The sequence below is a fragment of the Pinus tabuliformis genome, chromosome 4_2 (assembly GCF_031772625.1).
Source record: "Pinus tabuliformis cultivar Carrire ecotype Pingquan chromosome 4_2, CPIR1, whole genome shotgun sequence".
In the NCBI taxonomy this organism is placed as follows: Eukaryota; Viridiplantae; Streptophyta; class Pinopsida; order Pinales; family Pinaceae; genus Pinus; species Pinus tabuliformis.
The window spans coordinates 506,661,757-506,783,652 of NC_142304.1; the positions used below are offsets into that span (position 1 = coordinate 506,661,757).

Genomic DNA, 121,896 nt, shown 5'->3' on the forward strand with positions numbered 1-121,896 from the left:
CTTTTCTTCAATGGCAGATACTTTTGACTCAAATTTAGAAGATAGAGATCTCAAAACTTTCTCTACTAAAGTAGCCTCCTTATTTCTTCACCCAGATTCTTCATACAATTTACAATCTCATCTACTCGTAAAAATTAACTAGAAATACTTTCATCATTATGCATCTTGAGAGTTTCATATTGAATACTGAGAGTTTGGAGCTTAGCACGTTTTACCTGAGAGTCTCCTTCGTAGCTCTGTATGATTTTGTCCCATATGGCTTTGGCTGTGTTGAGCTGCATGACTTTGATGAATTATGATTCTGATAGAGTTCCCCACAATTGCCCAAACATCAGCTCCAAGAGACTGAAGATAGGGTCTAGCTCTTATCTTCCAATATGCCAAGTTATTCCCGTTGAAGATTGGTGGTCTGGTCGATCCCATTCCTTTGTGATTTCTCATCTTGTGAGATATCCCTTCAAGTGATCAAGCTTCTTCTGAAGGACCTACTCTGATACCAATTGTTGGGAAAAATGCTAAGAGGCAGGGGGGGGTGAATTAGTATTTTAAATTTCACAATAATGATTTTCCTTTTCAAACTATATACATTATTTTTTCTGAAACCAACCAGCGCATGTCCGTGCCTATAAAGAATGAAACCACTGTATATATAATAAACTTTGATAAACAACTAATTTATTGTCTTAAATCAAAGTGTGATGCATTTACTAAGCAGTAAACAGATGTAGTAAGAATAAATCAACACACATAAGCAGCACACATGAACACCAAGGTTTTTCAGGTGGAAACCCAATGTGGGAAAAAAACCACCGCTGTTGTCATTTCAGTCTTCAATCTTCTTATAATAAAAAGTGTTTACAAGTTTTGTACTGGTGCAGACTTTTCAAGTACGCATGCATCTACCTGCTGAAGGATAAAACCTTCACTCGTTTTCCAACTTCTACTAGAAGGGAGCTCCAACCCCCTAGCTCTTATATTGGCTGATATGTTTACCAGTATGTAGGTTGATGCCTACAAAAGGCTACTACCTTCACTCTTCCTCGAGGGACCACACTTCATAAATTTTCAGACTGGATACTCCTAATACACAACAATACAATATGTAGGTCACGTTTCATCAAATTTTCATACTGGACCCATCAGTGACATTGAAGCTCAAAATCAATCACCACTACAATACAACCATCAAATACAACTGCATCAACAATCAATTAATATGAACAATCAAATCATTGTCGCCATAACACTGAGTTGAACCCAAAACACTGCATCAACAACCAAAACTAACTACAACCCCAAAATTCATATGTCATAATGTATACGCTACTTCAGTGAAGCCAACTTTCATGTATACGCTACTTCAGTGAAGCCAACTTTCATGTATACGCTACTTCATTTAACCTAACCTACGTATACCTCTAAAGATATTGAATCATAAATCCTCTAAACCAAAAACTGTACCAACCAGTGACATTCTAAAGATCTATTGTCATATTAGAGAGTTCTAAACAGACAGCAGCAAAGATCACCCTTCTCACTCACTCAATCAATCAACCAGGCTCAATCTCCTTATACAATAAGTTTTATTTCCAGATCTAATGAAGACATCATTGACAAACAACAATAAAACAACAACACTGATCAGATTGATTAGTCATCTCTAAACAACAAGCTTTTCTTCTGCATACGCAACTTGGAAGTGCCAAACCAGCGTGTGTACGTGCCTTCACCAAGGTGAACCAATGTATAGATCTGCAAACAATAACTTATAACTTCGCAGCTATTCTAGACTTAAGATATACCCAAATCATAGCATATAAAGAATAAAATATGCATTAGCAATCAGATCTAGACCATCCATTGTCAGATCATACAATAAGTCATTTCAGGTCTCGTGATCCCTATCCAACATTGTATCTAAAGGTGCACAAGATATTTCAGATCATATATACTTCAGATATATGTATTCATGAAAAACCCTTTCACTTGCACACTTAGCCCTTTGATATTCTCCTCCTTATATAATTTTAGCCTTTCTCAATACCTCGGACCAAAACAACACTTAGAACTTGTGGTATTCTTGGACGGGATCAAATAACCGTTACTCCACTCAATATTGTGGGATAATACCATGGTATGGACCCTTTGTATTCTTTAACCTTAATTTTCCATCCCATATCCTCTTGTGAAAGTGTGTGCATACGTATACGCATATTTTGTTTTGTGAACCCTCTTGTATACGCTACTTGGACTAGGTGAACCAACGTATACTTCTTAAAACATTCTCTTTCTTCAATTTATGGAGTATGATCTGTAATCCTTTGTTGTCACCTCTAAGTTGACCTGTTGCACTGTCATAGATCACTCTGAGTTTCCCTTTATCAAATCTGAACTGACCTGTGAGTGGGTTGCCATCAAGGACAACACCTATACCATAATGTCAACAATCTCCCCCTTTGGACTTGATGGAAACCATATTGGTGTTGATTACTTCAAGTTGTAGAATCTGTTAGATATATCAAGAAAAACCAATATACTCTCCGCCTTTGACATCAAGGGAAAAGGGCGGACCAAGATATTCTCCTTAGTACATGTTGAGATGCACTATACTGTCCATGCTCCCCCTGAGCACATGTAGAGTCTGCATAAATATTTTTCAAAAGAATAACATGACTCTATAACTCAACTATGTGAGTATGACCTTCCTATCACCAATGACTCATACATACATCAATCACCCAACCAAGTGGGGATATACCAAATGTTCATACATGACTTGAAAAATTGCAATTATTACATCATCCTTCCCATGCATAGTGGGGGTACAAATTACATCATATGTCCAAAAGGACCCATTCATATTATTACACCATAGGTTGTTACATGACCTTTACAATCAATGGTATTAATATCTGAGACCATACCTGGATTCAGCAACCATGATGCCAATAATGCATAATGTTTTTGAAGGATAATGCTCCCCCTGAACTTGTGCTACCTGTGCATTGTCAACAATTCATTCATCAAGGAATCTTCATCAATCAAATAAACAACAATGAACAAAGCATATCAACAGACTGTAACCATCAATATCAGACTAAACACCCATGTCAGAAATCGATGTTGTGTCTGACCCACTATTTTTCTATCAAAAAAACACATACGCTACTACAAGCACAGAAACTCGCGTATATACACGACTCTGATTCATGAAATCCACGTATAGGAAACATTCCTCTGAACACTAGTTTAACAGGAGGATGAGGTAGAAACAACTCCCAGCTTTTGTCTGAGATATTCAAATGCTTCTCTGGGAAGAGGTTTGGTAAATATATCAGCAACCTGTTCTTTGGAGGGAACATACTCCAACTTAACCTTTTGTTCAAGCACTTGTTCTCGTAGAAAGTGGTACTTAATGGGTATGTGCTTGGTCTTGGAGTGCATGACTTGATTTTTTGAAATACTAATAACCCTTGTATTATCACATATAATGGAGATGGGTGGAGAACATGTGATTTGGATATCTTGTAATGTTTGCATCATGTAGAGGAGTTGTGTGCAACAAGATGCAGCAGTCACATATTCTGCTTCAGCTGTAGATAAGGCAATCAAACTTTATTTCTTGTTGAACCAAGATACTAATCGTGATCCCATATAGAATGCACCTCCACTAGTGCTTTTTCGGTCATCAACATTTCCAAACAAATGTGCATCTCTATATGCATGAAGAGTGATATATGTATCTACAGGATACCATAGACCAATGCCTTGAGTTACTTGGAGATATTTGAATATTCTTTTTATAGCTTGAAGATGTGATTCCTTTGGATTGGCTTGGAATCTTCCAATAATTCCTACTGCATGCATGATATCTGTTCTGGTACCTATTAGATAAAGTAGATTTCCAATCATAGATCTGTACGCTGGTTGATTCACTGTAGGAGATTCATCATTAGAACTGAGACTACATCCTGTTACCATTGGAGTACATACTGGTTTTGAATCTTCCATTCCGTACTTCTTCAAAATCTGCTTGAGATATTTAGTTTGTGAAAGAAAGATGCCATCTTTTGTTTGTTGTACTTGTAGACCAAGAAAATAAGTTAGTTCTCCAAGTAAAGACATTTCAAATTCTTGTTGCATAACAGAAGAAAAGTTTTGACTCATAGATTCTTCATTACTACCAAGGATGATATCATCAACATAAGCAACAATAATTAACAGTTTATCGTTTTCAATTTTTATATATAAGTTGTTGTTTGCAGATCCTTTTGTGAAACCTTGTTGTTGAAGATATTTGTCAAGCTGATAATACCATGCCCTTGGAGCTTGTTTCAATCCATATAAATCCTTTTTGAGTTTGCATACAAGCTTTGCATCATTTCCCATAATGAATCCTTCTGGTTGTTCAACATATACTTCTTCTTCTAAATCTCCATTAAGAAATGCAGATTTTACATCCATTTGATACACTTTGAATTTTCGAAAACTTGAAAGAGCAAGAAACATTCTTATGGCTTCAAGTCTAGCAACAGGTGCAAAAGTTTCTTCAAAGTCTATACCTTCTTGTTGAGCATACCCTTTACAAACAAGCCTAGAGACTAGACATACATTTTTGGGCTAGACAAACATTTTTGGGCATGTTGGAGCCATTGGAACAAGTTTTAGAGATATATTAGCATTGTAAATTGATCTATTCACACTTTTGAGCATAATAGAGAGGGCCAAGCCATTGGAAGCTGGACTAAGGAGACGTAGCCCAAGCGGGGTGAACTCCTTCATCATGTGTTGTTGTGATACTGTTTTGGTGATGTTCATGTCTGTTATATGTTGATGTTCAGTCATTTGTTTCTGTTAATTTGCACATAAAATTTACATAAAAACACTCAAAAAATCATGTTAAAACTCGTAATTAATCTCATGAATCCTTAAGCACTTTTACATATTCTGAAGAGAAATTTAGCACAACAAAACTAATTTTCCCATTCAAATCAACTGGGAAGTTGTTTCCAAGATTGGGGAATTGTTCAGAGTAGAAATCCATCCTTTGGAAAAGGATTTTAAATATTTGGGATTCATAATTAAACCCAACATATACCTTTTGGCGGATTGGCAGTAGTTAATTTATAAGTTCAGACAGATATTAAATTTGTGTACCCACGGGGATTTGTCCCTTGGTGGAAGATTGGTTATAGTCCAATCACTTCTAAAAAATTTGTCGGTATACTGGATGCATCTCTACATACTTCCTAAGACTATCTTTCAACAGATTGACTCAATCATTGCAAATTTTATATGGGTAGGTACATCGGAATCCAGAAAGATCCACCTTGTTAGTTTTAATAAAATTACAAATTGTACCTCTGATGGGGGATGGGGCATAAAAGGAATTGAATTTTTTGGATGGGCCTTGTTGTCTAATAACTTTTGGAGGGTAATATCTAGTACAGGAATATGGCACGATATTGTCATTGATAAATACTTGAAAGATATGCGGCCTATGGAGTGGATCAGATAGGGTGCAACCTCTGATAGGAAAAAAGGTTCATATATCTGGAAAAGTATGATGTCTACTAGATGTTTGACTATAGAAAACATTAAAAGGTACGTGGGAGTTGGTTGAACACTTTGACTGGAATAGATTTGGTCTTTGAGATGAAGGGGCCTTATCATTTAACTCCCTCTATTATTGAATACTTATAGGCAAAGGGAATCTTTTACTTGGCTCAGTTACAGGGCGAGACCCATTGCAATTTATCCTACTTGGAAGTTTGTAGAGGAATTAGACATGAGATCGGAATATACAAGCAAATGGAATGAATTTGTAACTCAACTTAAGATGGATGGAACCCAATTAAATCAACAAGAGGACAACTTATGTTGGCAGATTGGAAATCAAAAGGGAAAGACAATTGTTCGTAGTGCCTATAGACACATTACAAATTCCCTTGGTATAAGAAGTGGTATGAGTTGATATCATCAGGTTTAATCCTGGAATATCCCCCCTAAAGTTATTATTTTTTGCTTCCTGTTGTGTCAAAATAAGATACTGACCTGGGAGAATTTATATAAGAGAGGTTTCAATGACCCAAGAAGACGTTGTTTGCGAAAATCTATTGAAGAAAGTACATTACACTTCTTTATACAATGCCAATTTGTTGTAGGTACTTGGATACCTGTCACACAACAACTTAGATTAAATGAATGTTGGGACCTATCAAATGTGGAAGATGTTTTTAAACACTGAATAAAACTGAAAATAAAGGTCAGAACCCTTCCATTCTATGTATGTTGGAACATCTGGAAAGTGTGCAATTCAACCATTTTTTAGGACCATGAATCGGACATTAGAACGACTGTCTCAAAAAATTGTACAATTCTCAGAGATTATGGAATAGCCACCAATGTTAATCCCATCCGCTCTATCAAGGATAAACCACCTATGATCTATCCTACAGGTTATTTCGACAGTGTGGCACAAAATCTAAATTGTGGTTGTGGCACTAAAATCACTACATGTGCAAGACTTGACTTTCATTTCAGGTGGTATGGGGGAAAGGGTTCCAACAATAGGGCAAAATTATTAACACTCGAAGGTTTGTTGTATTGTGTTAGACGCTTAAATGTGGATGTTCTGCATGTTTTGGGTGACTCCCATGTCACCATCGACTCGATCAATAAAGGAACAAAATTCGTTCCATCTGAGATGACACAATGGATGCAAATAATTCAGGGAATCAAAAAACACTTTCGAATGATAACCTTTTCACATATGCACAGAGAATTCAATGTTGTTGCAGATCAATTATCAAAGGAATGACTGGTCATGAGCCCTGAAATCATTCACTTCTCGACACTCTTTAAGGGAGAGCAAATATGTTTGGATACTTTCCAGTGGAACTAACAGATGGATACTTTCTCACTTTAGTTTTGGACCTGCAGTCGATATGCTGCCTTTTACTACAATTTTTCATATTTATAATAATCTATATGTACACCATTTTGCCTCCTAGGGAAGGTGAATGAAACGTGTGCCTTGATGGATTAAGTTGGAGTCCTTTTTTTTTTTTGGGTGTCTCTCTTTGAGTCACAGTCACGTTAATATATTAGCCTTGTAATGCTTATTTGATAATAGAATACAATTTTTTCTTCTTGAAAAAAAAGTTGCTTAGTTAGTGTTAGCTTGCATGTTGTTGGTGCTAGAAAGGGTTTATAGTAGGAGTAACTTTAGTGATTCTCGCTATAATAAATCATTAATGGTTAAAAGAAAATAATCTTTGTGTTGTCTCCATTACATTGAAAACAAATGAGTGAGGATATCATTTTCCTTAGGTGATATAGTTTCTTTCTGCATAAATGCTTAATCATGTTAAAGTGTTTTGTTTTTTTATAGAATATGTGCAATAAAGTTTGTATTTAATGATAAATAGTATGTATGAGCATTCTTATAATATGACAAAGACTAATCTGTGAGAAGTTGTCATCTCAAATAAAAGCATAGGTGTGTAAGATTCAAGTGGAAATGACATGTTTGTGACCATTATTGTATTTACATAGACCACTCAAATTTCCTCCCAATGTACTCTCAAAAGAAATAGTGGGATATACAATCTTGTATTATGGTTAATTGTTTTCAGGTAAGGCCCTTTGTAATATGAGTAAGGAACCACCTAGTCTCTAGACTTTCCCATGCCCAATTAGCACACTCTCACCATGGTGATGGCAGGGACCACCATGAGGTCAAGGCATAGGTTCATGAGAGACTAAAATGCAAGCACAACTACCCTCCTCCTCTAATACATAACAATAAATTATTGGCTCTAGTGTTAGTCATTTTTAGGATGTGAAGCTCCTTGAATGCATTAATGATGATTGGGAACCTTATTGTTGACAGTCCTCCCACTATTATTTGAGGTGTAGCCTTGTATTGCCACAATAAGCCCTAATTAGTTGTTCATGTGTTTGATTAATGTTTTGTTTGGGTGTAGTGCTTTGCTTTTTTTATTCAAGCCTATGTTTATATTGTACTTATGCATGTATATAATTGCAGATAATGGTGTTTTAGCTTAAGCTAACACAATTTTTGTTTTGCTTCGACTATGCCAACATTTATGAAAGTTGTATGTACATACCACCAATTTTTTAAATAAAAACTTTGTACATTAGTTTTATTATTAGTCAAAGAATGATTTTATATGAAAATATAATATTATAAAGCACATTAGTAGTTGGAGTATAAAGGCGGGATCTTAAGGTTTCATCTTAAGTAAAGTCATGATACAAGAAAACCATGTTCCGTGAAAACCTCATTAAAAAAAAATGAAGTGGCAAAGATTGCAAGGATCACATAAGCAAAAAGCTAAGCCGAGACAAGAAAAATGTGCAATATTAAAAACTTATATGACTTATGAGGGTGGATTGTGAACTTATGAAAAAAACCGAACACAAAAACACTTAAAAGGTTGTGAAGAGTTGAGACAATCAATATCAACAAGTTTTAAGAACCATAAGAGTTACAATGAAAGTCACAAATGGGAGAGAGTTACAATGTTGGAATGTTAAATGTTACAAAAATTGCAAGGGTAGGTTGCATATGCATGGAATCCTTGTAAGAGTAGCTGGCTTCCAAGTGACAAGGTCTTAGTAAACATGACAAGTTGCACAAATTATGATAAATTGTAACCCCAAGGTTTCCCCCCCCTCTCTCTCTCTCTCCCTCTCTCTCCACACACACATGCACACATGTCGCACAAATTATGATCAATTGTACAACAAGGTTGCCTCTCTCTCTCTCTCTCTCTCTCTCTCTCCATCTCTAGACACGCATACACATGCATATGTAAACCCAAGTCACACAAATTATGATAAATTGTACAACAAGGTTTCCCCTCTCTCTCTCTTTCTCTCTCCACACACGCATGCACACATGCATATGTAACCCCAAGTCTCTCTCTCTCTCTCTCTCTCTCTCTCTCTCCCCACACATGCATGCACACATGCATATGTAACCCCAAGTCGCACAAATTATGATAAATTGTACAACAAGGTTGCCTCTCTCTCTCTCTCTTTCTCTCTACACACACACACATGCATGCATATATACATATGTAACCCCAAGTCACACAAATTATGATAAACTGTAACCCCAAGGCTCTCTCTCTCTCTCTCTCTCTCTCTCTCTCTCTCTCCACACACATGCATGCAAACATACATATGTAACCCCAAGTCTCACAAATTATTATAAATTGTAACCGCAAGGTTGCCCCTCTCTGAACCCCAAGGTTCTCTCTCTCTCTCTCTCCACACACACACATGCATGCACACATACATATGTAACCCAAGTTGCACAAATTATGATAAATTGTAACCCAAGGTTCCCCCCCCCTCTCTCTCTTTCTCTCTCTCTCTCGCATGCACACATACATATGTAACCCAAGTCGCACAAATTATGATAAATTGTATCCCAAGGTTTCCCTCTCTCTCTCTCTTCTCCCCCCAACACACACGCATGCACACATACATATGTAACAAAATAATTATAAATGTGTGTGCGGACAGCAAATACATCTATGTTACAAATCATCCCTCTCTCTCTCTCTCCACACACATGCATGCACACATACATATGTAACAAAATCATCATAAATATGTATCCGGATAGTGAATACATCTATGTTACAAAGCATCTTCATTACATATGCATATAATTACTTGTATGGGTCTCTCTCTCTCCACACACTTGCATGCACACATACACATGTAACAAAGTCATCATAAATGTGTGTGTGGATACATCTATGTTACAAATCATCTTCATTACATGTGTATATAATTACGTGTATGGGTAAATGGATGAACTATCCTTTTCACTAAACAACATAGGTGAAAGACATGAAATGGCTTTTATGTGAGCTTGACTAGGGTTCAAATTGACATAATGGTGGATCCTTGCACTTTGAACGGACACTACCTTGACTTGGGTGACTAAATGAAATTCCTCTATATCCCTCGTCTCTATAACCCTTAATGCCTCTCTTAATCTACCTTCTTATATCTAATGCATCCTCCATAGAGGGTTTCCTCATTCATAAGCTTGGGAAAGTCTTAAAGGTTTTGGCACTCATGGATACGTTGAAACCTACCATTCTCATCCCATTAGATTCTTAATCATTGAGAAGGCAATGTTTGTACCTCACATTTCTCTTACTTGGGAAGAAATGGAATAAAAGGTTTTTTACATGGCTTATGGGTTGAAATGTCATTTTAATAAGGTTTGGCCTTGGCTCACAAACTTGTAGAAATAAGTTCTCATGGTTGGAAACCACTTCTTGAGAAGGAAATCCTGCATTTATTCATGTGCTTATGGGCTTTCATTGTATAATTTGACTCTAGTCAAGACATGCCTTTGTTGTTGGGACATGTTGACTTATGCAAGAAACCTAGGCACCCTAACATTAATTCATCTATAGACACTTTAGTTCCAAAGTGGGTTAGGCTTCACATTGTACCTTTCTTGTATTGGGCATTTAACTATCTAACCTCAATTAGCAATGTTATAGGGAAGTTTAATTATTCTTTAGTTGAAATTTTTAGAGGACACATCACAACATGTTGAACCAAGATATGTGAGCAAGTTGAAAGCCCATTGTACTCTTCAATGTTGTTATGTACCTTAGTGTATTGGATATGTTCCTAAACACTTTTTGTGCACCTTGTATATGCTTTATTATGTTCACATGCATGTGGAGGCATCTAATGGACCCAAATGGCATAATAATGCCATATTAAGATTGTGTTTGTGAGTGAAAATTACAAAGGAAAAGGCAACTTGGTGAGAGTTCTATGTCAAATTTGTAAATGGCTAAAGTGTAACGAGATATTTCTCAACTTTGTTGCAATGGGTGATAATGATGTCTTATGTACTTGATTGGATTTATTGTAGTCTTGAGTTATCATAGTATTTTAGTACTTTGTTAACTTGATGTGCAAATCTATTATGGTGCTTTTTTATGTTAATGTTATTGTTTGTTCTTTGGATATAATTTTATGCATTTATATGTGTTAATGCCCCCCGTTATACATAGCTAATGTATAATCATTAACAACATTAGTTTCTTTGCTTAAACCATATTGTATACTATGATGGTTGGTTTGTATACTCGATTATAGTGGTTGACACCATCACCCATCTACACTTCATTCCTCGACTCCTAAATCTAGGACTAAATACAACTTATAATAGGAGGAAGTTGGCTAACACATCTAATGCTTGTTGATCCTTGATCTAGATTTCACTTTTCCTCTACACCAATAATTCCACAATCATTTATCCATCCAAACACCAACATGGTTCGATCAAATTTCATTTGTGCAACATTGGTGGAAGAGCTACATGTAAATACATAATAATTAGAATCACCCATCAAAAGATGATACCACTTTAGGGTTAGAGGCTCCCTTATCTCCTCTACTTGTGTGCACCTCCATGATCATTGTTATAATGGTTCAAAATGATCAATACAATATCCTCGCAATTCCCTACATCACATTGGGTCTATGTATAATGATGGCTAGTTCAACTATTAACATTAGAAATATTCCTCTTGTGCATGACTTGTCTTATGACAATCAGTTGAATGAGATATGACGATTGGTTGAATGGGAGAAAACATGATAATGAGAGAGAATTACTTGGACCTCCTTTTATAAGACATGACATATGATCATTTTAGGACTTTATGATTCACATGCACTATTGTGTAACATACTCTCCATTGGTGGTGACACTTGCAACCTACACTGCCATTTAACAAGAATTCAAGGAGAAGTTAATGTGAGAATGGAGCAAGATGGTGCAACCATACATCAACATAGCTACACCCATAGACATCTATTAGAAAAGTGGCAAGTCTACTATAGATTTTGATCATAGTCCAATAAAAGGGTTTGAAAATAGTGGTGCATCTTTTCCAAGGGACCAACATTTACAATAATTGTGATACTGATCTTTGCTCATAATCTAACTTACGATGAAAGATATGAAGTTGATGTATGTTTTTACTTGTAGATTCAACAACTTATGTGATATGCTAAAACACAAGACAAGAATCTACTCTACTCGTCAGTAGAAACCAAAATCGATCGATGAAAACAATAAGCAGATTAGGAGGAATATCACTCACACATAACACAATATTTCTCTGGGGAAAGCAACTGCTAAAAGCCCTGACTATCTATATTGCATTAAATAGAAGATTTGAGAAGAAAATACAATGTTTTTTCAACCCGAACAATTACTACACTAGTACAATCTATTTCTTTGCTTCACAAACTAGCTCAAGTCAACACTTAGCCAAATATGTTGTCTGCCAAGCCCCTACTTCCTTGCACTCTTTGTCAAAGAATATGGATGAATACAATATTCTTTGCTCAACTTACTCAAGTATTTTCTATCCTATGACCGACTGATCGCCTTTGGCCAACACTTAGCCAAATTCCTAGCCTTCCAAGCCCCTACTTCCTTGCACCATTATTGAGAGAATTAGCCCATATTTAATTGGGAAATCCACTCTCCATAACCTCGCAATCCATCCATAGGCCCTCAATTGATTGCATGCACCATATGTACAACTCAGAAAATTATACAACTGATACTACACTGTCCCTGAACTCTAATCTCAACTAGGTCTTCCTCTGAACTAACATGCATGAGTTATTGTGAGTGATTTATCAGTTATCTGATTGATCACTGCATGTGAATTAAATCCAATTTAATTCACTTGACCACTCACTAGTTCCTCCAAAAGTTAGAACTAGTTTAACAAAATTTAACTCAGTTAAACTGAATTAAACAATTACAACTCAATAAGAACTCAACCTGGGCCCCTAAAATTCAGGGATCACTCTACATGGCTCTAGATAGACTTCCAACTCGAATTTCCTACGTCAATTTAACTTAATTAACTATTACAAGTTGTTACGAGAATAGAATTACAATTTAATTCAAGGACAAATTAAATTGGAATTTCTAGATGTTATTTTTGACATTTCCTGTTGCTATTTTCAACAATTGATGATCTAGATTGGATCATTATAATTAATTTTGTTAGAGTGGAAAAAATGGAGGAATCGACTCACTGGACCATTTTTACTAGTGGGTCCAAGTTTGGGAATTTGGGGTCTAAAACCTTCCAAAAGCAATTTGAGGCATCAAACACTGTTTTTTGGAGGTTAAAACTTTGCAACTTAATCGTAGCACAATTTTGCACTATTCTACATATAGATACCTTCCCAACATCGTAAGAATCGCCTCATTTGGAGTCTGTATGGAAAAGTGATGCCACTCAGAAGCTGACCTTTTTGATTTGACCACCATATTTAGAAAGGATGCCACAACATCCTTTATTATTCATGGAAAAGGGGCTAGCCATGTGATCACGACAAAGAAGAGATTAGAAGAGTCCATAATATATCTCTATTTAAGAGTTGAAAGAATTGAACTTAACCACTAGTATGGTATCAGGCTATGTTATAACCGAGTCACTAGGAGGAAAAGGGGTTCCATTCTATTAGAGTGCATTTTGTTCCATAGATGAGAAAAATATTCAAGAGTGGATAGGGAGGGAGAAAACAAAGAGGGTTTGTGCAGTATAGTAACCCACATGCCAGAAGTCTCACTTCTTTGTACTTGCATCCATTTTCCATTTAGAGAAATAGAGAGCAAAGCAACCTCACCTTCCAACCGAGTTTTCTCTTGAAAGAGTTTCCCAGGTTATATCTTATGTTAATTTGTGGTTTGTGAGTTTTATTTTTTTGTTCTCTATTCTCTACATAATTATGATTTGTACGCATATGCAATAAACAATAATTAATAGATCCAAAAATCCAAGTAGATATAAACCCTCATAGTGTAGATTCCAAATTTTCTAATTTATTTTGGTAGATTTGTTGTGATGAATTGTCCAGTGAAATATCCATGGCAGTTTATAGATCAATTAAGCACGTATTTGGATAATGGTCCAATGTTAAACTTGAGCGTATGCCCACAATAATAAGTTATTCATCTTGTTATCAAAGGTCAAAAGATAAATTTTGTAAATATGATTGTTATAATCATTTTCCTCGAGAGTGTCTACTACGATGCTTGAATCTTTTTATGCACTAATTCATGTGCTAACGATTAGATGCATGGTATGGGGTGATAGGAGGGGGAGGCATATTACTTAATCTCGATGGTATAATTGAGGATAAATTTTCATGGGGTCTGGGAAGGAAAACCAACAATCAAGTTGAGATGTATGGTCTCATGCAAGGCCTATACATTGCTAAAGACATACATTAAATATATCATTGTCTTGGGAGATTCGTTGCTTAAGATCCATTATCTCATTAATGGGAGTTGCCTAAAGGATAACTCCCTTGCCTTGGTGCTTCAAAGAATTTGAAAATTGGTTGCATCCTTTCATACCAAGGAGTTTTATCATTTTCTCATAACCAATAAAATGGATGTTGATCTGCAAACTAATAAGGCCTACTCTTTGGAAGAGACTAAGTTATAAATTAACGACTCTGGTTGACATTGTCCAATCCCATAAGGCTATATGGCCTAGGATCTTGTCCCCCATCGGTCCCTCCCCTATTTGGATTACATTTTTTTTGGCAATAACCCTATTCCCCCCTCCCAATTCTATATTATCCCCTTTACCTTATTCCCTCTATGTGAGGCTCCCCTTAATCTCCACACCTATTTTGTTGGTTTAAAGGATTGGTATCAAGATTGGGGTATCATCCTCCATGATGTAGCATTATATGGGAAACGTCACCATGCATTTTTGTTTCCCTTTACCTTGAATGCTTGGTATTACTGTGATCATTTGTCCCGACCTTGGAATCGCCTTCCTCTGAAAATCGTGATGGATCTCTCTAGAAGGTGTACTAGGAAATAAAATTGCACAACTGATGAGGAATGTGTGGATTGACATGGGAACATGTGATAAATCCAACCTTCGCTTTGCTCGTGTTCCATTCATGTTTGAGTTTGCATTCTAGATTGCTCCATCATCTTCATGGTATGCTAATTTGTGTGTGGTTTTGTCTTTGGATTTAACTGTGGCATCTAGACGTTCAAATTTTTAGCAGCCCTGCGAAGAGATTCACTTCTGGTATCAGTTGTTCCTTCTCTGCATGGCGAAGTTGAGGGTTAGGCACTCCATTTCTTGGAAATTATGGAGGACGGACTCACTGGTTCTAAAGCTACCGTGTGTTAGGCCCCTATACTACTAGTGTAACCCCTTATTGTTATTACTACAACCCCCTTATTATATTGTTGTACCCATGTAGTCCCCATATTGTTATTATTGTGCCTTATAGAAGCCCACTAGTGTTATTTTTATGCCCTTACATTATTATTGTTATGTCGGCTCTGATTATATTATAAACCCTTAGACTCCTATATATAGAAAGGAGGCCTTGTCATTTGTATCATCGAAGAATTGTTCATATGTGTAATGTAAAGGAGGTTGCCCCCTCGAAGAGGCTAAATTATAAGGCGTTGATCTATCTTTTCTATCTTTTTGTGAGTTGGTTTCATAACATTTGGTATCAGAGCTTTGGATTCTAGGGTTTCGTTGCTCCAAATAGGTCATCGTGGCATTTTCGCTATAACTTTTTTTCTACGACATTTCAGAAGCGAACAAAAAACCCATTTGAGACGAAATCGTGTTGAACCTTTGATCCGAATTTCAAAGCTTTTTGCACTATATTTGTGGATATATTATCTGAGGAAGTTGGCATTTTTGCAGACTCCTAAATTACATTCCAAACAGGTGACCTTGGGAAAATCGTCATAACTTTTGTTGCGAGCATCAGATTGAAATTTTGTAAGAAGTCACAGAAAGAGGATGGACTATAGTTTCTTGTGTACATTTTTTTAGATCCAAAGGTCAAAACAGTGACACGTGTCTCGTCGTACAAGTTAGCACTACTGAACTAGTCTATAATTAGGTCACCGTGGGAGATTTGACATAACTTTTCCTTCGAGAATCCAATTTGGATCAGACTGGTGGTATTGGAAAGAGGACGCAAAGGGCTACTGCAGGTCGTGATTTTAAAACTGGAAGATTCGAAATTACAGAGCTACAGTAGTTTCAAGATCGAGCTCCTAAAATCAAGAAAAAGCGGGATGTGGAAGTTTGATGGCAAGGATCCGGTGAATTGGATACTACAGATGGAGAAATATTTTGATCTACATGGTGTACCATTGTTACAAAAGGTATGTATTGCATCTAATTATTTAGAACCAAATCAATTTTTATGGTATAAAGGGCTTTGTTCTCGTAAACCACTTGTCACGTGGTCAATTTTCACGGAGGAAATGATAGCACATTATGAGGATACAAAGAGAAACTCCCTCTTTAACCAATTGATAAATCTCAAACAAAAGGGTTCAATGGAAGAGCACATTGAAGACTTTCAAAAATTGAATAGAAGGGTAAATTATATTCCAGAGAAGCAAAGGATTGATGTCTTCATAGGGACTTTAAAGGATAACGTTCAACATGAGGTTCGTTTTTGGGAACCTGATTCATTGGAGGAGGCATTCGAGTTGGCAAGAAAAATTGAAAACGAAATTATGAAAACAAGGGTTCCCACCACTCATGACTATAATTATGGAAGTGTTTCTTCTCCTAGCCTTCCACAACCTACAAGGCTTACACCACAACAATTGGAAGAAAAAAGAGAAAAAGGGCTTTGTTACAATTGTGATAGAAAATGCACTAAAGGTCATAAGTGTGCTGAGAAGAAATTATTTTACATAGAGTATGAAGAGGAGGAAGAAAAGGATCAAGAAATATCAAAAGAAGAGGATATACGCCAGGACACAACCTCAAAGAAAGAAGAAATGAATCTGACCATATCTTGTAAAGCATTGGCAAGAATTACCACTCAAACTCTCAAGATAGAAGGACATATCAAGAAGAAAAAGGTTCAAGAAGTGAAAGATCACATCGAGAAAGAAGAAATGAATCCAACCATATCTTGTAATGCATTGGCCAGAATTACTACTCCTCAAACTATCAAGATAGAAGGACATATCAAGAAGAAAAATGTTCAAGAAGTGAAATATCACATCGAGCATCAAGAAATGAATCCGACCATGTCTTGTAAAGCATTGGAAGAAATTACCACTCCTCAAACTCTCAAGATAGAAGGAAATATCAAGAAGAAAAAGGTTTAAGCAGTGAAAGATCACATCAAGCATCAACAACAAGTTCTCCAACTTTTAAAGGATAACACCACTTTGGTGCAGAATCGAATGAAAAAACAGGTAGATCAACATCGCAGTGAAAAATGTTTTGATGTAGGTGATTGGGTATTTTTACGGTTACATCTCAAGCAAGCTATTTATGAGAAGGAAATGCTAGTAATACTACATGCACTTAAGAAATGGCGACCTTACCCAATAGAAAGACACTTCAAGGTAAAAATGGATCATGACAGTCTTAAATACATTTTAGAACAAATATTATCATTAGAAGAACATAAAAAATGGGTCACAAATATGTTGGGTCATGACTTTGACATCATCTACAGAAAAGGGAAGAAATTTTTTTGTTGCAGATGCACTCTCAAGAAAGGATGAGGATGTGGAAGCATTGTTTTGTGCTATTTCTATTATCCAACCAAATTGGATAAACGAAGCAAGGGATGAATGGAAGAAGGACAAAGAAGTGTGGCCACTCATTCAAATTTTTTTTTAATATCCCAATTCAAACAATATTGCCAGAACTTGAAGAGGAAGGAAAAATCATATTGGAACCTTGAGAAGTCACAGAAACAAGAACCCGACAGCTAGGAAATCGATCAATTTTAGAGTATCTCATCAAGTGGAAGAACTTACCCGCTGAAGATTCCACATGGGAGGACAAAATTTTTATACAAAAGCATCAAAAACTACTCAAGCGTTGAGGACAACACTTTTTGAAGGAGAGGGGCATGTTAGGCCCCTATACTACTAGTGTAACCCCTTATTGTTTGTTGGGCTCCAAAAATGTCATACAAATATCACTCATTACCATACATTTTTCACCTATGCTTCCATTATATCACTCACCATTCACCACCTTGTCACTCCATTTTCCCTACTATTCACCATTAATGGGTCTCATTTATATTTCCCAAATATTGTTTATTTTAAAGCATTTTTTAGAGGAATTCTTGATTAAATATTAGAAAATAATATATTTTACTCTATATATGGAAAGTGGGTTGTTTTTGTGACATGTGTAGGTTCCAAGGAAGCTTCCAAGACACCTTTATGTGGTCTTGAAGGATCAAATTCGAATTTGAGAAGATAAACCTCATGGAGAAGATCATGATCTCATGGAGAAGATCAAGGACAAAAGGGGGTTATGTGTCTAGATGGTTGAGAAATGTATGGAACTAAAGAGAGATTAGTGGATCATCATTATGAGTTTGTTATCTCATCCCATTGTATAAACAGGAGTACCTCCTCCATTCTAAAGGGGAGGACTCTTGGAGCATGTATCCAACTTATGATGGAATAGAATAAAGCTTCATTTTACATATATTTCCATTATATAGTTTTAGATATAAGTTGTCTTAGTGTAGTAAATGGAATAATTTGTCACTTTGTTCTTAAGAGAATTGAGCTCACTCTAAAAGGATGAAAGAAACATTTTATTTCATAATAGATCTTATTTCATTTAATTGCTTAGATGTTTGAGGATTTGTTTGTGATTGATGAATGAGTTTTAAATTAAAATCTTATCAGCATATGAGGGGATAACCAAGGGTCTAAGTTAGGCTCTCTCTCCATTTGATTTGCATGATAATTGAAATTCATTCTTTTGCTTTTATGTTTCAAGTATTTCATTTCTTATGCTTATGAATGAATCTAAGTTTAGTTTGGATTAGTATATGAGGGGACAATCAAGGGACTAAGTTAGTCTTTCTCTCTATTTGAATCTGAACAACAATTAAAGTTCATTCTCTTGTCTTTATTTCAAGTTTCTGGTTTTATGTAATCAATGATTTCTTTTCAATCTATGATACTATAGGGAAGGACAACCAGGACCTCCTTAATTAGGAGCCTTTTCCCTTGCATATTATATTGAATTGTAAATAATTTAGTTAGACATAGAGTTAGTTGCCTACTCCTGCATATATTTTGCTGGCATCATCACAAGCTTACGAGTTTCCCTGGTTGATAATTTAATGAAAGCAATTTAAGCAATTAAATTGCCCAACATTTTGGTGCCGTTGTCGGGGATGGTGCTAAGGGATTAGGCATTAGGAATTTAATTCAGTACTAGTATTTTTCTTTAGAAAAACTAACTTATGAAACCTGGTGACAGCAGGATCTTCATAAAGGAGTTCAAGTTTGAGTTTTCTGATGTTTTAGTATTTAGCTAGTTTTAAATTCAGTTTTTTAAAAACCCCCCTGCATAAATAAAAACAAATCAAACGATTAGTATGCTCTCTTCCTGCGCTTCGTGCGATCGGGAAGATCAGAAAATCTATTGATTTATTTCAAATAAAAATACTCTCGCTGGAAAATTGATCTGCAATATGACAATAAAGAATTTTGTGAATGAGAAAAAAAACATCTTAAAATTTTTAGATGAAATTTAGTTTTTTTAATTTTAGATTTAAAAAATAAAAATTTCCACAAAATAATAATAATATATATATCATATATATACATATTATTATTAAAAAATAAATAAATAAAAAAACTAACCATTTTTCTTAGATATTTTTTAAAAAATGCAAAACATTAAATTAAAAAAAAATAAATAAAAAATAATAATAATAATAATTAAAAAAAAAACCACAAAACAATAAAAAAAATAAAAAAACACAACCAAACGAATTTTTGCGTTTGTCATCAACAAAATCTCGTCGTACTGAAGTGAATCATCTGGCAAAGGGATGGTGCTGGACACTGCACCGGCATAAACTTTCACCTGGTTCTGGACGGAGTTCTTCCGCTGGAGATGTTCAGTGTGTGTCTCTTGAATGTAGCGCGACTGTTGTTAATATGGCAAAGGATGGTACATACCAGAGTAAAGAGTGCTCCACAACAAAATGTCGAACTTATGAGAAAAAGATAGAAAATGTTGCAAAGCATTTTGTATTATTGTACATTAGCTCTGGTTGAAAACCTATGTGGGTGCATGATATTCATGAGTGACTTCATTTCACCTTGTGCAAAAAAAGTAAAGACAGGGAGTCCACCATGCACTTGGTATGCCTTATTTCACTTACATATGATGAAGATGTTATATGGTAATCAGCTTTGTTACGTCCTGGGATGATCTTATTGGCAACGACTAGAAAATGAAGCCAGCCATAAAGCGTTCCGTCACCTTTCTGCAAAACAATTTACTCATATGCATACAACATAAGAGCTCCATATCATCTGTAATTCGAGTGATGAATCATCAGAACTGTAAACAAGATGCATGGCTGTATGTACAGTTAGTAGTTTCATATTAAACACACTATGAAGATTACCAATGATTAAGTATCATTCCAATCATCGTCATCTTCATAATCTTCATCACTTCCAGCAAAAGCCTGCCGTATTGCATTTGCTTTTTCCAAAATAGCAGCCACATTAATGTTTGTTTGAGGCCTAGGAATATTCTGCTTTACCACAGAAGTGCGTCTCAAGTTGAATGACCGGGTCCTTATTTGCTCAAGCAGAACTTCTCTTTCATCTAAGGGCTTGGCACTTATCGAACAGATCTCTTTTGGAACTTTCTTAAGCATGCTTTTGTCATGTGAAGCAATGGCTTCAATGAGTGAATCCTTTCATTCAATGGGGCCTTTTCGTATGACAGGCACCAAACGTGGAGTTGTTGCTTCCTGCATAGAACTCTCAGCACTAGATAGGGGAGGAAGTGCCAGAGGAATTGGAGGCTCAACTGCTTCAATGGGGCACCGGCCAAGAGAAGTTTGGTGGCCTTAGAGAATTGTATCAACGGACAATGCGCAACACGCTCATATCTTGCCTCAACGAAAAATCTTCACATGCCAATATTCACCCTTCAAAACGGAGCGTCAAAATAACTTTGGAATTTCTGGCAAAATTTTCATGATAAATGCAAGTAAAGATATGCGAAAAGTTGAGTGTTGGAACCTGCCAAAGCCAAGCACTAAAGGTCTTGACGAGGTTACAAGGTTACTGATGGCTATGGAGGTGGCACCTTTAGCTTCCGTGGAGGATTATAATGGGTCGGATCAAGAAAAATGGTGGACGGAGAATACAGTGGCTGTGCTGGCCGGCTCGAGCAGGGGTATTGGCTTGGAGACTGTTCGTCATCTGGCAAAATAGGGTCTCACTGTTGTTCTGACTGCCCGTAACAATGCCCACGACTTGGCCATTGCAAAATCTGTTGTTGATGAAGGATACCCAAATGTTCATTTCCACCAGCTGGATGTGCAGAGCGATCAAAGTGTTTTGCTGTTGGCCGATTGGATCAAAAACAAATTCGGCGGCATCGATATTCTGATTAATAATTTTGGAGTGATTGGAGCGAAGATAGACTGGGATTTATGGGAGAGTCGGGGCATCAGTCGCCTAGGACTATTAGCCAACCGATCTTTCATAGAAGGTTTCAGGGAAGATTACAATACAGCAAAGGCATGTGTGGATATAAATTATTTTGGCGCCAAGAGAATGGTGAAAGCCCTGCTTCCTCTGTCGAAGCCATCTTCCTCCGGATCCAGAATTATTAATGTCTCCTCACTTGGCGGATTGCTTCAGCATCTGGGAAATGAGACTCTGAGAAAGATATGCGAAAAGTTCAAATTGAAACAGAATCCACGATTTCTTCTGAATTCATGCCAAAAGTACCAAAGAGCAGACAATCGAACTGAGTTGATTGTTTCATCGTATTCATATCACAGAATTCGCAATTACAAAGGCTTTGCATCTGGAAGGCCATCAACCCTCCATATGCCATTTTGCGTTACGTTTTGTTTGGGTTTTTCTTTTCCATTTTTAGTTTAAATTTGTTTTGTATTTATTGTTATATATTATATTTATTTTTATTTTTATTTGTTTTGATTTATATTTATATATTTTTAGTTAATGTTCGATTTCTTTTGATTTGTATTTGTATATTTTTAGTTATAATTTTTTTTAATGATTGATTTGTTTTGATTTATATTTATATGTTTTTAGTCCATGTTTGATTTGTTTTGATTTATATATTTAGTTAATGTTTGATTTGTATTAATATATATTATGATTGCATTAATATATTAATTATATTAATATATTAATATGTTATAATTATATTAATATAGTTGTAAATTTTTTGTGATGATTGTTATGTTTGATATATTGTTTTATATTACATATGATTGTTATTGCTATATTATGTTTGTTATCAAGTTTCAAAAAAAAAAATACAAACAAACAAAAAAATAAATAAAAAATAAAAAAATTGTTGTGTTTTGTGATAATTGTTGTTTTGAAGGATTTAAAAAGTAAACATTGGCATATGAAGGATATTGGCAATTTATGATATGCAAATTGAGAGAATCATGAAAATTACAGGAATTGATTGAAAGTGCAAGAGTTGGTACAAGTGCAAAATTTAAAAAAATTTAAAAAAAAAATTCCACAAAATTCACGCAGGTTTGAAAATAAATAATGGAACATTTGGAAGAATAATTTAAAAGAACATTTGGTGGATTATTTAAATGCTGATTAACTTGCTTAGAGTTGGCAATTTGATATTGTTGTATGCTTTTATAACATACTAATCTGCAGGACACAACAAATCTATAATGCCAAACTTTTCGCCATGCACAAAAGTCATCTGACACAAACAGGGAGTATTACTTTTCATGGTTATTTTAAAAAATGGATTGATATTAATATCATGATTAAGTCAATTTTAACACTTTGTCCGTCCTTAATTTGTTTTATTTGGTATGAAATTTTTGCGTAAGAATCATGAAGAAACTGGCCATTTCTTCTATAGCACACTTATGTTTTCTTTGTACCAAGTTTTTTTTACAGATTACAGGATAATCAAGTGATCATAAGGAGATTACATTGTGACGACAATTGGTCTTCCAAAGACTAAAGTCATGAAAAATTCTAAAGACAAATCCAACTCTACAACCACTTCTTTGCAACTCCCTTTTTGCAAAAGATTTTGAATTCCACCAATTGTCAAACCATAAAGCATGACCTTTCCATATCCATTTTTCACAGCAAGAGTTCTTATTCATACACCATGCATTTCCTTACATCCATTCCTTACAAGCTTATTGTCATTTTCCATGTCATTACCATTCCCCTTCATTTCCGCAAATAAAACCCTACTTCTATGGATATCATTGAGTCAAAGTCCTAGAGTCCAATTAACTTTGTAAAAACACCTAGAGGCTTGCATGCCTTAATGGCAAGTACTCTTGCCAATGAACAATGGGAGTACATTAATATCCCTTGTTCATTGGATCTTGTAGGTGACTCGACCACGACAAATTTATTCGTACCTACAAAGATGTGTTAGGCATCCTGACTCGCATTGGAATCAATGGTGGGTGCGCTTGTGTTGGCTAGGGGCATTCATTAACGACCACTAAGTCAATAACTTCTTGCTATGTTCGACATCGACACATTTAATCACATAGTAAGATTTGTGCCATCGAGCGTTGAAGACTTGAAGACCCATATTTTGTAGCAGATGAAATAGATTTCCTTTCATTGCTTTTCAGTTTGTTATGACTTGAGGACAAGTCAATAAATAAGGTTGGGGGGAGGAAAATGTAACTTATATATTTTGTATACCTTCCAAGCCTTATAGATTTTCAGCCATATTCAGCAGACTCATCAGATTCATCATCCAGCAGCGGAGGATCCAGCAGCAGATACGACTTTCAGCCATGTTCAGCAGACTCCTCAGATTCATCATCTAGTAGCAGAGGATCCAGCAGCCGATACGACAATACAGATCCATCTTTCATCCACAACTTGAAGAAGAAGCTTCAGATCAGAATTGTGGCAGCTGAACATGCATGATTCATCCACTTCCTTAGGTAAGTAAGGTATGATGTTTTCTAACCTTTAATCTTGAAATTCTTTTTAGATGCTAAAATGATGATATTTGGAAAATATTCCACTATTTCACTATTTCCTTTCTCATTAAAAATTGCCAAAAACCATCAGTTGGGGAGGGGGGAATTTCACACTTCATTTTTTTTTCCTCATTCATATTACATCTTAACCCACATAGTCTTCCCACAATAAAAACTACTACAAAATGATGAGCATATGATTGATCTCAACAAAGTAAATAATGATTGTAAACACAAGAACCAATCATTAAAAAGAGATCTCAACAAAGTAAATAATGATTGTAACACAAGAACCAATCATTAAAATATGTAAATGCTTTGCAAACAAATAAAAGTTATCCAAAGATGTGCAAAGTTAAAAGGAAGTCCATGATTGAAAGATGTTTGTTACACAAGAACCAAACATCTTGTAAAAGGAAGCTCATTTAAGAATCAAATCAAATAATTCATTGTAGTAGCTTGCATGAGGACATGCAAGAGCTTCAGTTGGGGAGTATGTTGGGCTCCAAAAATGTCATACAAATATCACTCATTACCATACATTTTTCACCTATGCTTCCATTATATCACTCACTGTTCACCACCTTGTCACTCCATTTTCCCTACTATTCACCATTAATGGGTCTCATTTATATTTTCCAAATATTGTTTGTTTTTAAGCATTTTTGAGAGGAATTCTTGATTAAATATTAGAAAATAATATATTTTACTTTATATATGGAAAGTGGGTTGTTTTTGTGACATGTGTAGGTTCCAAGGAAGCTTCCAAGACACCTTTATGTGGCCTTGAAGGATCAAATTCGAATTTGAGAAGATAAACCTCATGGAGAAGATCATGATCTCATGGAGAAGATCAAGGACAAAAGGGGGTTATGTGTCTAGATGGTTGAGAAATGTATGGAACTAAAGAGAGATTAGTGGATCATCATTATGAGTTTGTTATCTCATCCCATTGTATAAATAGGAGTACCTCCTCCATTCCAAAGGGGAGGACTCTTGGAGCATGTATCCAACTTATGATGGAATATAATAAAGCTTCATTTTACATATATTTCCATTATATAGTTTTAGATATAAGTTGTCTTAGTGTAGTAAATGGAATAATTTGTCACTTTGTTCTTAAGAGAATTGAGCTCACTCTAAAAGGATGAAAGAAACATTTTATTTCATAATAGATCTTATTTCATTTAATTGCTTAGATGTTTGAGGATTTGTTTGTGATTGATGAATGAGTTTTAAATTAAAATCTTATCAACATATGAGGGGATAACCAAGGGTCTAAGTTAGGCTCTCTCTCCATTTGATTTGCATGATAATTGAAATTCATTCTTTTGCTTTTATGTTTCAAGTATTTCATTTCTTATGCTTATGAATGAATCTTAGTTTAGTTTGGATTAGTATATGAGGGGACAATCAAGGGACTAAGTTAGTCTTTCTCTCTATTTGAATCTGAACAACAATTAAAGTTCATTCTCTTGTCTTTATTTCAAGTTTCTGGTTTTATGTAATCAATGATTTCTTTTCAATCTATGATACTGTAGGGAAGGACAACCAGGACCTCCTTAATTAGGAGCCTCTTCCCTTGCATATTATATTGAATCGTAAATAATTTAGTTAGACATAGAGTTAGTTGCCTACTCCTGCATATATTTTGCTGGCATCATCACAAGCTTACGAGTTTCCCTGGTTGATAATTTAATGAAACCAATTTAAGCAATTAATTTGCCCAACATTGTTATTAGTACAACCCCCTTATTATATTGTTGTACCCATGTAGTCCCCATATTGTTACTATTGTGCCCCATAGAAGCCCGCTATTGTTATTATTATGCCCTTACATTATTATTGTTATGTCGGCTCTGATTATATTATGACCCCTTAGACTCCTATATATAGAAAGGAGGTATTTTCATTTGTATCATCCAAGAATTGTTCATTTGTGAAATGTATAGGAGGTTTCCCCCTCGAAGAGGTTGAATTCTAAGGCGTTGATCTTTCTTTTCTCTCTTTTTGTGAGCTGGTTCCATAACACCCTGACAACACCTTGGCTCCCCAATCCTTACATCTGCTGGAAGGATTTGAACCTCACGCAAGAAGGATCAAAATTCTTTCCTGGTGGATGAAGTGGATGTGCTCTGGGCATAATTATGGATTGTAAACTTAGTAGAGGTGTCCCTGCAGGCCAATATCAGCTCTAGGTGGACCCAGGCGAGTGGGACATTGATATCAAAAAACAACTAATTTTAATGTTGATGACTGAACAATATTGTGTCATTTTCTCCTTTTTTCCTTATCAATTTTGTTTCCACACATTACCACTCCCTTCCATGATTTATCTCATTCAATCTATATGTGTTCTCCAATTCATCATGTTACCCTAGCTTCAATCACTTGGTTAGCACTCGATATTGGGATACAATAAAATCGCACCACCATGTTGGACCAACATTTATGAAAAGCAAGCACAACTGCAAAAGTAAACACGATCAAAACCATGAAATTAGATCCAAGAACATAAAATAATAATGAGATGTTTTGAATGTGGAAACACACTCTTGCTAGTTTTTATTAAAATATCTAAATGAAACCATGTGTCTCTTTTGTCAACTAGGTGACCATGACTCTTCCATTGTCGAAAGTAAAAAGGTGTAAATTGCATATGCCCTTTGCATTTTGCATTAATCACTAAATCAATTCATCGGGTTATTAAGAACATGCCTTTCTCTGGTTACATCTACCAATTCCGAGGGATAGAAGGATATATAAATAGTCCCTCCCATTGTAGCAATTAGTTTTACCACCATATTGTCATAACAAAGACAAGAAAGTAGTTATTCCATATAATCATGAGTTTGGTTAGATATTTGATGTGGTGAATGAGGTTAGTAGCTTATCACTCACTCCATGGATGATACCTCCACTTCACGCACATCCTTTTTGAGTACCATGAAAGAAAATTAAGAATATATGAGATGAACAAGAAATTAAAGCTTGTGCATTTGAAATTTCACAGTGTCTATGAGCTCGTACTCTGCCACATTAGAGATAAACCATCTTTTCCTAAGTAAAATTGTTATGTTTTTTATCTCTTTATGTTTCCTCGATTCAAGGAAGGACCTCCTAGCACATTGCCAACAAGTTATGCAACATGTACTTAAATAAGACACTCATATTAATATTCACCTTGATGGTTTGTTAGTTACTACATGTAATGGTATATCAAGGCTCCAATGCCTATCATCACCATATTCTTCTATAAGCAAATCTAATGCACCCGTGAATGTTTTCCAATCATAGGTGATGATCTATAAAAAATATTTGAAAAATTGTTGGAGGACGTTATAATTAAAGCGAGTTACTTCATGTAACAATGTGACTTTTAGGTGAGGTATATCAAAGGAAACAATTACAAGGTATCACTTGAACAAGATTGTAAGGAATATATGCATGTAATCATCACCCTAGAGAATATTGTGTTAAAGTTAAAACAAGGCACTCATAAACTCAAGATTCATATCTCTAACCCTAGACATATATGTATAATTTTTTTTTGCATTAGATGATAGCAAGTTTGAGCACAATTATGGTGCCATTTTTAAGTTGAACATGTAAGTGGGCAATGAATTCCATAAATTCACATTCTATAGCATAGGGAATTTCTTCTTTGACATGCATGGAATACTCAATATCAATGACTACCAAAGAGAATTATGCTCATATAATCTCTTAATAAATTGGAAACCAAGGATTAAAAACTCCATGTTGTCATTGTTTTCCAAATTATTGCAATTAAAATTTACTCCATATCCCAAACATTAGTAGATTCACATTAATGATAGATGTTGACTCTCATGGAGCTTTTCTCTCTCATTGTTGTCACCATCATCAAATGGTCATCAACTTAGTGAAATATTGTGAGGACCTTTATCGGGGCTTGAAGACTATTGATCGTAATCAAATTTACTAAAAAAGGGAATTTTATCTAATAAAAATTCAACAATTCTCTATCTTTTTTCCAAGGAAAAAAGCGTGATTTTATTAATGAAAATAAAATTGCATGTTGCATTTGCAGATAACCAAGCATCACAAGGCCATTAGGTGATGATAAGCATAAACATACAAAGGAAAAAATGAAAGCTAATATACAATGGGTGAAAAACTAAGTTTTCCTCCCTTTTTTCTTCTCAACCTTGCGCCAACCCCCTTGAGATGGCGAAGCAGTGACAAAAGCGAGTTGAGTCTCATCAGGTCTAAGAATGTCTTTATCTAAATCTGAATTGTCTGATGAATGTGTACGCTTGTACCCACTAGGTCCCATTGAATCTGGCATATCTGTTGTTTGAAGCTGGTTGTTCTGTGATTCCATGGGTTCTTATGTGTGTTCCCCATGCCTGATTGTCTTGAGTTCCTAAGCGAACTCCTCTTGATTTTCTGGTACTTGTGATATCTTGTTGATCCCGGGATGTGGGGAATCCTCCTCAGATGCGTCTTCCTCCACTTCCTGTTGGGTTGGATGGAAGTTCCATCCTTTTGGTTGCTTCCCATTCTTCTTCCTTCTAATGTTGTCTTTTTTGGCTTCTGGGCATATATTTTGAAGATGCCCAGTTTGTTTGCAGATTCTACATCTAAAAGCTGTGTTTTCATAGTCAAGAGTCTGAGTCCAGTTCATCTGCTTGTGGATCAGTTGAATACGGTCCGACAAGCCTTTGCTGAGGTCTACATCCACACAAATCTGGGCATGTGTGTAGATCCTTTCATCCAATCTTTGGGAATCCATATTGAGGTATTTCCTAATGTTGTTCCCAATATTACCTGAAAGTATGCGCTCATCCCATAAATGAAGAGGGAGATTGTGCAAACGAATCCACACTGGCATTCTGGAGATGACCATGGTGTTTGAATCGAAAGCAGGGAACCAAGGAGTGATGAAAAGAATCGTTGTTCCCCAGAACCATGGCCCCTCCTGCAAGATACTATCTTTGGTCTCTAGAGAAGGGAGTTTTACTATAAAAAATCCTTTAGAGCAAAGGTGTATTTCACAATCGAGGGACCAGTTGGTCAAAATCCAATGAAAGAGTTCCTCAAGTTTTGGCCAAAAACAATTAAATCGACAAATAATAGCTTGTGATTCGAAAGAGACACATTGCACATCTGCTTCTGAATCATCTATATTTAGTTTTGGGATTGAGTTCATTAGCTCCACTATGTATGGGATAAAGATTAAACCTTCCTATTGTTGTTGTTGTTTTTTTTGTTCTATTCCCTTGTAGAATATTTTTAAATGAGGGGCCTTCGTTCATTTGGTTCTTATTGTCTTCTGAGTTTTTTGATGTATAGCTCCCGAAACCTTTACCTGCTTTGGAAGGTTTTTTGACAGACCCTGCCCCCCCCCCCCCAATCTCAGGTTGAGGACAATGGTGGATGCCGCTTGTATATAGTAATCCTGTAGAGACCTGCAATCCTGTAAATCTCTGCCTCCATAAATTAGATTTTGCATGTGTGCTGGATATCCAACTTTCTGCATAATGGATTGCTTCAGGAAAAAAACACTATCTTCTTGACTAACCCAGATCGAAAGGGTAAGCCCCTCTGGAGATTTTATAAAAAATTGAAAACTGGAAGGGTTTACCCGGAATCGGGAGCCATCCTCCCGCATGTTTCCCCTAGGCCGCGCAACAGGGGGAAGTTCAAGAGCCACCGTGGGCCGGTCAGAGCGGATGATAGCGGTCGAATAATCTGGGGCCAACGCATCGACTGCCAAAACCAACGAGCAGGTTAGCTGCATTATGGGAAACCTTGGTCTGAAGAGAGACTGCTTCTAATAGAGATTTAGAAACAGACAGACCGCCTCCTTTGTTTTCCCGGAGTCTAAAATTGCCTGGGAAGTAATAGACTATTGCCAGAGTAGTCAGGTGACCGGAGCAGGCAGAGCGTCCAACCAACGCCAACCACCGAGCCAAAAAATCTGTCGAGAACCCCTAGCAAGACCCCCTGTGACATGCCTTGGGCAGACAAAAACCAATACCCAAAACCTGGGTCGCCACCGAACGCAACCCCTGCTTGGCCCACATCCTGAGCTCGAAGAAACTTAAGGAGGGAAGTCCACTTCAGCCATCGGGACTCCAAATCCGTCTGGATCAGTGAATAATAAAGAGCCCACTACAACCTAATCAACGTGTGAGAACATACCACCGAGAGCCCATGAGGTAAAAATAAACCATGTAGACAGGGCGAGGACGATGAAGCCGCATGGTACAAACCCCTCCATCATCTCCATGAAACATGACCACCCTTTGAGCCATCCAAAGAATAGAGCAAGGCAGCCACACCTAGAAACTCATTCTTGCGAAGAAAAAAGCCTAGCTCCATTATGTTGTTTGAGTAGCTACCAATCTTCAGATCATAAAACTCTTTGATAAATAGTTATTATCTTTGTGTGTGCATATATTTAGATCCAAGTGAGATTTCCTTTGAGCCAATAATAACAATTCTCTTTCATTTCTTTGCATATGTACATTTTTCCTCTTAACAACAAATAGCGAGTGGAATTTATGTGAAATTAATCAACATACACACACACACACATGCACACGCACACACACGCACACATGCACACACGCACACACACACACTTTTCTAAGAATTTACATGAAATAAATTTAGAAATCAATGAGAAGATTACATAGGAGCATTGTTGAATCCATCCTTAGTAAGATTTGAAGTTGCCTTCCTTCTTTTATTGCTCCTCAAAACTGTCCAACTAGATTTCACCACCCAACTCACGAAAAATGGCCTCTTTGGCTCCCTAGCCCCTGGAAACAACCACATGTCACCTATCCCTCCATGCACATGCCCCAAAACTGCAACTCGTAGTATGTTTGTGTAAAATCTAGGAGTCCAAGAACTCCCCTAATGTCCCCCAAATTACCAAAAGATTCCAATTAAAAAAACAAATTAAACAACAACAACAACAATAATCACCCCCCTCAACTTCTTGCATATCTTCCTTTATCATTCACTCCTAAAATATCTCAACCATATTAAATGCCCCACCTAATTCCATTTCATTTTAAAACCTCCTACTAAATATCTTAATCCTTCACAACGCTTCAACCCAACTTCATTATCCTAAAGTTAAATGTCTTGGGTCCCTCCCACTAGTTATGATATGACATTCAATTCCACTAACTAGTAATTGAATAAATTACAATAGTTTAATCAAAGGAATCAATTAATCATGTAAAAACACATTTGACATAAGAATTACTTTATCATATGATTTAACTCAACATACTAATTAATCATATTGACTTGACCTAAGTATCCACATAAGAATCAATCACATCAATTCGACATTAATTTTGAATCACAATAACTAAATCAATAAATAATATTACATTGAAGTTAATATTAATATTAATCATAACCATTTACTAATGACATTAAATAAATTAACTTAACCACACAATTACCTAAGTATGTCACTTAGCTCATTAATAACCATAAACCTTATCTTCTAATTAATTTAATAAGCCAGTGAAAACATAATACACTTAGGATAACAGTTTGTATTTCTTAGCATAATATATCATAATCATACTAGTGTATACTAGTGTATGTGTGCAAGGTATATATGCATAGCTAGCACATATCTTGTGCATCTACTAGGAACATCATCCATCACACTTAATCAATAGTCTAATATATCACAACGAAGTAACCAATTACATACACCCATCTAGATAGTATAATTTCATTATTCATAACAAATGGAATGTAAATGATCATTCCCTAATTTATTAGTGAATCGAGTTAAGAACGAAATACACGAAACATGAACTAGGTTAGATACTATGGCTACACTTTAAATGTAGTACACTCCCAACTACTCCTAACACTTTACCTCCCTAACCTACTTTCATTCTCCAAGTCCTATACCTCCTCTGCTAGACTCTCTTGGAGCATCAACTGTATTTACCTAACTCCAAATAGAACCCACAAGCAGAAGTGTCAAAGAATTGAGAAATCTTCCCTCAATAGGAAATTGGCAGTCATTATCACACATCTAGGGGAGTGTGACTTAACACCCTTCTCCCGCGACTCTAGGTTTTAGAGGATACACAATGGAAAATGGCTCCACTCTTCCCCATACAACTAGGGTCAACACCCTTTCATGGACCACACCATGACGCAAGTTTTGGTGCTTGTCATTGAATTATCTAGTTGAGAAATCATGTTACCTGAAAACCTACGTTTACCCACTACCATTGTGGTGCATATAAACTAATACAAAAACATAAGAACAATTTACATCATACCATTACTCATTCGATGTCCCTAACATTGACCAGTCACAAGTATGGTTCTCTGGCTATCATCAAGCTCCTTCCAACCTGTAGGTTAATTTTCACCCAAGCATATGTATAACAATATATATAGACATGTCATCAAATAATATCCATGTATAAATATATTTCAATTAACATTTACATACAATAAATAAATCGTACATCTGTTTTTAACATAATAACATAAACATGATCAATCTAGTGCTTTTATATAGATAAGTCCATATGTACAAAATTTGAAGTGCAACAATATTACATAACGCTCATAGATAATGCATCATGAAAATACAGTTAATGCCTTAGTGTAAGTAGCTTCTTAGGTCAAAATGGGGAATTACAAATAGTGAGATACAAACCTCTCACAACTCTAGAAAGGTATGTTGTTTAACATACTAGATTAGGATATACACATTTGAACATATGACATGGGCCATTTCACAGATCAATACCTTATGCATCAAACCAACATTTATTTTTTCCTCCTCAACCAACTCTCCCCTGATTGCTAATGGCTTATGTGATAAGCTTTCAAACTTCAGGCAAGTTTGTATAGTTAATGTAGTGGATTTTAGAAAGTAGATGAAAAAATGGAAAGGTTATGTTATTTACTCCACGAAGACCTCCTTTCAACCATGAAGCAACGTTGCACCTTCCCTTCTTCTTTGCTTGAATTCTTTGTTTTTTTGGCTTATTAATGTTCCAACTTTCTTGTTTGTGAGCTCTTAGTTTCAACCAGGTTTGAAGCTTTCAAGATTACCCCATGGAAATCCTAATATTTATACTCTAACTTGTATTGTTAGACCTAAAGGTGATTTCCATCCTATCAATGATGCTACATTTATTGATTTGTGTAGCTTGGGAGGTACTCCAAGCCCTAGGGTTCAGGGTTTGGAGGGAAAAGCACCACAAGGGAAGCTTGTGGGCTTGGAACCCAAGTGTGGGGTTTTTCACCCATCATGATTTGGGCCAAAACCGTGATGGAGGTACGACATGTGATGGATGAGGATGATAGTGATCGACGATACAATTCCAACACATTGAGAATTGTCCGAATTTGAGTTGTTGTTAGAGAGAAATAGATTTTCAAAGTTGACAAAGTAATTATTGGTTACCAAGTCATGTAGGCTTGGTGTAAAAATAGTCCAATAGATGTGTCTCTTCGAAATTCATGGAGCCCCTTATATGTCTATAAATTAAGGGTGATTTGGAGTCATTTGAGCATCCAAGTTTGGGCAATACACACCAAAGGTAGCTCTGAAATTTTCGTGAAGGCTAAGCCACAACAAAAGGAGCCAAAGGATAGTAAAAGGAGGCCGAGGTACAACTGTAGATGATCGAGTGCTTTAGGTGACAACGAGGGTGGTTTTAGGGTTGTTCTTGGGTGTGTTTGCAGGGAAGGAAGGCCACAATCTAGAGGAGTATGAGACTGTTGTTTTAAGGCATATTGGGGCACGTTTTGGAGGGGACTAAAGCTACAGTCCACTGCTAGGCTAGGGCGCATGCCATAACCAACAGTTGGAGGCCCTTAAGGGTTGTGTCTAGGTGGACAGAGCAAGAAAGGAACAACGTGGCACAAGGAGGCTTATTCTAGGGTGAGCCTCAACCTTTAAAGGTTTGTATAGTTGATTCTGTGTTGGGTGGAGGGCAGTGTGGTGTGCCCTAAGCAATGGTGCAATATTGCAGCAAGGTAAAACAATAATGTTTGGAGATGTGTATTGGGTCAAGTTCGTGACCAGGTTGGATCATGTTTATTGCAGCCTGTTGATGACATGTGTATGACATTTTGAGGTGGTGAATTGTCATACTAGGAGCAGATTCAACAGTGAGTGGATTGGGTGTCATAGGTCTATTGGAGGGCAGTGTGTTGGCTACCCAATGTAGCCTTAGAGCAGCAGATAAGAAGGACGTTGTTGGTGCGTGATTGGGTGAAGTATTGCAACCTTATGTGTAGCTCTTTAATGGACAAAAGAGGCTGCTAGAAAGAAAATTGGAGCTCAGGAATTAGGCTTACCCAGAGAGAAGATTTATGAGCCCGTGTAATTGCAACACAATTGCAACAGAAGTGGCATGAATCATTGTTAGGTGGCACCCCTCCTGGAGTCTCGATTTGTAGTGGCCTTCATAGACTAAGGCACTACTAGTGAGCAGTACAGAAGTGAAGGACTGATAGGACAAGATACGACATAGAAGCTGCAACAAAGTTTGTCGTTGTATCTTGTATACCATAGAATGTTGTATTATTCAGATTTGGTTTAATATAATGAAGATTGGGATTGTACGTATTGTATAGTTTTGTTAAAAACCTTGTATATTTGTGCATATGTGATTTACTGCTTTATATTTCCGCTATGCAGAGTAGTTTATGGTTGAGATTCTTGGTTTGGTAGCATCAATTATTTTAAGACTCTAACCTAGACCCAAGGTCGTGTAAATTGAACATGGTATCAGAGGGCGACTGAGCTACTTTAGAAGTAAGTAAATCAGAGTTATGCGCAACGAAGTACAACGTGAGAGGGATTTGGTCACATTGTAAGTGAAGGGCTCACTACAATGTCAAAGTTTCAAGTAGGTCTTCAGTATGAGGACAAGTTGAAAGGGTTGTCTAACTATAGTCCTTAGAAGGAAAGGATCAAGTTGGTCTTATAGGTCAACAGGCTCTAGGAGTTCACCGAGAAAGAGATCAAGAAGCCAACCGACCCTAAGGAGTTGGAAATATATGAAGATTTGGATGTGAGAGAAAGATTGATCATCCTAGATGGTGTGAAGGATTCCCTAATACCTCATTTGTTCGGGAAGAACAATGCACATGAGATGTGGATGGCTCTTCATTATTTGTTCCAGAATAAGAACAAGAACCAGGTATTGGTCTTGGAGGATAAGTTGAAGTCCACCAAGATTATAAAGGGTGAAATCGTGACCTCGTATTTGATGAGATCGTCTCAGGTCAAAGATGAGCTTGTTGCCATCAGTGTGTCTACCTCAGATGGAGATATGGTAAGGATTACCTTGAAAGGGTTTGACGAGGATTGGAAGCCCTTCATAAAAGGGATCGTTGCCAGGGAGAAGCTACCAGACTAGGATAGGTTGTAGGATGACTTCATTCAAGAAGAGTTGCAAGATAAGGATCTTCATCTGAAGAAGAAGGCTTCAGATGATGACATGGCACTTGCAGCGCGAATGAAGGGTAAGCAAAAGAAGTACTTGAGTAAAGTCAAGTGTTTCAACTGTGGCGAGATGGGTCATTATTTGTCGAGATGTATGATGAAGAAGAAGGGAGATGATGAGAAAAGGAAAGGAAAGTAGGCCGCTGGTGTTGCCACTTCAACTGAGATAGATTATCTCTCCAGGAGATTGGAAGAGGAGGACTTTGCTATGATTTATCATTTCTCGTAGGGTGTTGTCACTAAGGATGGATGGTACATGGACAATGGTGCGACAAAGCATATGACAGGGTCACATGAGGTTTTTGAGACTCTAGCTGAATGGGACTCAAAGTTGCACATGGTGTTGGGCGACAAGAGTTAGTTGGGGATCTGAGGATTGGGTGTTATGCCATTCAGGATGGAGATAGGACATGTAATGAGGGTCTAGGATGTATTGTTTGTACCAAGACTTAGATATAGCATGATTTCCATCTTGATGATCGAGAGGAAAGGGTTTGAGGTATTGTTCCAGGATGGAAGGCAAGACTCATGCCTAGAGGATCTAAGTTTGATGGGTTCGTACTCGAAATTAGAGAATATGGTCTCTACAGGTTGACGGGCAAGCGTGTGGATCATGGAAAAAAGCAGGTGGAGCAGGTGCAAGTTCTAGAGAAGCAGGTGTAGGTGCAGGCTTCAGAGGAGTAGATGTGGCAATCGAACGTGACACATTACCTTCTCTTGACGCAAAGGTAACCATCAAGCAAGCAAGTCAATAATCGCAACAAGCAAGACATGAATACCCTTGAAAAAGCCCCAAAGTCAAGCAATAAAGACTAGAGAAATCATGAGTCACCCAAACACCCATAAAGAAAGAAGTTTTCCAACATGAAAAATGGATGGTCCCTATGATTTTGTTGGAAAAATTATGGGGGGGGAGAGGGGGGGTTGTGGCCACACAATGGCGACTCACCAAGAAGAAGCAATTATCTCTGGTTTCAATGACAATGGATTTAATTTTACCAGAAGGTTGAAGTGATGAATTCCATGAAATCGTCAAACATTAAAACGTTTCCCATGGGTCCCACATTAATAGATCAAGAAATATAAGTTCTAAAAGATAAGTACTTGAAACAAATCGGGTCTAGAACTATGAATCCATGTTTTTAAGGAAATTTTAAATTTAAATTTACCTCATGTGAGTGATAGAAGAGGTATAGATAGGAAGTTTCAAATAAAGCATATATCCATCAATATAAATGGTCTTTGACATTGCTTCGCTGCCACAGAGCTTGGTCAGTACCTCAACGAATTGGTCTTTAATGTCATATAATCATTGCCCTGCTGCCAGTGAGCCTGGTCAGTAACCCGTCAGGTTTGCTTGTACTTCCCATGCTTCCCCTTTTGATCACCCTTTAGATAAGTATATTTGTGAGCTATATTATAATGTAGTTGAGTGAAAGGGGGGGGGGGGATGGTAAAAGAGACTAAAGAAAATGGATATAATACTTTCAAAAGATTGAATTCCACATCTTTCCCTACAACTATCAATTCAAAGACTTTTATGTGAAGTGGTGGGAAGGGTGGAATTCATTGAGTTAGACCCGAGATTTTTCTTTCTTTGAAAAGATGAACCCTATTACTTGTAAAAGGTAAATGTTCCTACAGGGGAAAATAATTAATGTGAGAGGATTCAATCTTCCATAAAGATATCCCTTTAATTTAAATTAAAACCCACGTAATTAACAGAGTTTAAACTCCCTTGAATCATCCATTGATGTTGAACCAAATGAAATATCCCCATTTATTGGAAAATAGAATGAAAATAAAATCAAATGCTAGCAAATTACAAAGAAAATCACCAAGAGAATGAGCCATGAGAAAATTATTACAAGACAAAATGAAAGGGCTTGACATAAAAGTGTGTGAATAATGATTATGTTGAGATTATTATGTATTTTATCTTGCAAAAAGAGATGTCAAAGAGACTCTTATTCTAAAATATAATGTTACTTTGAAATGCAGTTATGATTTTATAGTCATGATAGATTTTCTTGCTTACTAAGCTGATGTTGTAAGTTTTACTGGTAAGGCTTATAATTATGTTTTGATAAATAAGTAAGCATCTATTCCCCTTATAATTGCTCAATATATTATAACTTCTTTATTAAAATAAAAATAAAGGACTAAATATAATCAATTCTAGTGAAATTAAAGTGAAATCATCATAAAAGTCATTTCAAAGAACAAATGAGATGAAAAGATGAATCTTAACAAAAAGGTATTGTAAATTGTTATGCTCTTATCCTCATGTTAATCATGTCACAGTGCTCAGATGGTATCTTTATTATTTATCCCTTTATTCAAAACAAAAATTGGAAGCAAATGATGATAGAAAAATAAGAATGGTAACAAGGGTTTCACAAATCCTTATTTGTAGACTAATTGTGAAAGCCTCAATATTTAGGCATTAAGAACAAGGCTCTACTTTAATGAATTAAACAAGTAAAGGAAAATCGAGAGACTCCCTTCTATCATTATGATGAGATTCCCGATCCAAGCTGCCAATAGGAAAGGACCTTGAATGAAAACGTACAAAACCAAAGATTGGATTAGAAAATACCAAATAAATTGAAAATAAGATCGAGAAGATGAGAATAACCACATGCAGAATTTTACCTTTAAGGATATCGATATGTCTTGCCTTGGAGATTTAATATCCTCAAAGTCTACATCTTAAAGGAATTATTTCTTTCCCATAGGAAAGATGGGAATAAATTACATTCTTATCAATACTCACATATTCTCATGATTATTAGATTTATTATTCCTAAACTAAGGTGAGCATCTCTACGCCAAGCATCAAGCTTATGGAAAATAGCCAATAATAAGTGATAACTGTAGAAATTTTGAATAATAAACACTTATTCACAAAGATTATCTCGATTATACACTATTGCGGAATACATGCATAATACATAACCTCATCTACGTTGATCATCAATTTAGCAGCATTAAAAAACAATGAAACATCAATCGCATGCGCACATTAACACAGTATGTAACCCGGGGAAAGCTTACAGCTGAAAACCCCACACTATTTGTATATTATAATGATTGAGAACATGTAACAATACATAGTACAATACTCCTCACAAGTACTCAGTACTATCTCCACCTGTTACACACAAAACTAGCTCAGATCCGAACAAGTCACAGGTTCAAATCTTCTCCACTGCTTTGCCTGCCTCCACTGCACAATCCTGCAAGAGAATCACGTGAGCACAGTCTACAATTGCCTTGATATTGGCCCACACTACGCAATCCTCATTGGCATTACTCAAATCCATGCATGTGCAAATCTCATGCACAACTGATAGTCACAACTCACCCTTTCACTTACCTCTAACACCTGTCTCTGTTGAACTGTCCATGCACTGAGTTAATTGATGTATTCTTTAGTTGCTTTATGAGTTAATAATTAGTGAACTAATTAACAATCAATTCACACAACTCATCACTAGTGTATTCTTTAGTTAGACTAAATACAACTAGTTCAACTAAGTCAAACTGAACACAACTCTATCAACTCCACATCCAACTCCACAGAACTCACATGCATGAGTTCTAACAAGTCCTCCATGCAATAGCTCGACTAACACATAAGAAACCACGTGATTCCTTTTGTCAGCTGCATGTGCCACATCTGTAGCTCGAACTGAAGTGCTCCAAGAGAATAAGATAATGTTTAGAGTCCAAATATTACTAAGGGCTAATAATATTTGACTGTTTCTATTTTTAGCCTGGCAGTCTAAAAATAGACTATGTTCACTCCGTTGTGAACCAAAAATAGAAGTCCATCTATTTTTTCCAACATGACCAATCATCCATAAACAGCATCCTGCAACTCATAGACCATGATCCATATGTCTAAAAATAGACGTAGTCTAAAAATAGACTTTGCGCCAAAAATAGCCTGCGGACCCACTTAGTGAAGGCGACTCCTTTCCACTAAGCTCCATCATCTTGTTGCATTTTCAACACTCCCTCTCAACAAGATATGGATTATCAACAACCCCTATCCTGCAACTCTGGAATATTCTGCATGCAACACATTTGCCCGGTCCACTTGCTCCAACAACACTTGGAACAAAAACACTCCCAACTGACCACTCTGTTGGGCTAGGAACATACTCTGATGCTGAAGCTCTACCTGCTGCTGACAAGTGATCCCTCTCTGACATCTTCGCTACTACAACATCTCCATGCTTCTCGCACCATTGCACACTTCTCTGTTCCACCTAGCACTGTGCAAAACACTTGTGCCTCTCGCATTGCTGCAGCCTGCTAGCTATGTGCTATCTTAGGATTCCCTACACTGTCACTCTCTCTGCCGCTCCATCCGCATCTGTCTCTACACAATCAGTCAGTTCATGCTACTCCACATCGGGGCTCCCGTAGCAAGGTCTCATCCAAGAGGTTGGGTACCTCAAGGATCCTGCCCCTCCTCCTTGGTACGATCAATCCGCATCACCCCACCTCCTACCTGGAGGTATGGCTTCATACGATCCCTCTGCCCACCTGGCTCGAAGTTTCCCCCTACTGGAGGTCTTTGCACGAGTAGATGCCTCTACTCGATCTCCTCTCAGCTTCCCTTGTTGTGGTTGCTCCACAACCTCCTAAAGCTGCTGCACCAATCGTGGTTCCTCCACAATCGTCTGAGACTTCTTCTGGCTCTGCATGTTGAGAGGTAATATACGCTCCCTCTCAACCACCAAGTCTCCATCAGTTGCCTTTCTGCTCAAGGCTTTGCATGCATCTACATGCAACTGATAAAGGTTCCTGACTCGAACCCCTATCTTCCGGGTTTCTCCAGTTGTCTTGCTGCGCAGGAAAGCCTTTCCCTCGCTGAAGACAACATCATATCCCTTGTCTTCTAACATCGCCACAGAGATAAGATTCTTCTTCAATCTTGGAACATGCATCACTTCCTTCAATCTGAAGGGTTTACCAGACTCCCTCTCAAAGGAAATGGTACCGATACCGGTCGCACTGTATCTACCATCATCGCTCATCTCGATGTGCACTCCAAGATCTTTCTCATCCAGATCAGAAAACAAATCTCGATCTCCTGTCATGTGAGAAGACGCACCACTGTCCAAGAACCATACCGATCCCATCACACTTGATACCAAGCATGCGATCAACGAAAAATCCAGCTCAAACTGCGAGGCTAAGGCCTCTCCCGCTGCAGATCCAACAACTTGCTTATTTTTCTTCTTTTGCGAACAATCTGTGGCATCTCCATTCTCAACTTTGATGTTTCTGAGTTTATCCTTGAGCGCCATTCCACCAGCTCAAAACTCAACCGCTTCTGATCTAAAATTCGTGAGAACAAAGTATTTCTCGTACAGAGATCGACTATATGGGCTTTTACCAGATATCTCACCTTCCAAAGGAAGGATGAATCTAGAAGCTACCTGGCCCGATTACAGACTCTGCCTGAAGAAATAAAATGTAAACACTTTCTGAATAATAGATCTGATGATCAACTCTAATACTTGTAGAACTTTTTCTACAAATAAACTTGCTTCGATACCATGTAGAAATTTTGAATAATAAACACTTATTCACAGAGATCATCCCGATTATACACTATTGTGGAATACATGCATAATACATAACCTCCTCTATGTTGATCATCAATTTAGCAGCATTAAAAACAATGAAACATTAATCGCATGCGCACATTAACACAGTATGTAACCCGAGGAAAGCTTACAGCTGAAAACCCCACACTATCTGTATATTATAATGATTGAGAACATGTAACAATACATAGTACAATACTCCTCACGAGTACTCAATACTATCTCCACCTGTTACACACAAAACTAGCTCAGATCCGAACAAGTCACAGGTTCAAATCTTCTCCACTGCTTTGCCTGCCTCCACTGCCCAATCCTGTAAGAGAATCACGTGAGCACAGGCTACAATTGCCTTGATATTGGCCCACACTACGCAATCCTCATTGGCATTACTCAAATCCATGCATGTGCAAATCTCATGCACAACTGATAGTCACAACTCACCCTTTCACTTACCTCTAACACCTGTCTCTGTTGAACTGTCCATGCACTGAGTTAACTGATGTATTCTTTAGTTGCTTTATGAGTTAATAATTAGTGAATTAATTAACAATCAATTCACACAATCATCACTAGTGTATTCTTTAGTTAGACTAAATACAACTAGTTCAACTAAGTCAAATTGAACACAACTCTATCAACTCCACATCCAACTCCACAGAACTCACATGCATGAGTTCTAACTGAAGTCCTCCATGCAATAGCTCAACTAACACACAAGAAACCACGTGATTCCTTTTGTCAACTGCATGTGCCACATCCATAGCTCGAACTGAAGTGCTCCAAGAGAATAAGATAATGTTTAGAGTCCAAATATTACTAAGGGCTAATGATATTTGACTGTTTCTATTTTTAGCCTGGCAGTCTAAAAATAGACTTTGATCACTCCGTTGTGAACCAAAAATAGAAGTCCATCTATTTTTCCCAACATGACCAATCATCCATAAACAACATCCTGCAACTCATAGACCATGATCCATATGTCTAAAAATAGATATAGTCTAAAAATAGACTTTGCGCCAAAAATAGCTTGCGGACCCACTTAGTGAAGGCGATTCCTTTCCACTAAGCTCCATCATCTTGTTGCATTTTCAACAATAACAAGAATATCGATAAAGTACCAATATGATCTTTGAGAAAATAATTTTTTTAGAAGTATACCTACTACCATTTTGATCTTTCCCAAAAATTAAGATGGATTCACCAAAAGCCTATCAATTGTTTATTCAATGACTATTCCATACAAAAAGCAAACAAAAAACAAATAAACTAGACTCAATATACTCCTACTCTAAATCTATGAACAAAAATATGACTACGTATAGTCATATTTCCAATGCAACCAACCAAACATCTTATTTCTTGCACAAATATGTACAACAAATATTAGTAACAAAAATTCAATGAATATTGAAATATAAAAAGAAAACTTATGTGCACCTATTGCAAATGTATTAACTAGAAGAGGTTTATTTACAATCTTCCTTTCTTCCAAAGTTTCCTTCAACCAAACCTCCAATGGATCATAAAAATAGGGATGAACACTCATTAGACATTGGAGAAGGTTGAATGGAAAAAGGGAGGAGCAAACATCACTGTTATGCACATGAGTAAAATTCTTAGCAATTAGCTTATTACCTGAATCATTCAAACAATCTTCAAATGGATACCTAAGAGAATTGTTGTATGAATTAGGTGGTTGGTAAAATGACAAATCCATACTATTGGGTGATTGAAGAATCAAGTGTTGACTAATTGGATTTTGAATTTGATGCACTTTTATTAATTCACTTGCTGAGTATTTAACTTTAGCTTTTTTCACAATACCAACCTACACTATGGTTAGAGGACAATTGAGACTTATTTATAAAAAATTCCTTCCCACAAGTATTGGTTAGAATAATAGAATGAAAATTAATAAAGGCCTAGACTACTTGTGGAAATGATAAAGGTTCAGGATCAAGAAAAAAATAGGAGGTTGAGATAAGTCAAAATTATAAATAGGAATGGAAAAATGATTGCGATTTGATGAAGCTTCAAAATGAAACTCTTTAACAATAATATTGATAAAAGGAGAGTCCCCATTTTGAGGTAGACATGAGCTATTTGGGGTGTGAGGAATTGATAATGATTGAGATGATTCACACTTTGAATAAATATCATAAACGACTTGACTAACATTCTCTTCCTTCTTTAAGAATAAATTAGATCCATCATAATGATCAAATTCAACCTTAAGAAAATTCCTAGAATCATGAAAATTGTAATATGTTAATAACTTATTATTTTGATTATATTCGAGGGAAAATTCACTACTAATAAGATGAGAATCAATTCCTTTGTCTTCTTTAAGTTCACTTATATCAAAAGGAATTGGTGAAAATTTAGCGAAATAATTGTCCTTGTAAAACAAATATGGGTAAAGGGAGTAATGACTATTTGTAGAGATGAACCTGAAAAGATCCCTATCTGAACAAATTTCATTTTCATTTGAACAACTTTCAGATTCAAACTTATGTGAAATGTTTTCATTGTCCCGAGAATGAGTTTCTAATTGAATTTAATCACATGTACCTTTTGTATAATGCACATCATTAGAATTTTCATTTAAAATTACTGCTTGTTGCTTTTCTTGATTAATAGAAACAATAAATTCATTAGTGATATGATCAAGAGAAAGGTCAATATCAACAGAAAAATGACTGCGGGTTTATGCAATGATGAAATCTATCATTCATAGATTATGCATTGTTAATTTGATTCGATTTAGACATGATATTTAAAATGGGTGGATCTTCAACAACTAATTCTTCTTCCTCACAAGTATTTGGAAAAGAAGAACGAGAAATTGCTTCTTGTAACCATTCCATGAATTCATCATTTGAAGGTTGATCCTTAGATTCAAGTTTTAAACATACCAATTTAAATGTAAGGATAAAATCAACTATATTTTCATTTTCAAACCTTTTCAATTTTTTTGATTTCATCACATACCTGATAATGATTAGAATCCTCAAATGTATGAACGAAGTTTGTTACACACTCATCCCAACTATGGAAAGAGGCAACTAGTATCAATTCACACCATTGTTTGGAATGTCTATGAAAGTCAAAATAAAAATCTTGCATAGAACAAGTTCATCAAGATCAATACCAGAATGAGAAAAATTCAAAGAAAACTGGAGAATATGTTCAAATGCATAAGTATTACCTTCACCATTACATTTTACCTTCATCAAACATCTTGTGATTTCCATTGGAATGTTCCAATTCGAAGGTTCAAAGAGACAACTCCAAATAGAAAGTTTAAAAAGGAGCCATTTAAAAAAATAAATAGACATTATAACTCAAGAATCACAAAGTACGATTGTGAGAGGGAGGCTCTCCTTCTAGAGACAAAAATGTTGACGGGAAAAAATGACCTCCATCAATATCAGAGAGACCATCCAGTCAAGGCCCCAATTTAGACCCTTTTCCGTTGAAGATGGTGGTTCTGACTGGTTAGATTGGGTCTAGTTACCTGTACACCTAAGACCAACCTAAAATTAATCTAGCCTAAACGAAGTGTTATTTCTAATTTAATCTTAATGCTAACCTATGTAATGTTAATTGTTAATCCTATATAATATTGTGTTAATCATTATTATCTATATGTTTATATTAATAGAATGTTATATTAACAATATATTACTTTACAATATAAAATGTTAGTCTTAAGAGAGTTAATGTTCTAATTAACTAATTTAAGTTCTTCTTGTTATATATCTATTTGTTATTCTAATTAAATATAATTCTAAATTAGTATATAACTATTTCTAATTCTACTAAGCATAATTAGAAGTTGAAGTTAGCTTTACAATATCATTAATCTAGTTCAAACATTAGGCTGTTGGTACTAGTAAAATGTGTAAAGTTTGATCTAAATGTTAAAAACAATTATAAATCTTTACAATATATCTTTGTTGAATAATGTTAAATAAAAGGGAACAAATTTATATACAAAATATAAAAAATATACAATATCTTTTCTATTGATCCTTCACTGATATAGATTAAAGATCTGGATCGACATAAAGGCTAATTGACTTGAGGGCTCAATCAAACCATCACTATACGTTTGCCTCTTCAAGAGAGGACTTTATGCGAAGTGAGAAATACAAATGCAAAACTATTCTAAGATGCAAGAAAGGAAATTAACCTTATTTCAAATTGGAATAAGATAGCCTTCTCCTAATCCAAGAGAAAATTAACTAAATTAGGGGAAAGGACTGTTATTATGATTGAATCCAGAATTAATGTTAAGTTGTACATCCCAAAATAGTTTGAAAGCCTCAAGAGATTAATTCACATATCTACTTTAATAAATAGTTATTAAAGCAATTTAGTTTACATATGATTCAATTAAGCAAAATTCATTATATGATTTACTTCTGCCAAAAGATATAGCTCATTTTAACCGAAGCAACAGAAAACAAAATAGGCCTATAGATGAACGATAATTAGTTATTATTCAACACATTATAATTTCAATGAATGCAATTTTGATCCAACTTCATTCTGTCATGCAAAGATAACTTTAACAGAAGTTCAATAACATATAGCAATTGACATGGCAAAAGTGTTCAACATCAAAGAGCAATACACTACTTAGAATGAAATTAAAATCAATGAATGAAATTCTCGTAGTAGCAAATTAATTCACAATCTGAACAAGAGTGCACTGGAATGAAAATAATCTAAAATAGAACCAAAATTTTGTTACAAATCTGCATTCCTTAGCAACTTTGACTCTTTAAGGAAATTGTTCACAAAAGTGCAGAGCAACTTTTCTTCTCAAAGTCAAAATACTCTGTCTCTCTGCAGTTAAACTCTTGATACATTACAATAATGTAAGTTCTCCAAAAAAATGATTGCAGAGAAGATCCCCTATTATGGATCTGGAACCCCCTCTAAATAGATTGTGATCTTCATTTTAGAGGCCTCTTGCAAACTGTGATTTTTCCCCTCATAATCTATCCCACTGTGCCTTTGCATGATTGGACTAATTTCTAAATCTTGTCACTGTGAAATTGTGAATCAACAGGTTTGGATAACATTTGTTGTTCATCATTTATTGGGCATTGTAACCGATCCACTAGGGAGCCTTCATTCTCATCTCTTTTTCAGGAAATTTCCTCTACCAATAATCCTACCAATTCGGTGACTTAGGTGTATTTTTTGTTCTCTCTACTACGGAGTACTGGTTGTACAAGGATCAAATTGTGATCTAGAGTCGAGTTGTGCAATCTTGAGCATGGATTCATGATCTAAACGCTGATCTTGGGCGAATATAAGTAGGATTGGGGTTTTAGATTGACTATTGCAGGGCAATCCCACATATGTCAAGCTAGTGGCGCAAAAAGCTGCGTGATATTTGTGTTCATTTCCTGTTCTTAGCCACGAATACAAACATCTACTCTCAATATTTACTCTTGTCAACAATGGAATGGCAAGACGCCAACGCAGATACTTAATTGAAGATTAAAAACAACAACAACAACAACAACAACAACAACAACAAAAAAAAAAAAAAAACAAAAAAAAACAAAAAACAAAAAACAAAAAAAACAAAAAAAAAAACAAAAAAAACAAAAAACAAAAAACAAAAACAAAAACAAAAAACAAAAAAACAACAACTTTCTATTAGATAAAAAGATGTCTACATATTCATGCATATAACATATGTTTCAAAGGAAACCCCATATTACATGACATTGATTAAAATACTGAGACTTAGGCCCTTAGAATGTAAACCCAAACCAATAGGATACATTTGCACATCAGACTGAACAAAAAAAAACAAAAAAAAAAAAAGAAACAAACAAACAAACCCAATAGAAATATCAAGATAAAGCGCAAGAACAAGCATACAACCATGTCAACAATCACCCCGGTAGATAGGGGAATGGGCGCTAGGCCCACAAAAAATAAAGCCCTCAAAGGCCACAAACATCCCAGAGGCACATGATAAACTTCAATTTGGGAAACAATAAAATAGGCCTTGAAAACCAAGTACGGTGGCAGCCCCGATCCACCACTGGCGAACTAGTCGATGGAAAACAAAACCCCCAACTGATGCTGGGCTGAGAACCCTGAAGTAGACTGCAAATAGTCCCAGAAGCCAGAGATAGTGAGCACAACAACGAAGAACAGGGCTCCAAACCGGCAGCAACAAGAATCTGGGCAGTGACAAGCGAAAACTAGCATGGACCCGCCATCAGATGCCAACGCACTACGAAACACCCTCCAAGCACGAATTCATCAATAGGCGCCAACATGCATAGTGAAACTCCCTCCAAAAGAACTAGCAATAGCTACGAAACTCCCTTTGAAAGAGCACCTGCAAGAGTAAGAAAACACACACCAACAAATAACCTCTGGCAACGATAAGAGACACGAATCAGAGGGCCACGATGGCTAGGATTCCAGCTGCCCCACCCTTAATTGAAGACTTAACTATGTCGAACTTCTGCCAAAAATGTATTGTGCTGCATCAAAATGATGTCCTTCGATTTTCCTTTATGTGGTTTACCTGCACCTAAATTGGCATGTTTGGCACTCAAATCATTTGTTTCTTTGACACCCAGTGAATTGGATCACACAACTTCGATATTGTGCTCTTGAATTGAGATTTTACCCTTGCGTTCAATTTAGCTTCAACTCCATCATTTGCAAACAAAAACAAGACGGAATTAAATTTGATAGTTAAAAAAAAATAACAATTGTAATATTCAATAATGTTGCAAGTTCCGAACAACATCTCAAATCATCTGCAAATTTTAGTCGTGAAATAACAAATGGTAATGGTCGCTTGGTTAATAATTCAATGATGATTATCCCACATTGTCACATGGAGTTGATATATATATTTGGGCCAATAGGCCTTTCTTTTGAATCAATGCACCTCACTTTTTCATCTACCATTTTCAGATGACCATGAAATTTGTCCAACTACAGTTACACAGATATTTCTTATGAACTTGAGATTTGTCCAATTACAATTCTAGATATTTTGCCCTCCCTCTTCATGTTATATCCTGTATTACATTTACCGTGCTTGTCGATGGTTGATCTAGAATCCGTTAGATGTTCTTTGGCTAGAGGAGTTGTATCGATTCAGCTGTAGGAAATGAAAATGAAAGGCAACCTCCCAATGGATATCAACGAGCTGAGTGCTTTGGAGAATTTGGGTTTCCAGGGGAACCAACTAAGTGGTTCATTACATTATTCTTATGTAAACATCAATAACATTACTTTTTAAGCAAGATGTTACTGTATGCTTATATAAACATCAATAACTTTACTTCAATTCCTCCTAATTTATTCACAGGACTTATGAGCCTTCAAGTTGTAGCACTAGATGAAAATCCCCTGACCCTGTGGTCGATTCTTGATAGCGTCAAGGATATTGCGACTCTAGTAAACTTCATGGCCAATAGCGCTGGTGTCGTGTGTTCGATTCTGTCATTCTTCGGTGATGTGCTCACCAACATGCAGGAGTTGTGTCTGGCTTTCAGCAATCTCACGGGCACCATACCAGAGACATCATCGGGTCTAATATTGAGGTTCTATGGCTGAATAATCAATTAGGTTCCAAGATTTTTGGTTCTAATATTTGCATTGTTTCTGAACTAGCAGGTCATCGCACTGCATGAGAGTCATGGTTGGGGATTTAGAAGATCTGCAAATAAACTACACACTTGAATTGGTTTTGAGTGGCCATTTGGTATTACATTGTTTTGTTTTCAGAGTGATAAAGAAGTTACAACAATGGAGGAGGAGACTCTGAGATCTCCTTTCTTAGAGAAAGAAGAGGAAAATGGTGGAGAGATAAGAGATGGGCCTTTGATTTAGAGTAGACTGAATGATATTTTTTTGGATGCCCAATTAATATCGAGCCCCAAGCAGCTAGCTCGAGAAAGTTGGATAGAATCCAAAAAGTTGTGGGCTATTTCAGGCCTTGTGATTTTCACTGCTATATGCCAGTATTCACTAGGAGCTATCACCCAGACCTTTGCTAGGCATTTGGGTACTGTTGAACTAGCTGCAGTGGCTATCGAGAACTCTGTTATAGTAGGGTTGGCCTTCAGAGTTATGGTGGGCCAAACTAAAAACCATTTTCTATTGGTAGTTTTTCTGTTTGTTTCAATTTTGTAAAGTTTGACTTGAATTGAATTACAGCTTGGCATGGGCAGTGCCCTGTAGACACTGTGTGGTCAGGCCTTTGGAGCAGGGTAGATACACATGCTGGGAGTGTATATGCAGAGGTCATGGATTATACTTCTTGTCACAACATCAAGCTTAAGCCTCATTTACATTTTTTCACCGCCCATATTGAAGCTCTTTGGGAAATCTGATGAGATTTTTGACTTGGTTGGGAAGTTTGCCATCTGGATGCTTCCTCAATTATTTGCCTATGCACTAAATTTTCCAATGTAGAAGTTCCTTCAATCGCAGAGAAAGGTCATGGCCATGGCCTGGATCGCTGCAGTGGCTTTATTCATATACATTTTCTTGAGTTGACTCTTTATTTTAAAGCTGGGATGGGGTTTTCCAGGAACATCCATAACTCTCAACCTTGCATGGGTGATAGTTGATGTAGGGTAGCTTATATATATAATGTCTGCCTTTCCTAGTTCATGGACTAGAATGTCACGGTTGGCGTTCCAGGATTTTCCTACCATTGTCAAGCTTTCCTTGGCTTCTGTTGTGATGTTATGATTTGTTTTCTTCAATCATTTGTTGCTATCCTCTTTGGTCTTACTGTTTAGTTCGTTCATATCTTAGCAAAAGTAGTCGTTCTGATCATGTACTCTTAAATTGGCGGCCTGAAGTTCTGGTATCTTATGATATTGATCGTTTTAGATGGCTAACTGAAAAATCCAAAAATTGTTGTCAACTCAATCTCCATTTGGTATGATAATTTGCAGAATTAATTTATGTATATAATATTCTTTAGTGGTACATCAATGTTACAGAGTATAGTAATTATCTTACTGGAAACCATTATGCCTTTGTAGTATGAATTTGAATGGATGAGAAATGATGATAGCCCTTGGATTCATTGTTGTTGTTAGGTCTGTTGGGTGGTTCCAAATTTTCTTTATGATAGTCTGATTGAATTGAATAAAATCTTTCTATTCGGTTTGTTCTGCTACAGTGTGAGAGTATCGAATGAAATTGGAGTTGGGCACCCAAAGGCTGGACAATTTTCAGTAGCTGTGGTGACCTTGACCTCACTAATGATAAGAATAGTACGTATGATCATTATTTTCAACACCATAAATAAATTTCCAGTGGCTTTTATGAATAGCAAGGAGGTTGTGCATGCAATATCCAAGCTAGCAACTTTGCTTGCAGTGACAATGCTTCTCAACAGTGTGCAACCAGTTTTATCCGGTAATATCTTTAATAATTTTTTTTCCTATCCTTCTTGTTAGAATTGCACAATACTATTTGCATAGTGCAACATGTATAAAGTGAACAGAGTCCATTGGTTTGAGAGTGTATCGAGGCTTTTCAATTTTGTTCCTATCATTAATTTTATGAAAACATTTGTTTTACATTATGTATAATAGAGATGCAGTCTATGCTTTTATAATAAAATTACTAGCCATAAGTGATCTAGGTGGATCGTATAGGTGACTTGAGGACAAAGGCTCAAAAATTAAAGTGTTTGGATTGTGCTCGAACTAGGTTCATGTTGAAGATCTCGTCGTTGTGATCACGATGGTGTGAGCTGTTCGTCAAACTGAGTCTGTATGCGAAAGTTAGGAGCAGTCAAAGTTCAGGGTTGACTTGGATGACTCAACAGGCTTAAGGAGGCAGCAATTTGGACAAATCCCAGCCACCGGATTCTAGTCAACCTGGGTCGGATTCTGGGCGAAATTGTCGACCAAATAAAAGCACTCCTACGGCCAATTTTCAAATCTTCCAAAAATGCCCAATTTGTTTTAATAACAATAAATTAAAAAAATATATAATTAGGTGGCGGGCCATGACCCCCCCCCCCCACCTCCTTCGGACCTGACATGTTTATATATAAAAACAATTTTTTTAATGGCCGATGGGCCATGACCCCCGCCGACCTCTCCCCAACCAAACCACATTAATGTTAAATATGGGGCGGGTGGCCATGACCCCACCGCCCCCGATAACCACCAACCAAAGCCTTATATTAATAGGTGGGGGCGTGGGCTGTCAACCCCACTGCCCTCTCCACCTCCCATGTGTCCCACGAATGCCGGCGGAAAAGGGGCGCGGGCCACCAAAATAGTGGACCTGCCGCCTAGTTTAAAACAAAAAAATATATAATGTATTAAAAATGGGAGGGGCAGGGTTTGACCACCCGACCCCTTCTCAACAAAATTTTTAATTTAGCCATTGCGTCAACGACCCTCATTGGGTAATCCACCCACCAAGAGGTATATCGGCGTTTTGCACAGTGCGCCGGGAGGAGGAGGAGCAGGCACATATTTCTATGCACGTGGAACCCTGAGCAGTGCAGAGAGGGGGCCAAAACCATGATCTGAGCAATTTCTCCAGGGGGCCAGATTTTCATTTTGTTAGTTTTCGACAAGTTTTATATGGTTTCAGAATTTCTCGATGCCACAAACTGTCCGTTTCTCCATCAGAGGTCTGCAATTTTCGGGATTCTTCAATTTTGGAGGTATAAGGTCGTCATTTTTACTTTTGATGTACTTTCATTATTTTGCCATCTAATGAAAACAGGGCCTCCCCACTAATTTGAGCAGGGCCCGGAGATGTAGTCCCTCCTGGACGAACTCCAATATCAATCCTGTGTCTTCTATGCATTTGCTATTCTTTTCTTCCTCTTCTTTATTCACTTGTAATTTCATGGTTAAATGCAAGCTTAATATGTAATTCTTTAAGGCATCACAAGGAAAAGATTTTTTTGGGATCAAGTGGTATCATAGCGGTCCTTGTAGACGTGAATTGCATGTTTGTATGCTATCAAGAAATAGGCTCCGAAGAGGCGAAGGAAACTAAAGTCTTTCGATCCCGAAGTGGGACGTGCACGTCAAAGGAGAAACATGGGTGAGGAGAATGATGTTCGATATGAAGAGGAGGTAAACTTCTGCAAGACTTTCTACACGATGGCAGATCATGTTGAGAAGATGTTCTCAAGACTTGAAAAACTTGAGAGTGCAGGGGAAAAAGTTCTAGAAGGACAAGGTTCAGTGCACAGAGATGATGGAGGAGATCCACCTCCTTCTCCTTCCATGAGTGAAAGTTCTTCTTCCTCTCATCACCATCATCATAGAAATTCAAGGGGTGCATCTAAGAAACCTTTCTTTAAATTAGATGTCAAATTTGATCTTCCCATGTATAATGGTGAAAGTAATGCAGAAAAACTTAATAACTGGATTAGGAAGATTGAGATCTACTGCAAGATTCAACAAATCACAGAGGACGAGGCAAAGATTCAGTTGGCCTCTCTTCGACTGAGTGGCACCACTCTCGTCTGGTGGGAGAGCAAATTGCGAAGTAGTAAGAGTGTGGGTAATATTCTTTCCTCATGGCCTAGTTTCATTTCTGCATTAAAAGAACAATTTTATCCCTTGGGTTATAAACAAAAAGCCTTAATGGATTGGCAATACTTAAGGCAAGGCAGAGGTCAGGATGTTCAAAGCTTTACCGAGGAGTTTAGGAAACAAGCACTTAATTTGGGCATTTCACTTGACTCACCTAAAGTAGTAACTAAGTATATTGGATCATTACATAGTTACATTAGACATTTATTATTATTGTTTGAAACTACTACCATTGACTTGGCCAGTGTAAAGGCCATTCATCTGGAAAACATGGGAACACATGAACGAGATGACCACCCAAAGAGAACCGCAATAGCCAAGATAAAGGGAGAAAATCCCTCTTGTACACATTATGAGAAAGAGAGGCATGACAAAGAAAATTGCTGGAAGTTGCACCTTGAGGTGAGACCTGAAAGGAATGACAGAAAGGGGAAGCAGAAGGTCGTCACCACCGTGTAGCAAAACCAAGATTTCGAGTCAGAGGAAGATGAGAAGGTCACAGCTGCGGGATTTTCATGAGGTAGGCCCATTGACTTGGGGTCTGATTCTGGCGATGAAACAAAGTTTGCAGCCCTTGGGATCGCGGTAGGAGGACCCATAGATTTGGGGTCTGATTCCGGCCATGAATCAAGGATTTCAATAGACATAATGAAAAGGGCACTCCCCGCAGCAGGACTCCAAGAACTTGAGGAGATCAACCACCGCATCCAAGCAAAGAATGTTGAGCTAAGGAGGCTTCTACAAGAGGCAAGGGAAGAAAAACAAAGATTACTACGCCAGTTGCAAGCCAAGGATGAGGCCTTGGAAAAGTTGCAACATCACTATCCGGAGGTAAAAAGCGATTCCCTGATTTCATATGATTTTCATGATGATGAATTTGCTACTTTTGAAAAACATACTACAGGGATTGGATCCAAACTATTGAAGAAGATGGGGTATTAGGGAAAGGGTCTCGACATCAAAGGCCAAGGCATCGTAAACCCCATCGAAGTCGAGGAATTGCCGCGTCGTGCAGGACTCAGATATGCTAGAAAGGAAATGGGAGAAAGCTCCAATACAGCTAGTAACCAACCAACAACATATGATGAAATTCCCTCCTCACAGTCCAACAATAGTGAGGGCACCATGAACACTTATCGAAGGAACACCAGGGGAAAGTGCCCCAAGGTTGCCCTGAAAGTTTGGAGGAAAAAAAATCGTTGTAGTCTTTGCAACAAAGAGGGACACCAACAAAACACGTGTTCGATGCTCCATGCTCTAGAAACATCGCTAAAGGAGCCGAAAGGTGAACATGTTCAACAAATGAATCCACCCCATTCACGGTGGTCCGCTTTATTAAGTTAGTTTTTTTAGAGGTAGTAGCTTGTTATGGCCACCATTGTAAATCATACCTTGCAAGTAAATGTAAAAGTGATGGTGTGTTTCTTATCACTTCAAAACACAACGATGATATTTTGGCCTTTCCTTATTAGTAGTTGAGGTATTGATTACTTTCTATGTAATCCTTGACCAAGGAGTGTGTGCCATAAACTCTTGGCAAGGAAGGGTTGTTGAGTCATGTGTGGTGTGCATGATTGCAAAAGATGTACCAGTTTTGCGTGCACATGATTGAAAGTATGGATTGAAAAGGACACAAATAGTGTGGTAAGTGTAAATGCTTTTGGGGTCCAAAAGCTCTTTAGTGGGGAGGAATGATCCAAGTGGATCATATAGGTCAAAGTATAGGTGACTTCAAGACAAAGGCTCAAAAATCAAAGTGTTCGGATTGTGCTCGAACTAGGTTCATGTTGAATATCTCGTTGTTGTGATCGTGGTGGTGCGAACAGTTCGTCAAACCGAGTCCGTATGCGAAGTTAGGAGTAATCAAAGTTCAGGGTTGACTTGGATGACTGGGTAGGCTTAAGGAGGTAGCAATTTGGACAAAACCCAGCCATCAGATTCTAGTCAACTTGGATCGGATTCCGGGCAAAATTGTCGAACAGATAAAAGCATTCCTATGGTCAATTTTCAAATTTCCAAAAATGCCCAATTTGTTTTAATAACAAGAAAATATATATATATATATATATATATATATATATATATATATATATATATATATATATATATATATATAGCTGGTAGGCCATGACCCCCACCACTTCCTTCAGGCCTGGCATGTTTATATATAAAAACAAAATTTTTAATGGTCGACGGGCCATGATCCCTGCTGGCCCCTCCCCAACCAAACCACATTAATGTTAAATATGGGGCGGGCGGCCACGACCCTGCCGCCCTCGGTAACCACCAACCAAAGCCTTATATTAATAGCTGGGGACGTGGGCTGTCAACCCCACCGCCCTCTCCACCTCCCATGTGTCCCACGAATGCTGGCGGAAAAGGGGCACGGGCCACCAAAATAGTGGACTCGCAGCCTAGTTTAAAACAAAAATATATATAATGTATTAAAAATGGGAGGGGAAGGGTTTGACCACATGACCCCTCCTCAACGAAATTTTTAATTTAGCCATGCGCCAACGACCCTCATTGGGTAATCTGCCCACCAAGAGGTATATCATCCTTTTTCACAGTGCGTCAGGAGGAGGAGCAGGCACGAATTTCTATGCAAGTGGAACCTTGGCAGTGCAGAGAGGGGGTCGGAACCATGATCTGAGCAATTTCTCCAGGGGGGCCAAATTTTCATTTTGTCAGTTTTCGACAAATTTTAAATGGTTTCAACATTTCTCAACACCACGAACTTAACGGTGCTATCTGTTTCTCCATCAGAGGTCTACAATTTTCGGGATTCTTTAATTTTGCAGGTATAAGGTCATCATTTTGACTTTTGATGTACTTTCATTATTTTTCCATCTAATGAAAACAGGGCGTCCCCACTAATTTGAGTAGGGCCTGGAGACATAGTCCCTCCTGGACGAACTCTGATATCAATCCTATTAGGTCCCTGTAATACTAGTGATTACCCCATTATTATTGTAGTTATATCCCTTAGTAATATTGTTGTGCCCCTATTGTCCCCATATTGTTTTTACTATGCCCCATAGAATCCCTCTATTGTTATTTTTGTGCCTTTATATTATTATTGTTAGGTCGGCTGGGTTATATTGTGACTCCTTAGACTCCTATATATAGAAAGGAGGTTTTGTCATTTGAATCATCCAAGAATTGTTAATTTGTGTAATGTAAACGAGGTTGCCCCCTCGAAGAGGATGAATTCTAAGGCGTTGATCTATCTTTTCTATCTTTTTGTGAGTTGGTTTCATAACATTTGATATCAGATCTTTGGATTCTAGGGTTTCGCTGCTCCAAATAGGTCATCGTGGCATTTTTGCTATAATTTTATTTTTTCGAGATGTTTCAAAAGCGAAAAAAAACCCATTTGAGATGAAATCGCACTGAACCTTGGGTCTGAATTTCAGATCTTTTTGCGCTATATTTGCGGAGATATGATCTGAGGAATTTGGTCTTTTTGCAGACTCCTGAATTACATTCAAAATAGGTGACCTGGGGAAATCATCAGAACTTTCTCTCTGAGCATCGGATTGAAGTTTCGTAAGAAGGTACAGAAAGAGGATGGACTGTAGTTTCTTGTATATATTTTTCAGAGCCAAAGGTCGAAACAAGGACATGTGGCATGTCGTACAAGTTTGCTCTACTGAACTAGTCTATAATCAGGTCACTGTGGGAGATTTGACATAACTCTTCCTTGGAGAATCCAATTTGGATCAGACTAGTGGCATTGGAAAGAGGACACAGAGGGCTACTGCAAGTCGCAATTTTAGAACTAGATGATCCAAAATTATAGAGATACATCAGAGGCAATATCGAGCTCCTACAAAGTGAAAAAAGGTGTGTAGATTTTTTTAAATTTTTGCTTAAGCTTGGTTTGAAAAATTATTTTGAAGGAATTTAAAGGGAATAGTAGAGCATTATTATCGGTAATTGATGGCTCGAGGAAAGGAATTGCAAACACCTAGTAAGCAACCTGAAAGCTCTAGCATGACTCATGAAGAAGAGGAAGAAATGCTACATGATATATCAAAATTACAAGACCAAGTGCAACAAAGGTCACTCTCACAAAAGCTAACAGAAGCTAAGAGAAATGGCGTGGAATCTAAGATAAAGGGCGTGGAAGCTAAGATGGACGATTTGAAGATAGATTTGAAGACAGATTTGAAGACATACATGGCAGATTTGAAGACAGATTTGACAAATTTTCTACAAGAAATACTTACAAATGGTGAAAGAGTAGTAAAGGAAACTCATGATGCGAACAAAAGAAATGTTAATCATGATTTCATAGACTCTAGTGTTGGATCGAAGACCCACCATATTCGAAAAATCGATATGAAGAAGTTTGATGGCAAGGATCCCGCAACATGGATATTACAGATGGAGCAATTTTTCGATCTCAATAATGTGCAAAACACACAAAAGGTACGTATTGCAACTTTATATTTGGAACCAAATCAGTTTGTATGGTATCAATGGCTTTGCTCTCGTAAACAAATTATCACTTGGGCAATTTTTACGGAAGAATTGACAGCACATTATGAGGATACAAAAAGCAACACTTTTTTTAGCCAATTGATAAGTCTCAAACCAAAGGGTTCAATAATGGAGCACATTGAGGAGTTCCAAAAATTGAACATAAGGGTAAAAAATATTCCAGAGGAGCATAGGATTGATGTGTTCATAGGGACTTTAAAGGATAATATCCAACATGATGTTCGCCTTTGGGAACCTGATTCATTAGAGAAGGCATTCAAGTTAGCAAGAAAAATGGAAAGCAAAATTATGGCAACCAGGAAGCATACCACTCACAACTATAAAGATGGAAGTGTTGTTGCCCCTAGTCTTCCACAACCTATAAGGTTGACACCACAACAATTGGAAGAAAAAAGAGCAAAAGGGCTTTGTTACAATTGTGATAGCAAATACACTAAAGGTCATAAGTGTGTTGAGAAGAAATTATTCTACATAGATTGTGAAGAGGAAGAAGAAAAGGAGCAAGAAAGGTCAAAAGAAGAGGATATACTTCAGGAACAAAGCCTAGATAAAGAATAAATGAATCCGACCATATCTTGTAATGCATTGGTGGGAATTACCACTCCTCAAACCATCAAGATAGAAGGACAAATCAAGAAGAAAAAGGTAATAGTGTTGATTGATTCAGAAAGTACCCACAATTTTATTCATTGTAAGGTAGCAAAAGAATTGAATTGCTTCCTATATCCAGCACCAGAGTGTCAAGTGATGGTTGCAAATGGAGGAACAATAAATTGCTCTGGAAAGTGCCATAATATCAAGCTATCCATGGGAGAATATGTATTGACTAGCCCAATGCTTTCCATTCCAATGGGAGGTGCTGATGTTGTACTAGGAGTCCAATGGCTACAATCCTTGGGTACAATAGCTTTTAATTTTCAAGAACTTTTCATGAAATTTTTTGCGGAAGGAAAGGAAGTTGAATTAAGGGGTATTGCAGGGAAACCGGAAAAGATAATCAGCTCTAACGGTATGACAAAGCTTCTAAAAAAGGAACAAAGAGGTGTAATTGCACAATTATGTTCGCTAGATGTTTCCACATCAAAATCATCTATTTCTCCAGATCTCCAAAAAGTCTTGGACAATCATTCCAAGGTATTTGAGACTCCCAAAGGTCTCCCACCTATTCATGATCATGATCATGCTATTCATCTGATTCCAGGAAGTGTTCCTCCAAACATCAGGGCGTACAGATATCCCTATGCCCAAAAGAGTGAAATTGAACGTATGGTTGCAGAAATGCTAGAGGCTGGTATAATTCAACCTAGTCAAAGTTCTTTCTCTGCTCCAGTAGTATTGGTGCACAAGAAGGATGGATCATGGCGCATGTGTCTGGATTATAGGGAGCTCAACAAGCTCACTATTAAAGATAATTTTCCCATTCCTGTCATTGATGAATTACTGGATGAATTGCATGGATCAATTTACTTCACCAAGTTGGATCTTCATTCAGGATATCATCAAATCAGAATGAAGACTGAAGACATTCCGAAAATAGCATTTAGAACTCATGAGGGTCATTATGAATTTTTGGTCATGCCTTTTGGCCTTACCAATGCACCTTCTACATTTCAAGGTTTGATGAATTCCATTTTCAAACCCTTCCTTAGAAAATTTGTGTTAGTATTTTTTGATGATATACTAATCTACAGCAAGTCTTGGAAGGATCATGTTGAACATGTTGACAGGGTGCTACAACTATTGGAGGAGAAACAATTATATGCAAAAAGATCCAAATGTTTCTTTGGAGTATAAGAGGTGGAATATCTGGGTCATATTGTATCTCATGAAGGAGTTAAGGTAGACCCTAGCAAAATTAAAGCCATTAAGGAATGGAAAATCCCCACATCCATAAAGCATCTGCGAGGATTTCTCAGGTTGACAGGGTATTATCGCAAGTTTGTTAAGAATTATGGGAGAATAGCAGCACCTCTAACAACATTATTGAAGAAAGATGCATTTTCATGGACTCCAGAAGCAACAAAGGCCTTCAACATCTTAAAGAGGCAATGTGCCAAGCACCGGTCTTAGCTACACCGGACTTCACAAAAACCTTTATTGTGGAATGTGATGCTTCAGGAAATGGAATTGGTGCTGTTTTAATGCAAGATGAAAGACCCATTGCTTTTGAAAGTCGTCCAATCAAGGGAAAGTTTTTACACAAAGCTATTTATGAGAAGGAAATGTTGGCAATACTACATGCACTTAAGAAATGGCGACCCTACCTAATGGGAAGACACTTCAAGGTAAAAACGGATCATGATAGCCTTAAATACTTTTTAGAACAAAGATTATCCTCTGAAGAGCAACAAAAGTGGGTCACAAAGATGTTGGGTTATGACTTTGAAATCATCTACAAAAAAGGGAAGCAAAATGTGGTGGCAGATGCACTCTCAAGAAAGGATGAGGATGTGGAAGCATTGTTGTGCGCCATTTCTATTATCCAACCAATTGGATAAACGAAGCAAGGAGGAATGGAAGAATGATGAAGAAGTGTGGGCACTTATTCAAAGTTACAACAAGATTCCAGTACATCTGATACATTTAGCTGGAAAAATGATTCATTATGGTACAAAGATCGCTTATACCTCTGTAAGAATTCCCAACTCAAACAAAAGATTCTTATGGAATTGCACACTTCTCCCTTAGGAGGGCACTCAGGATTTTTAAAAACTTACCACAGGGTTAAGAAGGATTTTTTTTGGGATGGCCTTAAATCAGATATTCAAAAGTTTGTGGCAGAATGTTTGGTTTGCCAACAAAATAAAGTTGAAACAATTAAGACCCGGGTCTATTACAACCTTTATCCATTCCAAGCCAACGTTGGGAGGAGGTTTCAATGGATTTTATCACAGGTTTACCCAAGTCTGAGGGAAAGAGTGTCATCATGGTGGTAGTTGACAGACTTACCAAGTATGCACACTTTTGTGCATTATCACATCCATTTAAAGCCAGTACAGTTTCTACTGCATTTATGGAAACAATTCAAAAGCTACATGGAAACCCAAAGATTATTGTAAGTGACAGAGATCCCATTTTCACTGGAAATTTTTGGACAGAATTATTTTCTTGTCTTGGTACTCAGTTAGCTCATAGCTCATCTTATCATCCTCAATCTGATGGGCAAACTGAGATAGTAAACAAATGTTTGGAAGGATATCTTCGTTGCTTTGTATCTGATAAACAGACACAATGGGTCAAATGGTTGTCTCTGGCTGAATGGTGGTATAACACTTCCTTCCATACAACAACAAAAATGACCCCATTTATGGCACTTTATGGATATTAGCCACCATCCATCACATCATATTTAAGAGAAAATTCTAAGGTTCAAGCAGTGGAACATCACATCGAGCATCAACAACAAGTCCTCCAACTCTTAAAGGATAACCTCGTGTTGGCACAGAATAGAATGAAACAACAGGCAGATCAACATCGCAACGAAAGAAGTTTTGATGTAGGTGATTGGGTATTCCTACGGCTACAACCATATAAACAAATGTCCCTCAAGCAAGCTAAGAAGGATAATAAATTATCACCAAAGTATTATGGTCTGTACAAGGTGTTGCAAAAGATTGGTACTATGGCATACAAATTGGATCTTCCTGCAGCTTCTTGAGTGCAACCAGTTTTCCATGTTTCATGTTTAAAGAAGGTTATAGGCTACAAGCTCCCAGTTCAAACTGTATTGCCAGAACTTGACGAGGAAGGAAAAATTATATTGGAACCGGAAGCAGTCACAGAAACAAGAACTCGACAGCTACGAAATCGATCAATTTTGAGTATCTCGTCAAGTGGAATAACTTATTTGCTAAAGATTCCACATGGGAGGATGAGAATTTTATACAGAAGCATCCATAACTACTCAAGCGTTGAGGACAACACTTTTTTGAAGGAGAGGGGCATGTTAGGTCCCTGTAATACTAGTGATTACCCCATTACTTGTAGGTTTTAACCCCGTACAGAAATTACCTGCATACGAATTCTAAAACATAGAAAAATAAACAATGTGAGAGCATAACACATAAAACACATATACACAGAGATTTTCCCACTGGATCCCAAAACCGGGACTACCAGCTTGTTTTTTCATTATGTTCCTTTCAATGTTATAATACATATTTATACATGCCGAAGCATCCAATACCATGGACCGAAAACCATCGCGTCCAATACCATGGACCGAAAAACATCGTGTCCAAAAAACATGTGCGAAAATCATGCACAAAACCATAGGTGGGTCTGCCCAACCTAACATAGGGTCCAAAACCAAAATTTTCCGAGGCACTGCTCCGGACCCCATAAAGTGGGGTTACGAGTGCCCCTCAAACCCCCTATTAACTATGTGGAAAGAATATAACACAACCCAACATTCTCCCACTTGTTGTTTTCTTTCCACAGGGGGCCACAAGAGAGCTTAGTCATTTTTCCAGCCCTGAAATGCCCATTGTCTCTCTACACCAAGAGAACTTCTCAGAGCTCACAGATTTTGTCAATGCATCTGTAGTATTCTTCGAAGTGTCCACCTTTACCAGCAACACCTTTTTGTCTTCTATCATATCCCTCACAAAGTGATACTGAACATCAATGTGCTTTGTCTTTGAATGATATGCGGGGTTCTTTGCCAAGAAAATTGCACTTTGGCTATCACAATCTATCCTTATAGCTTCCTATACTAACCCCATACTTGAACACAATCTCTGCAACCAAACTGCTTCCTTGATTGCATGAGTGGCTGCCATGTATTTTGCCTCTATAGTTGATAGTGCCACTACAGATTGTTTCTTGCTCATCCAACTGACTGCACCTCCAAATAGGTTAAACACATACCCACTTGTAGATCTTCTCTGATCCAGATCTCCAGCCCAGTCTGCATCAACAAAGCTACGAATATCCAAAACTCTGTCCAATCCTGGTCTTCCTTGGTAGCACATACCATAATCACTAGTGCCACACAAATACCTGAAAACTCGCTTCATTGCTGTCCACTGCTCCTTTCTTGGTTTTGACATAAACCTGCTCAATACTCCCATTGCATGTGCAATGTCTGGTTTAGTACAGACCATTGCATACATCAGGCTACCGACTGCACTTGCATATGGAACACGGGACATGTCCTCTTCCTCTTCTTGTGTCTTGGGACACTGCTCAACAGATAACCTCACACCTACAGGGATAGGAACCTTCACCGTTTTACTATCCTACATATTAAACCTATGCAATATTGTCTCGACATACTTCCTCTGGTTTAACCAGAGCTTCCTCTTTGCCCGATCTCTTTTAATTTCCATGCCCAAAATATAGTTTGTAGCACCAAGATCTTTCATGTCGAATTTGGAGGACAATTAGGTCTTCAAATCATGGATAACTTCTTTGTCATTTCCAACCAACAACATATCATCCACATACAAGACCAGATAAATAAAATGGTCACCAATTAATTTAAAATACACACAGTGATCTACTTTGCTTCTGGTGAAGCCAAGTCCCCGTATAAATGTATCAAATTTCTGATACCACATCCTTGGTGACTATTTTAACCCATATAGAGACTTCTTTAACTTACATACTAGTTCTTTCTTACCCTTCATCGCAAAGCCTTTAGGTTGCTTCATGTAGATCTCCTCTTCCAGATCCTCGTGAAGAAATGTTGTCTTCACATCCATCTGTTCTACCTCAAAATCAAAAGCAGCAATAACAGATAAAAGTAATATAATAGCAGTTACCTCGGCAACAGGAGAAAAAATATCACCAAAATCAACTCCCTGCACCTGGGAATAACCTTTTGCTACCAACCGAGCTTTGTATTTCTCCACTTTTCCCTATGCATTTGTCTTCTTTTTGAACATCCGTTTGCTACCAATGGGTTTCCTTTCATCCGGCAACTCCACAGAATCCCAAGCCTCATTTTTGTGCAAAGATGCCATTTCATCAACCATGGCCTCTTTCCATAGTTTTCCATCCTCTGAATCTACTGCTTCCTTCACAGTTCTGGGATCATCGTTAGTAATAGATAAATCAAAATTTGAACAGAAAGCAAATGGACTATACCTTTCAGGCTGCCTTCTTTCTTGAACTGATCTTCTCAAAGCCGGAGTTTGTGGCTCTTCATCTTCTGATTCCTCCTCTGCTGTAGAGTCTGATTCTTCCTCCTTTAGCTCAAACTATATCTTCTCAGGTTCCTTTGGTTGGACTTCATGTTTAATAACATCTTTCACCTCTCTGAACACCACATCTTGGCTATACACAACCTTCCTTGTTACTGGGTTCCAAAGCTTATAACGCTTTAAACCATCTTTATACCCAATAAAGATGCACTTTTCAGATTTACTATCCAACTTGGTTCGTTTCTCCTTTGGAACATGTACATATGCATCACATCCGAATACCCTTAGATGTGAAAGAGAGGGTTTCTTACCAATCCATACCTCTTGTGGAGTCTTATCCTCCAACGCTGATGAAGGTGACTTGTTGACAACATGCAATATCCACTGCCTCTGCCCAGAATTCCTGTCCTAACCCGACACCACTGAGCATGCTTCTTGCCCTTTCCATCAATGTATTTTTCATTCTTTCTACAACTCCATTTTGCTGAGGTGTATATGGAGTAGTCTTCTGTTGTGCTATACCGCACTTCTTACAGAATTCTTCAAATTTCTTGCTGCAAAACTCTCCACCATTATCTGTCCTTAGTATCTTTATCTTCTTCTATGTCTAGTTTTCCACTAGAGCCTTAAATTCTTTAAACCTGTCAAAGACTTCAGATTTCTTCTTAAGGAAATATATCCATGTATTCCTTGAGAAGTCATCTATAAATGATACATAGTGCACAGACTTACCCAGTGATGGAACCTTCACAGGTCCAAACACATCACTGTGCACAAGCTCTAATATATGTTTCGCACTCTTACCACCAGAGGGGAAACTCACTCGATTCTGCTTCCCGTATACAAAATTTTCACAGAAATCAAAATCTAGAGAGCTATTACTCATACCTTCTACCATACCTTTACCATGAAGTATTCGAAGGCCCTTCTCTCCAATATGTCCAAGCCTTTGATGCCACAGCATGGTCTTTTCTCCAGAGACCACTAGATTTTCTGCTCCACTTTCAGGAACCACGGAACTGTTGCACCCATCAACAAAAGTGTTACCTTGCAGCTTGTACAGAGTTCCAATTCGAACTCCATACATCAATACCAGTGCTTCCCGAGCCATCTTGTAGGTATCCTTCTCGAACACTGTTTTTACACCTGCATCATCCAACTTACTAACAGAAATCAGATTTCCGGCTAATGCAGGAATATGTAGAACACCCGGAAGTGTTCTAACCCTTCCACCTTGCAGGTTCAACATTACTTTTCCACGACCAATGATTCTAGCCTTCCTGTCATCCCCCAAGAAGACAACACCACCATCATATTTCTGATACTCATATAACCACTCTCTATGGGGAGTGAAGTGAAAGGATGCATCTGAGTCAATCAACCATGCCTCATGATCTACATGTGTACTTGAAGAAGCCAAGTACACATCACCACCTTCATCTGAGGTGGTTTTCGCCTGTACAGAAGGAGCCTCATCAGATCCCTTTCCTTTGTTAGGAGCTTTAGATTTACAGTCCCTTTTAAAGTGGCCTTCCTTTCCGCATTTCCAGGACACCACCTTTATAGGTTTTCCTGGAGATTTAGATCTCCCTCTAGATTTAGATCTCCCACTCGATGACTTATTTTTGTTTTTGTTTTGGGACCGTCCTCGTACAACAAGGAATCACCATTCTGGCTCTCCATATTTTTCTGTCTCATCTCCTCCGTCAGCAGGGCTGAGATTATTTCATCAAATTGCAAGGTAGTTGCATTGCTACCTATTGCAATAACCAGACTATCCCACGAATCTGGTAGAGAACACAATAAACTGATGCACTTATCTTCATCTGAAATTTTAATATCAACAAATGTAACTGAATTACCACAGTATTAAATGCGTTAAGATTCTCTGTCACCGAGTCTCCATATTTCATCCTCAGGTTATACAGCTTTTTCCATAGGAACAGTTTATTCACCAGAGACTTAGATTCGTATAAAGTCCCTAAATTGTCCCACAAAGCCTTTGTTGTAGCTTCCCCTGATACATTCAGCAATACTGAATCTGAGACACACAATCGTTTTGTGCTCTTTGCCTTCCGATGCTACTTCTTCCATTCTTCATCGGACACTCCCGTTGGTTTAGTACCCGAATCTATCGCAATCCACTGATCTTTATCCACCAATAGATCCTCCATCTTGAGTTTCCACAACTCAAAACTCTGACCATTAAATTTCTTGATCTCTATCTTTCCACTGCTCGCCATCTTCTTTCACCACCAGAATTGATCTCGCAGATCTCCCACTGAACAGGGTCTACCACAGGCCTGAATGAAACCCCTCAGCAACAAAGGCATCCCCTTGAAGCCAAATCTGCTCCGATACCAATTGTAGGTTTTAACCCCGTACAGAAATTACCTGCATACGAATTCTAAAACACAAAAGAATGAACAATGCGAGAGCATAAAACATAAAACACATATACACAAAGATTTTCCCACTAGATCCCAAAACCAGAACTACCAAGTTGATTTTTCACTATGTTCCTTTCAATGTTATAATACATATTTATACATGCCGAAGCATCCAATACCATGGACCGAAAACCATCGCGTCTAATACCATGGATCGAAAAACATCGCGTCCAAAAAACATGTGCGAAAATCATGCACAAAACCATAGGTGGGTCCGCCCAACCTAACATAGGGTCCAAAACCAAAATTTTCTGGGGCGCTGCCCCAGACCCCATAAAGTGGGGTTATGGGTGCCCCTCAAACCCCATGTTAACTACGTGGAAAGAATATAACACAACCCAACATTACTATTGTAGTTATATCCCTTATTAATATTGTTGTGCCCCTATTGTCCCCATATTGTTATCACTATGCCCCATAGAATCCCTCTATTGTTATTTTTGTGCCTTTATATTATTATTGTTAGGTCGGCTGGGTTATATTGTGACTCCTTAGACTCCTATATATAGAAAGGAGGTTTTGTCATTTGAATCATCCAAGAATTGTTCATTTGTGTAATGTAAAGGAGGTTGCCCCCTCGAAGAGGTTGAATTCTAAGGCGTCGATCTATCTTTTCTATCTTTTTGTGAGCTGGTTTCATAACAAATCATGTGTCTTCTATGCGTGACTTGCTATTCTTCTCTTCATCTTCTTTATGCACTTTTAATTTCATGGTTAAATGCAAGCTTAATATGTAATTCTTTAAGGCATCATAAGGAAAATATTTTTTTGGGATCAATGAGATCCATTTGCATAAAACTTTACCTGACCCCATCTATATTAGCGATATTGAAGAAAAACTATCATAGTCATTTAGTTCAACACATACTTACAAGTATAGTCCAATAAGAACAATTAGGTTTCTCACAACAGTAAGGAAGAGGAATCACATGCTGCAACATCTTAAGATAAATCCCAAGGTGTTGTTGTTGTGACTATCAGTAATGCCAATGGGTATCTATTAGCTGCTAATTGGCTAGGTCTGGTATTCGATGAGACCAAGATGGATGAATAGCGAAATACCTTCATGGTTTCTTCCATTGGGGGTTATGCTTGTTTTAGTGGTAATTCAGGAGATAATATAGAACTTAGAGACTTTTGGGCTGAGAATAAGTGTTTGCTCCTCTGAGTGTATTTACAATGTTCTTGAGCCTCCCAGTTACTACTGTTGCCTACCTCCTCTTATAAAAATAATACTAAAAAACGGGTCTTATTGCATTTCAAGACTGTGGCATTTAGGGATGAGTTGTGTGATCTACTGATTGTGCATAACTTTATAGAATGGTGATGGATGCTCTGCATCATACTTACCTTGTTTTAAAAATTATTCTGAACCTCCTGGTTCAGAGTCATTGAACCTTTTTCAGCTTTCTCCACTGGTCAAACTATGACTCAATCTGCATAATGCCCCACCTCTTTGCTCCAAGGTCTTCTTCAGCTATGATCCCCTGAAAATCAATTATATTGTTAACAACTGTTTCCATTCATATTAGGTGCACTGAATTTCTTAGCAGCGATATCTTTGCTTGTATTGTTCTACTTATGGCTTGGATCTATACCTTTCTCTGCTATTTTTTGACCCTTTATATTATTATTTTCCATATCACTTGCTTTTCTTTTCGACAATGGTGAGGCTATATCATAGTCATGTCCAAGAATAACACCCAAATGGGGCTGGGAATTGAATTGGTGACTTAACATCTAGGAGTGCCTTCACAATGCATTTAGGAGTGCCTTAACGATGCACCCAATCACTGCATATCCAAGACCTCATAGACGATAGAGTGTTTTTTCTTACTTATATATAACTTTTCTCTTATACATTGTTCTTTTCCCCTGTACTCAAAGCTGAGTTAGGCATAGACTTTGGGTATGTTTTCTTACTAGAAGTAACTATAGCAATTATTTTGAACAATGAATTCACATAATTAATATCATCTAGTAAGGACTGCTCTGAGTAGTTTTTATATACAATCATCAATGTACTGGATTGTCAGTCGGATAAATCGTTCTTGCGGACAAGACCGATCTCCCTAGTATCTACAGATATCTAGTGACAAGTAGAACAAGCAAATCTACCTTTCTCTAAATATTGCGATTTATAAATAAAACCCAAGAGGTGTTTTAGACCCTACCTTAAGTCCAACTGTAGTTTGTGGCAGCCATGCTTCGACCGTCTGAATGAGTTTCCTTTTGAGAACCTGTAAACACAAACAAGCACACATCAAATAACACCTACATAGCTAATATAATAAATCATATTCATCATGGTGATCAAGGAATCCATGAAATAAACCATACAAGATAGCTTATTGAGAAAAATAACTTGATTGTATTAACTTTGAAAATGAGAAGAAACTTTACAACCTTTGGTGCCTTGATGTTGTACAAGCTCCTCCTAGGGTCCAAGCAAGAATCTCCTCTACTTTGACAAGCCTCACACTCTTCCCAATAAGATCAAAAGGTATGTAATCTCTCCTCTCAAGCTCAATTACGAAGTCTAAATTCCAACAACATTTACCCTAAAAAATATTCAGCTTTCAACCTCTCTAATAACCAGCCCAATGCCTCATTTTATAGTGCAGAGGAAGGAAGTTACATGTCCACCTATGAAGGGATAAAGTCCTCCTTCAAAGGGATAAGCTCCTCACATCAAGGGGTTAGCTCCTTTAGTTATGGGATGCATGAACATCAAAGGAGCGAACTTTCCACCTCAAGATTCCCTCTAAAAGCTTCCAGAAATAACCCAAAGTGAGTTTTTAAGAATATACTTGCGCCTTTTTGACTTTTACAGGGGTCCGCACCCTTTACACAGAAACAGAGCGGGCAGGTCCGTAGGGGACATGACCAGGGGGTGCGGGACCGCAGGTAATGCTAAGAGAAAGTGCAGAACCACAGTTTTAGAGATTTTAAAGGGCTTTCTCTTATTTTTCAAGGTTTGACATGAAGAGCTGAGGTTTAAGACTTGCAAAGGAGGAAAGTATGAGTGGTGATAGACTCACACTGATTGCAGAATGTCATGGTGACAATATTTTGTGCAACAGATTGAGAAACTCGGTGTTTTTCAATTTTAGGGAGTCAGAAGAAAAACTTAAGAAAACTCCATGGTTGTCTTTTTCGTAAATTTGTGTCTCCCAAGCTCGAAAAAGTATAAAATAATGCTTGAGAGAACCGCTTGACCATTATGATCAAGGAGTACTTTTCATAATTAGTGGCCCTGATCCGAAAAAGTAAAAAAGCGATCAAAGACACATCGTTTTATAACCAATATCGAACTTGAAACGATAAAAGCCCAGCAATTTTCATGTTTATACAGTCAGAAAAGAGCTGTAAGTGGATCGTCCTTTTAATTCCGTTTTAACGAGTTTAGAAAGGAAAAACTCAGCAATCTTTTCATATTTCACGAGTCAGAAAAGAGCTTAAAGAGGACTCGTCCTAGAGGAACAAGTGGTATAAAGGGTAGCAACTGGTTCCGGCAATGGAGGAACTGCTCAAAACATGTAATGGTTAAGAGGCTGGCTAATAAAACCACTCATAGATGCGGTCCCTCAGGAAGGGTAAACAACCAAGTGAAAGCATATGATCAGCCAAAGAGATGGTGGCAATGGAATGAAAACAACCAAGGCTCATCTAGCAGAATTTAGCGGATAAAGACGACAATCACGAGATGTAAATTGGGTATGGGTTCATTTTTACACAAGCTTGAACCATAGAGAACTCTGCTTGGATTTGGTTTCATGTTTTAACAAGCTTGAAATGAAAAACTATGCTTGTTATAAGTTCGCATGCCCCCGGCATAACGACGCAAAACGAGGTACATGCCCCCTAAGCTTCATTGCATTCAAAGGTGGATGAAATGAAGGTTTAATTTCAAAATCTTGAAAAGACTCGACTCGAAAAGGGAGTTGTTTCATTTTTTAATGAGGTTGACACAGGAAAAGAACTGTCCTCAAAACCCTTGTTTCATTTTTCAAAACGAGCTTGACACAAGACAAGGAACTATGCTCTAAAATCCTTGATTCATTTTTTAACGAGCTTGACACAAGACAAGGAACTATGCTCAAGACTCCTTGTTTCATTTTTTAACAAGCTTGACACAAGACAAAGAACTATGCTCATAAAATCCTTGATTCATTTTTTAACGAGCTTGACACAAGACAAGGAACTATGCTCAAGACTCCTTGTTTCATTTTTTAACGAGCTTGACACAAGACAAAGAACTATGCTCATGTCTACTCTCTACAATCTACCTATATAACCTAATGATTCATTTTTTTAATGAGGTTGACACAGGAAAAGAACTGTCCTCATACCTGATTCATTTTTTAACGAGGTTGACTCAGTAACAAGAACTATCCTCTGATCAACTGATTCATTTTTTAACGAGGTTGACACAGGAAAAGAACTGTACTCATACTCACTGATTCATTTTTTAACGAGGTCGACATAGTAAAAGGAACTTTCCTCGAGGCAGCTTGTTTCAATTTTTAACGAGGTTGATACAGGAAAAAACTATCCTCGTGACAACTTGTTTCATTTTTTAACGAGGTTGATACAAGAAAAAACTATCCTCGCGATAGCCTATTTCATTTTTTAACGAGGTTGATATAGGAAAAAACTATCCTCACGACAGTCTATTTCATTTTTTAACGAGGTTGATACAGGAAAAAACTATCCTCGCCAACTGATTATGGCTTCCAACTGGAAGAAAGACATGTCAATGGACACACCTTGATCATGGCTTGCAAGAGGTCTTCGTCAGAAGGAAGAATAGTTCTCTGGAAGGAAAACATGTCAAGGGACTCAAAAGGGATAAGAACATCGCGTTCTAGTAATCCCATAGAGTTTTCCATGTCAATTACCAGATCTAAATCAAAGGAAGATGAGCAAACAATGAGAGGCTCACTTACATCGGTAACTGAAAACATGGGACCAGTTGCCACATAATTAACCCGTGGCGGGGTAGATACCACTTTAGAATCAGGAAAATTTAGGGGTGTCAAATTATTGGTAGTTGAAACAAGACCAGGGAACGAAAGCTGGTCTACAGTCACAATATTTCCATAGTGAGGGAAAGACATCATGCGAAAGAGTGTCGATACGACAACTTTCATTGCATAAACATAGTCTCGCCCAAGGAGTAAATTAAAATCCAAGGGACCTTGAAATACCATAAGATCAATACAAACAGTTTTACCTTCCAAGGTAATAGAAAACTTAGGAAGGATCCCTAAAGGTTCACAAATGGTTTTGTTAAAAGCTTTCAGATTCTGCGTAATAGGCACACGCTGAGGGGAACCCAAAGCTTTCCAAGCAGTTGAGGATAAAATACTAACAGAAGCACCTTCATCTACCTGTGTGCGGTGTATGTCCCTACCACCAGCCTTGACAATGATTTGGAAAGGGATGGAGGAAGGAAGACAAGGTTCTGTCAGTCTATTCCAATCAAAGGAAAAGACCTCAGTACTTGGAGGGGGTTCTGTAGAAACAGGTGAAATGCCCCCGGCATAGAAGAATTTGATGTAACATGAAGAACCTGAGTGGTATGAAGTTTAGTCTCTAAAGGGAGAGTGGGATTGACCGAATGTGAAATTGAATCGACCACTTGATCAACTAATGGATCATCAACCTAAGTGATATGAGTTTCACTCTCCAATGGAAGAGTGGGATCGACTGTAATTGAAATTAGATCAATTACTCCGTCAGTTGACGGTAGGTTGGGAGAAAGTTTACGGTAACCAGTTGGAAATTCTTGCTGTGGAACAGTAAGGTTTTCCAACAATTTTGAGGCTTCATCCATGTGAGGGCAAATGTGAGTTTGATGACTCCCTTTGCATAACTTACAAGGAAACCTAACTTTACCCTTTTTCCCAGGAACCTGTGTTGGGTCCCTATAATACTAGTGATTACCCCATTACTATTGTAGTTATACCCCTTATTAATATTGTTGTGCCCCTATTGCCCCCATATTGTTATTACTGTGCCCCATAGAATCCCTCTATTGTTATTTTTGTGGCTTTATATTATTATTGTTAGGTCGGCTGGATTATATTGTGACTCCTTAGACTCCTATATATAGAAAGGAGGTTTTGTCATTTGAATCATCCAAGAATTGTTCATTTATGTAATGTAAAGGAGGTTGCCCCCTCGAAGAGGCTGAATTCTAAGGCGTTGATCTATCTTTTCTATCTTTTCTTGAGCTGGTTTCATAACATTTGGTATCAGAGCTTTGGATTCTAGGGTTTCGCTGCTCCAAACAGGTCATCGTGGCATTTTCGCTATAACTTTTTTTCTGTGACGTTTCAGAAGTCGCAAAAAAAACCCATTTGAGAAGAAATCGCGCTGAACCTTGGGTCCAAATTTCAGAGCTTTTCGCGTGATATTTGCGGAGATATGATCTGAGGAAGTTGGTCTTTTTGCAGACTCCTGAATTACATTCAAAACAGGTGACCTGGGGAAAATCGTCATAACTTTCTCTCTGGGATCGGATTGAAATTTCGTAAGAAGGTACAGAAAGAGGACGGACTGTAGTTTCTTGTATGCATGTTTCAGATCCAAAGGTCAAAACAGTGACTCGTGGCACGTCGTACAAGTTCGCTCTACTGAACTAGTCTATAAGCAAGTCACTGTGGGAGATTTCACATAACTCTTCCTTGGAGAATCCAATTTGGGTCAGACTTGTGGCATTGGAAAGAGGACACAGAGGGCTACTACAGGTCACAAATTTAGAACTAGATGATTGGAAAGTACAGAGATACATCAGAGGCAATATCAAGCTCCTACAAAGTGAAAAAAGGTGTGTAGATTTTTTAAATTTTTGCTTAAGCTTGGTTTGAAAATTTATTTTGAAGGAATTCAAAGGGCATAGTAGAGCATTATTATCGGTAACTGATGCCCCGAGGAAAGAAAATGCAAACACCTAGTAAGGAACCTGAAAGCTCTAGCATGACTCATGAAGAAGAGGAAGAAATGCAACATGATATATCAAAATTACAAGACCAAGTGCAACAATTGTCCCTTGCACAAAAAGGAACAAAATCTAAGAAGGATGGTTTAAAGAAAGATGTAGAAGCTAAGATGGATGGTTTAAAGAAAGGTGTAGAAGCTAAGATGGATGTTTAAAGAAAGGCATAGAAGCTAGGATGATTGACGTGGAAGCTAAGATGGATGATTTGAAGATAGATTTGAAGACAGACATGGACGAATTGAAGATAAATATGAATAAGTTGCTACAAGAAATGGTCACTAATGGTGAAAGGGTAGTAAAGGAAACTCATGATGACAACAAAAGAAATGTTAATCATGATTCCATAGACTCTAATGTTGGATCGAAGACCCACCATATTCCAAAAATCGATATGAGGAAGTTTGATGGCAAGGATCCCGCCACATGGATATTACAGATGGAGCAATTCTTCGATCTCAATAATGTGCAAAACACACAAAAGGTACGTATGGCAACTTTATATTTGGAACCAAATCAGTTTGTATGGTATCAATGGCTTTGCTCTCGTAAACAATTTATCACTTGGGCAATTTTTACGGAAGAATTGATAGCACATTATGAGGATACAAAAAGCAACACTTTTTTTAGCCAATTGATAAGTCTCAAACAAAAGGGTTCAATAATGGAGCACATTGAGGAGTTCCAAAAATTGAACATAAGGGTAAAAGATATTCCAGAGGAGCATAGGATTGATGTGTTCATAGGGTCTTTAAAGGATAATATCCAACATGATGTTCGCCTTTGGGAACCTGATTCATTAGAGAAGGCATTCAGGTTAGCAAGAAAAATGGAAAGCAAAATTATGGCAACCAGGAAGCATACCACTCACAACTATAAAGACGGAAGTGTTGTTGCCCCTAGTCTTCCACAACCTATAAGGTTGACACCACAACAATTGGAAGAAAAAAGAGCAAAAGGGCTTTGTTACAGTTGTGATAGCAAATACACTAAAGGTCATAAGTGTGCTGAGAAGAAATTATTCTACATAGATTGTGAAGAGGAAGAAGAAAAGGAGCAAGAAAGGTCAAAAGAAGAGGATATACTCCAGGAACAAAGCCTAGATGAAGAACAAATAAATCCGACCATATCTTGTAATGCATTGGCGGGAATTACCACTCCTCAAACCATCAAGATAGAAGGACAAATCAAGAAGAAAAAGGTAATAGTGTTGATTGATTCAGGAAGCACCCACAATTTTATTCATTGTAGGGTAGCAAAAGAATTGAATTGCTTCCTATATCCAGCACCAGAGTGTCAAGTGATGATTGCAAATGGAGGAACAATAAATTGCTCTGGAAAGTGCCATAATATCAAGCTATCCATGGGAGAATATGTATTGACTAGCCCAATGCTTTCCATTCCAATGGGAGGTGCTGATGTTGTACTAGGAGTCCAATGGCTACAATCCTTGGGTACAATAGCTTTTAATTTTCAAGAACTTTTCATCAAATTTTCTACGGAAGGAAAGGAAGTTGAATTAAGGGGTATTGCAGGGAAACCAGGAAAGATAATCAGCTCTAATGGTATGACAAAGCTTCTAAAAAAGGAGCAAAGAGGTGTAATTGCACAATTATGTTCGCTAGATGTTTCCACATTGGAATCATCTATTTCTCCAGATCTCCAAAAAGTCCTGGACAATCATTCCAAGGTATTTGAGACTCCCAAAGGTCTCCCACCTATGCGTGATCATGATCATGCTATTCATCTGATTCCAGGAAGTGTTCCTCCAAACATCAGGCCGTACAGATATCCCTATGTCCAAAAAAGTGAAATTGAACGTATGGTTGCAGAAATGCTAGAGGCTGGTATAATTCAACCGAGTCAAAGTTCTTTCTCTGCTCCAGTAGTATTGGTGCACAAGAAGGATGGATCATGGCGCATGTGTCCGGATTATAGGGAGCTCAACAAGCTCACTATTAAAGATAAGTTCCCCATTCCTGTCATTGATGAATTACTGGATGAATTGCATGGATCAATTTACTTCACCAAGTTGGATCTTCGTTCAGGATATCATCAAATCAGAATGAAGATTGAAGACATTCCGAAAACAACATTTAGAACTCATGAGGGTCATTATGAATTTTTGGTCATGCCTTTTGGCCTTACCAATGCACCTTCAACATTTCAAGGTTTGATGAATTCAATTTTCAAACCATTCCTTAGAAAATTTGTGTTAGTATTTTTTGATGATATACTAATCTACAGCAAGTCTTGGAAGGATCATGTTGAACATGTTGACAGGGTGCTACAACTATTGGAGGAGAAACAATTATATGCAAAAAGATCCAAATGTTTCTTTGGAGTCCAGGAGGTGGAATATTTGGGTCATATTGTATCTCATGAAGGAGTTAAGGTAGACCCTAGCAAAATTAAAGCCATTAAGGAATGGAAAATCCCCACATCCATAAAGCATCTGCGAGGATTTCTTGGGTTGACAGGGTATTATCGCAAGTTTGTTAAGAATTATGGGAGAATAGCAGCACCTCTAACAACATTATTGAAGAAAGATGCATTTTCATGGACTCCGGAAGCAACAAAGGCCTTTGAACATCTTAAAGAGGCAATGTGCCAAGCACCGGTCTTAGCTACACCGGACTTCACAAAAACCTTTATTGTGGAATGTGATGCTTCAGGAAATGGAATTGGTGCTGTTCTAATGCAAGATGAAAGACCCATTGCTTTTGAAAGTCGTCCAATCAAGGGAAAGTTTTTAAGCAAAGCTATTTATGAGAAGGAAATGTTGGCAATACTCCATGCACTTAAGAAATGGCGACCCTACCTAATGGGAAGACACTTCAAGGTAAAAACGGATCATGATAGCCTTAAATACTTTTTAGAACAAAGATTATCCTCTGAAGAGCAACAAAAGTGGGTCACAAAGATGTTGGGTTATGACTTTGAAATCATCTACAAAAAAGGGAAGCAAAATGTGGTGGCAGATGCACTCTCAAGAAAGGATGAGGATGTGGAAGCATTGTTGTGTGCCATTTCTATTATCCAACCAGATTGGATAAACGAAGCAAGGGAGGAATGGAAGAATGACGAAGAAGTGTGGGCACTTATTCGAAAGTTACAACAAGATTCCAGTACGTCTGATACATTTAGCTGGAAAAATGATTCGTTATGGTACAAAGATCGCTTATACCTCTGTAAGAATTCCCAGCTAAAACAAAAGATTCTTATGGAATTGCACACTTCTCCCTTAGGAGGGCACTCAGGATTTTTAAAAACTTACCACAGGGTTAAGAAGGAATTTTTTTGGGATGGCCTTAAATCAGATATTCAAAAGTTTGTGGCGGAATGTTTGGTTTGCCAACAAAATAAAGTTGAAACAATTAAGACACCGGGTCTATTACAACCTTTATCCATTCCAAGCCAACGTTGGGAGGAGGTTTCAATGGATTTTATCACAGGTTTACCCAAGTCTGAGGGAAAGAGTGTCATCATGGTGGTAGTTGACAGACTTACCAAGTATGCACACTTTTGTGCATTATCACATCCATTTAAAGCCAGTACAGTTTCTACTGCATTTATGGAAACAATTCAAAAGCTACATGGAAACCCAAAGATTATTGTAAGTGACAGAGATCCCATTTTCACTGGAAATTTTTGGACAGAATTATTTTCTTGTCTTGGTACTCAGTTAGCTCATAGCTCATCTTATCATCCTCAATCTGATGGGCAAACTGAGATAGTAAACAAATGTTTGGAAGGATATCTTCGTTGCTTTGTATCTGATAAACAGACACAATGGGTCAAATGGTTGCCTCTGGCTGAATGGTGGTATAACACTTCCTTCCATACAGCAACAAAAATGACCCCATTTATGGCACTTTATGGGTATCAACCACCATCCATCACATCATATTTAAGAGAAAATTCTAAGGTTCAGGCAGTGGAACATCACATCGAACATCAACAACAAGTCCTCCAACTCTTAAAGGATAACCTCGTGTTGGCACAAAATAGAATGAAACAACAGGCAGATCAACATCGCAGTGAAAGAAGTTTTGATGTAGGTGATTGGGTATTCCTACGGCTACAACCATATAAGCAAATGTCCCTCAAGCAAGCTAAGAAGGATAATAAATTATCACCAAAGTATTATGGTCCGTACAAGGTGTTGCAAAAGATTGGTACTATGGCATACAAATTGGAGCTTCCTGCAGCTTCTCGATTGCACCCAGTTTTCCATGTTTCATGTTTAAAGAAGGTTATAGGCGACAAGCTCCCAGTTCAAACAATATTGCCAGAACTTGACGAGGAAGGAAAAATTATATTGGAACCGGAAGCAGTCACAGAAACAAGAACTCGACAGCTACGAAATCGATCAATTTCAGAGTATCTTATCAAGTGGAAGAACTTATCCGCTGAAGATTCCACATGGGAGGATGAGAATTTTATGCAGAAGTATCCAGAACTACTCAAGCGTTGAGGACAACACTTTTTTGAAGGAGAGGGGCATGTTGGGTCCCTATAATACTAGTGATTACCCCATTACTATTGTAGTTATACCCCTTATTAATATTGTTGTGCCCCTATTGCCCCCATATTGTTATTACTGTGCCCCATAGAATCCCTCTATTGTTATTTTTGTGGCTTTATATTATTATTGTTAGGTCGGCTGGATTATATTGTGACTCCTTAGACTCCTATATATAGAAAGGAGGTTTTGTCATTTGAATCATCCAAGAATTTTTCATTTATGTAATGTAAAGGAGGTTGCCCCCTCGAAGAGGCTGAATTCTAAGGCGTTGATCTATCTTTTCTTGAGCTGGTTTCATAACAACCTGACTATCACTGGTTGATGGATCAATGGAAAGTTGATGAGATTTTTCTGACCATACTTCCAAGACCTTTGGAATACCAGGACAATTGAGAAGGAAGTGGTCACCCTTACAAAGCCTGCAAGGGTATTTGGGTTTACGATGCATGTTGGAGGTTTCCTCAACACAACTAACACTTACAACCATGGTTGGTTGGTTGAATTATTTCTTACCTTGCTTCTTCTTCTTCCCTTTCTTCTTCTTCTTAGCCACCTAGTTACTAGCGTCAAGGCTTTTACCAAGCGAAGAGGAAGAAATGGAGGAAGAAATATTAGGCGAAGAAGGTAAAGGGTCAACAGAAGGTTGGTGATGTTGAGATGGTGAACTCTGTTGAGGTGAAGCATTCGGTTGAGGTCGAACAATTGGAGTATTTGGGGCCAACGAAGTTGAAAATAACCATATCGGTAAACCTATTGTAAATCCAGGTAATGACAAAGTAGCCATATAAGGAGGATCAAAATTTACAAAGCAAGGAAAAGTATTAGGATTCTCGTTAAGAGGGGTTCCTTGGTTGGTAAATTCCACAATAGTTGCCATTATATTCAACTTCAGTGAATTTTATTAACAATTTAAAACTAAAATTAACAATTAACAATTCACACCTAACAATTAAAATTCACAATTCACACCTATGGTCTCTAAAAGTAAAAACAAACAAATTAACACGCACTATCAAATCTAGGAGTCAAACCACACACAAACAGTAACTTTCCGTACTAGAAACACTAGTTGGTGATGAAATCCAACGTCGCAGAATTCAATACGGAAAGGGCGGTTGGAACAGTTACCCCGACAACCTGCTTAATGAAACAGACTGGCACAAGTTTCTTCACAAAACCATCTCGAGTGAAGAGAACCCCCCAGAGAGTCCAAGTGAGTCTAGTCGACGTCTACTCCAGGTACAGTTGGATCTTCCCTCCACCGTCACCTTAGGAAAGAATCCTATAGATTATGGCCACTAAGGTTACCAACAAAAACAAATATACGTGGGGGAACATTCTATGATCTAATACACACGCAAGGGCAGAGTAACAAAGCTCAATCCTCTTGAAGGCTCCTTGACATAATCCAAGGTTTACCAACAAGTGACCCCAGGCTCCTCGACAATGGTCAATTCGAGGTTTACTATTTTTAATACGTGTATATCTGCTATCGTTCCCAATGAGGAAGGATTGATTACCTCACTGGTTCGGATATGATCTCATGCTTGACTCCTTTAAGAGGAGCTTCCCAGAGCATAGACGTAACAATTGGAATTTATTTCCTACCACAAGATCGACTACTTGTTTGTTTTACTATCTTGGAGAGTTAACTAAAACCTATTCCAAGACACTAGCCTAAGCTAGATTGGTGGAAAGAGCCCTAAAAATGTAAAAATTACTAGATGAATTTTAATTAAGCGTTGTGTTATTTAGGCTGTTATTACTCAAAAGGGTAAATGGATATGAAACCAATGGTGTTATGACCTGACCCAAAACTGAATGCAATCGAATATGATAATGTAATCTTTTCAATTCGATGAATCCTAACTAAAGTAAGGAGAGAGTTTCCATTCACTTCCAACAATGCAAAAAATTGATCATTAAGAGAAAATATAACAAATTCTCTAATGCACTAATTTCATCAAGAAAAACTAATGCAAATCAATTCCATAACAGTTTTTATTTTTATTTTTGTGTGTTAAAAACAAGCATAAAAATATGTAAATTCAAATCAAAGAACGCTGATCTAAATCTACGATTGATTTTTCAGAATGTAAACTATGCAATTGTAATCTATGCACAATTCACTTGAAAAGTATGCAAATGTAATCTATGCACATTTTTCATTCATATTCTGAAAATGAGAATTCTAATTATGCAAATGTGATCTATGTAAGAGAATTCTCAAACACAAGATGATTCTAATGTAATCTAAGAACCAGTCAAGTGCAAGTCAAGAAAATCGGGTGAGAGTTCCAAAGATCAAAAAATAAAAACACTCAAAGGCGATTAACATTCATACACAATTTTTTTTTGCAAAAACAAAAGCAAAAGGATGCAAAATTATGAAAAGACTGAGACAAACCTCCAAGTAATGACCAAAGGAAATCAAATTAAGAATTTCTCAAAAAAGAGACTCAGAGCACCCAATTAACTTAATGGAGATTGATGAGATAAAGAATTTGCTAAAAGAAACTCATAAACAAGGCTTTTTGACAGAACACATGCAAATCTGGGTAGACACTAAAAGCCGAAAATAAAAACTAAACTTAACTGGACAAAAACAATTTAGGTTTTTCAAAAATTTTAACAGGGTCCGTAGGCTTCCAGTAGAACCAGATGCGGTACCGCTCTGTGTAGTAAAGAAACAGTGTGGGGATGTCCGCACTGTGTTACAAACAAAACGTGCGGTCCTCTTTCAAAAACATGAAAAAACAAAAACAATTCAGAACCTAAAAACTACCCAATCCCACACACATCAGGCAAAACCCAGAAACAAGAAAATGTTTCTCAGGTCAAAGTAAAAGTAAAGGTAAAAAACCAAAATTCAAGTCCCTAGTGGAGTCGCCATTTTGTCGGCTGGATAAATCGTTCTTACGGACAAGACCGATCTCCCTAGTATCTACAGATATCTAGCGACAAGTAGAACAAGCAAATCTACCTTTCTCTAAATATTGTGATTTATAAATAAAAACCAAGAAGTGTTTTAGACCATACCTTAAGTCCAACACTAGTTTGTGGCAGCCATGCTTCGACCGTTCGAATGAGTTTCCTTTTGAGAACCTGCAAAAACAAACAAACACACATCAAATAACACCTACATAGCTAATATAATAAATCATAGTCATCATGGTGATCAAGGAATCCATGAAATAAACCATACAAGGCAGCTTATTGAGAAAAATAAACTTGATTGTATTAACTTTGAAAATAAGAAGAAAATTTACAACCTTTGGTGCCTTGATGTTGTACAAGCTCCTCCTAGGGTCCAAGCAAGAATCTCCTCTACTTTGAAAAGCCTCACACTCTTCCCAATAAGATCAAAAGGTATGTAATCTCTCCTCTCAAGCTCAATTAGGAAGTCTAAATTCCAACAACATTTACCTTAAAAAATATTCAACTTTCAACCTCTCTAGTAACCAGCCCAATGCCTCATTTTATAGTGCAGAGGAAGGAAGTTACAAGTCCACCTATGAAGGGATAGAGTCCTCCTTCAAAGGGATAAGCTCCTCACATCAAGGGGTTAGCTCCTTTAGTTATGGGATGCATGAACAGCAAAGGAGCAAACTTGCCACCTCAAGATTCCCTCTAGAAGCTTCCAAAAATAACCCAAAGTGAGTTTTTAAGAATATACTTGCGCCTTTTTGACTTTTACAGGGGTACGCACCCTTTACACAGAAACAGAGAGGGCAGGTCCGCAGGGGACATGACCAGGGGGTGCGGGACCGCAGGTAATGCTAAGAGAAAGTGCGGAACCAGAGTTTTAGAGATTTTAAAGGGCTTTCTCTTATTTTTCAAGGTTTGACATGAAGAGCTGAGGTTTAAGACTTGCAAAGGAGGAAAGTATGAGTGGCGATAGACTCACACTGATTGCAGAATGTCATGGTGAAAATATTTTGTGCAACATGGATTTGTATAAAAAATATACAAACTACATATATTTTCATGCTCCCCAAAGAATTTCTATCGTAAAACTAAAGAATGGAAACTTGTTTAATTCTCAAAAATCTGAAACACTAGATATTGTTTCCTTCTCTAGTCAAATGAAAAGGTAATCCAAATATGAATATTATATTCTTAATTTATTCCATTACATTTCCTTATGGGATAGATTTTGACATGAATTTACCTCAAGCCCTGAAAAAATGGCAGGCCTTTCAAGACTCTAATGTAGATGAATCTATAAGAAGCATGGACAATACACAGTCCAGTATCCCCACAAGACCTTCAGGGTTTGCAAATTCCTTCACTTTAGCAGATGGTCGATAATCAATCTTTTGAAAATTCAAAGTCCAAATTATAAAAATCAGAGGCATGATAGAGAAGTTAGGTGATGCTTTGATAAATTTGGCTATCCAAGAGTACTGGATGGAACAAGTTTCAATCCTAGAAAATGTTTGTTTCAAGTTTTTGGTGGTAGGATGTGGTGTTGTTACTGACAACTTTAATGAGTTCTCTAGTGTAACACCCCTTCCTCCCAGGTCTACCCAAGCAACTAGCTATCAGGGGTAAACATGCAACAAGAGAGGCCACTATAAGGGATTCGATATCCTTGGTGACATTAAGGAAATGGAATCGATAAAACACATCAACTAAACTCATCCACATTAGAAACAATACCCTTAGGAGACATGTCAACCACTCAGATATCCTGCCCCTGGGTCCCATTGATGTTTTAAGCCTTTTAACCCCTAGTCGCTCTCATGCTATAAGCATAAAGACATCTAGAAACCAACAACTGCTCTCAGAAGACTATGTGCCAGCGTCATTGACTCTTCTTAGCGTACCTGTGCCAACGTCCTCGGGATTTGAGCCACTTTTCTAGCCTAGAATCCCGGCCTCTGCCCATAACTTGTTACAACTTCCAGAATCCATCAAAGACTTGATGACAATACTGATAAATCAAAATCAACCTTAGGATTAGGCTTGAGCATCCCCAACTGGGATTGACATTCTGTCAAACACTTGGCATTAATGCAACCTACATATCTAGGATACAAGACTGAGCATGAATGACTGAAAACACTTATGAAACATATCCAGAAGGATTACCACCTTCTCCATGGAACTATTATAACATCAATTAGGTCTTGCATCTATCATTTTAACAATTATAAGTAAATACACGAGATAACCATGGCATGAACCAGTCATATAACCATACTTACAACCAACATAAAACCATATAAATATCATATATAAGACAACCATTAAATCCACATAAAAACAAGTGCAAAAGTAAGAGAACTTAGCTTTTATTAATCATAGGAAAATATGACCAAGATTGAGACTTCCATGTACCACCTGACCGTAAACATGGCTGAACCAAATCTTTCTTTCAGCTAGTCATCCTCGTGCAATATTCCAATCATGAATGTGGGATCTCATAGAACAACCAATCCAAGAATAATAAAGGGAATCCAGAGGTTAAACCACCTCCACCCTCATCAACGACAATCACACCAAAACTGGTGCTCCGAACACAACTGAACCGAACTTGGAATGCCATCCGGAACCCATCACTATCCTTGAGGAAATTTTTTGTCTCCTTGTCTCTCAAGCTTTACCACATTCCAATCTCGGATCACTAGGCCCTAAACCGAGACCAGTCTCTTAGGATTTACCGCAATCCAAACTTGGATCACTATGAGCTAAATTGATTCTCCTCCCTTAGGCTTTACCGTGTATCTCGCCGAAACCGGTCAAGGGATTCCTAAGCCTTTGGGAATGAAACTTGAGACCACCTCTACCCCAGATTCCAAAATCCATCCAGCAAACCAAAGCTCAAAACTGAAATAAACATCCCAACACCATGGCATTCAGAAAAAGGCAAGGCTAGGCTGAAAACCACTGTCATAACTTGGAAAAACCATGTCACCGAGAACAAAAGAACCATACACCAACATGCAAAGCCATGCATGTCCAAACCAGCTAGGAAATCACACATGCATAAGGTTTCCTGCAATTATTCCTGCTGAATCTGCTTGATCCTTCTTTTCCTTCCTTAATCCTTGCTTTCCTTCCTTTCCCTTTACTTTCTTTTCCTTCCTTGCTCTAAGAAAACTCTCCGTGATCAAGAGTGAGAGAGAGAGAGAGAGAGAATAATGAGAGAGCTCCAAACTTGAACTAGCAAAAGGTTACTAACTGATCCTTAGAAGCCTTTTTATTAATGAGACCTCTATTTTCTTCATTTTCCATTATTTTCCTTCATTTGCCTCCTCACATGCAACCTGTGACCTTTCACCCTACTTTTCTCCTAATTTCCTTTATTTTCATAAATAAATGTGCCAAAAATGCCTTTTTTCCTTTTAATGCCTTTGCCTTAGCCTTTGCTAATTTTATTTAGCCAAAACACACATCCTGTGATTCCCACGAGGATATCTTTGCCCAACATTCAACTTGGAATAAGTGTCCCTTAACCATGGTCTTATTTTTCCTTTATTAAATTTTATTACATGAAAATTTCATAAAGGTTGTTACAGAACCCTCCCCCTTGGGGAACACCATCCTCGGTGCTAAACCACACCATGACCTCAACAAAACTGCTGGAAAGCAAACATACTACCCATGGAGCTTCATAACTTAGCTCGTTGTAATATTTACAATGAAAGAGCTGCTCAAAGAAAAACATCATGACAACATGACAAGATAACAATTGTACTGCTTATTGGAGCTTTATAACTTAACTCATGGTGGTATTTACATCCATATAAATATACATACATATACCAAAACATCAACAAAACATATGCCAATCATATACCAACATCAAACCAAAACTGCTTTGCCTCAACTGGAAAAAAATGAAGGATACATGGCTTGCATATGATACGCCATCTCCCATATAGCTACTTCAGGCCTAAATTGCTTCCACTGCACTTTAACTTGCTCTATGGCTCTGTTCCTGAGCATGAGATGTTTCCACTGCAATATGCACTGAGGCTTCGGCTGGAACTCTCCTTCTTACTCCACTTGCAATATAGACCAATCAATAACATGATCAACATCCTTTATATATTTATTAAGCAATGAAATATGGAAAACATTATGGAATTTCACTGTTAGAGGCAGTGCAAGTCGATATGCCATTGGTCCGATCCTCTTAAGGATATTGAAAGACCCGTAATACCGTGGTGGAAACTTGGAACATGATCCAATCCTCAAAGAGGTTTTCTTGGGCCTGATGCACAAATACACATGCTCCCCAACCTAAAACTCCTTGAATACCCTGTGCTGATCTGCATAACTCTTCTGTCTATTCTGTGCTACCTTTAGATTCTTCTTTATAACCTGCATTTCCTACACCATTTCTGCTAACATATCCAATCCAATAAGTACCCTATTCACTAGATCACTCCAGTTGATGGGAGTGTTACAACTTCGTCCATACAATGCCTCGAAAGGACTCATCCTCAATGAATCTTGATAACCATTGTTGCATGCCAACTCAACTAATAGAAGATACTCCTCCCATTTCCTCTGCTGGTGCATCATGTACATCCTCATCATATCCTCCAGGATCTTATTGAACCTCTCTATTTGTCCATCTGTTTGCAGATGCTAAGATGTGCTGAAGGCAAAATCTATACCCAAGCCTACAAATAGCTCCTTCCAAAACTTGGAAGAGAACTTTACATCCTTGTCCGACACAATCTTCTTCAGAACACCATGCAGTCTCTCTATCTCTCTGATAAACACCTATGCTACATCACTGGCTGAATATGTACCCTTTACTGGAATGAAGTGAGCTACCTTGCTCAACCTGTCAACAACAACCATAATAGGGTCATGCTGCCTTGTTTTCCTTGGAAGACATGTAATGAAATCCATGGAAATTACCTCCCATTTCCATTCCGGAATCGCTATAGGCTGTAGTAAACCACCTGGATGCTTACATTTCACCTTTACCTATTGATAATCTAAACATCTAACCATGAACTCTACCACTTCCTTCTTCAGATTCGACCAATAGTAGAACTTCTTTACCACCATCAATGTCTTCTAATATCCCAGGTGACTCGAGTATGGCTTGACGTGAAACTCCCTCAAGATAAGCTTCTTGAGATCATTGCAATTCGACACATAGATCCTACCTATAAATCTCACCAAACCATCTGCCATGATATGATAATCTGCATCCTAATCACCTATACCTGCACCTGAACCTTTCCTTATACTATGATGTAACATGTGCATGATCTCCATGTACTTGTCATCCTGTTGTCCTGCCTGCAAGATCCTATCCTGTAACTTTGTCGCATAAGATCTCATAGATGCTATATGATTTACCTGTACGTTCCTGATAAGAGCATCTGCAACCCAATTCTCCTTCCCTTTAATGTATCTGATCTCAAAGTCAAACTCACTAAGGGTGGCCAACCATCTCGCTTGCCTGGCATTTAGATCTAGCTGGTCAAATAGATAACTCAACACACTGTGATTTCTCATCAATGTAAACCTCCTGCCCAAGAGATAGTGTCTCCATATCTTCAATGCATGTATGATCATTGCTAGCTCAAGATCATGCGTCAGATAGTTATGCTCATTCTCATTTAGTTTTTGTGACTCATAGCACACTTCCTATCCTTCTTGCATGAGAACTACACCAAGTCCTCTCTTGCAAGCATCTATACACACTGCAAACTCCTTGTCTGGATCCACAATCTTTAAAATTGGTGCATGTGTCAACAATTTTTTAAGCTGTTCAAAACTAGCCTCACATTCTTATGTCCATTTGAACTTCTTACCTTTTTGCTGCAGTGATGTGATAGGATATGCAAAGCACGAGAAGTTCCTGAAGAACCTCCTTTAGTAACCTGCCAATCCCATGAATGATCTCACCTCATCCATATTCTTAGGAGCTGCCCACTCCATGAAATCCCTTATGTTTTTTGGATCCACTGCTATGCCATCCATGGAGACAACATGCCCCAAGTAATGTACCTCAACCTGAAAGAAGCTGTACTTGTTAAGTTTAACATACAACTGATGCTCTCTTAGCAATCTCAACAGTGCTGCTAAATGCTCGACATGCTCTTCCTCAATTTTAGAATATACCAATATGTCATCAATGAATATAATAACAAACTTGTCCAGGTAAGGACACAACACACTATTCATCAAACACATAAATGTAGCTAGATCATTAGTCAAACCGAATGGAACAACAACAAACTCATAATTCCCATACCTGGCCCTGAACGCATTCTTGAAGATATCCTCTTCCTTGATGTATACCTGATGGTATTCCGATCTCAAGTCGATCTTAGAGAACACTGTTGCTCCCTTCAATTGATCAAACAAATCATCAATCCTCAGTAATGGGTACCTGTTCTTGATCATTACTTTGTTCAACTTCCTATAGTCAATGCACAATCTAAGAGTACCATCTTTCTTCTTTACGAACAACACTGGTGCACCCCAAGGCGATGCACTGGGTCTGATGTATCCTTTGTCCAACATTTCCTTCAAATTCAACTTCAACTCTACCAACTCAGGTGTGCTCATCCTGTAAAGTGCTTTTGATGCCGGAGCTACCCCTGGCACCAACTCAATAGAAAATTCTACCTCCCTATGAGGTGGAAACTTTGTAATGTCCTAAGGGAATGCATCCTAAAACTGCTACAAAACTGGGTACTTGCTTAATAGTGTAACACATCTGCATCCTCAACATCCTTACCCTTGTCACTAGAAATGTGAACTGCGATCATCACACAACCTTTTATGCAACTACACTTAGCCTGCATAGCAGTAACCATCCTCACTGATGTAGGCTTCTTCTTCCCCCGCAAAGTCCTCTTTTCCCCACTATCATCCACACACTCAATGGCATTGTCGAAGCAATCCACTTTGGTTCTGTGAAGGTATATCCAATCCATACCCAAAATCATACTATATGATCCCAATGGCAATACATTCAAGTGTGTGATGTAGGCATACCATTTAGATCAAATGCATAAGTTCTTACCCAATGGTGAACTCTCTTCTTTGTACCTGTAGGCAATTGTACCAACCAAGATTCTGCATGAAATTCTTGTCTCAAACCACACTTATCCACGAGGTCAGGATTAATATAACTATAGTTAGATCCATGATCAATCAAAATAGAAACAACTTGATCACAAAGCTTACCGTCCATCTCAATGATCGATGCCTGATGATCCGCCTGCCTGTTGTCCACAGTTGCATAGATCTGAGGAATGCTATCACCAACATCACCAACTGTATGCACCTCTTGATCATTGTAGATCTTGGGTCTACCACCACTACGATATTGCGGACAATCCCTCTTAGGATGATGCTTACCACATATCCAACACTGCAGTGGTTCCCTGCCACCGCCTCTAGCTTGCTGCTTTCCATGTTCTTTCTCAGTTGTATTGAATCTCCTGTAAGGAACGACATTTTGTTTCTCACTTGCATCTATAGGTCTTCCTCTCTTTGGTATCCATTTTCCTTTAGCTTTCTCATTTCTTTTCAAGTCATGATTAGGCTCAACTTTGCAATTCGACTGTTCATAACAATGTTTTAACTTTCGGATGGCTTCTTCCAATGATCTAGGCTAATCGAACTTAATCTGGTTTCTGTATGCTACTGGCGGTCCACTGATGAATCTCTGAACCTTGGCCTTCTCCTCCCTGAGGTAAGGCACATATCTCAACAACTCCAAAAATATGCTAGTATACTCCTCATCTGTCATAGAACCCATTCACAACTCATAAAACTCCTTAGCCTTGTCATCACAGTACCTCTCCAACAAGCACTTCTTCTTGAAGAGCCTTTCAAACACATGCCAAGTCAAATATTCTTGATGTATCCCTTTGACATTCTTCACGTCTTCCAACCAAATGTCTACTTTATCTTTGAGACTGAAAGTGGCTGTCTTTGCTTTCATATTTTTTGAATAATCATGCAATCAGAAGAATTTATTCATACCAATAAACCATGCGCTATGATTTCTTCATATCTCCATCAAAGGTAGGTGGCTTTGCCTTCTTAAACTCATATGGAAAGTATCCCCTATCACTCCTCCTATAAGGATGATAATGATGATGATCATGATGCCTGTCTAAACCGGAGCTAGAATAGTACATGTGTCTATCACCTCTCCTATCTGGAGTGTCCAACAAACTGCCATCTCTCACCGTGTCAGATCTATCTGACCTATGTCTACCAGGAGACCTACTGCCATATGCCCCATTAGTTCTATCCTCTTATCCATGACTGATTTGAAGTGGCCCATGTCGTTGCAATTTTGACAAACTTTGAAGTAGTATCACGTTCGCCTTTGATTGTTTCTCTTGTGCCTGCATGATTTTTTCATTGTCTTCTTTGCAACTCCTTATTTCTTCCTTCAGTATCCTCAACGTGTCTACTAAATCAGAAGAATGCCCCACACCACACTGCTCGTTTGATTCATAAGAAGATTCTATGTAGTCTACCAACTTGCTAGCCATGTGATCTCTTTCTTGCAAGGAATACTATGTTAGCTAAACCAGATCATAATAAACCAACGTACCTTAGCATAATTCGGGGATGATACCCTGTTTGCAAGATCATCAATAATCAACGTGATACATGTATAACATAATCGTAACAACATATAGACATATATCAAATAAGTGCATCAATGCATAACATCATTCTAGTTTGGGTCCAATCATCAATGCAAGGCCATATCAACAATGCATGCTATGACCTCATGCATGACAACAACAATTACTCCAATGTACACATTTCCACATCCAACTATCAACATGCATAAGCAATTCCTAATCAACTACACATACGCATGACCGCATGTAGTCGAGCATAAGCGATCAATTCTTGTAACCAATCTACAAGATTGTTATATGTAATCAAACAAAGATGAATTCAACCTAACATACAAGGATGTAATCACACTACATATAATCATGTAACCAGTCATATACTCCTAATGATACATTCCACACAATCAATATCAAGTTCCTCATGATAACCTTACTACAACCATGACCAACATGATGCCATGCAATAAGCACATGGAATGCAAGTGTAAGAGACACACATGCAACTGACATGCATGCATGACCAAAAAATTCACCCAAGGAGAGCGCAACCATGCTCTGATACCAATCTGTAACACCTCCTCCTCCCAGGTCTACCAAAGAAACTAGCCAGTCGGGTTAAACATGCGACGAGAGAGACCACTATAAGGGATTCAACCTCCTTGGTGACCTTTAGGAAATGGAATCGACTGAACACATCAACGAAACCCATCCACATTTGTAACAACACCTTCAGCATACATGTCAGCCACTCAGACATCCTGTCCTTGGGTCCCACTGATGTTTTAATCCTTTTAACCCCTGTTCACTCTCATGCTATAGGCATGACAACGTCCAGAAGCCTAGAGTTGCTCTCACAGGCCTATGTGCTAGCGTCCATGGACTCTTCTCAACAGACCTGCGCCAACATCCTTGGGATTTGAGCCACTTTTCTAGCCTAGAATCCTGAGCTCTGCCCATAACTTTTTACAACCTCCAGAATCCATCAAAGCCCTGATGACAATACTAATAAATAAAAAACAACCTCAAGGTTAGGCCTGAGCATCCCCAACTGGGACTGACATTCTGTCAAACACTTGGCATCAGTGCAACCTACATATCTAGGATACAAGACAGAGCATGAATGACTAAAAACGCTTATGAAACATAACCAGAAGGATTACCACCTTCTCCATGGAACTGTTATACATCAATTGGGTATTGCATCCATCATTTTAACAATTATAAGTAAATACATGAGATAACCATGACATGAACCAATCATATAACCATGTTTATAACCAACATAAAACCATATAAATATCATAGATATGAAAACCAATCCACATAAAAACAAGTACAAAAGCAAGAGAACTTAGCTTTTATTAATCATATGAAAATCCGACCAGGTTCAGGACTTCCACGTACCACCTGATCGTAGACATGGTTGAACCAAATCTTTCTTTTAGTCAGTCACCCCTGTGCCATATTCCAAGCATGAATGTGGGATCTCATCGAACAACCAATCCAAGAACAATTAAGGGAGTCCAGAATTTAAACCACCTCCACCCTCATCATCCGTGATCACACTAAAACCGGTGCTCCGATCACAACGAATCGAACTTGGAATGCCATCCAGAATCCATCACTATCCTTGAGGATTTTTTCCGTCTCTTTGTCTCTCAAGATTTACCGCAATCCAATCCTGGATCACTATGCCCTAAATCGAGACTAGTATCTCAGAATTTACCACAATCAAAACCCGGATCACTAGGCCCTAAACTGAGACTCCTCCCTCAAGCTTTACCGTGTATCTCGTCAAAACCGTTCAAGGGATTCCTAGGCCTTTGGGAATGAAACTTGAGACCACCTCCACCCCATATTTCGAAATTTATCTGACAAACCAAAGCTCAAAACCAAAATAAACATCCCAACACCATGGCATTTGGAAAAAGGCAAGGCTAGGTGGAAAACCACTGTCATAACCCGAAAAAACCATGCCACCGACAGTAAGAGAACCATACACCAATATGCAAAGCCATGAATGTCCAAACCAACTAGGAAATCACACATGTATAAGGTTACTTGCAAGTATTCCTGTTGAAGCTACTTGATCCTACTTTTCCTTTCTTGATCCTTGCTTTCCTCCCTTTCCTTTTGCTTGCTTTTCCTTCCTCGCTCCAAAGCTAGAGTGCTCCAAGAAAACTCTAAGTGACCAAGAGCGAGAGATAGAGAGAGAGAATAATGAGAGAGATCCAAACTCGAACTGACAAAAGGTTACCAACTGATCCTCAGAAGCCTTTTTATTAATGAAGCCTCTATTTTCTTCAGTTTCCATTATTTTCCTTCATTTTCCTCCTCACATGCAACCTGTGACCTTTCACCTTACTTTTCTCCTAATTTCCTTTATTTTCATAAACAAATGTGCCAAAAATGCCTTTTTTTCCTTTTAATGCCTTTCCCTTTGCCAATTTTCCTTAGCTAAAACACACATCCAGTGATGCTCACTAGGATATCTTTTCCCAACATTAAGCTTCGAATAAGTATCCCTTAACCATGGTCTTATTTTGCCTTTATTAACTTTTATTACATGAACTTTTCACCAAGGTTGTTTCATTGAGATTCAAATAGCTATTCATATTTCTAAGTGGAACACTAGACATGAAATAATGATTATTGCTCCATACCCCTTGACTATCACTGAATTGATATGTTTGAAGGAATATCAATGAGTTTTCTCATTTTTAAATGTTTGTATTGCAATATCAATTCCTACGGGGAGCTAGCATTAACCTAGTGTTCGGGTATTGTTTCAACTTTTTGGGACAAGTTTGAAGCAAGATTTGTACAACAACGTCTCTTCTGACCTAGAATTTGAGGAGTAGTATCCAGAAAGCTGCAATAGGAATTTGTTTTCCATATTATGGTTGATAGGCAGTGTGAGGCTATATAGGAACTCAGAAATGTATAATTTAGGTACTGTGAATGTATAGATACATTTTCGGCATTTTGCATTTTGGAAAGAAAGTTCCTTTTTCACCTCTGATTTCTCTATTTTTTTGGCATTTTAGAAGGAAAGTTCCTTTTTCACCTCTAATTTCTCTGTTTTCACTCTTGAGCATGCCAACTGCAACTCTTAGTGGGAAAACCTCTTTTTTTTTTTTTATAATAAAAGTTGCATTGATATTTCAAAGCGGAGTTCAACGAATAGTAACAAACACAAGGGCAGGGAGAGGCATGAATGATATCTCTTGTGATTGCGTGCACAACAATCTCTACTTGGCAATGTTGAATTCACCTGTCAGATGTGCTTTTACAACCCTCTGAAAGTTTCAGTGTTCTTCATGCTATGTTTATAAAAACTAAACATGTTACTTAGACTTCACGTTTTCCTAGCCATATTAAGAATGTGAACTATGCCAATTTTTTCATTTTTAAATAAGCTTAGATGTGTTATAAACAGAAGTGGCAAATGCATTGTAATCTTGTTATTGGTTTCTGAGTTGTTTGTGCTTATTTCAAGCCAGAACTATTCTCGTGAAAGTTGTCTGGGGTAATTAAAGGCTAAACTGTTGCATAGACATTTCAAGCAAGAACATTCTCGTGAAAGTTGTCTGGGTGATTAAAGGATAAACTGTTGCATAGACAAAAACTGGAGGTTATATTTATGATATTTGGGTTAGTAAAGGGGTGGTTTAAGGGTGATTAAACACCAAACTACTGCACAAACACAAAAAAGGAGTTTACTATAATATTTAAACGAGAGTTAATTATAATATTTGGGTTGATAACAAGGTAATTGGCAAGTCAGATGCCAACTATATATTTATGATATTTAAGTTGATAGTAACTTTATTTACAATCAGTATACCAAACTAAATTGGTGCATTATATAAGACTTTATAAGGTCCTTTTGTGAGATGAGAAATTTGTTTCATATAATTATAATATCTTAGTTGATAATGAGGTCATTGGCAAGTGAGGATACCAAACCAAATTGGAATATAAGATTAACTTGTTTCATATAATTACGATATTTGGGTTGATAATAATCTTCATTGATTTACTCTCTGTTTTAATGTAGTGATATGAGCTTGTAGTCACTATTTACATATTTTTGACCTTTTGACCATATAGGGTAGTTAGTTTTAGTTTTTTAATTGTATTTTATAATTATGATATCTAGCCAGATAAATACATTATTGCTAGAAAAGATTAACAAATACTTTATTGCTAGAAAGAATTAACTTGTCATAAATGTTCGAAATGATTAGCATAACATATATGCTCTTTGAAAATTATGATAGCGAGTTTCAATAAATCAATCTTTATTAGCATCAAGCATGAAATAATCTAGGATGGAGATGAGTTGCGTGTGTTAATCAATTTTAATTAATATATATATATATATATATATATACACACACATTACTTTATTGTCCAAATTTTATTTGTATGGATTCATATTTAAGCAATAACCAAATCCAAGTCAATGAAAGTATTTAAAAATATTATTGCTATACAACTTAAATAATAATTATAAATTATGTTAAGTAGCTAATTATTATAATAGTTTTTTGAGTAAAGATTGGATTTTTTTTTAAAAGAATAATATTTAAATGATTTTTAAAACATATACTTTATATATTATAATTATAAACTTAAATTCTATTATGAAAGTTAGAAGGTGAAAAAAGAAAAGAAAAAATGATCAAATATATTATTTTATATAAAATAAAATAACGTATAACACCACCAAACAATAGCTGTATTTTAAATTAAAATGTATAAACATTAACCAAACAATAGCTGTATTTTAAATTAAAATGTATAAACATTAATAAATATAATTTTTATAGTTTTCAATTCACCAGTAACAGTTAATTTTAATTAAAATTGAGATCTAATACACGACTTTTCATTTTAAAAAATTAACTTTATTAATTTTGAAAATACAAAACATATAATATACATTAACAAACTTATCAGCCTCTTTTTCGCTTTTTAAAAAAATAACTAATTATTTATTTGTTTACATTGCGTTGCGTTGGTGAATGCTCTTTAGATTGAAATAATAAGTTTTCTGCTCCATATGATTTATCGTTATGGTTGCGCGTTACGTGATTATTATAACTTTCGTTGACTTTGTGGCATGGTCGCATACCTTTTGGGATCCTGTGGGGCTATATCCGACCATATCCCACATGGATGGCGGATGCAAATATTATTATTCCTGTGTAAGTGTGGTGGGTATCATTTTTAATAAGGAGTTGTCTATAATGCGATTTTTTGAGATTCCGGTGACGGAATCCGGCGGAAGAAATTGAGATGAAATCAAGATTTGTTGCAGTTAAAATGGTTTTTTAACTGTATATTCGGATTCAGCACCCTGAAAAACCCCTGGGACGCTTTCATTGTGCAGAAACTAGTTATCAAACTTCGATTTCAATAAATTACTGCCGGATTTTCACCGGAAAAAATCGCCGGAAAAGCTTTCAAAAAGTCGCGTTAAAGACTACGGCTTTTAATAAAGCAAGAAACATAGGGAGGAGAAGGTTGTTAGATTTATGATGATGTAATTTTAAATAGCTATGGTGTAGGAATATCTATGAGATAGGTATATTCACTCAAATTTTAATGTGTTAATATATATATTATATAATTTATTAACAATAATAATTTAAGATTTATTTTACTTCATAAAATAGAATAATAATTCTGGAACTATATTTAAATTTAAATATTAAGCACATCAAAATTTTAATACTTACAATAAATTTACAATATAACAATATGTTTAACCATGAATATCCATGTTCATTTTGCCATAGATATTATTAACTTGTAAATAGGCTTTGTACAATACTATGGGCCAATACCATAGTTCATCAATATAACATGCCCACATTTCATCTCTCATTTCACAATCAAAATATTTTTTAATTTTTTTATTTGGATTTAATTTTATAACATTTTTTTGATTAAGTCTAAAAGAAAAGAGATTATAATTACCTTTGAGATATATCTACACCTCTATCACATTAAAATATGTGTTGATTGTGTTCTTCTGGGCATTACCTTAGGAGTTGCAACCAATAGTTTCCCTTCTCCTCTCTGCAACTTTATCCTTGTAAGCATCACAAATTTGCAACCATTAAAACCCTACTTGCACAAACTCAATAAATCAAGAAAATAACCTTTTCTCTGATACCAACTTGATCTGTTATTGAATGTTAGTTTTGCTGTGCTAATTTCAACTTCAGATTTATAAACAAATGCTTGTCAATTGCTTCATGTGCATAGGTTCCCTTATGGTGTTTGTTATATCAATTTTTATGTTAAATTGATGAGAAAAATAGCATGAAAAACAAGTGTTGAACAACAGAAATCAAATGTACAACAAACCATCAATGTGAACACTTAACATAGTGTTTTGATGAAGGAGTTCACCCCTCCTGGGCTACATCTCCTTGGTCCAGGTTCCATGGCTTGGGCCTCTGTATTAGATCAATAATGGAAAAAGTGTTGTTTACAATTCTCTACTGCTCCTGAAAACTATTTCATTGTGCTCAAAATACTCAAATCAGCTAGGAAAACCTTTTCCTGATCTCAATTTGGTCGAATTTTGCTCTAGTTATGGTCAAAATTATTTTCCCTAGTAAACCTCCTCTAAAACTAAAGGAACCCTAGTTAGCTCCACTAAAGTGGTGTTACCGCAAAAATAGGAGGGTCGACCAAAATCTCCGCCCAATTAAACTAGAGGTTAATTAATGGCTAAGCACGTTTAATTAAGCACTAATCGTGCTTAACACAAATCCCGCGCAATTATGATAAGTCATTGGATTGGCGGTTATAACAGTGGACATATGTCATGGTTAATCGACGGTTTGATGTCGCGGTTATGGTAAAGATAGCCGCCTGCTAACCATTAACCCTGGAGGTTATGTTATGTGTGTTCACATGGGAGGGGTTGGCTCCCTCCTAACTCCCAACCACAAAACTGTTATATAACAAATATAAATGGTGAGCATACATTGTTAAGTCTTGTGGCGGTGGTATAATGGTAAACCTTGGAGTTTGTTGGGTGCAGGTCACGGGTTCGACTCCGCCAAACATGCCCAAAAAAAATCATTGTGCACCATAACCCGACCTTTGGAGAGGGACACGTGGCAACCTACGGGCTTGTCACTTGTCCCCTCCTCATTGGTCCACCATTAAGTAATGAAAACATGCAAACCCACCAAACCATAAACCAACCAAAACTTGACACTTTTTGAACTCTGATTGAGTGTTGACTGACCTTTGACCCTACCCAGTCACCTGCCACATCAGCAGTACGGACTACTGACTATGCAGTGACTCTACATTTTTTTCAAAAATTCCATTGTTTGGCAAAGGGACAGAACGCAATATCTTCCTCATATGAACTCGGTTTTCAGTGAAATGAGTTGTATTGTGATTGTTTCCCTTAGACGGACACGTTCGTTTAGGTTTCGAGCAATTCTGGGAACTTTGATTTTTGAGCTAAATACTGAGCACTTGATCATTTGCAATGGGATTTAACTACCAAGAAGATATTTTGGTCATACCATAGAATTTGTTCTCGAGTATTGACATATATTGCAGTTGATATTTCTTCATCTCCACACCTTGTACTAAAATGGGGGAACTGATGCTGATCTACAAGCTTCAAAGATACATCAAGCGAGCTTGAGCCACAACCTGAATTTGCTACATGATCCTAGATCTAGATTCAACTATACCTAGATTCATAGTTGTAGCTAGAGACAGAGAAAATCCACAAGAACATGCATTTGGTTGGTGGCCTTCTTTAACCGCCATAGGTTGAGACCTCAATGGTCTCCCTTTTCAGAGCAGTTCCTCCAGTAGAAGGCTTCAAATTTTAGCCAGATTTGGAACTGTTTCAGGAACTGCATTAAGCGTTACAGTGTTGGTGGTCATCCTTAAACCACCATCGATTGAGACTTAGAGTTATCCCACTTTTTGGGTTTTTCTTCCTTAAAAGCCACCATTTCTGAGAGCACATTCATCAAATTGTTGCCAAGAATATTTTTGCATTTTTGTATTACATCTCTATGCTTGGACTCATATACACCCCTTAAGATTAAGGGTTATGGTGTGGAATATGAAGAATCATTAGAGTCCAAGAGACCACTTGGAATATGAAAAGAAAGGGTCATTAGACGTTGTATAGAAATGCATATCATTATGAATAAAACGCATTCAATGATTATCTAAATTATCTCCACATTTTCAAGTGTGTTTAACAAATATATATGAGAATTTAATCATCCTTGTAGAAACAATTCTTGTTTAAGTCCTTACTTTATCAATAGAACTCATTTCACAGACCACAAAATTTTTCTAAATAGTGAAATCAATTCAAGGTCGATGATTGCAAACTTTTTACGCCTTCCTCTCTCTTAAGGATACCTTATACAGCTTCCCCATTTACTAGACAATCTCAACTGAGATTAACAATAATTAGTGATGACCTTAGCCTCTCTTTATTCTTTATTCCTGGACAAAAGAACTAAGATAAAATGGGTTTATGAGACGTCCTTTTCGAGGCTATAGACGCCTACTGGAAGCAGTGGCTTCGCCTATGACACATGGGATTCCAAATCAATATTTGAATAAATTTATGTGCAAATTTTTCAAAATCTACATGACATCCCATGCCTTTAAGCTACTTCTAAGTTTTCTTCCCTAGTAGAAAATAATTAGAACGCTTGACCATGAATCTATAACTAGTATGATGGGATCTGAGTATCTAATTGAGATTAAAAGGCACCCCTGTCAAGGTTATGGATGCCTGACTAGAAGTAGAGGCAATGCTTGTGGTATTGAAGTCTTAATTACACCACCTACCCACTTTTACTATTTCATTCTTTGAATATGTTAAGTATCTATTCTTTGAAAATATATAGCGATTTTATGTAAAGTTTTTGTATTCTATTTTAATTTGTGAACTTATATATTTGAAAATTTTGATATTAACTACATTTCAGCAAAACCGAAGCAATCAATTTTCAAATTGTTTAACATCCATTTTTCACACAACATCTTATTTTTATTCCTATTACTTAATATAGTTTCAGAAGGAGATAATTGGTTTTCCCGATGAGGCACCAATTGTTGTATACTCAACCAATTCCCCTCTCATTTTCCAAATGAAATTGGCCCCTTATTTTCATTTTATTTCTTGTTTTAGATTTTCATACCTAGCTTTTAACTGAAATGATGATAATGGTTTTGAAGTACAAGTTTGGTTTTGGATTGTGATATTAATTTCTTTTCGGACATACTTGAACCTGGAATTGGACGGAGTGCGTGGGAGCAGGGAAGAGCGATCAAAGTTCAGCGCGTGCAGGGGTTGTCAGAATACCTATGAAGGGCGGATGAGGAGGGGGCTCCTCTCCCTCCTACAAGAAGGCCCTGGCCAGCAGGGGGGAAAATCCTCTAGAAGATGTTAGGGAAACAGGGGTGGAAGGAAAAAAGAGCACGGAAGCGGGAACAGAAGAACCCACAGAAAAGGATCAAAATCACACAAAAGACAAGGAGGTAGAAGACAAAAAACAGGAAACTAAAGACAAGAAACACAAGGGACCCTGCAAACCCAAAACAGATATAACTCCCAGGGTGATTTTAAATAATCCAGAGCTGCAGGCGTACAGGGAACACATGGGGACATATGCCATCATCTGTAAGTTTATGGGACTATGGCCCACTGAAAAAGCTCTACAATCATGGATCAGATACCACTGGAAACCTAAAGGAAGCATAGATCTTCACCTTGGGTCTAAGGGTTTCTTTACGGTGGTGTTCACAAATATTGAAGACAAGGACAAAATATTTGAAGGAGGGCCCTACTTCTATGCTGCTGCAGGACTCTATATGAGACCTTGGGTTATGAACTTTGTCCCAGAAAAGGAGACTTTTACTTCAGTTCTGGTTTGGGTAAGACTCTACTCTCTACCTCTTGATTACTGGCAAAATGAATCGTTAGCGGCCATAGGCAATAAATTAGGACGCTATGTTAAAGCCTCTGAAGCCACTAGAAGGGGAAAATATACTTCCTTTGCCAGAATTTGTGTGGAAATGGACCTATCAGGAGCTCTACTGAAGGAGATAATCTTGGAAGTTTTTGATGAAGAATGGGTACAAACAGTAGATTATGAGCACATTCCATTCAGATGTCGCAAATGCCATGAACATGGACATCTTTTTAGAGATTGTCCGCTCAACAAGGAAATAAACAAAAGCAAAAGAAATACAGTGAAAGAACCAGATAGATTTCAGAAAGTGGTTAACCGAAGTAAAGGAAGTAAGAAAGGTCCGAAGAATCCGTAGCGAGAAGAACAATAGTTTAGGCAAAATAGTTTCCAGGTGCTTCAGGAAGAGGAAGAGAATACTAAAGAAGAACAAGCAATGGAAGGGAGTTCTACAGAAAAGAAGGAATGAAAAAACCCAGAACAAACACAAAATGATGAGTACCAGAAAGAAGCCACTATGAGTTATGTGGAACAAGAAATGGATCAGGAAATGACCCAGAATGACACGAACCCAAAGGAACATGAACTACTAGAAATTCTTGATAAAGAAAACCTAGACCTAGAAGGCTTCTTGAGGCAGGGCACCACGGGGGGAGTGGATTCGCTACCTCAAGAGGAACTCAACATAAAACAACAATTGTTTCTATGGAGATCACAAACAAGGGAGCCAGAGCAATGTAACAACATAGACAAATAGGACAGTAGAGGAGTGAAAACGATGAAAACTACACTGGGACTAGTCAACGGAAACCCAGGCAAGAAAAGAGGTAGGAAAAAGCAAAATGAACTTTTGATGGAGTGTGGAAAACTGATGATTGATTCAGGTAAGATGAAAGACCTAGCCAATTACTCCTTTACAAATCTTTTATAATGAAGTCGACGTCTTAAAATATTAGAGGTTTAGGGAGTAAGAGAAAGCAGAGAATGCTTAGCAACATAATGAAACAAGAAAAGTCGGATATAATGTTTATCCAAGAAACGAAATGTTCCGTTCAAAAGGTAAGAAAAATCCACAGTAAATGGCTCAGCAGCTATGAGTTTCTTGAAGTAAAAGCAGAGAATACAGTAGGGTGTTTACTCACTCTATGGAATCCCCACAAAATTGGCATTCTGGATGCCTTACTTATCGATATTCATTCAACCAGTAGGAGAAAGAGATACCTTTTTGGTCACAAATGTTTATGGCCCTCAGAGAATAGATGACAAACTTAAGTTTCTGGATACCCTGGTGGATCTCAGGGGCAGACATGCAGACATACCCTGGATCATGGGAGGGGATTTCAACATGATTAAATCCCTTTCAGAGAAGAAAGGAGGAACAAGATCTCTAAGTAGAGACTCCATAACTTTCCAAACTTTCTCTGACAACATTAATCTAGTGGATACTAATTGGAATACTGGCCTATTCACTTGGAATAACAGGCGAGGAGGAGACGCCCTAGTCACCTCAAAGCTAGACAGATTCTTCATCTCTGAGAATCTTATGATAGATGGGAAAGAGGTAACAACACGAGTTCTTCCCTTTGATGGCTCAGATCATTGGCCAATTCAATTAGAAATCAAGCACTTAGGGACTCCTAGGAATAAACCCTTCAGATTTGAAAATATCTGGCTGTCTCACCCAGACTTCACAAACAACATTGAGAAATGGTGGTCAGAGGACTTGCAGATTCAGGGAACCAAAATGTATATTCTTCACAAGAGATTAAAGCACATAAAATACCAGCTTAAGGAATGGAATAAGAAGGATTTTGGTAATATTTTCAAAGAAAAGAGAACAGTTGAAAACAAAATGCAAGCTCTAATCAAGGAAGGCTTTGATAAAGCGATCAATGAACAAGCGGATAAACAGTATAAAAAATGGGAGGATCTATGTAAACAAGAGGAAATATTTTGGAGACAAAAATCCAGAGTTTAATGGTTAAAAGAAGGAGAGCGCAACACTAAGTTCTTTCATAGAACCACCATGGCCAATAGAGTTCACAACAATATCTCTTCAATCAAGAATGAAGTTGGGGAACTTCAGACATTCCATAAAACTATAGAAGCTGTGTTAGTCCACCACTTCCAAGGTATAACACAGGAGAACACTTCAAATAGAGAGCAAGCCATCAGGGAAATTACCAGAAACATACCGAAACTGGTATCCAGGGAGGACAACTTCAACCTTAACAGACTAGTAAAGGAAGGGGAGCTAAAAGATGTAATCAAAGACATGCAAAATGGCAAAGCACTGGGCCCGGATGGTTTCAATGTGGACTTTTTCAAAGCATGTTGGAACATTGTTAAGCAGGACATATTGAATGTTGTGGAGGATTCCAGGTCAAATAAAACTATTCTGAAAGCCCTCAATACTTCCTTCATCGCCCTGATCCCCAAATAGGAGATTGCTCTTACACCGGGTAAATATAGACCCATAGCCCTATGCAACGTAATCTACAAGATTATATCCAAGGTTGTGGCTAATAGACTCAAACCTTTGCTTCCAGTCCTGGTTTCTGGAGAGCAATCAGGGTATAGGAAGGCAGAAAAATTCTGGATAATATCATTCAACCGCAAGAAGTGGTGCACTCTTTAACTAGCAAGAAGCAGGTGGGCATGATCATGCAATTAGATATTGCCAAGGCTTATGACAAAGTAAATTGGGTCTATCTAAAGAAAATGTTGATTGCATTTGGTTTTGATCATCTCTGGGTTAGATGGGTAATGGCACTGGTGACCTCCTCCAGTTTTTCTATATTGGTTAATGGCTCCCCCTCAGAGATTTTCAATCCTTCTAGAGGCCTCAGACAGGGGGACCCACTCTCCCCCTTCCTTTTTATTATCATGATGGAAGGGCTGGGGAGAGCTATAAAACAGGCGCAATCTACAGGAAAGATTAAAGGCCTGCAGCTTACAGATAATGGGCAAGCTCTGACTCACCAACAATTTGTTGATGATACCATGCTTCAGGGACTCCCCATAGTCCAAGAAGCCTCAAACTACAAAATAATTCTGAATCTTTTTGCCTCGGCTTCAGGTATGGAAGTAAATCTCTCCAAATCTAAATTTTTTTTCTTCAATACCAATATTGCTATTCAGAAAAACATCTCTAGAATTCTTGGCTTCCAAAGAGATTCTCTTCCCTCAAAATATTTAGGAGTTCCTCTAACGGCAAAAACAATGCACAAAAGTATATGGGAACCTTTGATCAACAAGTTGCAGGATAAAGTCAGTAAATGGACTATCAGATCTTTAAACCTTGCTGGCATACTAGTTCTTACCAAAGTAGTGCTCCAAGCAATCCCCATCTTCATGTTATCATCCCTCCCAGCTCCAAAAGGGGTCCTTCAGCAATTCAGAGATATTCAAAGAAATTTCCTTTGGGGTAGGGAGGAGACCAAGAGAAAATGGTCCTTAGTTTCTTGGGATAAAATTCGTAAGCCCAAAAACCATGGAGGGCTTGGATTGGATGATTAAGAGATTCTCAGTAAGGCTCTAGGAGCCAAACTTTGGTGGCGCTGGGTCCAGCAACCAGAAACCCAATGGGCTAAGATCTGGAAAGAAAAATATGCTAATTCCTGGCAAAACAGTGATCTTATAAGAATGTCGGGAAATATAAAGGGTTCTTATATTGGGAACAAAGCCTGGGAAAATAGAAGACTAGTACAAGAGAATAACTTTTGGGAAATCAGAGACGGAAATCTTGCTCTTTTCTGGGAAGATAAATGGTAGCAAGAATCAATTTTGGTAAAAGAAGAGATTCTAGATCTTAAACAAGAGTTGGAGTCCCAAGGTTTAATAAAGGTTAAGGACTTCTGGACACATTCTCATCTCATGGAAAAGTGGAGAGTTTGGAGAAATATAGATTGCAACAATAACAATCTCCTGAAAACTAAAGCAGAAGAACTCAGGAAAATTATAGAACAAAGGAAAATCTTAGTGGTAGAGGGACAAGACCAACTGAGATGGGGGGAGAACAAAGAGGGCACCTTTAATCTTAAGGAAGCTAAAAACATTCTCCTTGAGCTGGATCCCCTAGTTCCAGACAAAATTTGGCAAAACCTTTGGAGACATCCAAGGTGGATGAAAATCAAAATCTTCATGTGGGTCGTTTATCATAGGAAAATTTTGACTTGGGACAACATAAGGAAAAGGGGTGTACAGGGGCCTTCAAGATGCCTGTTATGTGAAGATCAAGAAGAAACCTTGGAACATTTACTCAACAATTGCATTTTTACATCCTGGCTATGGGATTTATTTGCTGCAATCTTCCAACAATCTGATAGGGACAGAAGGAGCATCATCAATACCCTCATCAATTGGAGGAAAAAAATTTCGGATAATGAAATTCTTAACTCAGCGTGGGCTCTTGTACCAAGCTTCATCATATGGAACGTGTGGAAGGAGAGGAATAAAAGAATTTTTAAGGGAGAAAAAAATCCCCCTCAACACCTACTGGAGATAATCCTGAAACAGCTCAAGGAGACTGTGGGAACCACTGTTCGTAACCCCCCAAAAAACCCCCCTCAGACTCAGATTCAAATATTCTCAGGCAGCTGGGGTTGCAGAGGCTCTCCCTCCTAGGCATTGATAGGAGGATCCTTTTGTCAGATTTGGAAAAGGAATTTTGGCATCCCCCTCCGGCAGGCTATTTAAAATACAACATTGATGGGGCTTCTAAGGGGAACCCGGGAACAACAGGGTATGGAGGTGTTCTCAGAAATTCAAAGGGAAGTATACTTAGCATCTTTCATTACCACCTAGGTATAGCCACCAACAACATGGCCGAGCTTATGGCTATGGAGCAATGCCTAGATTTGCTGAAGCAGGACAACTGTCAAAATGTCATGATAGAGGCAGATTCAGAGTTAATTATCAACTCAGTGCAAAAAATTCACAATGGAACCGCACCGGATAAAGTCTCTAAACATTGGAAACTAATTCAAGTTTTCCAAAGGATTCAAAGCCATCTTAAGGGCCTACACACTATCAGTTTTCATCACGTTTGCAGAAAGGCAAACAAGCTGGCGGACCTTCTGGCTAACCAGGGGGTCAGCTGCACAAGGAAAAATGGGTTGACAAAGTGGCAGGAGGTGAGGCCTAGTAGACTGAGAGCTCAATGCGACGAGCAGGCAGAAGATGACAGGGAGGTGTTTAGACTCAACACCTTGGGAAATAGCTCGAATGGATTTTCCCCTAGTTGAGCCTTCCTTTTGGGTAATGTTTGCAGCAGAAATTGATCCTTGTCTGGTTACTCAGACTCAGGGTGTAAGAGTTATGTGGATCTTAGATGTTCCTCGTAGGCCTTGGCTCGATGGAACACTGCTACCCTTGCTTTGTCCCAATCCAAGGCGAGGTAATTCTCTCTTAGACAAAGAAACCAGGCTTTTCGGTAACTGGAGGTCTCGGTCAACGAAGGCTAGATTGCAAAACCACCTCCTAGGTGGTTTCGGACTAATCATGCGGCCCTCGGAGCAGAAATGGTTTTTGCGTGATCGTAGCGATCCCATTCACCTGGCGACGCGTGGCAGGGTGGGGGGATGGAAAACTTCCCTCCATCGCAAAATAACTTTCTGCCTTATTATCCGTTGTGAAATTCTTCTCATCCGTCAGATTCGGGTGTTGCGAATCAACGGTGGTCTTTCGAAGTGCAACTTGGTGGGGCCGGGGTGGTACCCCTCTGACTCTTTGGAGTGGCAGTTTCTTCTCGGCTGTCGATCTTCTTGTTACGATGGGTCGATGTGTTGGGTAGGGGTGTTCCGGGTGGGAGCCATGCGTTAGCTTCTCTGGCGACCGCAATTTCCTTTTTCATCATCGGCGGGTGGTTTTCCGGCGATCGCACGGAACTCAGACGGAAAGTGGTTTTATTTACATGGGAGCGATTCCATTGGGGAACTGACACGTGGAAGGAGAGAGAAAAAATAAACCGCCTTCCCCGGGCGCTATTGTTCGGGAACCTTGTGATGCGCGATATGGATCTCGACCGTTGGATCTGGTGAAGCAGATCCATGGTCGGGAATGATCGAGCAGTTTGGCAGGCGGGAAAGTTGAACTTCGTTTGACTCTTTAGGGCGTTTCTCTCTCATCCGCAGTTTGGCTCGGGGTTAGTGGGTTTCGGTTCTTTTGGCATGTCAGGTGTGCTTGTGTCAGGAGGGCTCTACTGTTTTCTTCTGTCTTTCCGCCCTCTAGGCACTTTCTTTGTAAGGTTTTACGAGGTTGAAGGTTTTTTTTCCAAGTGGGTAGCCTGGTTTGCCAAGGTCCATGGGTTAGTTGGACTTTTGTATTCTATGTAAATTCTTGATTGACTTAATGATATAGAAGGCACTACTCTTGCTTCAGCAAAAAAAAAAGATATTAATTTCTTTTCATTTCCTGATTGATGTTTTAATGATCTCTAAGGATCTGGAAAACTTATCTCAAACATTATTGACTATGGTTACTGGTCATTTTTGTTGAATGAGATTGTCACTTCTTTTTCTATAGTAATAATATGACTCATGTTTTTTTTGAGCCACTTCATGAGGCCAATAACTTATTCAACCTAGCCAACCTATGAATGTAAATTTTTCATTATGTTTTATATATGCCCTTACTTTTTTTTGGTTAAAATTGTGTGTGAGTTATAATATTTATGTATAATTCCAAGGATTATATGTGTTTTATTGCTCACCGACCTTGTCATAACATAGGTTTGCATGTTTTTGAAAGGGTTTTATGTTATTCCATAACATTATGATATCCCTTATCATTATTCAATTTTCTATGAATGTTTCATTGGTTGTATGGTTTGATTCATATCGAATTTAATAACAAGCCTATGGTTTTGTGCGCAATTAAACTCTCGTATTGAAAGATCTCAATGCATTATGCAGTTAAATGATATTTTCCGATGGTAGGTAGATCTTATGGGATTTGTTTTGAATAAAAATATTTGTAATCTCTGGTGAAATGTCATAACATATCTGAGTTTCTAACTATAGTTTTTAACAACTATTCACATTATTCACCATTGTCATGACTTGAAATTTCAGGTCGTAGTACTGCTATGGATCTCATAGTTATTGTTTGGCACACTTTGTACCACTCGTGTCAGTCATCCAATATCCACATTATAAGATTTTGTCTCTACATTCTATGCATTTCATTTCTTTGTTCAGGTTTTTCATGTCGCTCGGCATGTTGTTATGGTTTCAAACCCCTGTTTAGCTCGTTTAACCCCCTTGTTCACACTGAACCCTAGCTGAAATTTCACCAGGTCTTAGGTCATTAGAACTGAACAAATTGGGAGCGGTATCATCAAGTCATATGATGAATATTTGGCTCTGTTTCAACAGGTCAAGTAGTGGGAATTTGTTCAAGTCTTCCAGGGTTTTAACAATGGAGTAGTAAATGCCTTCACCGCTACTCTCAATGGAACGAAAGTAAAGTTTGGTGATGAGGAGATTTTGGTTAATGTTGATTTCATAGTCGATGCCACTCATCTCTCTATAGAGGTTGAGAATTGGTTGAATAATTATCCTGTGCGTGATATACCATAGTGGAAGTTCTTGGCAAACAAGAATTATTCATATAATGTCAAATATATGTCAATTACTTATCTCAAACCTATATGATAGGATCTATTATTTTTTATGTGTCATTACATAACATTTGTAGGTCAGTATGGGTTAGTGTTTATATACCACATCCTTTTGTTAATGGTTTTCTTAGGTTATAAGCCTCGCCAAAATGGCCAAGGCATATCAGGGCAATCATGAAAACCTTGAAAGGTCTCTATTCCATCATGACCTTATCTGCATTTTAGTGAAGCATCATTTGGCTAAAATTGTTGATGTTTGGGATGATTTTCTTCTCTACAATGGTTATGAAAAACCCCAGGATTTTGAGCAACCAAGGATTACAACTAGGGTTTCGCATAATCCTCCATCAGTCAGCCTCACTACATTTGATTCCCACATTGTTGATGAAGATGACCTTGATGAGTCATTCCATGCTGAGTAATCTAAATTTTCTGATGGTAATGGGATTGAAAGCCCTAAAATTGTACCTATTCATATCACCAGGAGTATGGATAGGAATATTGAATTCCATCATGTCGAATTGAAACCAGAATTTAAGGAAAAGGACGAGCTAGACCTCTTGGACCGTAGCCCTCACTTTAAATCTGCACAACGAGAGGAAGTCAGTCAACCCAGGAATAACCCTCAGTCTAGATCAAAATTTAAACAAATTGAAGGAAAATATCAAGGGCTTGGCTTAACAGACGAAAGAACATCCCTGTTAAGGAGGTTTTTGTCGATTTGGAAACGCTTGTTGACCCTTCACCAAAGAAAAATAAGCCTTAGACTAAGGATTATTCTGGTTTTGTTGATAATGATAAATATGTTCATGATGGAAAATATCCTCAAATCAATTTTGGCTATGATTCCTCCATACTCAATATGTACTAGCACCAATAGTTTATGGCTACAGTCCCTCGCCTTGAGCATCATATTAAACAATTCATACAATAGAACAATCAACCTAGAACCCTAAATCAATTGGGGGGAAATTAAAATAAACATGAATCTACAAAGTCTGAGGTGAAAACACAATCAGGAGATATGCATATAATCATTAAGTCATCAAATGTTAAGGTGGTTATCACTCCAGATACACATGAATCAAATTATGTTAAGTAAATCTGATTTTCATGGTCAAAGAATTTTGAGGTATGTTTTTTTAAAGATTTTTCTTACTAATTTTAAAAGGCCACTGCAAAATCATTGATTGCGTAGCAACCTTGTTTTGATGTCAATATCAATTGTTAATATCATTTTCTTTATTTGTTTGTTAGAAGGTTTGTCCCGTTCACCGAATGATGGTATCAATTTCCACGAAAGAGGTCATTGCGGATACCATGTTGTTGTCTCAAATCGAGGATGTCCTATTAGTTTTTTATGTTTATTTATTTTGAGTAGTTAGGATTTGGCCAACCGGTAAAAAACAGTGAAATATATTTTTGCATAAACAATTTTGATTTTATAATTTTTTTTGGAACATGGTCGGGCTTATTATCCTATATATAAACCTTTAGTTTGAAAAGTGAAAGGGGAGAGAGAATAGGGAAAATAAATGTTGGATAAATTATATTGTAATTGTGGAACTATTTTAAACTTTTTATCTAAGTGTGTTGATTTGATTTGACTAAATCAATTAAGGCTTATATCATTTTTATTCTCCATAGTCGCTTTTTATTGAATTGTGTTCTTAGTTTTTTGTAATTTCATTTCCAAAAATCTGGAAGACAGAACTTTGTCATTTTGTGACTTGGATCCATGAACAGGCAGTGAATTATTGCATTTCTTTTCATTTGTGTTAACTCAATTTATTATTGTTTACATGTAAGCATAATCATCCTTCAACGACTTGTTTCCTAAGGATGACATTGACGTGAACATTACTCTTGTCCAGGTTTCTGTGAATTGTTTTTGGGAATTTAGATTGTTGAGAAACATTGTTTCCTTTATATAAATTGAATTGATATATATGTTGTATCAATTCATGATGTTTACTTTATTTCTTTATTGGATTGTTTCATAAATGAATAATTGAAACATAATTATAGAAATTGTTACAGTTATCTTTCCATCCTACCTTGGTTGAGAAATAACACATAGATAACATTAGTTAGTTTTCTGCATATATGATTTATTCTTGATGTGAAACATTAAAACCAACACCGATTCTTCAATGTTAGTTTAAAAGATATGAAGCCTAAATTTTTGTAGTTCTCAGTCTTTTACTTTTTCCATTAAGGATTATCGATAATTTTAATTTATTATTGCTTATATAAATTAAAATTAGTTTGCATTTCATAACATCTACTTTCGTATAAACTCATTTTCTCTTATACTTTATCAGTGATGATGTTTTCTATTTTTTACTCTGTGTATCATATTCTTGAACATTTTATGTATCATACGTTATGGCATGTTATATTAATCACATTATTATATTATATTTTACTAATTATTTAACTTGTAGATTAGGTGCATTGACGCAAATAGTAGTTTTAAATTAACTTTAGGATAACTATAGGATAAACCCCTGCATTTTCCTTCAAAAAAGGAAGAGTCATTCAGGCCAATGGATCCTATAAACCCTTTAGGAGTGACCATCCCAAATGGCTTGGTTTGTTTAAAGATCCTCGTTCTAGATTGTTGACTAATGTCCAAAAACTCTCATTAACACATCCTAGGGAAAAGACATGCTAGATGATCAACCTTGTAGAACTTTTAGGGGAATTTCAATATATTTTTTTGTTCCTTCTTGCCCCTGCTATTATTATCATTGGCATTGGCTACATTATCTTTACCCTCAACTTTTTTCTTACCACCCTTATTCTTCTTCTTCTTATAAGTTGTTGGTTCCCTCTGCAAGTAGAATACTAGACCATATTAAATATGGAGGCTTGCAAAGGGGAAAAAACCAATTTTTGAGTTTTCCCAATATACAACCAATGTAAAGACATCTTCCGCAATTGACTTACAAAAAAAGTAGCAGTGGTTGAATGAAGAGAGTCGATCAAACCATTAGTGAAAAGTATTGTCTTCGGTTTGACTAAATCAATTTTTTATCCTGGTGCATCTAGCAGAAGATCATAAATAACTCCTCATTTTGAGTAAATAAGGTCAGGTTTTTTGGATGTAAATATAGCTTTGTCTTCAATGTACACTCTAAAGAGTGGCACATCCTTCAAAATTGGTGGTTGCGGGGAATTTAAGAACCATTCTAGTAAAAAATAATCGGAAATTTCGCCCTTATCATCCACTTTCTCCTATGCCATTCTTGAATATGGTTGGATATATGAGTGCCCTTATCTTGTTTAAAATTGGCTAGGATCCTAGTCCCAGTGTCATATCTAACACAAAGCTGGAAATGGTTCAAAAATACCATAACCAAATCATTAAAAGTCGAGAATGAACCCCTGCTAATTTCAATATGCCACTTGGTCACATTCCTAGCGTGCATTGAGAAAGTCTCAATCTAATTGAATCATTGATTAACGAGTTTGAGGAACACCAAAGGTGAAACATGGTATTATGATTTATAAGATCCTCACCAAACTTGCCTTCAAAATTCAGAATGTTTGGTGTAAGTTTGGTGGGGATAGGGGGCCAATTTCAATCATAATATATCAGGTTGTTTGCCAATTTTGAAAGATCTAACAAATTCAAAGTTTTCAGAAAAAGAATGAAATGTTGAGTCATGGGGTTCCAAGCCCCAAGAGTAAGATCTCCTGATGACCCAAAACTAGGAAAAGAATAGTCTTTGTCTTGACTAGCCCCAAGTTTCCAGGGGTTGTTTGTAGAAGTACCTTGGTTCAAATTAAAAGGTTTATTCCTTGGACTAAAGAAAGCTAAACTTCAACTAATGGGATTCCCAAAAGACTGAGATGGGTTACCCCTGTCGACTATCCATAAGAAGGAGAAACCCCTTGGAGAGGGCTCCAAAATATAGCAATGGATACAAACCTTTTTGGCAACCTCGAGGGATGGAAGACATCACTCCCCTATTTACTAAAAAACAAATATGGATGTTTCCTATTGAACCACTATAAGGTGGAAATATTCCACCCATATGCCCCACAAAATCCTTGAAAAGGATTTTCTCCCATAGAGGAACCATGAAATGGGAAAGGCCAACTTATTAGTGATGGATTCAAACGAGGAACATGTGCTCCACTAAATGGGAAACCATGTAAATGAGTCAAGGTTCTTTCCAAGTTAGACATGGTAGAGGGGAAGATGGTGGAGAATGCAGATGAGATTGTAGGAATCTTGATCAATGACATCCTAAAAGTGAATACACTAGCATTAGGAACATAAGGTTTGGTTCCCTTATTCATGTCAAGAGTGGATGAAGGCCCAATAGCTTCAAAAACTGGAATAGATGAAGAGACGATGGACAAAGGAGGGAATACTTCCCCCAATCGACAACAAATGATAGGATGTGAACACCCTCAGTTCCAGTAGTAGTGCTAGTGCTACTTACGTTGGACTTCATGAAAGGAGAGAATGAAGGAGAATCCCAAACCTAATCTGCAACAAGGGAAACTGCCAATTGATGGTCCCTGGGTAAGGGATTAATTTCAAGATTGAAGTATTTGGGATATCCTTAACTTAAACCTTATCTAAGTTACCCTACGAATGTGATGGAAATAGATTTCGAATAGGCGCACAACCACTAAGATCAATAAGAAAACATTGAGCTTAAAGTTCCTCGTTAAACGGTGATCCCTTTAGGGGAGGGTTCACTTCCTCTATATTGAATTAGATGGTTTTGGTGAACCAATATCACCTAGCCTACGCCTTTGAGTTGAGGGTTCCACACTCTCAAAAGAAATTTCGTGAAGCCTTCTTGATCGACAATATAGGGCCACCTTGAAAATATAAATAAAAAAGACTCAAAATATCCTAAGGCAATTTAAGAGCATGGAGAACTAACCTAAAAGGTCCTAGAGAAAAAAACCAAGTAAACAACTCTTTAGTATTTCCACTTTGGGTGATTCTAAGGATTAGACGTTAAAATATAAAAGATTAGATATATGGCCTTCTGGAGGCAAGCTTAGGATGATGAGGACCCAACCTTCCACCAAAGCTATGAGAAGTAGTTACCCTACCCTCTTAATATATCCTTTACCAGAGTAAGTACCCTCACTTCATGGGTAATCCCCTAAGAGCACTATAATTGTGGTAGAACATTTGCCTCAAGCACCACAAATATTCCTCCTTGCAATCACCTAGGAGGTACCAAGGTAATAAAACTAAGTTTCCAACTCGTAATCATAAGACAAGGGGTATAGTCATGGGTGGGTGTTCAAACAAGTATGAGAGGGGGTATCTCTTTTTCCTTATCCTTGCACGACCTAGTGCTTGACTCCTATGTTAGAGGAGCTTCCCGGACAACCTATACAACGCTGAAATTTCACTTGCTAATTAACTTCTATGTTAGGTTCGAGTTACCTTGGAGAGTTTACTCTCCACACCTATTTCAAGGCCCCAATTAAACATAGAATAATTGGTTTTCCAAGAGAAAGAAAAATCTAGTATATTTTTATTAGGTGTTGCTTTTATTTGGTTGTTATTACTCAAGCATGAAAAAAGTGAAAATAGTGATGTCTTACACTCAACAGAAGAAATCAAAGTAAGAAAATCCTAACTATATATGTGAATTGGTTCTCTTTCTTTGATGAAAAGCTTGATTTTCTTCAATAAATATAACTTCTACCAACTTCAATATAACTTTACAAACTACAATGCAACTTTTCAAACTACAATTCATGTTTTATTTTCCTTTTATTTTTGTATGAAAAAAAAGAAGCTTTATAAGCTTTCAAACTCAACAAACAAACATCCACACAAATCAACTTTCCCTAAATGCAACTTAAAGGGAATGTGGAGATATGAGGAAGACAAGGAAACTAGGATTTCCTGAGGAGAAAAACTTAAAAGCACAAGGAGACAGATTCATATCATAAGTAAATTCACCAAATTTGGTATGCTATGAAAAACAATGGATTTTATCATATAAAAGGCATCCATTTATACCGCCAAAAATTGGTAGTGAAGGGTAAGGCACAGGCTGCAACAATTGGATTTTAGTCTAACTCGTAAACCCCACCAGAAATGCATGAAAATGCTCACATTTAAATATTTATGGCACATTTTATAAGCATACATGAGTTGTTTTAAGGAGACTCGTGGATATACATGACTTGCTTTGGTGATAGTCGTAGACATACGTAGAATGTCATAACAATAAGTGTGTATGGATTTTTAAAATTAATTTTTTGAAGACTTTTTAGGTGACATCAAGTCAACCATAGGGAAAAGGGGTAATAAATAGGCCAATACTACATCTCAAAGAAAAGTGTGACAAAATATGCCATAAGAGTAAAGGAATGTGTCTTCTCTAGAGGAATATATTTTGTGAATGCTGCTTATTTTTCATGGATGATCTTGGCTATAAATATTCTTGGATGGACATGTGATTGGTCTAGTAAGTGGTTTTTCCCTTCTTGGTTAAATTGTTGATATTTCATCTTCAATATTGCTAGAAATCAATTAATGGAGCAATGAAATACACAAAATATTGCGTAAAAAGAAATACATAAATGCATAAAACAAGAGAGACACGAATATACGTGGTTCACCCAATTTGGGCTACGTCCACAGAGAAACAACCAATCCTTCCTTTTATATTATCTAGCAAAATGAAGAGATACAACCCACAACATATCCACAGTGATTTCCTCTTCGCTCTCACATAATCTCCTCTCTCTTTCTCGCTCAGAATTCTACACAACCAAAGTGAAATTCCCTCATATAAACTGAGGGTTTCCTTCTAGGGGAAAACCCCTAAAATAACATAACTTCTACCATCAGATCATTCTTTAAATGAATGACCAATATTGACTACGAAATTACAATATTTTGCAAGGTAATTTTTCATCTATTTTTAGCTTCGGGGGCAGCGAACCCCAACCAAAGGGGAGCTCGTAAAATCGTTGTCGCCTCCCACTTGATGGAAATTAAACAAGTTGCATTGTCACCTTGTTAGGAACAGGGATCCAGTGTTGTTGAAACAAAAACCTTTGAACAATCAAGAAGATAATTAGGCTCCACACCCAACAATCTCCCACTTGGAGACTGATTATAGCAACTCCACCACTGCTTCACTTGCTAGAAAACACTTCCACTTTAACCCAATTGTTTATCATCATCATCATACTGGAAAACCAATTGAAACTAAGCAGGATATTAGTTTCTCCCTGGTTACAACTTTTGTTAACATGTCTGCAAGATTATGGATAGTGTGTATCTTTTCCAGCTTCAATTGTTCATCTTCCAACACTGACCATATGAAATGGTACTTAAGTTGTATATGTTTAGTCTTGGAATGAAATGTTGAGTTATTTGCAAGATGAATGGAACTCTATTAGTTGTCACTGCATAACCTTCCCATCTCCTACTTCTTGCCCAATTCATCCATAAACCTTTGTAACCAAATCTTTTCTTTACTAGCCTCTGTAGCAGCAACATACTCTTCTTCCTTTATTGAAAGTGCAACAATGTTTTGCAATTTTGAAACCCAATTGACAATTGTTCCACTGACAGTAAACACATACCCTATGGTTCTCCTCCTGTTATCTATATCACCTGCCATATCTGCATCAACATATCCATGTATAGTAATGTTTGAACCACTAAAGCATAATTCTTGATTTTTGGTAACTCTCAAATACCTGAGAATCCACTTTACTGTGATCCAATTCTCTTTTACTGGATTGTTCATATACCTACTTACAACTCACATTACATGCAAAATATCATGCCTTGTGCAAACCATTACATAAATTAAGCTTCCAACTGCTGATGCATATGGAACTTTACACATATAATCCATCTCTTCCTGAGTCTTGGGACATATATCCTTAGTTTGAAATGGCTATCCAAATGTGTACTAACCAGTTTTTCATTCTACATATCAAATGTTTCCAACACCTTTTCTATGTACTCACTCTGAGACACTGTTAATTTGTGACTTTTCCTATCTCTATTTATTCTCATACCAAGGATCTGTTTTGCAACACACAAATCCTTCATTGCAAATGAATTTTCTAATTTTCCTTTGAGCACATTTATTTCCTGCAACAAGCATGTCATCTACATACAATAGCAATATAATATAGCTTCCACCATTTTATTTCTTAAGATAAACACAATGATAAGAATGACATCTAGTATAACCTTGCTTATACATCAACCTAAAAATTTTTAGATATCATTGCCTTTGAGCCTATTTTAGGCCATACAAACTCTTCTTCAACATGCACAATAATTTTTCCTTCCCTTTGACCTCATACCCTTGTGGCTGCTGCATATATATTTCTTCCTTCAAATCCCCATGGAGAAAGGTTTTCTTTACATCTAACTCCTCAAGATGCAAATCTCATGCTGCCACTAGACTTAAAATAGTTCTTACTGAAGTCATTTTAACAACAGGAGAAAAAATTTAATCAAATTCTATACCTTACTTTTGTGCAAACCCGTTCACTAGAAGTCTAGCCTTATACCTATGTTTACCTCCATCTTCTTCCTTCAACCTGTAAGCCCATTTATTCTGCAATGTCGTTATACCTACAAGAAACTTGACTAAGTCTCAAGTCTGATTATGCATCAAGGAGTCCATCTCTTCTTCCATGGAATTCTCCCACTTCTTCCTTGTTTCTAATTGCATTGCTTCTTCATATTTTTCTGGTTCACAAAAATCAGTCAACAACACATAATATAATGAAGGAGAGTATCATTCAAGGGGTTCACTTCTCCTCGTAGATCTTCTAACACCACTTTTAGGTGTTTTAGGTTCTTGTTGTTGTTGTGATTGCTAATTATTATAATTTTAAGGCACCTTTACTTTTTATGTGATTTCATCAAGCATTCTGTATTCTTTGTTTTCTTTTTCCTGTTTCTTTCCCTACACCTGATCCTTATAAAAGGCCTTTTCATTGAATATGACATCTCTACTCTTAATGATTTTGTGATTTTCATAATCGTATAAGCGATAACCAAAATCATTAACACCATATCCAATAAAGGCACATTTCTTTGATATTTCATCAAACTTTGTTCGATTTTCTTTGTTAATGTGAATAAGGCTTCACAACTGAAAGTCTAAAAATGGGTAGTTTACCTTTTTACTTATCCATGCCTCCTCTAGAATACCATCATCCAAGGGAACTTGAAGGCCCTTTGTTTATTAGATAAATGACAGTATCTACAACATCTACCCAAAATTGTAAGGGCAATCCCGCATGCACTCTCATGCACCTTTCATGCTCCATGATTGTTATATTCATCCTTTTGGACACACCATTTTCCTGTGGTGTTCGTGGAACTTCCTTCTCTCTATGAATCCCATTCTCTAAACAATAGTTATCAAACTCTTTTATGCAATATTCACCTTCGGTGTATGATCTAAGGCAACTTCTTTCCTCTCTCATTCTCAACCAAAGCTTTCCATTTTTTGAAAGTATCAAATACATCATATTTATTTGGAATACAATAAATCCATGTTTTCCTAGTTGCACCATCAATAAAAGTAACATAATAGTGAGAGCCACCGAGAGATGATATGTGATAAGTTCCCCATACATATGTATGCACAAGCTCTATTTTTTCACTCTTCTTTTACTTCCCAACTCTGATAAATTTGACTCTCTTATGTTTTCCATAAACACAATTTTCACAGAAAACCAAATCAACATGCTTCAAACCTTTCAACAAATTTCTTGAGTGAAGAATCTGCATCCCCTTCTCACTCATGTGCCTAAGCTTGTGATGCCAGAGTGTTGTATCTGCTCTTATGGAGGTTAAAGCATAAACAAAATTGGAAAGGCTATTGCATAAATACATTGTATCAATATTTTCTCCTTTTTCTATTACCAGGGCTCCTTTAATGACCTTCCAAGTTTTGTCTATAAAAAGTAGTTACATGGCCTTCACCTCCCAACTGCCCAGTTGAAACTAGATTTTTCTTCAAATCTAGAACATTCCTTACCTCTTTCAATAGCCATTGGTTTCTATTTGTTGCTTTATAAAAACCTTACCCATTCTAATGATTTTAAAGGGTTTATCATCACCTAGACGAACCTATCCAAAATATCCTTGAACATAGTCATGAAAATGTTTCCTATCAGGTGTGGCATGGAATGAGGCCCCTAAATCTACCACCTAGGAATCAATAATATTCTTTAATGAAAGAATCAAAGCATCTTGCAACACATCACCTGTCACATGTTGGAATTATGAATTAGGTGTTGTCCTTGATGGCAACCTACCTGATGAGTTGTCCTTGATGACAACCTATTTGATGAATGGAAACCTACTTGATAAATTGTCTCTTGATGAAAATCTACTTGTTAAAGGTATACACGGGATGTGTTTACAGATGCGACTAAGTGTTTTGAAAAGTGCATGACAGTTCAGAGGCAGAGGAATGATAAAGTTGGAAGTTCAAGAACTATACACGAGTTCACTAACCATGGTATTCTAAATACCAGGGGTCTTTACCATGGTATTGACCCATAGTAATGAGCGCGACAACATATATTGATCTCGTCAAAGAAAACCATTGGCTAGAGTATGGTTTTGACCCGTGGTATTGAAAAAGGTTGTTGGCTTATTGGGGCCTGACCCAGGTTCAACGATGTTTAGCCAAACAAATCCCAACACTACCGGCCCTTTCGGTAACAGCCCACGGAGCATGGACTGAAGTCTCACCCAAGGTAGTATGGGAGGGTGCTGGAACCATGTTTCCGCACCCTAGGGATGTCTTGATGAGGTCTGGAAGTTCGCAGATCGGTTCCTACGCGCTACGTTGCTTCCGCGCAGCTATCTTCTCAGAGTAACTACCTTAGTCAAGTGCGAATGCAATTTACCCTTTTCTGTGCTTAATATTATTATAGATTTCTTGTTACTTACGCAGGCACAGTATTTTCAGTTATCATTTAACATAAACAAACAGGTGCATAATTATAAATCATAAACAGATGCATAAACCGGAATCTGGAACAGATACACGATATTTCAAAATCACTTATCTTTATTAATGCCTTAATCTGTTTACAATCCACTTCCTTCCCTGCACACTCAGCTGCAGGGGTCCACGCACACAGCTGCGGACTCTACTAGGCCTCCGCGCACATAGCTGCGGAGCCTCTATCTCCTATTACAACCTTTGACTCCGACGTACAGACTCATAGCAACTACCATTGTCAACAACCCATGCACTGTAGATCTCCTTAATAAACTTCCTAAAAATTGTCCTCTACACCTCGAGCCTTGCTTTATTTATACATTCTCATGGTCCGTGGACCATGGGTAGGCCAACTCATTTTCTGTTATTTTACCTTATTTTCGGGCGAACTACCCTTTGACTTGACTTATTACAACTCACACTCCGCGCACTTCGTGGAGCCTTTACAATACCAATATCCCCAAAATTGTGGAATTTAAGCCCAAAACCCATTATGCGGGGGACCCGCTGCCCAACAGGCCCCCAACACAAACATCGTGACTCATCCCGAGTCACTTGGCTGGCATGGCGATCTTTGCTCGGAGACCATCCAACAACTTTTGCGTTTTGTGGATGTCGGCCACACATTCCTTCGTTGTCTACTGTATCAACTGTGCGCAATGTTCTGATGCGTCGTTGTTAGCAATGTCTTCTTGTCTTTTCGCATAAGTGTCCTGCATCTGGGTCAACTTGTTCTCTATCGTGGCAGCAACCGTGAACGCTTCCTCGAGCCAAGGCTGGATGCGTGCTTTAAGCCCTGCTTCTTTCTGTCGCGCAGCGTCCACTCGTTCTTTCAGATCCTGGGCCTCCCTTATCTTGGCCAAGCATTAGGTGAGTGCGATCGTCTGCGCAGTTCCCCGAACATCGTCATAAGCCTGCTGCAACTCCCACGCTTTCGTTTGTAGCTGCCATAACATTGTGTCCTCCTAGAATGAAGTGAGCGTTAAGAGGGACTGGTCCAACAAGCCAGTGCAGTCTTGTACAACATGCTCTATCTCTTTCAACCCTGATTAAATGGCTTGGTGGTGCTGCTCTCTGACTTCCGAGGTTATATCGGACTACACCTGCAATCGTAGCTCTGCTATATGCAAGTTCAACTCCAATTACACCTTCGTAGTGTCCTCGTGGGTCCTGCGAAATCCAGCTGCCAATTGGTGGATCTTTTCTATTGTGGGGAGTTCTACTAGTATGGCCAACTCTACAATACTACTACAGGCTTCCTCCACTGCCTGTTTGACTCCATGGTTTTGGGCAACCATGCTATCACATTGCAGGTTGAGCTGTTCTAGCTTTGCCTTTTGCTCGCTCAAGATTTGGAGAGCATGGCCCTCCCTGACACGAATCTCAGCAGTTACCCCTTCTTACAACTAGTGGAGGGTTTCTCTGGGAAGGGCGACCAAATTCAACCCCCATCCCCTTATGTCACCTTCAGCTACTACTAAGACGACTCTTTCTGGTAACACTAAAGTGTTTGTTTTACTTGTGCGTAGCATCTTTTCAGCCTCGGATATACCTTCCACAAGGTGTGGTGTCATCATTCATGGAATTTGCACCTGTAATGCCTGCAACTGCACTCTGAGCGCCCCCAATACAGTCATTTGCTCTATTATCAACTTTTCCATAGCATCATTGTCAATAAAGGTTTCTCCCACGGACTCTGTTGCCTTTGTCCTCTTTCGCGTAGAAGGTTGTTCCTGGGCGCGCGACCTCTTGATTTGGGTCACATTTGTCATAAGGTTCATGCATTCCTGTGTCTCCACCTCCCCCTGCATATTTTGCTCCATGGGCATTTCTTGTCCTTCCTCGTCCTCGTCAGCGGGTGCAGTTGTGATCTATGTTATTTGTTCTAGCGTGGCTGCCTCAGCCGTCGTCCGTTGCATGGCCGCTTCCTGTTCCTGATGCTTTCTTCCCGCTAGCTAAGTGAGCGCAGCTTGGTCTCCTTCTTTTGTTGTGCCGCAATTTTTTCCAATTCTGCCAAGTTCGGGGCGCGCCATTCCAGATACCATGACGACATTACTTCGAAGGTTGCATCATCTGTGGCAATGAACGGCAGCTTTTCCCATGCTCGGGCTGGATCCTTGCACGCCCAGATATACAAGTTATGCATATTTGTCTTGAATTCCACCACACTCTGTAAAGTGTTATATATCGTCAGGGATAAGCACGACCTACAGTTGATCCATGTTTGTAAACTCGCATCTACAAATGTCAAAAATACCTTTATCTCCCAGATCCTTGTCGTGTCTTTGGTTGCCCAGAGTGAGGTATACCTGACGGCCTCGGGTATGTTCTGCTCCACCTTAGGAAACTGGCTGTCGGCTAGCAACTCCCCAGCAATTAATAGGATGGATAAGAGCACCCACGCATAGTGGAAGGTCTTATCCTAGTCCTGTGCTTCCCTACAGTTTGGCAAAAATTCATCACAGAGAAACTGCACCCAGTTGAACTGGACCCCTTCTGCACACTGCTCTGCCAATGCAATTACAGATACCAGTACTTCGTCTACACGGGATTTCCTCATGAGCTTACTAGACAGCAATTGGGTGGCAATGTACACCCCTCGATATTTGATGCTTGCTATTACATACCCTCGCTTCTTTTTCTCTAGCTTATATTTGGTCTTCATGGCTTCGAAGAGGCCCAAGTCACTACTCTTTCCGGCTATGTCTTCGGTATTGCTTCCTTTAATCAGCAGCCGCGAGATTCGGTGAATTAAGTCAGCCGTGATGGGAATCAGCTCTTCTAGCCACATATATCTGTCATGTACTAGACACAGTAGCTACTGGATGACAAAGATAGTGATAGGCGTGCGGTGGTAGTGGGGTATCCACCGCAGATGCAGTAACCCTGCCTTCTCCACACGTCGCAACCATTTCTGTTGTCGTAATTTTTCCACAGCCAACTATGGGAACTTCTCACTATCCACAAGGTCCCAGTCTTCGAATTTTATATTCGATACCCATCCCAACTGCGTTCCGTCAAACCTAATATCATCTAGAAGAAGCGGGGTTTGGAGTGCGCTCTTCGTGGCCTCCAGGTCCTTTGGTATCTTGGCTGTCCCTTTCCATGGGGGAATGTAGGAGGGTAACTTTATCGCTAAAGGTGCTTGGGAGACATTTTCCTCCTCATCGTCATGTGCCTCAATTTGAGCTATCAAGTCTTGCAGATCTTACTCCTCCTCTTCTGTTTCAATAGTGACAGCATTGTCCTTTTTGTTCAGTAATATTTTACTAACTCTTGGGTGCCATGGTGATACCCGGATGGGCCCCATCAGTTGTTTGTTTTTCTGCGGTCGCAGCGTGCATGGGGACTTCAGTACCTCTGGTGTGCTTGTTGTCTCTCCGGGCTCCTCTTGGGTCACCCGGGGTTATCGACTTCCTTCCATAATTCACACTCTGGTTCTTGACATTGTGTTTATACGGGACCCGATCAGTCGCGCATTCACGGGTGGGCAGGTAGCTTGGGACTCATTGCTTTGTACTATCACAATTCTTAAAAACCCTAGCGCTGTTAGAAGGATACCCCATGGAATTTTATAGTAACAGTCAGATTTGAATTCAACCCTTCCCTCCATTTTTGAGTCCTTAGTACCTGCTTGGCGGCAGATCTCCCCGAATCTAGCTCGTAATTCATGTCTTAATGGTCCGTCGCCTGCTCCTTTTTGCATTAAATTAGCCTTCTTTTCATGAATAGTGTCGTCAATGATCACCCCCCAGCCTATCTGCGCGGTAGAGCATCCCCCTAAGCGTGACTACGAGCCTTGTGCCGAGCTTTACACGGACCCCCTTTTCTGCGCAGATTTCCAGCAGCTTTGTTTATAGTCCCACGCCTTCTTTCAACTGCCTAGAGCGCTGAGACTGTGCCTTCTACAACTAGTCAAGTGGTCGCACCCTTGGTGCAAGGCTGTGCTTTTCCTGCTAGCTCGGGCTGCTGGCACCTTCCACATGCCTTGGCGTCACGTCCCTCTTTGTATGGTACCTTCCCTTCTTTAGTAAGGTGCGGTTGCAGCCATAATAGCAAGGTTGCAATTTCTTCTAACGCCATAGTAGGGTTGGCTGGACTCGGTCCCCTCATATTCATTTTCTCGCAGCCCACTTGCACGACTTCGTTTTCCAGGTTGCAAATTTCTTCATCCAATTTCATACTTTTCTTCCTCAGCCA

General features: G+C 37.7%; 2 pseudogenes; both read left to right on the forward strand.

Moving 5' to 3' along the window:
- Positions 1-21,199: 21,199 nt before the first annotated feature.
- LOC149170221 (short-chain dehydrogenase/reductase 2-like) lies at positions 21,200-22,039 on the forward strand (annotated as a pseudogene).
- Positions 22,040-48,564: 26,525 nt separating this feature from the next.
- On the forward strand, positions 48,565-119,314 carry LOC149170222 (protein DETOXIFICATION 33-like; annotated as a pseudogene).
- The last annotated feature ends 2,582 nt before the right edge of the window (positions 119,315-121,896 follow it).